At 42.6% G+C, this 144,179-nt stretch overlaps 1 protein-coding gene across 1 annotated transcript; it reads right to left on the reverse strand.

The window, feature by feature from the left end:
* Nucleotides 1-36,015: 36,015 nt before the first annotated feature.
* On the reverse strand, nucleotides 36,016-96,282 carry AHSG (alpha 2-HS glycoprotein). Its single transcript, XM_086944236.1, has 7 exons — nucleotides 95,939-96,282; nucleotides 87,505-87,615; nucleotides 72,109-72,193; nucleotides 56,996-57,159; nucleotides 53,074-53,187; nucleotides 43,298-43,375; nucleotides 36,016-37,686 (listed from the first exon to the last, which is right to left on the reverse strand). Exons 1-7 carry the CDS (start codon nucleotides 96,149-96,151, stop codon nucleotides 37,414-37,416), a joined length of 1,038 nt encoding a protein of 345 aa, XP_086800362.1. The 5' UTR covers nucleotides 96,152-96,282; the 3' UTR covers nucleotides 36,016-37,413.
* Between the last annotated feature and the right edge of the window lie 47,897 nt (nucleotides 96,283-144,179).

Below are 144,179 nucleotides of genomic sequence, written 5' to 3' on the forward strand. Positions count from 1 at the left end.
GAGGAGCCGCACCACCATCGGCCGGGGAGGGCGGCCAAGCGCTGGTGGGCGAGCCGGCACCCTGTGGGCTCGTTCCAGGGTAAAGAAAGGAGTAAGTCCCTCTGGTGCCACCACAGTTCGGAACCAGTCCTCCATGTAGGCCACCGCATCCTCCCCCTCAATTCGTTCCGGAAGGCCTACAACCCGTACGTTGTTCCGCCTATTGCGGCTTTCGGCATCCTCCGCTCGTCGTTCCAGCGAATCCAACCGGGCCAGGATGTCTGTTATCCTATGTTCCGCGGACACCACCGACGGTTTCAGGTCCAATAAGAGTTGGTCATGGTCCTTGACCTTATCCACCAGCTTCGCATGATCCGCTCGCAAGAGCCCCAGCCCCGTGGCGACCTGTGCAATGTCCTGCTGCAACGCCTCCTTGGTCGAGGTGATAGCATCCAGTATGGCATCCAAGCGCCGATGCAGTCGTTGCTCCTGGTCCAACATCGGTGGGGGGGCCTCGCCCACCTGGGACAGCGCAGCCAAGTCCTCCTGTCCCTGCTCCAAGGCCGCCGCTCCTTCTGCAGCCGCCATCTTTAGGCTACTGCGTCACAGGCAAAGGGACTCGCCAAGTCCCGGCAGCCACCGTGGGACGGGCGGGCGTTCCAGTAATGTACAGGATCAAGTGCCACCACTATGCCCGCAACTCCAAGGATCAAATGGGCCAGCACCGTCCGACTTGCCCCCTCTAGGTCCGGGGGGAGGAGAGGAAGGAGGAGGGACAGCGGCGAGCAATCATTCCCAATGTCCCAATGTCCGATCAGCACCGGGTCCCGGTCCCCCAATCATCAGGACCGTCGCCACAGCTCCCACAGCATCGATCTCACAGCAGTGGGCCCCCCACCAGTCGGCGCCAATACTGCTCAGTGTCGTCGTCCGGAGCCTTCGGGCCGCTCCGCCGCCATTTTCTTCGCACTCCCAGCAACACCTCGGCCGTCGTTCGTCGAGGTTTCCCTGGGGCCAGCGGTCCTCCAGTCGCTTTCCACCGATGCCTAGTGGCTCCCCAACACGTCGTAGGCCAGGATTACCGCCCACGGGCCACTCCGGGTGCAGGAATCAGGAGAATTAGCGGGACTCCGCGCGGAGCTGCAAGCTCACGCCGCCATCCCGATCGGCGTCCAAGCCACGCCCCCATCACAGACTCTAAGATGTGCTGAAAAGACATATTTGGTCGTAGAAAATGAAGCTTTGGCCTTTTGGTGGGGAGTGCAACACGTCTGTATTTTTTTATGGGGTATGAAATTTGAGCTTCGAAATGATCATAAGCACTTGATTGATCTGTTCTCCTCTACAGGTGGTTCACTGACAGAATATCAACACCTAAAATATCTTCTTACCACAATATTGAGTTATAAATATCGATGTCAAAAATATTGACATCCTATATTTATAATGGTAACTACAAAAATATTGAGAGAAAAAATATTGATGTCATGAATATAGATGTACAAAATATAGGTTATATATACATAAAATAGTATAATATATATTAAATAATAAAATGAATTAAACAATTTGACCTAATATACATTTCTACAAATATAACAAACTTAATTTAAAAAAACCCACATATATAATAATTAATATATATATATTTACTTTAAACAATCATTAAAGTAATTATTTTAATGTATTTTATAATTTTCAAATTATATAAAATCTAACACGTAAATATATATATATATATATATATATATTCTGCAAAGTTCAGTACGAGCGCAGCAAAAACCACAGCTACGCCACGCCACGCCACACTGAAAAGATCGAGTAAAGCCACAGACTCCGTGCTCCGTTGTTAGTGCATTTATTCGTGAGCAATAAACAGCCCACCAGTCGCCATGACGCGTTTCGCCTCAGCCGAGGCTTGATCACATGTCATGTGAAGGAGGAAGAAGGTACTATTTGAACAACATTTGAGTCACATGACTAATAGTACTTCCTGTTAACATTAAAGGGGTATGCATCAAAAAACAATGCTGGGCGCAGTGCCCTTATTAAACTCCCAATAATCAACTATGTCAGTATATTTAGAAGTGCATCAATATTCTATTAACAACCAGTCACTTGTTATGGTAAAGTTCACATTTCTATACATTTGAGGCATGAATAAAACGTAATTCATTGTTTACAAAAGAAAATGTGTTGAAAATGATGTCAATTATTCAAAATTACATATGTAGAAAAATATACATCTATAAATAAATCCAATTTTTTTAAATATATACATACATATATACATGTGGAAGATCATGCGTATAAAGATAGAAAAATATATATATATATACAATATCTCTAACTTCATATATATACAACATGTGCAAATTGAGCATAAATATTCACACCATTTCAATTCGTAAAAAACGTTCATTTGTAAGGTGAACTACTGACTGATAAGGGTTTTACTAAGCCCTCAATTTAAGATACTGACATAGTAAACAAATTCTACCCCAGTGGGTGAGGAATGCACAATTATTAGTCATTTGTTACAGCAAGGTCTATTTGTTATATACCTTCTAGCGGGTTGCTAAATAAAAAGAAAATATAAAGTGCTCGTGCAGAAATAATATAACTGATTCAGTGTTGTTTTATGTATTAAAATCTGCAGGCTGCTGCAACACAACTTGTGTGATTAGATCGTTTCAGCAATATACTATCCACTCAAGGATGGGAAACCAGGAACCCACTATAAACAGGTATAAAGGTCCTCTGTGCTGTTAAGCCCCCCCGGGTGTTTACTGTTTAGCTCAAGTATATAGCGGGTTTCCAGAAGACGCAATTTACTGTTTCTGTCACCCCCTCTTCTCAAAGGTAGGACTGAGTCCACCAAATAATACTGTAGCTTTTCGGGGTTGCTGTTGTGGCATTTCTCGAAATGTCGAGCTACCGGATACGCCTGGTCCTTACCAGATATAGCCCGCAGGTGTTGAAGGATGCGTTTGTGTGCTGGAAGGCGAGTACTGCCCACATATTGGAGACCACACGGGCACACCAAGATGTAAACCACAAACTCAGTTTTACATCCCAACTTCTGCTTGATCTTAATGGGCTTCTCATGGAAAGGGCTCGAATAGTGGGTCTTGTTGATGGCGTGCTTGCAGGCTTTGCAAATCTGACACTTTTTAAAGCCTGTGATGCGTTCCCACCACTTTTTAGGGACGTCTAAAGTGTTATTGACAATAGCACTGCCCAGGGACGGAGATTTCCTAAATGTGATCTCGGGTTGATATTTTACTAGATCACCGATTGTTTGATCTCCCCGTACGAGATTCCAATTTCTGGAAAAGATTTTGCGAATTTCAGCATGCTGTTGGCTGTATGTTATTATAGCCCTGCACTGGATTTTCTCTGTTAACATTTCACTAGTCTTGGGCACCTCAGAGCATTTCTGTAGCAGATGTTCTCTTGCTACTTTTGAGGTTTTTAGAATCGCATCATCTATCATTTTGGCACTGTACCCTCTGTCTAAAAAACGCATTTTGCACTGTAGCTGTGCTGCTCTACATTCATCGTTGTTGCTACAGATGCGTTTTATTCTTAGCATCTCCCCGTAGGGGATGCTATGAATAAGATGACGAGGGTGATTGCTGGAGGCATGCAGTACCGTGTTTCCAGCGGTGCTTTTTCTATGTAGCTTGGTCTCAATTCGTTCATTAGCAACATAGACCTCTACATCCAGGAAATTAACGGAAACATCACTTATAGTAGAAGTGAATTGGAGATTGAGGTCATTCACATTCAGTTTGTTAACAAAATCGGTGGCGCTATCCATGGAACCCCTCCAGATAAAAAACAAATCGTCAATGTATCTGAGGTACAGAATGGCATGCTGTTCCATTAGTTGTCTGTGCTGCCCCATCAGGGTTTGCTCCTCCCACAGTCCCATGTGCAAGCACGCGAAACTGGGGGAGAAGCAAGAGCCCATAGCCACCCCTCTGAGCTGTTGGTAAATTTGGCCCCCGAACATGAAAAAATTCTGTTGCAAACAAATGCTAAGCATCCCCATTAACATCTTGTTATGCTGTACATTGTATATGGAGCGTTTGTTTAAAAAGAATTGAGTAGCTTTCAAGCCATCCACATGTCTGATAGATGTGTAAAGTGAACAAATGTCCAGTGTCATTAATAGATAGTTCTCACTCCAAGCATGTTGAGACAATTTTACCAAAAAATCACTCGTGTCTCTGATATAGGAATTTAGTCCCTTGACCCATTCTTGAAGAAAGAAATCAATATACCTGGATAGGTTTTCAGTCGCACTATCAATAGCCGATATAATCGGTCTCCCTGGTGGCATAAGAGGGTCCTTATGAATCTTTGGCAGGAGGTAGAATGCTGGAATCACCGGGAATTCTTTTTTGAGGAACTTGAATTCCTCCATGGAGATCAAACCACAGCTGCGCCAACCCATCAATTTTGCATTCAGATCGTTCCAAGCCGTTTTTACAACTGATAGGTTAGTTTTGCGATAGCAGGCAGTGTCGCTGAGTTGTTTTTCAGCTTCGGCTATGTAGTTACATCTAGCCCAGAGGACAATATTGCCCCCCTTGTCCGCTTGTTTCACAACTAAATTTTCATCAGACTTAAGCTTTTTCACCAACATATTGTAAGTCTGATTTTGTCGTGCAATGGCTTGGTTCTTTTTATTTGTGCAAGTGTAGAGTTTCTTCAGATCCTCCACCATTAGGTCTTGGTATGTGTCCAAGTTGTCATACACTGAGATGGGGTTAAACTTAGATCTCGGCCTGAAGGGTGTGATTACTTTTTCCCTCTCGACACTGGTGGCAGCATTTGTAGTTGGTATGCCCTGAATCGTCACACTCTGCTCATTCTGTTCCATTTGTAATTCCCAGATTTCTTCAAGGGAGGAGGCATCCCCAGCTGTAAGAAGATCGGGGCTTGATGTTACCGCAGTTTCATCTTCGCTTTGTTTCGGTCGTAGGCGGTGAAATTTGGTCAATTTTAACTAAATCTTAGAACAGTAAATACTGAATGTCAATTCATTTAATTTGTCACAAAATCGGTTTCAAATACCGATCTGTAAGTAAATATTTAACATGTTTTTAAAGTGTTTTTTTTATAAAAAACAGTTGATTAAATACAATACAATTCATATTGTTAAATATTTACTTACAGATCGGTATTTGAAACCGATTTTGTGACAAATGAAATGAATTGACATTCAGTATTTACTGTTCTAAGATGGCGCCCGTTTATTTTGAGGGCATATGAAGTCCGTTTTTTACCATTTTCCTCACGTGACATGGTTTCTTTTATTATAAAAAAATGGCCGCCAGTAAATTGTTTAGATATTACGACACTGACAAAGGATGTAAATCCGAAACGCGTTTGTCTAAAAATAAACTGCTGCTGAGCCAAAGAACCCCCGTGAGTGCTATTCTTTTCCTTATAAAAAAAAAAGGGAAGGTTGAGCTGGATATTTATCGCGGTACGCCACCGCGTTTCTGCACCCGACCACAAAGTGCCCCGCTGATGGCGAACGGAGGAGCAAGATGTTAATAGCGGAGGCACCGCTTCATCTTGGACTCAGGGAAAGATCGAATCTCTTCGAAGGAAAGTAACACCGGAACGGATAAGGCGAGCCACGACGAATCACGGTAAGCCAAATGGTGTATTCAAAACCCTGTACAAGTCCAGTGTTAAAAGCGGGTCGAGAGGATCTAGTCTTGCAGCAGTTTATTAAGCTAAAAGCGACCTCCGGGCTTGGAGGTACCGCACAGAACTATAAACGCATTGAAATGTACAGTGTGAATGAAAGAAATGTAGCGGCTGCCAACATGTTCAAAAAGAAAAGTAAACCAGTTCACAATAGTACGAAAACTAATGTTACAGACAATGTTTCCAAAGACCTGTCGACGCAATTCACTAAACTGGAAAAACTATGTGAGCGAGAAGTGTGAAAATGGTGGGAGGCCACCTCCCTGCAAAATTACATAGAAGTATCCAGATTCCCAAGGGGATTGAGAATTTACACCGTCCCGGCCTACGAGAATCCAGATCCGAAACTCTTAGAGGCATGGGCAGCACACACGGCGGCATCCTGCAAAGGAATGCTGGAAATTCTGGTCCAGTTTGCCTGGAGCGACCGTGACACGGCTCTGAAAGAGATTGAACTTTTGGAGGAAGAACTGAAGAAAAATACTGACAAAGAAGCCATGGAAAAACTAAGAGAAGTGATGAAGAACAGATTGGCCAAATATGAATTAAAGATCCGCCAACGCAAAGAAGAAAAATTCAACCGGGATGAAAGGGATTACACTCTGGGGCGTATCCTTACATTTTCTAAAAAATATGACCAACCCCGTAAAGACCTGGCGAAGAACAAAAATGCCACTAAGGGAAAAACAACAAGAGTGGAAACATCCGAATCAGAGGTAACAGATGCGGATCAATCAGGAGATGAGTTACCAGGACCATCGACTAACATACAGAAAACCCCTTTTCAACAGGAGTTTCTTCTAATGCAACAGACATGGCTTCGAGGGGAAAAAAACAGACCCCCAGAAAAACCAGAAGAACAAGGCGGGGGTCAGGAAGAGGTCGAGGAAAGGTACCACCACCAACGACCCGAGTTACAAGAAGCAAGAGAGGCAAAAGATGGTAGGAAAAAATAACAATCTTACCATCGTCAACCTAACAAACAAAGTGCTGACAAAAACTGAAGAATCAGTACTTATGTTGAGATTAACTTTCTGCTCACAAGCAAGCTTTGAATTTACTCAAACTAAAATAGACTTGTTTAAATTCACCCATGGATTAAAACTCCATAAATTCTTCAAATTAAGAGCAACGACAAAGGAAGTAAAACTTCTGAAATCTCAACAACAAGACATGGATCTGTTATCCATAAATGATTTGATGACCTTAGAAATCCTGGAAAAATCTACGAAAAGATGAGGATTCTAAAATAACAGACACTGAGGGAACATTAAGCCAAAGGAATAGGGCTGTGGGAATGGACCAAGACGCACCTTCCAGTGGACTAAAATCTCCCTCTCAATTTTTTCCGATCATGCCACACGATGCGATCGACACCTTCACTGAAACGGTTACAAAAGATTTGCTTAAATTAAGAATGGTGTCAAAACCGATAAAAAATAACAAAAACAACAAAGAAAATCTCAATAAAGATCAAAGACAAGCATTGAAAACACTACGAGAAGACAAGGACATCATATATAAACCATCAGATAAGGGAGGAAATATAGTCCTTATGACACGGAAACACTATGAAGATGAGGCGTATAGACAATTAAAGAACTCAGACTGTTATGAATTATGTACACAAGCGTCCCACCAAAAGAGTATTCGGAATTTTCATACTCTAATTAAAAAATGGTATGACAAACTAATGCTAGACAGTGATGAATATTTGTTTTTAAGTACTCCAGATCCATCTATACCTACATTCTACCATTTACCCAAAATTCACAAGGATGAGAGGGAGCCCCCGGGTAGACCTATTGTGTCTTCACTAGGAAGTTTAACTGAAAATCTTTCAAAGTTCCTTGACCATTTTCTGTTTGATGCCGTGGTGAACTTAAAATCATACATACAAGACACTACAGACTTTATATGTCGTATTGAACAAATTGAATGGCAACCGACATATTGTATGGTGGTACTAGATATCACGAGTCTATATACGTGCATTAATCATATGTTTGGTCTGACAGCTGTAAAATACTTTCTAGACAAGAGGTCTATGAGATTTGCCACCGATAACTCCATGCTATTGGAACTCATTGAATTCTGTTTGCATAACAACATATTTACCTTCAATGGGGACTTATTCAGACAGACGTCAGGGACGCAATGGGCACCTGCTTCGCCCCCAGCTACGCAAACTTGTTCGTGGGCTGGTGGGTGGAGCAGGTGGCCTAGTCCAAGGCGAATGAAAAATGGACCAACAAAGTTGTAGCATGGCACAGATACATTGATGATCTGTTTTTAATTTGGGATGGCTCTAAAGATGAGGCTGAGGAATATATACAAATCTTAAACAGCAATGAGATTAACCTTCACTTTTCAGGAGAGGTCAGCACGACTACAGTTAACTACCTAGATTTGAGATTGGCTATTAAGGATTGGAAAATTAATATCTCCCTATATAGAAAACCCACTGCTGGAAACAGCATTTTACACGCAGGAAGCGGACATCCTCAAAAACTTAAAGACAGCATCCCCTACAGGGAATTTCTGAGGATAAAAAGAAACTGTTCCGAAGAAAGTGACTTTGAGGAAGCAATAAAAGGCAGTGTAGAGCGTTTTCAGGCCAGGGGGTATAATACTAAACTTCTAGAAAATACTCTCAAGAAGGTTAAGAGTCTCAATCGAAAAGATCTATTGATTAAAAAGGGCAAATCCAAAAAAGATGTGGGGGGGAAATTTAGAATGATTACCACCTACTCTAATGAGTCTAATGCCATAAGGAATATCCTGAGAAAAAAATTGGCATATTCTAAAAACTGATATCATAATAGCAACAGATATTCCTGCTAATCCACTAATGACTTTTAGGAAAGCCCGTTCCCTAAAGGATAGTTTGGTATCTAGTCACCTTGACAAACCCATGCCCAAAACTCAAGGTACCCTAAAAGAGATGAAAGGGTTTTTTCCATGTGGAAAATGCAAGGCGTGTATATCGAGTAAAAGAACTTTAACATACAAAGTAGATGGTCTGAAGCACAGTAAACAAATCAATAAGTTTATGACTTGTCAAACCACCTTTGCAATTTACTCCCTTGTGTGCCCCTGCGGATTAAAATATGTGGGCAGCACTATCAACATGGTGAAACTGAGGTGTAGTATCCTACTACAAATGATACACAGACGCGGTGGTATCTATTCAACCCCTTTATTGATGCGTCTACTCAGTTCCCCCGTCCCTACTCTAACTAACCCCTTCCTGTCCTGTCCCCACCTCTTCCCCTCTGCCCACCTGACTCCGCCCACCCCAGCTACTGGACTGCTGACTTCTTCACATCTCCCCCTTTCTTAACAAATGACAAATGAAAAAATAGAGATTAGTCCATCTCTGTAATCAGTCTCTTGGGAGGCTGCACTTGACGTCGGGGTCTTGCCGGTGTGGACACAGCGCATTCAGCTGGTGGTTCTGTTGCCGATGAATGTCCAGTGTCAGGCGCAACAGACTCAGGATTGTCTCGACCCTCAGGCGTGAGGGTTCTAGTTGTGCTTTCATCATCTTCAGGAGGGCACTTCTTGAAGTGAGAAGCATTGCGGGTGACTCGCCGATTCTCCGACTCCGCGGTCACCATGGTGCCCTTTTGTTGTACAATTGTGAGAGGCTCGTCCCTGAAGCGACAGTCAGTCTTTTGGCGCTGTTCTTGTTTGACAAGGACTCCGTCGCCTTCCTTCAGGGAGGGGGACCGGGCTCTTCGCTTGTGGTCAGCATACTCCTTCATTTTTTCCTTGCGGCGTTGATCTGTGACGGCCATATCTTTGTGCTGCTGGTCCGAGAGGGGCTTCCTCAGAGCTCCGTCCCATGTTGGGATCCGATTTCTCATTGTCCTCCCGAGCATGAGAGTGGGAGGGCACTGGCCCGTTGTCGAGTGTGGAGTGGTTCTATAAGCGCACAGGACTTCGTTCAGCGCTGATCTCAGATCTTTCTTCTCGGCAGTGGCTTGCTGGAATGTTCTCTTGATGGTGGACATGAACCTCTCCACAGTGCCGTTGGCCTGGGGCCAGAGGGGCGTGACTTTGCGGTGGTGAAAGTCCATGTGCTTCGTGAAGTTGCTGAATTCGTGACTGTTGAACGGGGGCCCGTTGTCTGTCTTGATGACCTTGGGGATGCCCCATGTCGCGAAGACTTCTTCAAGTACCTTGAGGGTACAGGTGGCACTGGTGGACGATGTGAACTGGGCTACCGGGAATCTGGAATACTCATCCATGATGACAACTACATACTTCCCTGATTGCAGGGGTCCATAAAAGTCCATGGCGACGTCCTGCCACACCCCATCGGGCAGTGGGGTCATCTGTAGAGGCGCAGGTGGGTTACTGTGACTGGTCATTTGACAGGGAAGACAGTCTTTCAGGGTGTCTTCAACCATCTGGTCAAGGGCTGGAAACCAGACACGTTCTCTCAGTGCTCTTTTGGTGGATACGACCCCTCGATGGCCTTCGTGAGCGAGGTCGATTACTCCTTGTCTCAGTGTCGCTGGGATGACTAGTCTGTGATCTCTCAGAAGGAGGCCATCGTTGGTAACAGAGAGTTCGTCAGAGACGTGTCGGAAGGCCTGGAGTTCCTTCTTGATGGCAGGGTCTTCCTCTTCTTCCTGCGGGTGGTATCTCCACCTATTGGATTGGATGCGCTTCAGTACTGTCTGCAAGATGTTGTCTTGATTGGTCGCCTCCTGGATGGCGTGCATGGGGATAGCCGGTGGACGAGCATGCCCAGTCACGAAGTGAATGTATTCCTCCGCGATGGAAGGCGCAGTCTCTGAGGATTCTCGGGGGTGGCGGGACATGTAGTCGGCAGGATTCTCTGCCTTCCCCGGTTTGTGGACGATTGTGAAGGTGTATTCTTGTAGCCGTAGGCCCCACCTTTCGATCCTGGGGGGCATCTTGCATTTGGGATTTCCATAGATCGTGACAAGTGCCTGGTGGTCGGTTATGAGTGTGAAATGTTTCCCGTAGACGAAGATGTGGAAATGCTCACACGCCCACACAACGGCCAGGCTCTCCTTCTCAGGTTGGGAATATTTCTTTTCGGGGTCAGTTAAGCTCCGACTGGCGTAGGCGATTATTCGCCTCTGGTCTGATTCATGGTCGTACTGAGCCAGGATGGCCCCTAGGCCCACGGGGCTTGCGTCCACGGTGATTTCTGTGTTCCTCCTGGGGTTGAAATAAGAAAGGCACTCGGCCGATTCCACGGCGTGTTTGATGTCTCTGAAGGCCCGTTCACATTTCGGGGTCCAATCAAAAGGCTGGCCAGCTTTCGTGAGGAGCCGCAGTGGGTGACTTACGGTGGCATAGTCACGAATGTACCGGGCACAGTAACTCGCCATCCCTAGAAAAGAGCGCAGATCATTGACGTCGGCCGGACTCTTGGTGTTATTGAGCATGGCGATCTTGTCAGGGTCCGGTTTCATGCCATGGGGCGAGAAAATGTGACCGAAGAATTTCAATGTTGTTTGATGAAATTCACATTTACCCTTGTTGAGAGTCAAATTGGCGTCCATCAGGGCGTGGCAGACACGGTCAAGGGCGATGTCGTGCTCTCGCATATCTGATCCGTAAACCAAGATGTCATCACTGTAGTTGAGGGCGTTAGGTATGTGTTGGATGACCAGACGTATCGCCTCTTGGAAAATTTCAGCAGCCGATGAGACGCCAAAACTGAGCCGTTTGTAGCGGAATAAACCAAGCTGCGTGGCAAAAGTTGTGATGGAGCGAGAACTGACGTCCAGTTCGAGCTGATGGTAGCCCTTGTTCAGGTCCAGTTTAGAAAACACTTTCGCCCCATTGAGCCCTGTGATCATGTCGCTCAAATGTGGGCCGGGGTGTCTCTCCCTTTCGATGGCCGTGTTCGGCAGGCGCATGTCCACACAGAGATGTACTTTGTTGTGTGACCCTTTCTTGGGGACAATGACCACTGGGGACACCCAGGGAGTGGGGCCCTCGGTGCGCTCGATGATGTCGGCATCCAAGAGTTCTTGCAGTTCATCTTCAACCGCAGATTGCAAGTGGAAGGGCACCCGCCGTGGATGCTGGGCCACTGGCTTGACTCGTTCATTTATGTGCAGATGGATTTGCCGGCCTCTCAATTTACCCAGGCCCTGGAATAGCGATGGAAATTTTACGGCATAGTCTGAGCTGTCATTTACATTGAAGAGGACGTGCACCAAGCGAAGGCGCTCGGCGGTGGGGAGGCTCAGCAGACAGTCGGCATCAGGCCCTTTAATGACGTGGATGACTGCTGGGATGGAGATGTCACCATGCGTGAGGGTGGTGTCGAACTTGCCTAGGCACGGGAGTGGCTTTCTTGACATCCAAGTGTACACACGGACAGGCGCGAAACGCAAGTGGGGTTTTGGGTCCATGCGTTCATGTTCAGCAACTGAGATGTAGTTGAGCGACGCGCCACTGTCCATCACAAATTTGGCTGCGTGGTTGCCCACCTTGATGTTGAGGCGTGGGTATCGTTTGAGCTGATCGTTGTCAGCGATGTTGATGTACTCAGTGGTGTATGAAGACCGTCTGGATGAGGACGATCTTGATTCTCTTGACGGGGAACGACGGTCCCACCTGGAACGTCGAGACTCGTGACTGGAGTGAGAAGACGCTGGAGATCGAGTGGATTCACCCTGAACTGCTCTGACGTGGTGACGTGTGGTTTCAGATCTCGAGGGCCTATGCTGGCTGTTACGTCTGTCATTGCCACTGCGTCTTTCCCTGTGGTATTCGCCACACATGGCCTCAAAGTGATTGGACCGTCCACATTTTCTGCAACGTTGGCCCATGGCAGGGCAGGAATCGATGTGGGGGTAGTCGTATCCGCACCTAAAGCACCGCCTCGTGCGGTCGGGCCGACGATCCCTCCTCTCAGGTTCTTTCCTCCTGTAGTCCGGGCGTCGCCTGGGCGAAAATCTGGAGCGACGTGACCTGTCACGCGGGTTGCGTCTGCTGTTGTCGCGATGGTCCTGTCTTCCAGGTCGCCGGTCAGAGACGCGGTTAGCATGTTCATTACTGGTGCCGGGTACGGTTTCGATGTCCGCCGCGTTCTCTTCAGCCTGGTCATACAACCGGGAGTTCTCTTCGATTTCTGCGAGTTCCTGCGGTTTTCTTAGCAGTCGTCGTCTCAGCGACTCCGAATGACATCCAGAGATTATTTGGGATTTGATGGCGGCGTCGGGTGAGAAGTTTGTGAAATCACAGTATTGGGACTGTCGTCGCAGTCGATGTATGAAGGAGCTCAGGGGTTCCTCTTTTCCTTGGCGTTGCTGGTGGAACTTGTGTCGCTCGTAGTCGACATTTCTCTTGTGCAGAAAACGGTTGTTTAGCGCGTCTCTCACTTTGACATAGGTGTCGCCGTCAGCGGTTGGGATCTCTCGCACTATCTTGCTGATCTCACGCCCTCCTAGATTGCGAAGGGCTATTACCTTGTCTTTGTCCGGCTCAATTTTGGACCCATCAATATAGTCCTCGAAGTCCTCTAGCCATTCTTGCCATTTTAGGCCCATGCTGCTTCCAGTTGTGACAGTTAGTGGCTCCGGTGCTCGTAAATGAGTTCCTCCTTTGACTTCTCTTTGCGCGGGAGGGTTGGACATCTTGACGGTGGGTCTTCAGTGCTTGCTTCCGACTTTTATTTCCTTATACTTTGGTTACCGGTGCACGGTTTCAAGAGTTGCTGTTTTAGTTACCAATGCTTGTTTGATGCGTGCTGCCAGTCTTTACTAGTCACGATTTGCTGGGTTCGCTTGGCTCAGCTTGTCAATTTGCACTGTCAGTGCTTATTTTCGGTTCTTCGCCTGACTTAAAGATGGCCGCCGCTCATTCACATAGGGATTGTCTTCTACCCTGCCTGACTTTAAGATGGCCGCCCCCTTTGCAGCACACGAGGTTCTCCTTCACTTCAGGCACACTCATTCAGGGCCGCTGGACTCACGGTTGCAGGTTTCCCTTCTTCCGGCAGGGTTGGGGTGAGTTTTCTGTTCTGCTCGGCGTGGCCTTCTGGTCTCGCGTGTCGCGCATCAGGCGGCGAGGCTTCACTCTGTAGGGCACTTCTCCCGCCCTCACAGTGGTTTGGGAGCTGCTGGGGCAGTGTCGGAGTGGGCTCCCGACCTTCACCTGGTCTTCGCGCTCACGGGTCTCGCGCGTCCAGCGCGACCGGCGCTCTTCCTTCTGGCGCTTCAGCGCTTTCGCTTTTGTCTCCTTTTCCTCGGCTCTTCCCGCTTCCTGGGTCTGCCAGATCGCTCCGGGTGGCCTCACTTCGGGCGCCGCGGGGTCACGGTCACAGCGGAGCTCTGAACGCTCCACGCTGCGGAACGGGGTTCACTCGCGTGGGTTAGCTTCTGGATCCCACCTTCCGTCGCCAGCTGTAGTATCCTACTACAAATGATACACAGACGCGGTGGTATCTATTCAACCCCTTTATTGATGCGTCTACTCAGTTCCCCCGTCCCTACTCTAACTAACCCCTTCCTGTCCTGTCCCCACCTCTTCCCCTCTGCCCACCTGACTCCGCCCACCCCAGCTACTGGACTGCTGACTTCTTCACATGAGGGTATTGGAGCACATGCGTGCTATTAAAAACAATGACTTCAGTAATCCTGTAGCACGTCATTTTTCAGTAAAACACAGTAGCAACAGGGACCTGCTGCAATATTACTGTTTGGATTATTTACCTTCACATATCAGGGGTGGGGATCGAGTGCTTAAGTTGAGAAGACTCGAATCCCGTTACATCATTGATTTAGGGACCAAGATACCCAATGGGTTAAATGGTGGGGAGGAACTGGCAGTTCATCTTAACAAATAAGTGGATTGAGTGATTGTCATTTATGAAATGTGATCTTTTTAACGAATATCTGTATAAACTAAAACCATGTTTCTTGGGCCGATACACGGCGTAATCACAATTGGTAATCAGGGACAGGCAGCCTTTTGAAAATAAGGCTGCATTGCCGATCCACGGCGGAATTGTAACAATATGAATTGTATTGTATTTAATCAACTGTTTTTTATAAAAAAAACACTTTAAAAACATGTTAAATATTTACTTACAGATCGGTATTTGAAACCGATTTTGTGACAAATGAAATGAATTGACATTCAGTATTTACTGTTCTAAGATGGCGCCTGTTTATTTTGAGGGCATATGAAGTCCGTTTTTTACCATTTTCCTCACGTGACATGGTTTCTTTTATTATAAAAAAATGTCCGCCAGTAAATTGTTTAGATATTACGACACTGACGAAGGATAAAAATAAAAATATATTTAATATTAAAAAAGACAGACATATTATGATGTTAAATACATATCACAAAGACCTACAAATGTTATTAATAATATAAAAGAAAAAGTATTTTTCAAACAAATAAATATTTTTATTTAGAAATTATTTCTTAACAAAAACATTATTACATAAATTTAGTCTATTTACTTCCTATCCTATAACACCACACAACCCACATCTAATACATTTAAAAAAGTATTTGCATAATTAACATAATTAATTATCAATTAAACAAATATTTTTCATTTAAAAAACCAATTAAAACACATACAAATTAATTAACTTCCCACCCTTTACACCTATGATCCCCACAACCCACACCTAAAATTAAACTGTAAACAAATTAATTACACAATAAAACATGTTTTTCAATTAAATACCTAATAGTATTTAACAACTAACTATAAAGTAAGTAAAATTAATTTACCACCCACCCTTTAACCCTATAAAACCAAAAGTGACACACAAATCTAATTAAACAATTATCCTAATTAATTATCAATTAATTAATATTAATTATCAACTAATTGTTCATTCATTAAAAATAAAATACTTCCCACTCTTTACCCCTAATAACCCCACAAACCACAACTAAAATTAACTACACAATTTCCATATTTAGTTGTCAATTAAGTAATTAATATTAATTAACAACTAATTATTAATTAATGTAAAATAAATTACGTCCCACCCTTTCCCCCTATAGACCCTACAACCCGCACCTAAAATGAATTACACAATTACCATAATTAATTATCAATTAATTAACAACAATTTAATAAAAAATTAATTAATTCCGACATTATTCCCCTATGAACCCCAAAACTGACACAAAAAATTTACCCCAACAAATTTCAAACACAATTAACATAATAAAATCTCAATTAAATAAATATTAGTAAATAAAAAAAATCATTTTTTTATTATAATTAAATTACTTCCCACCCTATTCTCCCATAAACCCACAACCAACTAAGGACCTAAAAAAATGCAAAATGTAATTAAAATCAGATTAATAACTACTAAAAATTTAAAACATGTATTAAAAAAAACAATACTTATACAAAGAAAATACTTCACATACATTTAAAATATATACTAAAATACATAACACTGATTTAAAAAATCGATATTTAAACAATTATATTTTTGACCACATAAGGTATCCACACCAAATTTGCGTCCTTTTCTTCCAACATCATGGGGGTCCTAAAGGTAAAAGTGTCTGATTTTTTCCCTGCAAATGGTATCAACAAAGGGTTTGTGGGGCTGAAATCACCATTTCCCAGCTTTCAGGGACCTTCAGACTTTTGTCAGAAAACAAACATTTTTTACACAGTTTTGGCATTTTACTGGGACATAGCCTATTTTTGCTATTTTTTGTGCTTTTGACCTTCTTCCAGTTAATGTTAGAAATGGGGATGAAAGCAATAATGGATCCTAGAAAGCTATACATTTTAGAAACGTAGACACAATTCTGAATTCAGCAAGGGGTATTTGTGCCTTCAAGGTTTCTTTATAGAAACTAACAGTTGAAAATAGGAAAAATTGAAAATGAGTTGAAAAAAAACTACAATTTGTGCCAACGTTTTCACCTGTAACTTTTACTAATTATCACAGATGTTTGAAAGCAATATACTGTTACATCCCCTGGACCTTTCTGGTTGTGGGAATATATAGGACTTGTAGGTTCACCAAGAATCCGACGAACCCAGAGCCAATAAGTGAGCAGCGTCAGAAAAAGGGTCAGTTTTCACTGTGAAAATGTGGTGTATCCACATTGCGTTTTGGGCCGTTTCCTGTTGCGGGTACTAAGTCTACCCACACAAATGAGGTACCATTTTTATCAGAAGACTGGGAAATACGGAGTGCATGGAAGTTTGTTGATCCACGCAGATTCCAGAACTTTCCACCACAGAAATGTGATAAAAATGTGTTTTATTTGACAAAGTTTGAGGTTTGCAAGGGATTCTGGGTAACATAACCTGGTGAGAGCCAGACAAGTCACACCATCCTGGATTCCCATGTGTGTCTAGTTTAAAAAAATGTAAAAGTTTGCTAGGTTTCCCTGGGTGCCGGCACACCTAGGGTTCAAAATCTACAGCTAGGCACTTAGCAAAGAAGGGGTCAGTTTTCACTGTAAAAATGTGGTGTGCCCATGTCGTGTTTTGGACCGTTTCCTGTTGGGTGCACTAGGCCTACCCATAGAAGTGAGGTACCATTTTTATCATAAGGCTTTGCATAATGTGGTGTGGGTGGATTTTTGTGGATCTATGCAGATTCCAGAACTTTCCATCACAAAAATGTGAGGAAAATGTGTTAAAAAAAAAATTATGAGGCTTGCAAGGTATTCTGGGTAACATAATCTGGTGGGAGCCACACAAGTCACCCCACCCGGGATTCCCCTGGGTGTCTAGTTTTGAAAAATGTATAGGTTTGCTAGGTTTTCCTAGGTGCCGGCATAGAGCTAGTGTTCAAAATTTAAAGCTTGGCACATTGCAAAAAAAGAGTCAGTTTTCACTGTGAAAATGTGGTGTGTCCATGTTGCATTTTGGGCCGTTTCCTGCTGCATGCACTAGGCCTACCCACACAAGTGAGGTACCATTTTTCTCACATGTCTTTGGGAAATGCAGAGTGGGTGGAATTTTGTTGATCCACGCAGATTCCAGAACTTTCCATCACAGAAATGTGAGGAAAATGTTTTTTTTACAAGGTTTGAGGTTTGCAAGGGATTCTAGGTAACAGAACCTAGTGAGAGCCACACAAGTCACCCCATCCTGGATTTCCCTTGGTGTCTAGTTTTCAAAAATATACAGGTTTGCTATGTTTCCCTAGGTGCCGGCTGCGCTAGGACCAAAAATCCATAGGTAGGCACATTCCGAAAAAAAGTCAGGGCCTAGTGGGCTTTCTGCTGCCCTGGGGAGGAGGGAAATCAGGGGCTATTGCCCTGATATGCCCCCAAGGGGGGCAGAAAGACTGTGGCTATTCTTTTTGGGGGTGGGGGCATTGGGATGCTCTTTCTCGGCCGTCCCCACCCCTACGTATTAAAAAATCAGCATAATCGCTGGCACATAGTGGGCTCTCTGCCCCCCCCCCCCCCGCCCCCCCCCCCCGGGCAGATCAGGGGCATCTACCCCCATCTGCCTCCTGGGAGGAGCAAAACAGCTGTGGCATCTTTTTTGGGGGGGAGGCATTGGCATGCCCATTCTGGGCAGCCCCCACCCCGAACTTTGGGGAAAAAAATTCCTGGTGGCTTGTGGGCTTTCTGCCACCCCCGAGGGACAGATAAGGTGCTATTGCCCCATCTGCCTCCCAGAGGGGGCAGAAAGACTGTAGAATTTTTAGGGTGGTTGGAGCATTGACAAGCCCAGTCTGACCAGCCCCTACCTATATAAAAAACAATCCCTGGCACTTAGTGGGCTTTCTGCCCCCCTGGGGCTATTGGTCCCATCTGCCTCCTGGGGGGCCAGAAAGTCTTTTGTTTTCCTTGGGGGATAGGATCGGGGCCTTTGCATGCCATTCTGGGCAGCCCCCACACCGGGCCTATAAAAAGAATAATCCCTGGCATCCTGGGTGCTATCTGCCCCACAGGGGGGCAGAAAGACTGGAATTTTGTGAGAGGAGGGGTGGCGTTGGAAAGACTGGAATTACTGTGGGAGGAAGGTGGGGGTATTGCCATGCCATGCCCATTCTGGGCAGCCCCCACCCCTAATTCTAATTAGCACAAAAAATCCCTGGCATCTAGTGGGCTTTCTGCCCCCGGGGGGCAGATTGAGGGCTACTGCCCCCACCTGCCCCCCCCCCCCCCCGGGGGGTCAGAAGACTGTAATTTTTGCTGGCGGGGGCATTGGCATGCCCGTTTTGGGCAGCCCCCACCCCCAATTGAAATTGCCATAAAAAATCCTTGGTTTCCAGTGGGCTTCTTCCCCCATCTGTTCCCCAGGGAGGGGGGCAGAAAGACTGAATGTACTAAATTGTTTGGGAGGGAACAAAGGCCCTTGTCCAAGGGGCTGCTCCCCCCTCCCTGGTGGCTAGTGAGTGGATCCCCGCTTGGGGATCCAGGGATCTACTAAGGGGAGATTCTCCCCTTTCCAAGGATACCTCTGCCGTCTTTCTATGTGCTCGTAGAAAGTGAACCTGAATGAGCCTTTTGGTTCATTTCAGTTTCGGTTTCACTGAAATGATTTAAACGCATTATGCACGCTGATTGTCATTTCAGGGAAACCAAAGCTGCAGCCTCTGGAGCTGGGTAAGCTCTTCCCCAGCTCCTGAGGATGTAGGGGGTGAAAGGGAATCCCTCTGGTGCCCGCACCAGAGGGATTCCCTGTACCATGTGCCAGTACGGCCGGGGGCCATCCGAAGTACATGAGCACTGGTGCGTCGGACACACCGAAGGGGTTAAGGAAAGGGCATTTGTTGGAGTCTTATATTGTTATTGTATGCTAAGGTTACCTGGTTACTGTTTCTCTGTTCTGATGCAGCTTGTGGCTTTTATAGAATGGTGATCATTCTGGAGTGGAAAAACAGACGCAGACTTTAGCTGACATGGGGCAGTTCCTGGATGCTTAATAAAGGAGATTAATACATCCTCTTGCGTCCTGTCTTCCCAAAAGTTTTAATTTATTACATTTGAATGTTGTTGTTGATACATTCTAAACAGAGAGATTTGTATAGCTTTCTTACACGTAGTAAACATATATTTTTAAAGTGTTTTATCAAATCCTTATAGTAACACACAATCCAAATGATTTTGAAGTCAGTTCACAAATCTATACTTGTTAATTAGGAGACCAGTCTTCAAATACTTTTCTATGCTACATCCATGCATTTCAGGGTGCAAAAAAGCATCCTCAAAATGTTAATAATTAAAATGAAGGTAGTTTCACGCGACAGAGAGATTAGATACTCTGAGGTAACCAATGTGGAAAAAAGATTCTTGGCTTAGGTAGGGATCTGTATTATTAACATACCTTCACTTGCTGATTTCATATCTGCATAAACACCTCAATCATCTTTTACTTCAGCCTGTTCAACAGGAAAGGCCTTAAATTCACAGCTCCCATGCAGCAACATGGCTTTTAAGAGTGCCTAGTTTAAAATGTCTTATTTAAAATAACAAAATTCTCTAAGAGGGAAGGCACCCCCAGCTATTTACTGTCCAGTGTGGAGTACAGCCCTCAGCTCTGTCTGACTTCATCTAGGTCAATAAATACTTGAGAATGCCCCCGCCCCCCTTGGGTACTATTGCTTAATTACCATTACTATATTCGAATTTTTTATAGCACATTTATTTTGTCAGATTTTAATGCTTACTGAAACTTATTACATGGTTGCCCTGTCCAATCTTGTGTAAACATGCATGTGAACTGGACTTGTCTGCCTTGAAATAGGCCTTAGCCTGTATTTCTTTTTGGTAGGATGGATATTTGCAATGTGGCCTATCCTGAAAGTGTTTGTGTTCTGTATTAGAGCCAGAGATGTTCTCTGATCTTGTTGCAGCAATACAGGTAGAAGGAATCCCATGTATCTCCAGTCAGGCGGCTGGGCATGGCCGGATACAAATTACAGGACGGCTGAAGAATCTTGTTGACTGAATCGCTCATCATACCATCCGGAGACGCGCCCTATTGAGCATCCCCTAAATCATCTCTGATACGTGCACCCCTTTCTTTTGATGTTGTCAGGGTTCATCGCCTAGGAGCATTGTAGCAATCAGGAAACTTGCAAGGGGGCTCATATTCCTCTGGGCCGAGTCGTTGAGGGCTGCGTGGAGTGGTAAATGTTCATTGCAGTAGATCAAGCCCAAGAGCCAGGATTTGGCAGTCTCCGAGCAATTCCTGCCCATATACAAACTATCCTTTTTTTGCAAGAAGGAATGTCACAGAAGCCAGTCAAGGAGTTTCTTCTTGAATGGGAAAAGTGTTGCCCAGCAATGCCAGTTATGGGGATGTTTGTATGTGTACCTCAAGGATTGGGATACAGGATGGAATATTTCCCTCCAGTATGTATGTATAGGGGGCAGGACCAGGCCAGGTGGAAAAAATCGCTGTGCTTGCCGTGGCACCTCCGGCAGGCCAAATCAGCAACCAGGCTACTCTTCATGAAGCATCAGAGGACCGCAATAACGTTTCTATTATCCTGCCTGGTCGCTCACTCTCGCCGTATACCCTAGCCCTGGCATAGAGACCTGGGTATTTGGTTGCCCCATCAGCAGAGTCTATGAATTCAGTGAATTTCATCTTGATATTTCCTAGAATAGTTTGATCATTAGTGAGAGCATTAACTCTCTCTAATGTGCATATCTCCCCTTTGAGTACAGAAAGCTTGTGATGGAGCATCCTGCGAAGCCATGTGGTTTCGAAATACAGACCCCCCTCGAATAACAATTTTGAAGGCCTCCCATAATGCAGTCACCCAAGTGGATCCCTGTAGCACGCATGCACTCATTCGGGGTCAGTCTGAACTACTGTCTTTGTCCCGGTACAGCACAGCCAGAAAACCTCAGTTGACGCTTTGTGTTTTTTGACGCTATTCTCACTTAAATCTTTAAAATTGCTACTTTTTAGATTTTTAGCATTTTAGTCTTCATTTTTGTTTTTAAAATGTGTTATTTTTTTCTAAATTGGTGTGGGACTTTTCATGTGTTTTTGTGCTTTTTTTTTTACTTAACTACTGTTTTAAGTGCTACATAAATACTTTACACATTGCCTCTAAGTTAAGTTTGACTGCTCGGTGCCAAGCTACCAGAGGGTTGAGTACTGGTCAATTTGGGGTTTGCTTGTGCTTCACCCTGACAAGGATTGTGGTTGCTACTTGAGTAGGGATTCACCCACCTCAACCAGTAACCCAGTTTCTCATAGGAGTCAGCACTGCCACAAAATGTGGTCCTTCCATGCCATTCAATTTCAGTGGTCCTTCCTGTATTGCATCACTGCTGTTGAGCAACTTCCCAAGTCCCATTATTCTTAGTTTGCTCTTTACAGAACTATCTGGCACATGCATCATTGTCAATTGCATTCGCAAAAGGTGCGAATTGCAATTTTCGGCCGTTTGCGAATGCAATTGACAAAATTGGGATGCATCATGTTTTTCGCAATTTTAGATATCGCAATCATGTTGCGATTTCTAAAATTGCAATTGCATTTAAGAAATCGCAATTTGAGATTTCTTAAATGCAATGCATGAACATTTCAAATTTGCGAATTCGCAAATAGGGAGAGGTAAATTACCATGAAGTTGACCTTCATGGTAATTTGCGAAAACTTTCAAAAATGCACAAGTGCATTTTTGAAAGTTTCATTTTACACACAAACATGCCCTTGGGGCATGTGTGTGTGAAAAATGCACTTACAGTTATATTTCAGGGGGGCAGGGGGGGTCCTTTGGACCCCCCCTGCACCCTTGAAATTGCATTCTCAATTTGCGATTTGCAAATTGCTAATCGCAAATTCAGAATGACTTCCCATTGATTCCTATGGGCCTCTTGGCCCATAGGAATCAATGGGAACGGATTCCTTAATTCCGATTCACAAATTGCGAATCGCAATTAAGGAATTTTTAGAAATCGCAAATAAAATTGCGATTTCTTGATGCATAGCCTTTTGCGATTTCTTAATTGCGATTCCTTAATTTTCGCAATTAAGAAATCGCAAACGGCAACAATGATGCATGTGGCCGTATGTAAATAAATTATATAAACACATGTATATGGAACAAGTGAAAATTAAGGTGGCCCAATAATGCCTGTTATTTAGAGCACATGTACTACTAATGAGCACATATTCTGCCTTTTATTACTACAGTGCAAGACCAAATTCCATGTTATCATCTTACTATGGTGTAGGTGACTTGGCACTGCTTATTTACTCCCAGAATGCACGTTAAATTGCCTGTACAGAGGAAAACAACTCTGCTAATAGGAAGCCTATTGTGTGTGAATTAATTTCAATCTATGTTAAACCCCTTGTATTCCTTTGCTGCTTACATGTTATTATTTATAAGTACCATACATGGCATACACCATATACTAGAATTGGCAGATAGTTTATGGTATTTTGTTTAAATCAATTTTAAGGGGGAGGAGCAAAATGGCTGTCACCGCTTCTCTCCCCGCCCACCACAATAATACATGACACCCTTTGCATCTGAGTGGCTGCTTGGTAACTGACAACATAAAATGGTAAACATGCATTTGCAGAAATGTATTCCTGTAACTCATTCATTTTTAACACTGAACCACCAAAAGAAAAGCAAATAAAGGAAAGAAAAACGTTTAACAAGAACCTTACATAAGATGACAACTGCAATCATCGAATTTCATGGAATGTTATCGTGGGTAAAAATGGGGATTTTCAGCAAAATGTTAACAGAAAGACTTTTTCTGCATGATGCAGCAAAAACATTGTTTGTGGACCGCAGCTCTCAGTATATTTGTCTTTGAAACTCTTCGTGGGCAAACAGCTGGACGCGATGTTAATTATTTGCTCACACAGGGTTAAACGCCTTCTTAACAAAAGGCCAGAAGCCTCATGTGTACAGAGAACAAACAAATGTTAGCATGAAAGGGCCTTGCAAAGCCCTGGATATGGAGTTTGAGCGATGAGCGAATCACAGTGGCCATGAAAACACTATGCCAGTTTGCATGTACTGCAGATCTGGGCAAGCGCCGAGAGGCCACGTGAGTTGCACAATCAACTACCAGCATTGCAAAAACGGATCCCACGAAATCAAACCCCCGCTGCGTGTGATTGGCTTGTCATCTGGAGGCATCAAAGGCTAGTTGCTGGCGGTAGTTCCAGTGTTGTGTCCCTAGCAGAGCAAGGGGTGTGCAAAATCTAACACCATGCATCAGAAGCTGGTGAAGGCATCGGTGCTGGGGTGTGATAACCAGATGCAATAACTAGTATATTAAATGTCAGCCCCCCCCCCCTCTTCTCTCTTGGGAGGAGAAGCTTTATGTTCTATTCCCACCTCTCGTTTTAATTACAATGTTTAAAATCAGCTTCTCTCTCACATGAAAAAGTTTCCCCTCCCAGGATATGTAAATGTAAATGTGTGTGTCTTGTAAAGCGCACTGCTACCCGGAGGCGTCCTGGCGCTATAGACCGCTGGGGAACCCGTCCTGGCTTTCCCTGTGAGATGTTCCCTCCTGGGTATCTCCAAGGTGAAACCAGGCATCCCCGGCGTTTGTGGGGGGCCGTTGTGGAGATGAGGCAAGCTAATGCCCAGAGTTGCCAAGTGTGATCCCTGGTTAGAGTAGGCACCGAGGCGAGAAATATCGAGTGCTGCGCCAGGAATTGAACCCTGGTCCCAGGCCGTCCTCTGCTGCCGTCTCTAACCAGTGAGCCACACCACTCCACCTATGCACTATACAAAGAAAAAACACAAATAGAGTTAATTTTTTTTTCTTTCTGTTTGGGTGGGACCACGGCTCTCGCAGGCTTTTGTACAGGAATTTGTGAGCACCATCCAAATGTACTTTGTGCAACGCAGTGATCGGGACACCCTAATTTGTTTTATTTTATAATTTTAATCCTCCAGATGGCCTCTTCTGTGTACTGCCATATTCATAAATCCCTCCTATGCCTTTGCATCTTTGCATTTTTTCCTTACTCTATTTCACCACTCTTCCTTGATAGATTTCTTTATTTAATTATTTAGGGCCTCATTACAATGCAATCGGATGAGATTCCGACTGCCATCGCCTCAGGCAGGTGTCCGACAGACTATATGTCAGCGGTCCCACCTGCCCGATTACAATGCAACTGCCGTGCAGGCGGTTGGAAAACGGCTCTTTTTCCCTTTGCAGCTTGTGCTGCGGCCCTAGAAAAGGGCTGCAGTGAAAAAGGGCAGTTCTCAACCTTCATGCATGGTGCCTGGTACAAAGCGCATGGATGTTTGGGGAGGCACCACATGTCCCCACTGGGCCCATAGCGGAGGCCCACAGGGTACGGGGGCCCTGCTAGGGGCCGCCAAAGTCGCATTCCGTCTGCCTTTGCATGGCGGTCGGGCCGCCATGTAACGGCAGAGGAAAATCTCGCTTCGTAATCCCTATGGCGGTGCCTCCACAGGCACCACCCCCATTGTAGGGATTAAACTCTGACCGATGCTCCAATGAGCTCCTTGAGCCTGTCATTGCCGTTTGTCCGTTCCTCCGTCCGCTTCTCTCTGACCAACCACATCATTATGCGGCAGTTGGACCGCAGCCTCGGATGTTGGACGGACTGCCACCGACAGCCTGTCGGTGCCGATCTGCCCAACATTATATTCGGGCCCTTAGTACTTATTTTATACTTATAGATGTATTTTAGAGTTTAATATGGTCCATAATACAGATCTAGCTCCAAGGAAGATAGACTGCTTTACAAAGAGCATTTTTATCACCACTGGAGGATGTCAGATATGAGGTACTGTACTGTACACAGAAGAACGTTGCTTGCATGGGGTCCAGGTGAAAGCAGGTTACTTAAAGACAATACAGTTGGGACAGTGCACTGGAACGTTTCTTTTCACAGTGCACACGGGTACCTATCACAAAATATGAGCATTACATATACTTAGAATGTGAGGCATGGAATAAAACGGTTTAACCAAAATCCTATCTTTTTGCGATTCTGTGCTGAAGTCAGAGTACCAAACCAAGACTCATGGTTTTCAAGGTGAATGACTTTGGGCCTGATTTAGAGTTCGCGGATGGTTACAGCATCACAGACGTGACGAATATCCGGTCTGTCGTATTTTTTGTGACGGATATCCCTTCAGCCGTATTACAAGTGCATTATATCCAATGGCATTTGTCATAGGTGGCAGGATATCTGTTCCCCTATCGATGATATGATACGCCAACATGCAGCCTGCTAAAGTGTGAGCCTCCTTTCCCCCTCAATGTCACATGCTAACAAGCTCCATGTCACAAGGGCCATCTTCAGGCAGTACGGTTTTTCTAGACAACAGTACATTGGATTCTGGGAATTGTAGTTCTACTTTCCCATTTTCAGTATGGTCCAAAAAGACCCGTTAACAAAAAAAATTAAAGAGGATGAAACGACCCATATGATTAGCAGTAACCACTAATTTCAATCTTAGCTTCTCAATGAATGAGGGTTTTTTATCTACATGTGAAAGAGACAATCTCACCACTACCTTGTTTTTACTGTTATATGTATTTGTTTATCCCCTAAGCTGTCCATTTTCTTAAAAACTTTTCTGTGTATCTGATGTTCATCTTTTCACAATGCATAGTGTCTCCTTTCTTGAAGTGTTTAAAATATCTGCCCTTGTGTACCTTCCCTACCAAAAACCGTCAGCCACACTCAACGAGAGAACTCTTCTCCCTTTTACGTCTTCATGCTCCCCAAAGGCTGGGTGAGAAGACTCCAGTGTTTTACTTTCCACACCACCTACTTGTAAAATGGTCCAGTTTCCTGGTAGCTTCAGATAGCCGAGATGCATTAGTGTTGAGTTTCACTTACTGAATGAATGAATGAATTCGTATTTGTATAGCGCACTTATACCCGGAGTTGTCTTGGCGCTGTACGCATACCGCTGTGGAACCCTTCCTGGCTTTTCCCTGTGAAATGCCCACTCCTGGGCACCCCCAAGGTGAAGCCAGGCTTCCCAGAGCCGTTGGGGCCGTTGTGGAGATTAAGCAAGCTGTTGCCCAGAGTTGCAGAGTGGGACCAATGATTAGAATAGGCACCGAGGCGAGAATTATCAGGTACGAAGAAATTGAGCCCAAGACCCACCGAGGCAGGAATTGAACCCTGGTCCCGGGTCAGACCTCTGCATCAGGGTCTGCCGCTCTAACCATTGAGCCACACTTCTGAAGAGTTTAAAAGGAATTGATGAACCATAGACCAATCAGTACGGCTGTGTTGTCACAGACAACAATGGAAGGTTCATTGTGGCAGAGCAAGTGGTGTTGTGATCTTCATCATTATTAAGGCACCCTGTTTTCTGTTTTTACTGATTTTTACAGATACAGAACGAAAACCATTTAAATGTGGATAAAAACGGACATTGGTTCTTTTGAGTGATTCTAAATACACTTTGCCATGACTACCTGGCCAATAACTGTGTGGATTGATAGGTAAGGGGGTTAAAAAAAGAAATTTTAGTAAAGAGGCTTAAACAGCAGTAGATATGCATAAGGCTGATACTGAAATGTGCATATTTTCATATAAGTGCGTTGCTTTATCTTTTGCTGGTGTTCATATCACTGAAACCTGGCAAGTATTCAAGTGTGACTGCATATTTATTGGTTAAATCAATGCGGAAATATACCAGTTTCAGCTTTATTTTTTATCACAAAACCCATAGTAAATATGTATAAAAAGAGATAAAGTTGACCAAAAATAAATATGGATAAATACAGACGGAAATGGCAAAAAATTAATACCATAAAACTGGGAGCCCTAATCAGAATAATGGTCAGTGTCATGGTCGACAATATCACTGCAGGCAGAGTAATGTCACCTTACAGCTCCTCCATTTAAAGGCTATTGAATTGCAGTATCTGTATTGCTCTTCCTAGCCCTCTCAAGGGGTCTATAGAGCTATACAAACACATCGGTTGCTTCAGAGTGCATCAATTTCAAAACCAATGAAATGTGCCATGAGCGGTCAAAACTAGCATTAGGGGATGGTTATATAATCTGGGGGGCTCCCACGTGATTTCCTGTGTTATGTCTAGCTACTGGTATGCAACTAATGTGTCGAAGTCAACGCTATCCATGAATGCTGACATTGGATTGTACAACTATGTTGTGTATTACTTAAAACAAACAAATAAAGTTAATTAAAAAAAACACTAGCATTAGGGGAAGGTTTTCCCTTCGTCAACAAAGGTGTTTAAATTTCCTGACTTTTGCCGGCATCGTGGAGGCAAAGTTTGACCTACCCACATACAGTTGCAGTCGCTGTAGTTAAGAGTGGTGGGGCCATGTGTGGGGGGATTTCAAGAGACCACCACGAGGGAAAATTCATTATTTATTTAATTTTCCCTTGTGGTCGTCTCTCAAAATCCCCCCTCACCTGGCCCCACCACCCCACCACTCTTACCTGCAGCGGCCCAGCTGCCCACATCTCACATACCAGACAGATTTCTATGCATACTGGCCAGACCATACAGGGCAGGCCATCCTGAGCCTAAAAAATGCCCTATAACTTGTAGGAGTAGCGAGAACCTTGCAGGGATATATCCGATGTGGTAACCATGCTATCAGGATGGTGTCAGATAGACCAAAAGAAAGGTACTGACCCTGGTCCTCGGAAGTTAGCTCATGGTACAGGGAATTGTTTTGAAAGTGGGGTTCAGATTTTGGGAAGTGAGCATTTCAGGTGTGGTACCTCCAACAGAGGTCTGCCCAGTGGCATCTGCCCATTCACACCCTTTGAAGTAACAGCAATGGGCCAATTAATCTACCTTTCTAGGTCGAGGCTGGACAGCGCTGCTCTGTGAGGTGTGCTGTTTTAGAGTATGGACTTGAAGCCCACTCTCCGCCCATATTTTTCATTGGCTTGTGTCATTGTCTTTCATAAACGCTGGCTTCTGATTCGTTAATAGGCTTGTTAGTCCCTCCTTAGTACCGCCATGTCTTCATTTGGAACCTCCCATGAGGACACCCCTTTTACATGTGTTGTTGCTCGATAGGATTTAATTACAACCTCCAAGTACTATTTTGTTTAATGGTTTTCTCCTACCTGCGGCAGTCACGCTCTCTCCCAATGCTTTTGTACTTTTTTTTTACATATCGCGACACGCCACGCTGATAGTGGTTGGTGTGCCTTGGCTTTGCTTGCTGCACCAAACACAGCCTTATGTTTTTTTTTTACTCTTTGATTCTTTTTTTTTTTTATTTCCCCATGCCGTATTTACACTTAGACGAGCTGTGTCTAAAAACAGGGGTGTGGCCACCATTAGAGTGAAAGCTCGGTATGGTGTGCTTTTACAAAAAAAGCATTTGTTTGTCAACTTGGCAAGCAAATGCTTTTTTTTGTTAAAAACGCCCATACAGCTTTCACTTTCATGACGGCCACGCCTATTTCTTTAAACATGGCTTGTCTAAAGAAAGGGGCGCGGACAACAATAAAGTTAAAGTGCATCATGGGCGTTTCTACAAACTAGCATTTTTAATGCAATAGGTGTCGCTTTTACGAAACTCTCGTAAATGCGAGACCTATTGCATTGCAAATACTTGTTTTTTAAACTTTGCAAGTCGTGCACTTTGGAATGCCTGCAAAGTTTAAAAAGCTGCCCAGTTTGAAAGTGACCTCATATTGCAACTTCTCACTCTCCCTAGACAGCACAAGAGAGTTAACAATTAGTACCATAGGCTTTGCTGATCTTGGCCATAATTTCTAGTGAGAAGATTGTTTAACTTTTCCATAAAACACATAGGGCCTGATTGCGATTTTGGCGGTGCAGTATAAGGAATGCCCCGCCTCCGCACCGCCAAACCTGCCCACCAGATTATGACTGTTTTAGTCACTGGCGGGTAGTTCTTTGGCGTTCCCACGGCTGTGCTTATGTAATAGGCACCTCAATGGGAACACCAAAGGCAGTACCTGTACGGCATTGACTTGTGCAGTCCATGAAATGCAGGTACTAGGGTCCATTCACAGAGGGGTGCACATGTGCCCCCCTGCATGCACCCTAAGCATCCAGGCAACAGGGGGCCCTGGAGGGCCCCCTTTGTTTCCTCTGCGCCACGGTTTTCACGGACTAGGGACCTCCATGAAAACTGTGGCGAAGAGGAAATTCATAATATACTTGGCAGGACCGCAGCAGTCCCACCAAGCATATTGTGGCCTCAAGACTGCCGCGCCACCACCTGGGATCTCTGATCCTGGTGGTTACAGCGGTGCAATGGCAGTCTGACCGCCTGTTATGACCAGATTCTCAGACCAGATAGAACCAGCTCACCAGAGCAACACCAACCTGGCCAAAACGTAACCACCTCCCTCCTCAGGACCCATCTATCCAGGCACCTGGGTACCTACCTGAGGATGGGGAACTCGCAATATACAAGCTCATATCATTAGAAACACCACTAAATCTATAGGGATTACTAGGAATACTCACTGATTACTAAGGACGTCCATGCCCTACACCACACTCATACCTCATAGTCTCGCGACCACATGGGTCCAGACTAATCTACCCTGGGGCAGTTCTGATTATTTACCATTACACACTGATCACCATCAGTGCTCACTCGGCACCTCTGCAATCCTGCGTGCCTACACACCGGTCTGCAGCCCTGGCGCTCTCTTCCTCACAATCCGGTCCACAATCCGGCGGACCTTGACACTGGTGTCCTCCCCAGTGTTCTCTAACTCACAGCCCGGTCCACAATCCGGCGGACCTACACATCAGGCTTCCACCTGATGCTCTCTTTAACGCTGCTTACCAACGACGATCACTTTCCTATGAATACCTTCAGCTCTCTCTCTCTCTATGTTGGGAAGTTTCTCTCACTATTCACTAAAGGTTCGCTACTACAATAATATTATGGGATGGCCGAATCACTTAGTGTCTATCTATTTTCTTAGCTCAAGGGCTCCTCTCTCTCCCTAATTATTCAGTGGCTACTTACCTGATCAGGGGCAGCATCTGTTCTGGCTGTAACACCTGACTCGAAGGAAAGGTTACCTGTGCTTTAAGAACAAGAGACACACACTGTATGCAAGAGTTATTCCCTGATTTAAACGCTCTCTATCATAAGAACAACACATGCACACTGGTTCACTAAGAACTGGGGTATCTTTATTACAATAACAATAAAATGGAAATAGACACATACACAGATCTGCGGGGTCTCTGTAACTAACAGGAACTGTAACACACCGCTGAAAGAAAAGGGATTAGACATACAATAGCCTAGGGAATAAAGACAAGATTAAGGTGTAAGTGTAAAGCAAGCTAATTCAGACTACCTCACCTATTAGAAGGAATGTTTCTCTCTCTCTCTGGTGGGATCAGGGCTCTCTCTGCTCTCCCTCCGTCACCACAGCTTCACGCCTCTGGCTCAACTGCTTCAGCTGACAGCCTCAACTCCTCCATCTGCTTTAATGCATTCTGATAAACTGGCAGCCCCAGCTGATAGTTCCAGCTTTGTTCATATGACTGCTCTCTCCAGCTTCAGCAATCATCTGCCTTCTTTCTCCATTCCAGAAAACCAATAGAACTGAACTATACTCTTCAGCTCCAGCAAACATTCTACTCTTCACTCTTCAAGAACCAAACTGACCACTCCTCCTCGCCTGCAATTCGCTAATATGGAATCCTCTCCCCTCATGGAAATTTCCAACAGAGGGCTGCCTCCCACCAAATTCCTGTGCTAGCTCCAGGGCTCTCCGCGCAACCGCAGTGCGCATCTGCATGTTACGTCTGGGCCCAAGAGACAAACACATTCCTCAGATAAGAGCCAGTCCTGGCTGGTTTTCCCCTAGCAGACAACAGGCTTAACTATAAACATTACCTTTACCCTTCAAGCATCTCAGCTCTGCAGGGATAGAAAGCAAAATGGAGTCTCTCTAGTTCTGGGCCTTGTAGGCCTGAGAAGGATGAAATAACCCTTAGCTCTGTCAGAGTACCTACACAAACCATACTAATGTGTAATATAAAGTCAGGACCACAGGATCCACCCTCTACTATAGGCAGGATAATGAAAGGACACATAATTATGTCAAAGCCAATAGGCAATAGATGGATTGGAGTCAAGAATAAGGGATCTATCATCATATAAAGCAGCTATCCTCTTCTAGGTCTGAAAAAAAGGGCTTAAAAGGGCCAACACAAGGTAAGAATACAGATCCTAGATGTGAGCAAGCTTAAAGTCTTCATCACTCCGAAATAGAGCCAAAAACCATGTCAGGACACCGCCCTAGTTGCAATAGGGCGGTCAGAAGACCACCACGACCTCTCCCCCAGGAGTCGCAAGTCCGTGGACCGCCAGATTCATTGTCAAGCCCACAGGTTTTTCTCTCTATTGAGGTCTAAATGGTGGGTCCTTTAGAATTTGGCCTCACAGAATCCTCAGATTTCACCCACAACAGTGCCTTCCTTAACCTGTGTTAACTGCTCTACACATACGTGGTGTGTTGCCTGATTTTGGACGGTCTTTTTTAAATAGACTCAACAGTTACCCAAATTGTGCCTTATTGGTTGTAGTGAGGTCCTACCCCTTTACAAGTACTGAAACCAGTTGTAAATACAGGTGTGTGTATCTGCCATGTTTGTTTTAAGAAATTTCCCATACATCATGCTACCACAGCTAAGGCAGGTAAGTTACCACATACAAATTCCTGGGTGATAAGAATGGTTCCTTGGATCAAGGAAGAGTTTCCTCCACAGTAAGAAATGGTGAGAGAGTTTTTGGCAAATGTGAGTGAAAGTTGCATGTCTTGACAATGCTTCTTTGTGATGTTTTTACGCAGGTCGTACCAGAACTTTGGGTTTTGATAGCAGGGGTGATAAGCAGTTACATGGCAGACAGCTTTTGAAACACAGGTGGCACGGCTCACTTCTGACCAACAGGAACTGCACAATCTATATCTGAATGTGGGCTTGTCTCAAAAATTTGAAAGCAAAACTTTTAAAAGTCACTTTTTTAATTGTTCTAAAAATAAATATTTTGAAAAAGGAGAACTTCTCAAAATGTTTGTCCACAATATATATTGAAGTAAGGACGGTGTGAAAGGGATTAAGGTGCTAAAGATTAGGGGTTGAGCATATAGGGCATCATATTTAAGGAAATAGAGTTTAGGATGAAAGGTTTGGGGTTTGGAGTATATAAATTAGGATATTAAGGGTCAAAATGTATTAGTGAGGAGTATAAGGCTAATGTTATAGGTCAGGGTTCTCCAATGTCAGTCCCAGAGGGCCAGATCCATGCCAGATCTTAAGATAACTACATTTATCTGAATGGGGATTTGCTAAAAATCTGGCATGGATTCGGCCACCCAGGACCGACTTTGGAGAACTCTGATATAGGTTATAGGAGTAAATGGTATTAGATATAGAACTAAGGGTTCATGGAGGTTAAGGGCATAGATGTTAAGAATAGGGTTCTGGGTTGAGATGCTATGGATTTGGGGTAAAGGATTAAAAATGTATGACCCTGAGTTAAGGGTTACCGGAATAGGTTAAGGTGTTGGGTTAATGCTTTAAGGTATAAACATTTGCACTATAGAGGCGAGGAATATAGAAGTATTCAGGTTATAGGATTAAGGAATAGGGTTTCGTGTTTCTGGGTACAATTTATGGGGCTTAAGGGTATGCGCTAAAGTTTAAGGATAATAGGATTTAGGTTAACAATATAGGGTTAGGTGTTTCAGGTACAGGGTTATGGGCTAAGGGATATTGTCTACCATTATAAGTTATCTATTTTACGAATCCAGAGGGTTGGGGCTAGGATACAAAGGATGCAGAGGGAGTAGGGCATGAAGTACAGGGTGAAGTGTTTATGCAGTAGGTTTAAAATTGTGGGCCGGGGGGTTGAGGCTAAGTGTAGATTGTATAGTGGTAAGGATTTGGGTATGGGTTTAATGCATAAGGTTAAAGCATTGGTCGGTAGATTTACAGGTGTATAAGACTTGGATTTTAAGGGGCTAGGAGTGAACAGTGGACGGTTAATCCCTATGTTTATATTTGATAAGTGTCACAGTTGCTGCCTATCCATATGAGGGAAACAATAAAAAGTGCCACTTTTTACAGTAACACTAAGCTTAATTATTTTCCATTCAAAACAGTACAATTAAAAGTGATGCAATTGTAAGTGTTAAAAGCAAACTGATGCTTTTTCTGAGCTAAACATTGAATTAACATGTTGCAACCAGCTACTCTGGAATAATGGAGATAAGTAGAATTAAATAGTGCATTCAGTTACCATTAAATACATGGCAGAAAAAATGTTTGGGGATGTTGTGACATCATATTATAAATACATTTTTGCCTAAGTGAACTTGCTGATGAAGTGAGACAATAATTATCTTTTTTTAATATGGGGTGAGGACACAAATCTATACACCATGGTTTGCTTCCCAAACTGAGAGTATACAATCCTTCATGAGGGACTTCAGAATGCTCCTAATCTACCCCTCGAGCTCCTCTCCACACACACACCCTCCCCAATACCTCCAGCGTGGAAACTTGCGAGAAAAATAGCTCGGTGAGTTATATCCTTAATAATATAAATAATAAATACCTCGAGCTTGGAAACTTGCGAGCAAAATAGCTCGGTGAGTTATATCCTTAATAATATAAATAATAAAGAAATTTATAAAGCGCCTGGTTACGCCATCTCGGCATGTCCCCGCGCTGGGTGAGAAGACCTACAGGAAGCACCATATCAGTCGAGCAGGGGGGACTAAACAGTGAACAGGTAGGTTTTTAGTCGCTTCCTGAAATTAGCTTCCGACCTTTCTAACCAAAGAGCAAGAGGAAGATCATTCCAGTTTTGTGCTGCTAGGAGGCGGAACGAGTGACCAGACATTCTAGCCTTCTTTGTCTTATGAATCACAAGTTGTCCTGTCCCGAAAGATCTAAGAGATCTTCCAGGTACATACCTAGTGACCAGATTCCCCAAGTATGCGAGAGCCACATTCTGCAGGATGCGGTGACAGGTGAGTAGTGTCTTAAATAGCACTCTTTTTTTGACCGGGAGCCAGTGCAGAAGCTCAAGGGCTGGCTTTGATGCCGCTCTTCTGGGCCGCATCAGTGCCAGCCTTGCAGTTGCATTCTGGAGAACCTGTAGCCTGCCCAGGTTCTTGGCAGAGGCTCCCAGATACAATAGATTTCCGTAATCAAGGCGGGATGTAATGAGCGCATGTATCAACATCTGCCTCGCCTCTAAAGGGAGAAGATCCAATGTTTTAGGTAAAGTTTTTAGAACTCCGAAACATTTCCCCACTAAACGACGGATATGTCAGTCATAGGAGAGGGAGGGACCTACCCAGATCCCCAGATTTTTTGCCTCAGAGCAAGGTGTGGGGGTGGGACCCAAGCTCGGCGGCCACCATACCGAGGTCCAGCTGGACCTGTCTCCCCCTACCACCAGCAACTCGGTCTTGCTACCATTCAACTTTAGGCAGTTCTTATCCATCCATGAGGCAAGCTCCTGCATGCATGCTCTAAAGTTGGTAGCCGTAGCTGTAGGCGTCTGGGATAGGGAGATCAGCAACTGGGTGTCATCCGCATAGGAGACCACCTCTACTCCATACGCCTGCACAATCTCTGCCTGCGGAGACATGTATAGGTTGAACTTGGTGGGGTTCAGGGCCGAGCCCTGAGGTGCCCCTTGCTCCAATACAATATTCTCGGAATAGTGGTCTCCGCATCTGACCTCGAAACTACGCCCTACTAAGAAGGATTTTAGCCACCTCAGGGCTGGACCTGATACACCACTTCTGTTCAGACACTGTAGCAAGGTGTAATGTGAATAAGTTACTGGCAAGGTGTAATGTGCCACAGTGTCGAACGCTGCACTGAGATCTAACATTATCAGTGCCATGGTGTGTCCCGCATCTGCTCTCTGCCTGATGGTCTCAATGGCTCGTAGTAGAGCGGTCTCCATCGAGTAGCCTGCCCAAAAACTCAATTGCGAGGGGTGGAGGAGATTAGCATCTTCAAAGTGTTCCATGAGTTGTTTATTGACCCCTTTCTCTGCTACCTTAGCTAAGTATGGCAGCAACGAGATGGGTCGCAGATTTTCAAGAATATTGTGGCTAACATTTGGTTTCTTCCTAATGGGCAGGACTACTGCCCTTTTCCAATCCTTGCTGCTGACATGTATTGCATGTCATGACTGGACATCCTGGTAAAGCCAAATATTCTTTCCTCCTTCACTTGCTTCTAAAGGGAATTAGGTAAATGTAATATCCATTAGTTACAATGCCCAAAAACAGTAAAACGACAGTATTAAGCACTATATAGCTAGCAATTGTTACTAAAAACTCAGAAGCACAAAATTAGGCAAAGTAATTCTATTGAATATCTTTTATTCGAGTAGGTGCATAATTTTCTTTGATATTATTAAGGTGCGATTCGTAACAGTTTACTTTAGTCCATGAGTTTGCAAATATGACCATGTCTCTTAGAACATTCAATAATAAATGTTATTCGGTTACCATTTAATGCCTTTACATATTTCCAGTCCTTGCTATTTTGTGTAATCATTAATGTCTTGCATTCTTCCGTGGCATGCTGTATTTCTATGTCCCTAAGATATTAAACAGAAAGTCTGTTACTCCCTGGATAGTAGTTACACAGCAGCTGGAGCAAAGACAGTCTTTAAGCCAAAATGTGACAAACCCTGTTCAAGTACCATCTACTACTCTGAACATTTAAAAGACCTGAGCACAATTGGCCCAAATTAGGCCCCTAATTGATGTTTCTTTTTCATTAGGCTGTTATCCTGTGGAATGTTGATTCAATTCATTGTGTCATTTAATCATTTATTTATGATTTTGTTGGGCTACCAGTAAATAGTGGGGTGGTTGTATGGCGTTATAATAAGGCCAATAATATTGAACTACAAAAACATTGCATTTGCTACATCCTCTGGCACCACAAGGCAAAAGTAAGTGCTTTTTATAGCCTTATAGCCTGCCGTAGCAGGCTATACCGGCTATTAAAGGCCCGCTCAAGCGTTAAAGGCCCAAGCCAAAGGCAAGGGCCTTTAACAAGCAAGCGGAACTTTAATAGTCGGTATAGCCCAGCTACGAAGGGCTATAAGGCTATTAAAACAAAACATTCTGCCACTAGAGGGCAGAATGTTCCAACAGATAAAACAAAGGCCTCTCAGAGCCCGAGGGAGTTTAAATCCCCTCGGCCTCCAGAGGCCTTTGTGAAAACAAAATTGGAATGTTGCTTTGCGGGCCTTTACCAGCCCATAGAAGCACGGAGCACTCCAGTGTCTTCAATGGAGTGGTCCACATTCCAATGTTGTAATTATTGTTCTCATCTGCAGGTCAATATTTGGACCATGATATTGTAGCCTACAACCCCTGGTAAACATACACTTAGATTTGAGACTGTAATAGAGTCCTTGTTTTTATACTTACATGTAATGATTTTTCTCATTGTAAACACAAAACTCAATTTAACAGAATGTATTTGAATAGCACCAATTCATATTTTAGACTAAAACTGTGGAGAACCTTCCCTTAATCAATGAATTCATTTCTTTTGTTACTTCTAACACACGTTCCAAACATTCAGACTCTGGGCACACACATATTCTCCATGCTCTGTTAGGTGAAGTTACACAGAAATAGAATATGCATTGCTGTAATATTTTGTGGTCATCAGAGAGTGTATTTCAACATTGAGCACCAGTTAACTAAAACCTTGTATATAAAAACCCTGCTTTGACTAAACTTAGAAAAATCTCTTTCTTCCTGGGCACACTGGAAGATGCACTGCAGGAATGGGCTCCGCGACTAAGGATCTTTTAACGATAACATTGGTCACTGTAGGATCAGCTGGTGGTGCTGGAGGTGCGTCAACCGTTGGAGGAACCATCTCTGAAGAGGAGGATTCTCCTGAGGAGGAAGCCAAGTAGACAGGATGGAAATGGTGGTGGCTATGGCCCGCCTCAGCAGGAATAACATTTGGAGCTGGGTGAGCGCCTGAAGGATCGCTTGCTGCCACCTGGAGAAAAAAAAAGAACATTTCTCTTTGGTTGCTTTTTTAAAAATATTCACCTTTTACAACTTTCTAAGGCTTCTGTTTTTCCATCTCATTTTCTAATCAGGCTAGCCATCTCTGAAGATCTTTCCTTTTTCATTTTTAATTCAGTTAATTCATCCATCTATCTTGATCCATTCTCATTGATATATAAGCTCTTTTCTTTGTTCCATATATTCTGTCCCACCTTCCTCTTTATTTATGCCAGTCTTGTCTTATTCATCTCACTAGTAGAAGCCAAAGTATCACTGATGTGGCTAAAATTTGCACGCGGCTTTTGGTCTTTGAGTGTGGGTCATTAAGGTTAAAAGTGATATGAGGTGACGTGATGCTGCACCATCGATCTGATATGATATTTGAGACACCTGATTTGATCCAATAAAGAAGTGTGGGTTGAATACACCTGCTGTGTAAAGGAAATCATCATAGATCAAATTAGATGAGGAAAGTATAAAATTGTGTGCTCTAACCAGCCAATATTATGTTTTATTGTGTTGAATCTTGCTCAATCATAGTTCCATCAGTTTATATAAAGACTGACGTGATTGAGCACTTTAGCACCAAACCTTTGAACAAAAATAGACATTAAAAGAGGAAAATACAGCAGTGGTGAGTGTTGCATCTCCAGTGAATAATACTGAATCATTGGGGAGTTATGGTTGGGAAAAATAAAATTAATTAAAGTTGGATACAATATCCTCCACTGAGAAGGTATATTTACTATAAGGATTTCAGAGTATATATCTTTGGGGGTCTGTAGGTGGAAGTCAGATTTTAAGAATTCTCTTGTCTGAGTGTGTCAAATTGTATTACACCTTGCAGGAGATATATTGACCAATCAAAAACAGCTGATAGAACAAGGATCGTTTCATATACTCTGATGGGAAATCACCCATTATGTGGGAGGCACTAGATATTGAATGAAATAAACAAAATAACTAAGAAAAATATTTCCTCTGAACCATTACTGGTACAAAACTGGAGAGATTATACAGACATATCATGAGAAAGCAAGGTGTTAATCAAACTCTCAGAAGAAGTGGCAAAGTGAAACACTAAAGCATTGTAAGAACTTTGTGGTAGCCTTCTTAATTATTGTATTTGGTATTGCTGTGTACATTACTCTTTTCCGCTTTTTAGAAGCTTCAAGATTATTACAAAAGGTGAACAAACAGGGCTGCTGTACAAAGCTGTGTATGTAGGCAGAGAGTTAGAGAAGGTGTTTAGAGTATCAAATAATGCCTCAAGGACTATAAGGAATGCATTTCCAGAGGAGGTGCTTGAGGTGTTCAAAGTTCTTCCTTCATAATGCTTGTCCCTCAGCATAGATAGGGACAGTGTATTGCTAGCAGCTAGCATTAGGCAGCTGAGCCAGCTGTCAGTCAATATAGTTCTGGTTGTGTCCACATAAAGCCTCTCTAGTTACTCTAAGGATTTGGATCCTCCTGCAGTGCTCGAAGGGCCAATAATATATGACCTGAGGAGCTCATTACAAAGGTAAGATAAATGTTCAATAGCAGCGGGGGACCATTGGGGGTCCACAAAGACTACTCAGGAGCTCCATGAATGCTTAGAAAATGAATTTAATACTAGCAGATGAATCAAGTAGATATAAATAAAGAAACAGAATTGAAATCTAAAACTTTTAAACGTTCTGTAAATGTGAAGGAATGTGAAACGGGAGGCGAAAAATTGAGTTAGTATCCTCAGATTGATTCATAGGGCAGTGCAAATGCATCATACAGAATATTGTATGGACAATGGGTGGCTTCAATAGAATTTAGAAAAGCTTAAAGTTCCCATTGAAATTAACATTTAGATTTTTTTTTCCAATTGTTTGTGAATTAAATAAAATATTAATCATTTGTGTATTTTTTGATGAATGCTTGTTTCTGTATTTTTTTGTGTGTATTGGTTTGTCATTCAAATAATTGAAAATGCTGAGGTCCCCATCTACTAGTAATGACTCGGTGGGGGTGTGGGTGGGTTCCAGTAATGAATAACTGGGGTTCCATTGAAGTCATAAGGTTAAGAACCACTGTTCTACAGGGCTAACTTGTTGATATTGGCCAGAAACATGAGTATATGCATTTTCAGTACAAACAAGGGGGCATATTGCCAAGGGCCATTATCGCCGCTTTAGCTGGACTTTTTCCCGCTAATGCGGCGATAATTTTATCACCCTATTACCAAGCTGTTGCTAACACCAGTTAGCGACAGCTTGTAGGCGATAGCGGACATTTAGGGGCCCACTTTGCATGTCAGCGATAATTATAGCTAAAGGCATGCATAGTGGGAGTGCCAAAATGTCAGCGACTGAAAACAGTTGCTGCAATCGCTATCGCCTATGATCAACAAAGGCGTAGTTTTGGAAATATTCGCGCTAAGCGAGAATATCTCCAAAAGCTAACGCCTGCCCTGACCAGTTCTTATCCATGTTATCCAATGAGAGGTGGATAACATGGCTAAGAGCATTGTCACAGTAATGCCTGAATATCGCTGTATTGACAGCGATATTCACGCATTTCGCCTGTTTTTTAATCGCTCCTGAGATAAACCTTGCTAATAGCAAGGTATCTCAGCGATAAAAACAGCTGAAGGGCGGCGATAGAAATATTCCTGCTAAGCCAACACAGCGATAATTATCGCTAGTTGTTGGTAATATGCCCCAATGAGATACTACCCTGGGAATGAGCACAGCGTTCCTGGATGGTAGCAGCAGCAGGTGAATGAGTCCTTTCAAATAATTCAGTAGTCAGAAGACGGCTTGGGTGACTTCATTAATTTGAGTGTCCAATGAATAGCCTGGATCCAACAACTCCTAATTTGCTCAATTTGTGTGGTGCAAGTAATCCGCATGGAAGCAAGGTACAAGTGTGATGTGGAACTATCAAAAAGGTTCCTTGGTATCACATAATGGTTACATAAAAAGGTCAGAGGAGATGGGCCCATTGCTCTACAAAATGCAAATGTGGAAGGCACAATGGAAATGTGGAAGGCACAAGCAATGGAAGCCGCCTGGTGTATATTTGTGATGTGATGTGGAAAATATGCAGCATCATTAGTTAGGGGGTGTGGAGGGAAAACGTTCAAATAGCTGCATTGTGACATATTGAAAGGGCATAGAAGAGAAAAGCAAAAAGGGTATTTGATGATCTCTTATCTTCTCTTCTTTCAGGTCTCTCCATATGCATACATTCTTTTCTAAATGTGTGAGCTTAATCTCTTAATTATAACGTTAGTTCCCCAAATCTATGAGAAGAACTCTACGCATGATGAATTTGGAGCGTGTTTGCAATTCTTCGGTAGATTCACTGAGTGTACCATAGTTTACCCACATGCACTTTGGACTGAGCTTACTGAGCATAGGAACCATAAACTTACATCAACATATTAACATTACATTAACATGTATTAGTGTTGTCAATCCTTTAAAGTCAATACATATAAACATACATTTCCCAAATGTTGATAACACAGTACTAATCATTTTTTAATACTGCTTTTCACTGGGATTCCTTCCCAATAGTGGATGTGCCTCATTTCCAAATAATCGTTTTCTTTACTTTAAAGTATAAGCAATTAATGTAAAAATATATATTTTTTTAATTAAGTAACTCAAATCCCTCTTAATTTGACTTTGGCATGTACTTTGGCCTTAGTTTCTACTCACAAAAGTGATAAGAGGGCTTACATTCGAGGTCTGGTGCTTGCAAATGTGTTAAGTTACATTGCACATAATGTGTGTGTAAAACAAGACAAAATTACAGATTGGAAAATATTGGTTTCGAGTTGAGAGCAAATCTATGACATTTCAAAAGGATTTCCACAGAAGACCTCTGTTTCAAAGGTTGTGCCTTTAAATCAGAACACACGGTCAGCAGCCGTGACTAAGAACAATTTACCAGGCCATGATCTCTTGAACATGCATGAGCAGCCAGCTGGTTGGCAAACAGACATGGATCAAACCTGCATTTGTTCTACAGCATTGAACTTGGAATCTGTCCACAGCTCATCACTTAATCTTGCCTGGTGGAAGCATGAAATATCAAATCAGGAATATCTGCTTACCACAACACCATAACTCACTTATCAACATTTAAAATATCCACAGGTTTGTATATATGGGTAAGTACAGGTTTACAGTACTTACATCTACATATATGTAAATGGGCGTTATACATCTTCAAGGTGCTAGGAATAGTACATTTATACTTAAATATATGAATTCCTCCTCTGTGTTTTGGTTATGATATTCTGGTAAATTTGTATTCCCAACTAGATATTCCGGACCATAACTGGGTGGCCTGCATATTAATGGCTCTACTTTTGTACTTCTCAAAAATGTCATATGAATCCTAAGTGTCTGTGAAATATGCTGAACATGTTTGCAGAAAACTTTCAGAAACCTATCAAGGAAGGTCTCTTGAAAGCACAAGATGGACTTTTTGATTTACCATTTCAGCAAATCCGACTTGCCAAACAATATTTGTCTACGTTACTTGTTGGCCAAGAAATAGTTAGGGAATTAAAATGTATAGAGAAATCAAAAACAAACTACGAAGCAGACACATGTTATATCTATGGAATGCTAATTTGCTCCAAGTTATTTCATTCCACTTCAGAATGATAACAGGATTAATGCACACTGCAACTGAATTCCTGATGCTGTACTGTGTAGTAAACAAAACGCTTAGGCCCTGATTTCGATGTCGGTCGGAGTTGCCTCCGACCGACATCACTGTGGAATGGGAACTGACAGACCTAAGGTTGACGGTTCCGACCCCTCAATTAGGATGCGACCACAGATGGTGTGGGCACAACCTTCCATTTTTCAATGGGAGCTTATGTGGCAGGCCGAAACAGCATGCAGTACAAGCTCCTATTAAGAAATTTAAGTTTTGAAACATCCCTGCGCCATGTGGCAGGCAGCATGAGGTGCCTGCCACATGGTGCAGGAATGTTGGTGACTCCCAGGGCCAAATGCAGAGGGCCAGAGGCAAAGGGGGCCCTACTAGGGGCTCTCAAAGTAAATTTCCAACAGCCTTTTCCATGCCAGAAATGCCGATATGGAAATGCTGTCGGAAACTAACGTCATCATTCCGACAGTGGAAATGCCGCCCTTAATGGATTATGAAAAGCTTCTGACTGATGGACAGGGTCCATGAGCCTTTCAGATTGTGTTGGTTGGTCCTTCCGACTGCTGCCCCGGACCGCACGCATCCTAATGCATCGGTCGGACTGCAGCAGTAAATGCAGTTCGGACCACAAATGACTGCTTGTCGGTTGCAGTCTGAACCAAATCGTAATGAGGCCCTTAATGTTTAGACAAGTTGAAAAGTCTAAGATACTTACTCAAATCTATAGCAAATCAAGTTGCCATTTTATAATTTTGTGGGTAGGTTGTGTCAAAGACACAAGGACATTTCACAAAGCCCTTTGTACATCATAATCTTTGGAGGTTTTGAGTTGGATATTTCAATATCCTTTTCTAGTCACTAACTCTTTCTTTATACTCAGATCTGTACCTCAGAGAACTTACAAAATGTTAATCAGACATGCTTGAGAATGTTACCTTAGGTTTAGAGGCGGTGCAGTTTACATGATTGAGTTCAGGATCAGCCTTGACAGTTCCAACACAGAATCCATATTGCTGTAAACATGTATAGAACCAAAAGAATGTAAGACTCTGAATTATTTTGTATTACATATCAAAGATAATGGAGCATGGAACAATTTACTATAGTATAAAAGTGCAAAATGCATAAAAAGATAAAATAATACTGAAATTCCGGTCAAAAAATATATATATATTTATATACATATAATATATATAATCCACATATACACACTCCTAACATAGACACTCAGGAAGTGAAAAATAAATGTGTTCCAATCATAAATTATTTAAAGCAACTGTGCCACTAACACGCATTATTACTACAGTGCCAAAATCAGATTCAAATTTATTACCACAGTACAGCAAAACTGACATGAGAAAATCTCTTTTTACTGCCTCCCAGATTGCAATAAACAATAACTTTACAGGTACCACGGGTGGAAAACTCTGCTCCGCCAGAGGCGTGTGCGGAGGTTTCCCTACTCCGCTCTCCTCTGAGAACACAGAGTAGGGAAAAAACTCAGACTCCGCAGTGGAGCGGAGTTAGTCAGCCCCGGCTCCCCAGTACATTGGCACCCGCTTCCACCCCCCTACTAAAATAATAGTAACAAGTTAATTTTAAAGAAATAAGTCACTTACCTGAATTGCAGCGTCCCCAGGCTGCCCTTCTCCTCGTCACGTACATCTTGCACGAACTGCGTATGCACGCGCTCACCCATGCGCAGTTCGTGTAAAATGTACGCGACGAGGATGAGAGCAGCCCGGGGAAGCCACAATAGAGGTAGATGTCTTTTTATTTCTTTTAAATAAACTTGTTACTATTATTTTAATTGGGGGGTGGTGGAATGGAGCAGAGTTTCCCCCCAGCTCAGTGGACCTCCGAGTAGTTCCACTCTGCCAGCTCCGCTTGGGGTTACTTTACAGAAAGAGAAGAGGCATCATGACTCACTCGAGGCTTCACCTCTCGTGAGTCATGGCCTCTCCATTCCCTCAACAATAATAAAGAGCAAATTACATTCTTTGCAACTGTATATATTAACTACTGGTGGTCAGAAGTAGGTACTTATAGTTAGGACCTAGTTTTCATTGGAAAAGCGTTTTTTGATCTGTCTATAACTTTGGTGCCATTTGACTAATCTTCGCCAAATTTTCAAAACAAATAGGCTACTCACTTCAGCTGTTGCGTTTAATATTTCAAAGTGATCCATCAAGCGGGGGCGAGAAAAAGGGGGGAGGGCCCAAAACGCTTTTTGTCCATGTTAATTTTCCTAGGAAGCTTTAGACACGGCTCCAGCCCGAACTACTGAACAAAATTACACTACATTTGGCAAAAAGGTAGCTCTTGGTTCAGACAGCACTCTTTTTGTTAAATTATGTCAATCCGTTCAGTAGTTCCTGAGAAATTTAAAGATTTCTCATATATACAACTGTGGCCGCAGTGGATCCACAAACCCTCCCGATCTCGTGCCTGAGATCTGATTGGCTGCCAATACTTCAAACCAGGAAGTGTTGATAGCCATCTTGTGACTCGGTTGAAAAAATAAGAAAAGGGGGCAGGGTAGAAACACCCTGACCCCCTAGGCCGGTTCAGGGGATCCCACAGGGATACATAAATCTGGCAGACTTTTTTTAAAAAAAAGAAGCACTGGCTTCTGCCCTTCATTTACGTTAGGCCCAAGGTGGGCCAAGTCCTGTGGGTAGTTGTAACTAGTGATGTAGGGGTTCAACATGGCCCCTGGAGCTCGGGCACCACCACCTCCTTGGGACAATTTATTTTAATGCGGGGCCAAGCAGTCCCCTGCCGCCCCAGGGGCCCCACTTCCCTGGGGCTACATTTACAAAAATGCGTGGGGGGCTTCAGCCCCGCCACTCAGTCCCAGGGACCACCACCTCCCCGGGATGAATTATGTGAAATGCAGGGGGCCACATGGCCCCAGCGCAGCCTCAGGGACCGCCTCCTCTCCGTGGCTATATTTACAATAATGCTTGGGGGGCTTTAGCCCCCCAAACACAGCCCCTGGGTGGGACTACCACCTCCCTGGGCTGTTTTCCAAATGGGAAAGGGGCCGTGTGGCCCTCCTCCTGGAGCCATTAATGGCCCTGGGGACCCCCAAACCACAGGGCCTGATCTAACAATGTCCCGGGGTGCCCACGCCCGGAACGTTGCAGTTTGCTATGGGATGGCGATAGCACTGCTCTCGCCATCCCATATCAAACAAGTACTCCACTTTGAACAAACACGCATTTTGCTCTCGCTTGTTCAAAGTGGAGCACTTTGCTTTTGACCCGCACGGAGCTGCATGTTAACAACTCCCTGGGGGTAGAAAGCAATGCCGGCTCTCACAGGAGATGGGAGCCCGTTCGGGGCTGCAGGGGCCTACACGCTCCTCCCGTGGTCTCAGAGAAGATGTCCATGCCCTTGGGATGGGGTCCCTGGGGCTGAAAATGGCCTGGGGAGGGGGTCGCTTGGCCACCCTCCCTTAAAATAAAACGGAATAAAATAAAAAGAAATGGCCTGGCCCCGGGGGATGGGGTGCCTGGGCCGAAAATGCCCAGAGCAGCAGTGTGCTAGAAGGCATGTTTGCAAAGTGGTGTAGAAGGTGGGCTGGCCTGCGACCACCTCTCAGCAATCCTACTGTATGGGTTTACTGTAGGTAACAGGTAGGTTAGTTAGCCCCTAAGGACCCTCCGCAGTGAAGGGGACTTCATTCCCCAACCAAGAGTGCACCATGAGGCGCGTTTGCAGAGTGGTGGAGAAAGGGGGCATGGCCTGCTATCAGAACTCAGCAATCCTGCTGTGTGGGACTTACAGGAGGTAATAGAAGGGGTAGTTTGTCCCCAAGGACGTCTTTGGGGACCAACTACCCCTCCTGTTACCTCCAGTAAGTCCCACACAGTGGGATTGCTAAGTGGTCTTCGGAGGCCACAACACCCTTTCTCCACCATTCTGCAAATGTGCCTCCTGGCGCACTATTGGTTGGGGGATGAAGTCCACTTTGCTCATGAGAGACCTTGGAGGCGATGACCACCCTACTAGTACATCCTGTAAGTTCTACGCAGCAGAATTCCTGAGGGCTGTTTGGAGGCCCAGACTCCTTTCTCCACCACTCTGCAAATGTAACGGCTAGTTAAAAAACCTTAGAAAGTCACTAAAAAAACAAAGGTTACAGGGACGTTATAGTTAGCAAATATAATTTTAAAAACCTTAGAAATTCACAAAAAAACAATGGTTACGGGGACATTATAGTTAGCAAATAGAATTTAAAAACATTAGAAATTCACTAAGAAAACCACAGGTTACAGGGACGTTATAGTTAGGCTGACATTTCATTCGTACAAGATAAGACAAATGTAGCCGTTATAGTTACATCTCATATTTTACATCACTCATGACATGGTCAGTGGAATCAGTGATGACATCTCAAATGACACCACGATGATCAGTGATGACATCATCCACATCATCTCTGGCGCACCCACTCACACCCCTATCGAATCTTTTATACACCCACTGCCACTCCCACACAACCATTCACAAACTCATTGACAGAGCCATACCAGTACTTACACAGCCACTCACTAATTCATAGATCTTCACATATATCCACTTGCTCACCCATACTACCACTCATAAACCCGCCCAGTCACCAATTCAGCCATTGACATATCCACTCATATCATGCCCATACAGGCACAGACACAGACTGAATGAATCCTCCATGGAGCTATAACGTCTCAAGAAAATGTTACAGCATCTCTTACTGGACTAATTGACTCGGTCCCTGTGTCCTGAAAAGGTTTTTAAAAAAAGGCATAAGATTGCATGGTAGGGACACCCTAAAACACTTTTGTGGGGGGGTGATGATGCAGAGGGAGCAATTAAAAATAGCTTTGGGCTAAGGGCAGCGCTGTACTCTACTGGGACGCCGTGCAGCCCTCCTGTGGGTACCACTATACTGCAGAGTAGCCCCCATGCAAACTTCCACCCTGTGGAACCACAGCACCATATTACTCAGGGAAGCTTGCATGGTGCTGCGGTACCATATGGTTAAAGCTTGTGTGGCAGCTCTTGTAGTAGTACACAGTGCCCGAAAAAATGTAAAGAAAAATATAAAAGAGATGCGAATGCAGGTTCAGCGTGCACAGCCTAAGTCCATGCCCTGCAGGGATTGGCAGTCACGTAGGGTGTTGACCGCAGGGCTTGCTCATACATGCAGCAGAGGTTGGCTGTATGTGAAGGGTTGGTTGTTGGTCCAATTTAGAATAGGATCCAAAAACCTCTGAAATTCACTGAAACAAACGAAGGGTAAAGTGTCGTAATTATTAAGTTTTGGAATGAGACATGAAGTAATGTTGAAACAATAAAAAAATTACTGAAATACACCAATTATTGTTTAGTCACCTTTCTGAACCAGTTTTTCACAGCACTAGCTCAAGCTTCACTCCCATGCCCTGAGCTTAAACAAAGTGACTAGAGCCAAGCTGAATTTGCACCACTTGCTTCTCCAGTGATAACTAGACCTGAAACGCAATATTTAGTTTGGCGAAAACGTGCTTCCAGTTCAGTTTTGGAAGGTATATCAATGTCCAGCTTGCTCTCAAAAATATCCTTTGACATTTGAGCCACACTGGATCACAATAAATTCCTGAAACATGGCTCCAACAAGGGTGCCGCCTGCAGAAAGAGGTGTTTTAATCTAAATGATATAGGGTCTTTTGAAATTACATGAGTAAAAGTAGACGCAAGGGGCATGTGGAATCCTTAGTATGTAGAACATCAATACTCATATTTACATTTCTTCAGACCTTTATAATGATGGTAGTCTAGTCTTGGCCACCTGGTCCACCAAGGATTCAAAGAGACATTTATGTGACTCTTTTATGAACTATGTCACTTCCTCAAGCGCTGAGCCTTATTGGTGATTGTAACTTGCGTGTTGGTCAGGAGGCGGGCTGCGCTGACCCTGACTTCTATGAAGTGACATTATGATTGGACATTCTCTAGTGTCTAGGAGCATCTAACCCACAATGTGCTAGGTCACAGAAGGCTTAGTGTAAAAGGGCACAGCCACCACCAACGTTATCTGAGCAAGAATGTCATGCTCTGTAAATATGTAATATATAATTGTCTAACCCTAACCGCTTTTTAAAATGTAATCTTTAGTGATTTGCAACTTGTATATATGTAACTCTAACCACTAGTATCTGTAGTAGACGTATGTATTTACTACCATTCTTAAGTCAATTTAGAGTTTTTTCTGTTTGTATCGTTTCCTTGAGTGAATTTTCAACTTGTATATATGCAACTCTAACCATTAGTATCTGTAGTAGAAGTATGTACTTACTACCATTCTTTTGTGAATTTAGAGTTTTTTTCGTTTTTATCTTTCATGTAACTCATGTACTCCGAAGTCCTCATGTACTGTAACTGGTCCTTTTATAAAGCGCTCTGACACCTTTGGGTAAAGTTTGCTATATATAAAATCACATTAAATAAATAAAACACCACGGTGGGACCACTGCCGTTGTAGATCTTCCAAGTAGGAGTAAGGCTTCCCTCAAAACTGTTAAATATTCTTAATCTGCCAAACTTCCAAGCACCTAGAAAACAGCTTCTCAGCACTCAGTGCAGATGTCTGTCACTTAATATATGTGGAACTCTACTCAGCAAAGCTCCATGTTGTTGTGCAGTTACACTCAGTCATGCGGGTCTTAAACCTCAAGGCCGAACCAATCCCAGGCTTACTACAACTGACTAAATAACTACATCGTTCTGAAATCCTTGTCTTCCGGCCACAAGTCGGAGAAGCCAAAACACTGTGCAGAAAATGTTAACACCAGGACCACAGGACAAATCGAAGGGTGCAGTAAAAGCCACTCAAAAAGTCCCATCTTCCTGCCAAATCGACTTTGCTAAAGTCTGAGGGGCAGATTTACAAGCCCCTTGCGACACATTTATGCCGCTGTTGCGTCACTTCTGTGACGCAGCGTAAACCATGCGCCATGTTGCGCCTTATTTATAACGTGACGCATCTAGGGAGATGTGTCACGTTGTAAAGCCCTGCGCCATATTAAACCTGCGTCAAGTTTAATGTATGCAGGGTGGGCGTTCCGTTGGAAAAAGCCTCGGAAAAGGGACGCAGTGAAATCTACAAGATTTGACTGAGTCACTTTTCCGATGCCGCTGCGTCAAAACCCTGCGCCTGCTTGAAGCAGGCGTAAGGCGTGATGCACCATATTAGGTATGGACAGCCCCTGAGCATTGCTGAAGTTGCGTTGTGCTTGCGACACAACTCCAGCAATGAGCCGCCTTTACGCCATCAGATGTGTCACGCATCTGTTTATCCTTGCGCCACGATGCGCTGCATTGTTAATGCGGCGCATATGTGGTGACGCAAGGGTAAACTTGTGTGACGCATCTTACCTGGCCCATCCCTGCTGGTATGCAGGGATGCGCCAGTCCTTGTAAATCTGTCCCTTAGATTCTGCTCGTCCAGAAATTGAAGAGATTGTCCGTCTTCTTGGCGCACCGTAACTTCCAGCTTCTCTGTTGATCACACTGAACTCACTCACCTCGGATTTCTCACTCTTTATGATCATTTTCTTGCAGACTTTCAAACCCCTATCTGGTCCGTGGCATATTGTCAGTGTCCTCACTATTTGCTCTCTCGTCTCTCAAACCTCATAGTACATTTTCACTTCCTCACACAGCACTCTCACTGCTTCCACCCAGTGCAGTGAATTGTCTCTTCCTACGCTGTACTCACTCATCCCTAAGGCATACAATTAATTTCTCTCTCACTCACTGTCTGTGTAACATGAGAGTAACCATTGCTTGTGGATGGAAACAACTCATTAGAAATTAAATGAAATTTGCAAATGTGCCATTCTAATGCAAATAGCCACTAGATGGCGCAACAGGCCAACTATACATCAAATAAAGAAACGACTGTTAAGTGCTTGAAGCTCACAACACCCTTCCTCGCTGTTCTTGCCTGATAGCTTGGTGGTGATTTGACTCTCCTACTAAGTCTGCCTTTTTCCCAGTTGTAGTAACTGAAGAGAATTGCTGGGGTTGGATTGTAGCACCCAGTGGTTAGTTGTCAATCAAGAGAGAAACCCCAGTGATTGTTCGCCATGTTGATATAATTGATTTTTCAATGCGCCTTTCGCATGATAACGTACGTTTTTGCAACACAAATGATGGTGTAGTAGAACAGTGTGTTATAGCCAAATTAAACTTTATGGACATCAGGCATGACTTTACATTTTTTTGAGTCGATGTGGCACTTCTTCTTGCATCCGTGTTTTAATGTTCAAAGTTATGGACTTGAAATAACCAGCCGACACTTGTTTCGCTCTTCCACTGTTGAGCAATGGGCCTTATCAAGCCTTTTGGTAGTGGATCATTTATTCTTCAGTGGGATACTGTGCGGAATGGTTTTATTTTTGGGAATGTTCTACGGTCTGACCCCAGCCCTTTGTGGGGTGTGTGGACCACCGTGCAGTGTCGAACCATCATGGTGGATAAACGGCTGATGGGTTAGGATACTACCCCCGAGTGATTGCCAGTGGTTAGACTTATTGCAAGCATTCTCCCATCACCTTTTGTGTGTTTGATGTGTCACCCTATGTTGCCAAGGGTGTACCCAGATGTGGGTCCCTTGGTCACTGTGCCACTGGAACCAAGGTACTGAAGAGCCCCAGACAGGACGAAGCCGGTCTTGGGTTGCTTATGTTCCGGTTTAGAGAGGGCAGTTCAGGCTGGTGTTCCTATTGGAGCTGGGTCAAGACTGATTTGCATATAACTAGGTTTAATCTGAGGTGGAATGGTGGGTGAAAAAAATGATGGACTGGAATGCTACCCCGAGTGATTGCCAGTGGTTAGACTTATTGCAAGCATTCCTCCCATCACCTTTTGTGTGTTCTTTGATGAGCTTCTCCCACCCTAGGTGAGGCCAGAGCCACACCTGCTCAGCGCCAGGAAACCCGCCCAGTCTATAGTGCTCTTTACAGATAAGCTCAACGTAAGCACAGAATAACTGGTAGGCTATAAACCACACAGTACTACAATCCAACCCAGCAAATCTGTACATCAAACGGGAGTTGGGGGTAGTGGTACACCACAGGTGAACAAGGCTAATGTTTCAGATTTTAATACTTTGTATGATCTAAACCATTAACTTGAATATGGTGTCTTTGATGACATGGAGTCATCTGGTAATCCTCTCTTTCCATCGTTTTGCTTGACGCAAAAACTGTGCTAATGCGTCACGAAGCACCTGTGATACACCAGATTGAAAGAGTCTAATATCATAACATCCCCTATGCAGGCCCGGACTGGCCGTTGCGAGCACCGGGCAATCCCCCGGTGCGCCGCAAGGGTGGGGGCCGGTTTTGGGCCCCTGGGGGCCGTTTGTTGCTGCAAAAATGGCCCTGTAACAAAATCGGTCGAAAACCGACCCTGGCAAAGAGCGCGGTCGCACCCCCAACCCCCTGGGGGGGGGGGGGGAGCCGAGCACTTTGCCAGGGCAGTTTTTGGTTCCCAGTCCGGCCCTGCCCGTATGAAATCTTTCTTGTATTAACCCCTCACACTAAAGAAGCCACATTAATTTCAAGTAGAGGGTCACTTGACATTTAAGTATCTACTTAACGCTACATTTGTTTGCCAATGAAAAGGTAGAGTTGAATGGAAGACCTATAACTAGATTTTCCTGCCATCTTACACAGTTGGGTGTCAAGTTGCCTCTCAGCATTCACAAAGGGCTTGCGTTGCACTTTCATCACACAAGGTGACAGAAGGCAATGCAAGCCCTTTGGTGGGATTTACTAAGGCACGCAAAACAACCTTGTGTGGCTGTGCGTAGATTAGTAAATCCAGAGTAACACCAAGCAGCGTATATAGCTACCTTGCATTACTCTTTGTTAACCCCGTCACTGCGGTGGCTATTCTGCCGCAGTGCTAAGGGGGCGGGGCGGAAATGCGGCGGGCGCATGCTGGTGACGGAACCGCTCCGTCACCAGCGTCGGTTGCGCTGTGCTTACGACGGAGCGGTTCCATCATGGCCCCGCCCGCTCAATAGAACGCTCAGCGCAGGCGCGGAATTCGCACCGCGCCGGAGCTGTGGCGGGCCATGACGGAACTGCTCCGTCATCAGCACAGCGCCACCGCGGCTGATGACGGAGCGGTTCCGTCATCAGCAGGGGAGGGGTTAAGGGGACGTTCCATAGGTGGAGCATGGGCTTTTCTATATATCCACACATGGGTTTTGATGCAATGCCAGATTTATCAAGGGTAGTAAACCGGGGTTTTGCATCAAATTGGTACATGTTCCAAACAGAGGCTTAACGAGGATAAATATATTTATCTCTCCTTGTTATTTCCTCTTTCTAAGTGTGCTGCAGAACTCATAAAAGGAGGAAAATGTGTCAAAAGATTGTTTTCGTGCCGGAAAGTGCCACTTCCTGCACAAAAACAATCCTGTCTGTAAGGCTGGTACCCTTGCACCATGCACTCAGTGCGCCAGTGCTGGAAGAGAGCAGGAATGGGTCATGTCTTAGCAGATATCACCTAACATGGCCCAGGAAGTGTCTCGCTGCGTTGCATTGCATGACTTTTTCATAAATTTGACTCACACTTTTCACTAGTTAAAAAAACAACCATTGCCAACCATTTCCCCACATTTAAATTTCCAGGTAGCCTGAATACGGACAGATATCATCACACTTACTTCATCATCTCCGGAAAGTCTCACACAGCTATCTGAAGCATTCTTGGCATCTTGAGTGGTGCAGTTAGTAGCCACAACAACAAACTCAAGCTCCACAGCATCATCTGGAACAGTCTAATCACAAAGGAAATAATGCATTCAGTGTTTCTAACCAGAAATGACATGCCTTCGATCTTGACCTCTGTAAACAAGTCATATTTGCGTATGTAAAAAATACATTTTAGTGTAGACATGTTGATTGAGTCACCAGGTTCTCTTTTAGAATTCTGACAGACATGCACAACCCCTGAGATTATAGATGTCACCACCACTCTTTTAGAATGTTGAATTTCTGAAATGTTGTTTTTCGAAGACAAGTATATATGAACGAGATGCTGAAAAAGAGAATTGAATTCCGATACCTATACTTTTTCAAAGTGGCTTCGCGATGATACCCATGTTTATTCACATGGCTGTGTAAAATACATACATTGATCAATATTCAGATTCTATAAGCACAAGCTCAAAGGCACTGGCCCATTGGGGCCACTTAGGTCTCATGTTGTTGTAAGCCACTGATTGCTACTCTGGAAAAGATATTGTTTATGTTTTCTTTTCATTCCACATTTTCACAGGAGGTTGTCTGTCTGACTCTTACCTGAAAACAAGCATTGGCAAAGCCAACAAGTCTGGCCTTTGCAAGCTAACTATTATTATTGTTGTTATAATTCATTATTATTATTTTGATTTCTTTCTTGCAAATATATGCAGTAGAAATCAAAGTGTAAGGGGCCTGATTATGATGTTGGTGATGATGCGCCTGCTTTGCGCCGGAACAGCACCGCCAAAGCTGTGCATGGTCCGCCCACCAGATTACAAGTTCAACTCATGTCTGACGGGCTTTCCTTTTGCCGTTGCCATGGGGGTTCCTGAAAAACGGGCACTGCAATGAGAACGCAAAATCAGTTCCAGCATGGCATGGACTGTGAAGTCCATACCGTGCTGGAGCTTGAGGAGCATGCGAACAGTGGGGCACATGTTGTGCCCCTGTGAATGCATCCCCATGGCGGCGGGGGAATGGAGGCCCTGGTGGTTTACCACGGCCAGCCTTTTCATTGCAGGCTCACTGCCATTAAAAAGCTGGGGGTGGGGAGACTCATAATATGCTCGGCGGACCACGGGGTCCGACCTTGCCTATTGGATACCCCTGTCCACTGTGCCACCAACAGGGAATGGCAATTCCCTGGTGCAACTGGTGCAGCTGTGACAGTCTGAATGGCTGGATTGGAATAGGGCAACTGCAGCACCGCCACCACTGCACCACCGCAAGTCTGTAATTCGCCCCAAAGTAAAAATATCACAATGCATAAATACATTTAAAACAACTTGAACTCAAAACAGCAATGATGAAGAGATTAGCTCATGAGCCCAAGCACTTCAGTGGACACTTTTCCAAGCAGGTGTGCTTAAGTGCAAAAACAAAAACGCCATCACTTATAGTGAAGTGAGCCAACGGCTGAAGAGGGCTGACCCATTTTCCTCGTGCTGTAGTCTGTAATGGAATGAACCAAAATGTGAATGACCCTTAAGCGGAATAATTAACACCTTCAGCGCGGCGCAGATTCCTGCGCTGTGCTGAACGTTCTAATGAGCCAACGGGCTCATGACGGAACGGTTCCGTCATGAGCACAGGCCAACCGACCAGCGACGGCTCGTGGAGGGAGTTACGGAGGGGCAGGAGGGCGGGGAGGGGGAGGGGCAGGATGGAGGTTGCTAAAAACCGGCATATGGATAATTGCAGGTAAGTAAACAATTTAATTAATAAAACGAATTTCGTAGCTCGCACTGCATTGTATTTTGCGATGCAAGGCGCACTACGAAATTCGTTTTATTAATTAAATTGTTTACTTACCTGCAATTATCCATATGCCGGTTTTTAGCAACCTCCACCCTGCCCCTCCCCCTCCCCACCCTCCTGCCCCACCGTAACTCCCTCCACGAGCCGTCGCTGCAACCGACGCTCATGACGGAACCGTTCCATCAATAGCATCGAAGGGGTTAACAAGGCAAGAGGGTTGACTGTAAGCCTTTCTTTGTGTACATATGCATGTATTTTTCATTATGATTTTGTTTTTGTGGAAATCATGAGGCTGGCAAGACAGCTAAAGCAATCTCTCCACTCCATACTTCTACAATATGTAGAATTATGCACAGTGAGAATAGGAGCAGGGTGTTGAAGGTCATTACATTACTAGATGTACACTCACTAATCTGCTTCACATGCAGATTTCTAGCAGTAGTACTGGGAATGCATGTGATTTACAAAGCATAGTAAATCTGTAGCCTTACGTATATGTACTACAGAGTTACTACTTCTAATTGAAGCAGTGCACAATATGTTTTCAAAGTAGAAAATAAATATCGCTATTGCTTGGTTAGAGACAAAAATTTACCGCTGTGGTGCGGCGATTTTTATCGCAGATAAACCTTGGTATTACCAAGGTTTATCGCAAATGCGATAAAAATCGGCCGCAATGCGTGAATATCGCTGAAAAGTCAGCGATATTCATGCATTACCGAGCTAATGCACTTATCCATGTTATCCACCTCCCATTGGATAACATGGCTAAGAACTGCTCAGGGGCAGGTGTTAGCTGTTGGAGATATTCGCGATTAGCGCGAATATCTCCAAAAGTTGGTAATAGGAGATAGCGATGTTAGCGACTGTTTCCAGTCGCTAACATCTTGGCACACCCACTTTGCATGTCATTAGTGATAAATATCACTGACATGCAAAGCGGGGCCCAAGATGGTCGCTATCTCCTACTAGCTGTCGCTAACTGGTGTTAGCGACAGCTAGGTAACAGGGAGATAATTTTATCTCCGCTTTCTTGGCTTTTAAAGCCAAAAAAGCGGAGATAAACCCCCTTGATAATATGCCCCAAAGTTCTGAAAGACTAGGAGAATATAACCCATTATCCTATTCTATCCTTTCAAGAAGAGTAGTGATGGCTGTGCAATGGAATAAATTAAGCAAATATATGTTTGTACTGACCTGATGAGAGGGAGGCTATTGTCGGACGGTGTCCTGGGCCAAGGTTCTGCCTATTCCTCAGCCACAGGCCCAACTGGAACTATTCCAGTTAAGATTCTTATTCTTTATTGGATGCATGTCCCGGGTTCCCAAAGCAATAGCTCCGACTGTGTAATTTCTGCCCTGTCAGTTTGATTAGTTATTGGGTTAGGATTATTGTAAAGTTACGAGATAGGGCATGGTATGAGTCAACAGTAAAACCTGATAATACATGGACATTGTAAGGGCTGTGCAAATGCGAAAGTGTAGGGTTAGTTATATGGGTAGGAATAGGGGCTAAAAAGAGTGAGAAAATGAGTTAGGGCAAAGGCGAGGGTTAGAGGTAGTGTTAGTAAAGTGAGAATAGAAAAGCACCATGTTTATCATGTAGCTCCTTATTGTAGGGACCGTTTTGCAATAGACATTGACCTAAAACATGTGGTAGATTCAAGGGAATGGATTTATTGTCGTTGGGCCCGATTCACAGAACTAACTTAAGACAAAATCCTAAACTTACTACTTTTGGTATTCACAGAAGTTAGGATTTTGTCTTAAGTTTGTCTTAAGGCAGACTTAAGACAGACTTAAGTTAGGATGTTGTCTTAAGTTTGTCTTAAGTCTGTCTTAAGTTTGTCTTAAGACAAACTTAAGACAAAATCCTAACTTCTGTGAATACCAAAAGTAGTAAGTTTAGGATTTTGTCTTAAGTTAGTTCTGTGAATCGGCCCCGTAGTAATTATTTATCATGGCATTTTCTTTCATGATCTAGGATTAGGCTGGACTACATCATTTCTCATGTTTTATGTGGGTGGAATATCAAGCTTAGTCATTGGCTCTTCAAATGGTGAATGAATGGCGTTTGATACATACCCAAATTCTAGCACGTCCAATTTCATGAAATAGAAAATAGACATTGTCCTCAGGACCGTTGACTTGCTGGAGTAAAGCATCAACAGCTTGAGCTACCTGCGTGTCATTCATCCGTGCCAGCAGAGGGCAGGTTGGACAAACGCTTCTAATATCTTCTGCTGAATCTGAAAGATGAAGCACAATTATAGTGGGTTGTCAAATACAAGAGACAGATCATTTTACCACATGTATTACTTTTCTTTAAATTACATCTTTCAAGTCCTTATTTGTCCATTGCTTTTTGCTCCTTTGTGTTGTATGCAACATTTTGGGTTTTTTCGAGCTATTTTTTTAATCATATTGTCTCCTGTTTCTCCCATTTAACAAGGCAATCTGTGCTCTCTACTAGAATTTGTTTCTGTTAGGATATCACCCTGTACTTTCTTTGACCATACACCTTCTTACAATACCACATGCTTGCTTCCTGCACACCCTTTGTTTTTTTCCTCTCAATTGTTGAGAGAAAAAAATCCTTTGATTTATATTCATACCTTCTGTGATCAAATGAGAAAACTGATAGAAAATCGCTCTGACTTTCTGCGGATAACAAGTTGTTAAACTTAAGCCAGGGCCATCGCGACTTGTTGAGTTATACCACACTTAGTCGCTTAGTGGAGAAGTGTGGCTCAATGATTAGAGCGGCAGACCCTGATGCAGAGGGCTAGCCCGGGACCAGGGTTCAATTCCCCGCCTCGGCGGGTCTTGAACTCAAAAATTCCACGGACCTGAAAAATTCTCGCCTCGGTGCCTATTCCAATCATGGAGTCCCACTCTGCAACTCTGGGCAATAGCATGCTTAATCTCCACAACGGCCCCCACAACGCTAAGAATGCCTGGCCTCCACCTTGGGGGTGCCCAGGAGTGGACGCCTCACAGCGAAAGCCAGGATGGGTTCCACAGCGGTATTCGTACAAGCGCCTTGAGACCCTTGCGGGTGAGTAGTGTGCTATACAAGTATCAATTTACATTTAGTGGTTGTGACAGGGAGTCAGAAGAGAAGGGTCATCATTATTGGAATTAGGGTTATGAATTGAAGATCATTCTGGCACAAGTAGTTAATCCTCTTGCTAAATGTGTAGAACTTATAGAGTTGAGGGTGCAGTTACATGATAGTCTCTGAATGCCAATCAGAAGAAACTGAAGTGCTAGTAATTCTATCAAAAGTTTTCAGAGTCCAAGAAGTTACGAGTAGATTATGTCCTATTTATAACAGAGAAAGAGAGAGAGGGATAAAATTCATTCACAATCTGTATTAATACTGTGGCAGATTCAATCATTGTGTTAAGCATTGTAGAAGAATACCTAGATTATTCAAGATTTAAGCACTGATGAAATTATCCACAGAAAGACAACAGCCAGCAGAAAGCTAGATTCCTTGACAATGAAGGAGGCTGGCTTGTCGAGTGAAAAAATTAAGTTAGTTCCAAAAATGGATAGTTAATACAATGCGTTCGGCAGTAGATCATTCCCTTGAAAATTATTTTGTTGCTTGGACAGGAAAACACATTTTCACAGTGTTTAGACTCTGGAGCTTTAGAGAATTGTATAGATATGCAGTTTGCCCAATCTTTACAAGCTCTAGTAATTAAGGAAATGGTTCTCGATTAGATGAAGACAAGTGATGGGTCTGTGTTATCCTCAGGTCTGGTGTGGTTTGGTATGCATATGATTTCTCTGATTTGTTTTGGAAGTGATCAAGAGAAGGGATGTACGTTGTTACAACGCATGCTTTTACCACGCATGCTGTAACAACGCAAGTTTTAAAGCGCATTCCATTACAACGCATTACACTGGGGGGGGTGCTGGATAGTGAATAGTTTAATTTACTATTCCAACACCAGTCCCCGTGGACACTAGGGAAGGTGTTGGATAGTAAATTAAAACTATTCCCTATCCTAGAGCACCCCCCAGTGTAATGCGTTGTAATGGTTTTCGTTTTAAAGTCTGCGTTGTAATAGCACTGCGTGCTAAAAGTTGCGTCATAAAGGTTGTTCCCCCAAGAGAAGATTTATTTTGATTCGATAGACACTGCTCAGTTCAAGGTTATTTTGCATATGCTTTGGTTGACTTTCGTAACGTCTTTATTGACTGGGCAGCAAGGAAAGTGCATTTAAATTCAGATTATTGTTAAATTACATTTTAAGGGAGTCCAAGAGGGTGACAAATGGTATACTGCACTTACACAAAGTTAGGCTGTTTGATTATCAGGTCATGCCTTTCGGACTATGCATTGCTCCTGAAGCAAATTGCTGCAAGGATTTCTGAAAGTACTCTGCAGTGTCTACTTGGATGATATTCTAATTTATTCAAACCTTAAGAGAAATACATACATGTTCATGGATTTTTACAGAAATTATGAGATCACCATCTCTTTACTTAGCTGGATAGATGTGTTTTCCAATATACAAAAGTAGAGTTTTTCAGATACATAATTCAAACAGAGGGCTTCAACTGTTCAATGGCCCGCACCCACCACAGACCACAGTCAAAGTTTTTCAAAGTGTTTTTGGCTTTGCCAATTTTTATAGACTGTGCATTCATCAGTCTTCTGAAATCCCATTAATAAGTTACTACATAAAGGAACCATCTTTGAGTGGTAAAAAGAGGCAGATCAGGCGTTTTTTTTTATTAAAGGAATGCTTTAAAGTGGTTATATTTTCCAACACCCAGGTAAACAATACTAATCTACAAATTTAATGCATTGATCCAAAGCCTCTGAATTAGTATTTGAGGTTCTTTGCTCTTAGTATAGCATGGACACACAATTCTGAATACCATTTAGACTCCCTCAGTCTGGATACATATCACTTCTATTGCTACGTCTCAGGTATACCCACCCTCGTAATCCACCTCTGGATAACATCCTGATTGGCTGATACTGAGCTCTTGACAATGGTCAAACTCATTCCTATATGGGCAAAGTATAGGCTTTATGCTCAGCACTGAAATTAGCAACATGAATGGCAAAGTACATTGGGAGCAGTGACAGATTAAGTACATATTTTTCTCACAACACAGTAAAGAGAAGGTAAATGGTTTGAAAGTGTGTGAGTAAAAAATCATACCGGGGATTAAAACAAAAGGAAAAGATGCGCTCAGGTTTTATGGCAAGAAATCCTACAAAAAGGAGACATGAAGACACAGGTCCAAGTTCCCATGGCATACATGGCAGATGACATCATGTATCACTTAAGGTTCGAAGCTAAAACATTAGCTCGCATCCCATTGTAACTAGAGGGCAGACATGCAATTCACCCTCCACACTTAACACATGTTCAAGAGGGACCAACTAGAATGTGCCCCAGTGAATGCACAGTGAGTTAAGCTACCAACAAATGTGTCCTGCATGGATCCCTTTCCTATGCATTCTCAAAGATATCCAATCTCAAGTTGACTGATTTAGTGATAGTGTCCGATAGACCGGACATTGTCAAAATATCACCTGATGATCACTGCCTTTGGGTTGTATGACGTTTCAACGCATGCTTTTACCACGCATGCCTTTACAAGGCAGGTATAACAACGCAAGTCGTTACAACTATTTGCGTTGGGGGGCGCTGGATAGTGGAATAATTTTCTATTCCAACTCCAGTCCCCGTGGATAGTAGGGAAGGTGTTGGATAGAAAATTAAACTATTCCCTATCCAACAGCGCCCTCCAGCGAAAGTCGTTGTAACGACTTTCGTTTTAATTCCTGCGTTGTAATGGTAGTGCGTGGTAAAAGTTTTGTTGTAAACGATGTTCCCCCTGTCTTTGGCATTTTTCTCTTTTGTACACAGCTCACAAAATCCAGCCTCAGTCTACCAAACAACTAAGAAAGAATCACTGTTTATACTCAAGCTGATGCATAATGTAAGATCACTGCCTAACTTTGGAATGGCCCTTTGTCAGATCCTTTTCAGGGAGCCATGGTGCAAGCATGAGCTATAGGGCCTCAGCAATGGGAGCTTTGGTAATTTGTCTCTGATCTTCCAGGTTTGCACAACTATGGCTCTGCAACTCGGCCAAGAATAATTCTCTCTGCACTTGACTGTCAGTGGTAGGTATGGCAAGATGTCCCTGGGTGGTAGATTGGGGTGCTTCAAGCTCAGAACTCAACAACAAGCGAATAACTGATTGTCTAACCTAGGGCTTTGTCTTTGTTAAAATTAAAGTACTTTAATACACAAAGAAAACTCAATACTGCAGACCACTGGTCATAGATACAGATCTTTCATTGGTGCAAGGAACCTGTACTTGGACCTTGTAATGCCTCCTGCCCTCCTCTCTTCACTCTCTGCCCTCTCCTGGGTTAAAGTTCTGTCTTGTTACCTCCAGTATGTCCCACGCAGTGGGATTACAGAGACCACGTTCCCTTTCTCCACTACTTGCTGGGGATGAAGTCCCCATGCCTGCTAAGGGTCCTTGAGGCGGTACAAAAGGGGGTGGTAATGGACGGAGCATCTAAACCAATCAAACACTCACACCCAGTCAAAAGATCTGGGTTAAATCCATCACCGTTTTTTATCCCACTCTGCCACCCCAGTTCAGACATGGCTATATGCAAATCAGTCTGACCCTGTGCCTCATGGGAGCACAATTGATTTGACAGAGTAGAAGCTGCATGTTCAGCAGCTCCCTCTCTGTCAAAGCGATGCCGTCTCCCACAGGAGGCAGGGAGCTAGCTGGGACCGAAGGGGCCTTGAGCCTCCCCCCAGGGTCCCCAACAGAGTGGGTACCCTGGGTGGAACCAGAGCTCCCCCAAGTGAGGCTGGACCCCAGGGGATGAAATTGACCCAGGGTAGGGGGACCAAGCAGTCCCCCTCCTGAATACATTTGTAACACTTTTTGTTTAAAGACCAGCAAGTCGCCGAAGGCCCCACCCCCTTTCTCCACCACTCTGAAAGCCTGCCTCCTGGTGCACTGCTGGTTCGGGAATACATTTCCCTTGGCTCCAGAGGGTCCTTGGGGGCCAACAAGACCTTTTGGTACCTCCAGTAAGTCCCACGCAGTGGGATTACAGAGAGACCACGTTCCCTTTCTCCACTACTTGCTGGGGGATGAAGTCCCCATGCCTGCTAAGGGTCCTTGAGGGGCAGGAATCCCTCCTGTTACCTCCAGTAAGTGTGACACAGTGGGATTGCGGAGAGGTGATCAGAGGCCACACACCCTTTTTCCATCACTCTGCAAATGCTCCTTCTGCCGCAATACCATTGGGGGATTAAGGCCCCTGAATGCTGAGAGTCCTCAGGGGCCAACAAGCCCTCCTGTTACCTCCAGTAAGTCCCAAACAGCGAGATTGCTGAGAGTTTGTTGGAGGCCACGCCCCCTTTCTCCACCAGTCTTCAAATGCACCTCCTGGTGCACTACTGGATGGGGGATGAAGTCTTCTTGGAAGCTGAGGGCCTTTAGGGCCAAGAAGCCCTCCTGTTACCTCTTGTAAGTGTAACAGAGCAGGATTCATGAGAGCTGGTCGGAGACTCTACCCCCTTTCTTCCGCACTCTACAAACGCGACTACTAATTGAAAAAAATCACAGAACTTCACTGAAAAAAAAACAAAGGTTACAGGGACATTATAGTTAGGAAATTGAATTTAAAAAACTTAGAAATTCAATGAAAAAACAAAGGTTAAAGAGACGTTATAGTTAGACTGACATTTGACTTGTACGAAACCAGAGAAATTCAGCAGTTATGCCCCGCAATGTACTTATTATGACCTCACACATTACATCACTCATGACATGGTCAGTGACATCACTCATGACATCTCAAATTACATCACTGATGACATCTCAATATATCACTGATGACATCACTGAAGACATCCCTGATGACATCATCCTCACACACCTACTCATCGCAACTCACATATCAACTCACCCATCCAGCCACTAATGTGACCACTTACTCACATATACAGCCACCCATGCACCTAAACACTGACCAATACAGCCACCGATACATCCAGTCATACAGATATACAGACACGTACACACCCACTCATACACCCATACAGTCATTCTCATATGCAATCAATCACCTGCCTACTCACTCACCCATACAGTCACTCACACATCTACTCACTTACTCATACATATACTAACACATCTATATACTCATCGGTACAGTCACTGGGAGGAGAACACTCTCCCATCTAACCTCTATCACACTCACTCACTCCCAGATACAGCAACTCACATACTCATTTAGTTACCCATACAGCTATATACACACCCAATCACTCACCCATACACCCACTTTAACACACATTAATACACCCATACAGTCACATATGTACCCTGTCACTCAGCCATACAACCGCACAATTGCATGGCGCCTGTCTGGCTCACATTTTCTTCATCTTGTTTCTTTTTGTCCATAATTTTACTTCTTCAACCATTTTGAATCTGTTTGTCTGCAATAGTCATCCAATAGTGCCATCCACACTCCAGGTATTAATGCCATTTTACAAGTTTCTAGTGAGAATGCTGTGCCCATCCGGACCTCTTGCAAAATCACGACAGATGCAGGGGTTCTTCAAAAACAGGTCGGGCTGACGAAGTAACGAAACCGCCAGAAGCAGGTTCACGGATGCATGAGATTAGATGTGGGACGCTGTTAGTTGTGAAATATGGGCATAGGAGGGAATGAAAGATCGTTCGTTTTTGCTTCTGAGTGATTAACGTGATATTTGAGAAATTAGTGTTGCGAGAATGAGAGAGGGAGGACCGTTTTGAATAAGTGAGGGAGAGCGTGTGTAATGAATGCACATGAGAGAGCATGGAAGGTGAGAGAATGATCGATGATGCATGTGTTTACGAGATGTGTAAAACAATTATGGAGTGAATGAAATAAGGAAGGTGGGGCGTTAAGACGGAACGGCATGTTAGAATATAGAGGGCGGTTACTTCGAGAGCAGCAGTTTAATAAAGACTCTTGGCAAGGGGGAGATCATATTTAGCTAAATGGGCTGTTGGAGTGGAATTAACCGTCATAATACAAGATCAGTTTCAAATGTCTTCAGAGACTATTCACTGCATGATATTAATGGACTGCAATGACAGTTAGTTTAGTCTTAGAGCAGATATTGAATTCTAAGTGTTGATAAAAGGTTGACCATGTTACTCACTGCGCACTTTAATGTAGTCAATAAATTTGTATTTTTTTGTATTATTTCCAGCGTACCCTGATGAAGAGCACTTGATGCTCGAAATGCATTGGTTTTTAATAAATGCTGTTTTTGAAGAACCCCTGCATCTGTCGTGATTTTGCAAGAGGTCCAGATGGGCACAGCATTCTCACTAGAAACTTGTAAAATGGCATTAATACCTGGAGTGTGGATGGCAGTATTGGATGACTATTGCGGACAAACAGATTCAAAATGGTTGAAGAAGTAAAATTATGGACAAAAAGAAACAAGATGAAGAAAATGTGAGCCAGACAGGCGCCATGCAATTGTGCAGTTGGTTGGGGCACTTCACTGCCCTCTCCAAGGACTTTATCACAGGTGCCATAGGGTTTTGGCACTAATCCGACCAGCACGCAGATGTGGAACTTAATAATTACCGGATGAAATAATGTTGAACATGTAAAGAAATGGAGTGCTCCCCATGCCCCCTATTTTTTGACTCAGCTATACAGACATGTATGTACCTTCCCAGTCACCCATTCAACCACTCATGCACTCTCTCATACACCATTTACAGCCACTGATACATCACACCTTAACCCATACAGCCACTCATTCATCCTCTAATTCACCATTACAGCCACTTACACACCAACTCACTCAACCATACAGATAACCATACAGCCACTTAATTACTCATACACCCACTGACACACCACCATGCTCACCCACACAAAATCTTGCACACCCACTCACTCTTGTATACAGTCTCTCACATACTCACTCACTCTTGTATACACCACTTGCACACCCACTCACTCACCCATATACAAACTCCAACAGCCACTTACCTTAGTATATATGTTTAACACTCTGTAACTTTTAGAAAACACTCACAGTCACTCGATGCTGTCATCAATTATGTAAATAGTAATGTATTTAGTGATGTCATTTGAGATGTCACCGGTGCTATCAGCAGTGATGTCACTGACCATGTCATGAGTGATGTAATATGTGAGGCCATAAGCAATGCATTGCAGGGGTGCACATTATAGTTAGCTAAGCTAATTAGAACTGCTGAATTTCTCAGTTTTTTTACAGGTCAAATGTCAGTCTAACTATACTGTCCCTGTAACCTTTGTTTTTTTCAGTGAATATATATGTGCTTCATTTCAATCAGATCTATTTCTGATTGTGCCCTTTTCATACCAATAAGTTAAACATCTTCAAGATTTTGTGCTCTCACCCTCCAGGGGTTTTCAACCAGCCGGAACAGAGAGGTGAGAGCTCTGAATTGAGAAAATCGCCTTTTGATCTCCCCAGAAATGTCCCCAAAACATGCACCAAGGTTTAACATTAACAGCATTTCTTTTGCATTTGAAAACCTTTGAGTCACAGCCAACAGTTTTGGAAAGTGGGTGAAGTCAGCATCATTCAGCTGTTCTTTGAATAGCACAAACTTACTTTCAAATGAGAAAATTCTATTCATTATGGAGAACATAAGCTGTTATTTGCCTTGCAGCATCAAATCGTGAGCGTTGAAGTGTGCGAATAGATCTGAATGAAAAAGGAGCATTAGAAGCAACTTCCCATCCTTTAGTGCTGTGAATGATTGACCACTACTGTTTACAAAGTTTTCAATTTGAGGAAGAAAGTGATGAACCACTCCAGAACTTTCCCTTTGCTTAGTCATCGCACTTCAGAGTGCATGGAGTGGTCTGTATATTCAGCTTCGGAATCCTGCAGAATTGGTTTAAAATGTCTATGGTTAAGGGCTTTGGCACGAATAAAATTAACAATTTTCACTGCAAGTTCTGGGACATTATTCAATTCTCCTTGCTTTAATTTTGCAGACAGAACTTCTGGTGAATAATGCAGTGGTAGTCTTTGACAGTCTGTCCTGTGAGGTTCTTTGTAAACAGAGATAAAAGCCTACCATGGCAGGGGCCTTATTTGTTGTGATGCTGACAAGATTGTTTAGTGGTATGTGATGTGTTCTCCTCTTGTGTGCCCTTGCAGTGGTAGAAGGCATAGGAGCTCTTCTTTTAGATGAATTTATTGGTCCAAAGACCTCACCCAAACTAGTAACCTGGCCACATCACCTATATATGTTGACCCATCCATGGCAATTTAAAAAAAAAATGTTAGAATCTTATATGGCGCGAATTAGACCCGAGATATTGGGTATCAGAGCATTTTACATAGCACCAGTTTCATTACAGAAGGACACATTCATTTTTTTGTTAGGCACCGGGAGATTATGTGATTTGCCCAGAATCACAGGATGTTTTAGCGTTGTTGCCGAGACTCGAACCCGGTTCCCCAGCTTCGACGTTGATCGCTCTAGCCGTAAGGCTACATACTCTCCCCAATGCTGAAGAAAAGTAACCCTCCAACTGCTTTGAGCACCTGCCCCTGTCTGATAGCTGTAATGGGATTATTTCCTTTAAAATGCTGGCTTTATTACTATAGTTTTCAAATAAAAATTTGAATGCCGAAAGGAAATATTTCTTCACCAACTCAGCCTCCATGAATGGTTTCTTATGTTTGGCCAGCAAGTAGCATATTTTGAATGATGCTTCTGTAACAGCCTCAAATTCCTTCATCTGACAAAGGAAGAGCCTCCTCATGGAAAAGAAGAGGTTGCTTCAATGATGCCGCTTTTGCAGATCACGCTTTTGAGTTCAATGGGAAGTTCTTGGTGTGTCAGGTTTTGCAGTGTCACTCCAGCTCATATTTTTAATGACATTTACTTTCTCTTTGTAAAGCAAAAAGGAGGCTTTGTCTTCTGGACATTCAGCAAAAAAGTATTCTTTTTCCCATGCTGCCTGTATTGCGCTGTGTTCACTCTGTATGGATCTGGGTTGTTTGCAGTGCTTGGTAACTGGACTGAAGGCCATCGCAGAGCTCTCCAGCTGGTGTATTATTGTCCAATAAGTAACAAGGGCCAGGAATCAAACTTTCTACCTCACGACCGATGGACTGATACCTCCTCATGACCGATGGACCGACAAGGCTCACGGCTGATGGACCATCACCACCTCACGACAGTTGGACCAACACCATCTCACGACCAATGGCCTGAGGTCATCTCGTGACCAATAGACTGAAACTGTCTCTTGACAACAGGACTGATACCTTGGCTCACAACAAATGGAGCAGAGCCATGACTCATTAAAAAAGGGCTGGCACCTCAGCTCACAACAAAAAAACGGGTACTTCGGCTCACGACAAAAGGACGGGCACCTCGTCTCACGACAAAAGGACGGGCGCCTCGGCTCACAGCAAAAGGACTGACAGAGAGTCTTGGCTACAGACCTTTCTGAGCAACACCAAAGCAATGTTATTCAATTAAACATGCAAAGTGGTGTGTAAAAAGTGAGGCATGCACATTGTGATTAAACATTGAATTTTTAACACACAAATTGGCCTTGGTCCATTCTCAGAGACCAGAGAAGCACATTAGGAAAAGTAATTTTTGCAATATGCTTGCAACTTGCCAGGTATCCTAGTTTGATGGGTGAAAGGTACCCCGCCTGAGCATATCTAGTTTTGTCTGCCTGCCCCAGAAGTGACAGCATCAAACACAGTGCAGAATTAAAAGGCAGCAAAGAAAAGTGATAATGATGCCAACGAATGGTAACTGATTGGCAGGCTAAAATCCCCTTTTTTGTAGCCTTTTTGTTAAGATGCATTAGGTTGCCAAGCAAAAGCACATGTGCCCTGCCTGCAATCTCGACCTAAACAAAAGGAAGGTTGCAAAACAGAAATCCACTCTGGAAGAAAATAATGCTAGAAAACCACACTAATACAGGACTGCTATATATTTTATGGATGATACATAAGGATTAAAGACAATAATTTTCTCTAATGTAACGGAAATAGGATTGTCACCTTCCACAGTTAACAACACTGGATATTTGCCCACCTCTAGAAGTGATTTTTAAGGGGATGGGGCACAATGGCTGGGCTTATAATGGCTGGTATAAGCCTGGAGCTCCAACATTCCAATGTTTCTTTGTTCACAGCTCAGGTTGTGAACAAAGGCTTCAGGGAGCCTGAGGGGATTCCAATCCCCTCACGCTCCCAAAAGGCTTTGTTTTTTTTGTTAGAACATTCTGTCCTCTAGTGACAGAATGTTCTAATATCCTTATAGCCCTTCGTAGATGGGCTACACCGCTATTAAAGTCCCTCTCCCTTGTCAAAGGCCCTCGCCTTCGGCTCGGGGCCTTTAACGCTGGAGAGGGCCTTTAATAGCTGGTATAACCCTCTATGGCAAGCTATAAGGCTATAATATAATTTTCTTGTCATTGCAATATGTAAGCAGTTCTATTCCTCATCTGCACACTTTCACATACAAGCACATTTATATTTGGCACACCTGACCATTGCTCTCTATGCGCTCTGCAGAGGCAGTCCAAGGATTGGATGAGCATGTATTCTGAACCCATTTTTGACCCACTGATGGGTACTGCTTTGCCTTAGGCTTGAAGTGCACAGTTCGCAGCTTTGCCCTTTCATAAACACCTGCAAACAACCTGAGCGCACACAGATATAGAGGCAGCTCTTTTCACAGTACATCACACAAAAGGAATATATTGCATGAAAATAACTACAGAAACACAACATCCTACCAAATAAAACTCAGGGAATTCAAAAGTAAATAAAGTGTGAAAAAAGAGCAATAACATGGTGTCCCAGGCTGGGTGGCCAATATCCTTTTTTTATTGACTACAGCTGGTGATGAGGCATGGAGTAGGGCTCATGGTAATTACTGGTAGTGCTCCACAGTGACACCCACCTCCCAGGGGGACACCACTAGTTTTAAGGCTCTGCAGAGGCTCAAACACTGGGCCCGATTCACAGAACTAACTTAAGACAAAATCCTAAACTTACTACCATTTTCGTATTCACAGAAGGCACTTACTCATTTCGGTATTCACAGAAGTGAGGAGTCCTAACTTTAGGACTCCTAAATGTCTTCTGTGAATACCGAAAGTCCTAAAGTTAGGATTTTTCTCAATTTAGTAGTAGTAAAGTTAGGACTCCTAACTTTAGGACTCCTAAATGCCTTTTGTGAATACCGAAAGTCTTAAAAATAGGATTTTTCTCAGTTTAGTAGTAGTAAAGTTGAGAAAAATCCTAATTTTAAGACTTTCGGTATTCACAGAAGGCATTTAGGAGTCCGAAAGTTAGGAGTCCTAACTTTACTACTACTAAATTGAGAAAAATCCTAACTTTAAGACTTTCGGTATTCACAGAAGGCATTTAAGAGTCCTAAAGTTAGGACTCCTAACTTCTTTGAATACCGAAATGAGTAAGTGCCTTCTGTGAATACCAAAATGAGTAAGTGCCTTCTGTGAATACCAAAATGGTAGTAAGTTTAGGATTTTGTCTTAAGTTAGTTCTGCGAATCGGGCCCAGAGTCATTAAGTCACCCTTATTATTTTCAGCAATCCTTTTTATTAGCAGTTTCAGACTGAGACAAAAAATAGAACGGGCACCAAATTAAAATTAGTCCCCATTTGTTACTACAGGTAACATTAAGTGGCCCATGTTTGCAAATTACAAACCAGAACAGCACTTTGACTGAAGAAACACTATAACATAATATATATATATATATAAACCATGTACTTACCTTTGGTAAAGAACTCTTTGATAGATGTTTATTTGCAATGATTAGTGACTAATGTTCACCCATAACACACACGCAGTTACAGGTGAGACAGCATTCACCTGTAAACAGACATGCAGAAACAAGAGGAATGCTGCTGTGTCCTGTAAAGAGAGACAAGGAGGCTGGTTTTAACCTGTAACAAGAGACGTGCAGTGACATGGTGGGCATGAGGGACACGGTCAAACTGGGACATAAAATATGCCCTGGTATCAAAATAAAATTGGCCTCTTTAGTAAATTAGATAACTAAAAATGTGGCCCATATCAACAAATGTGGACAGTTTTTATCTCTAAAGACATGCTGCATGAGTTTTTTGCAAGGTATGGAAGACTGCATGGATTTGAGCTTTGTGCACGCAATGTTACTTTTAATATCAAGGAATAGTAAAACCTGGCCCAGCAGACCCTAAAACAGGCCCACAAACAGTCAAAAAACAGTCCAATAACTGGCCTGAAAGGCAACCTGCAGGCAGATTTTACAGGGTAGACAGGCTTCCTGATGAGGAGGGCAGCTGGCTGGCTGCGAGCAGGCTGGGAAAGAAGGGAAACAAGCTGGTCGGCGAGGGGGGTTGCAGGCTGGCCATATTCACGGGAGGCCCCCTGCTGCATCTGTAGTCCTCTGGGAGGGCAGAGAGAGCAGTCTGCAAGCGGCCTGGACACTGCAGGCGGTGTGGACAGAGTAGGCTGCATCCAGCAACGTCCTCAGCAGAGGTAGCTGGAAGCTTGCTGAAAGGATCCTTAAAAGTCGGCTGTGAATGTGCAACAGCTTGACTTTTAACCCCTTGCATGTGGCCACGATTCTGCGCCTGTGCGGCAAAATCGCAAGTGGGCGGGTTTATGACGGCCCCCAGCCGTCATCAGCACACGAGCACCGTCGTGCATGATGGCTGGGGGCCGTCATCAGCATGCAAGGGGTTAAAGGGCCTTTGCTTCCCGCCAGTGCCTGGTGATTGACGTCCCTGAGGCTTTCAGTAAACACAAAAGAGGGCCACTGGAGCATATGGAGTGAAGTTGCTATCGCACATGCTACAGAGGCAGTCCTTTATGTTTACTAAAAAACTCAGCGGAGCCCGCTACGAAGCAACTGTCTCTGGCTTGCCCAAGCAAGAACGGGGCCATGAAAAGGTCTGTGGCCCAACAAGCAAGTACTGGTGGCCTCTGGTGTGGCCCGCGGGCTGTACTCTGAGTACCACAGCACTAAAAGATTCTGTTCCAAATATAGCACTTCCTCTAGAAACAGGAGGTCTTCCCATTACCACCCAACTTTAAATTAGACTCTGTGGATCTTTCTACAATTATTAGTTACATTGCAATTCCCAACAGCCATTAATTATGGGACAGCAATACAGTGAAAAAATAGTAAATATGTATTTTTTTATTTCACATTTCGAATTTCTGACTTCTCACCAATTCCCTTGGAACAGGAACTGCATTTCTCCTACTTTTCAGAGATGATCAGAGGGCAGCAGAGATTATGCATTTTTCCTTCCCACAGACCTTGATTGAAAAACCATATAGTAGCATGTCAGCCCCGGGTGGGAAATTAGCAAAGAGCATGTTAGGGTTTAGTCTTTCAAGGCCTATACGAGGATTCTGTAGACCTAAGTGCAGTGTTGGTCTATTAGAGGTTTATCCATGCCAGATATTAAAGATAACCATTGATTTTGTAAATTATTTCCATTAAGCATACTATGTATCCCATATGTAAAGTCTGGCATACCTTTGTCCTTCGTCGACTAATTTTGCATAGGCCCGGGGAAGCACGTCACAGACAAATCCTAATAGGCTTTTCATTAGAAAGATTCAATATTCAGCTAATAGCCTCTGTCAAGGACTGTCATTGACTCATTACTTGTCCTCCAAAGCCCTATTTATACCAATGATGTCAATAAAGCCCTCTGCTTAGTCTACCAATGCTGTGACATCACAGAAATTGCATCAGAAGACCTAAGGAAGTAGAATTTTCAACTTTACTTTTATGCCAATCTACCACTTTCCACGCTGATGAGGAGTTGAGTGGCATCATCTGAAATCAGACACTTATCTACACTTTCCTGTTTTGAAATCATTATTCAATGATATCTAACGCATATATGATGGGTAATATAGAATGTGAAACTGTAAATTAGCCCTTTAAGCGCTGCCGTCGGCCAATGGCCGACGGCAGCGCTACCTCGCCAGTGCTGCCGTCGGCCATTGGCCGACGGCATTCCACCCGCGATCAAAAACGGCCGCACCGCGGCGGGAATTACCGCCGCGGTAAACGGGTTAAATAAAACAACTTACCAGGCTCTGATTTGCAGTTGTAGCTCAGAACAGTAAAGTTGCCATCAAGTTTGAGCAGTTTGACATCGCAATCACCTTCAACTGTCTGTAGGTAAAACAGAAATCTGAAATTTAGACTTAAATTCAAGACAATTATAGATCATTCACTGCGAAGCTGTGGACATTTACTTTAACTACTATATCTAATCTGTTTTTGTAAAATGTTTTTAGGTGAAAAGCAGTTGTGTGATTGTGGTTGTAAATTCACACCATCATGTAATGTTGTCATATAGAATGATCAGCAGCTAAGAATCAGCCATTACAAGCCAACAACACATCAGCCACACTTAAGCCATTATAGATTCACAACTAGGTAGGATGTGACTATATGTAATTTAAGGAAGATGACATTCATGATATTTTCCAAGCTATTTTACCCCATGATTTGAACATGTTCTGCCTTGGAAAATTTAAATAAAGGATCGCACAAGTTTAGGCACTATATTTTCATACTGAAAACTGGGCCGGTGTTCCACAAAATAATCTGCACATTAATAGTTCTAGGGCGCCTTTTTCTGGATAGTGCTGTGTTGACAAAAATTAATACCACAGGACTAGAGTCAATGCTGCATATGCTTTGAAATTGTGAAATTGTTGAAGTAGGCAATTAGATGATCATAAAAATTTTGAAAAGCTAACTAGAATGATCTTTTGAATTCACTCCTTTCGAAGTGATATTTTGAGTATTACCTCAATAGCACTGCATCATGATCTAACTCACATATCCTCAATCTATACTGCTGAAGAAAGAGAAGGGGGTAGATTGACAGTCAGTCAAAAGCCTTATTCGGAACACATTATGTGAACCGTAAAAGCAACAGGTTAATACAATAAAATATATAACAATATATTTATAACATGCATCTCATAAAACCAAAATTCACACAGCGGCACAACAGTTAAAATAACATCTAAAATAGATTTAAGAAATACAATGGAAAACAAACATCTCACAAATTTGCATCAAATTCCTGCAATAGCCATTACGATTTAAAATTGGATTGATATGATACCATGTGAATATAGCCACTAAATCACAAAGGGCAGTGACAGCAAAACAAAGCCTGAGATGTGTAGTAAGGGCCCTGACCCAATTAAGTAATTTTATTCCCTGAGTCATCAAATAGAGCTCTAATACAGATCACTTTAGAAAGCAACAGGACGACCCTATGGCATACTGTCACGTCCCCTAGTTCATATAAACGTTTGCCTACCGCCTGTTAATGAATGGTTCTGTCTTGTAGAAAAAGAGGTTTAAGAAGGTATTTCCTGGGAATTAGGTAAAACTTACAAGAAAGTGCTAAGTGCTGAGTAGTCTGCTCTGACCAATCATCACAAGGGCATTTTCAGGTGATTTTACCACAACCTTCATTTTTTTGAGATACAGTCAAATAATGGAAAGTGAGAAGGTACATATACTGTGTATTATTAGTTATCTTGAGGTAAAATATACATCCAGGCTGATCATTCCATACTATATAACGCCCCGCTGATACCTTGGGGAAGTCTACTTGTACCCTATTCCCACGGCAGACCCCCAAACACAATTTCTGGTATATCTTTTTTGGAACACCTTAAAATTTCCTCTTGGTGAGACCATAAGTCGCTCTCTGTCTGGTCCAATCCAGACAGGGCCTGCTTTATATTTCATAGCCAGGGCATTCCATTCATCATATCTAGGTCTGCATATCGTTTCCTGTTTGGACCACACAGATCACCATAATAGGAGGGAATCACTTTCATGGTAGCCAAGAAGAAATCAACACCCAATTCAAATGAATAATGGATGCTGGAGTAGAGAGAGTACTGCCAGAAGCCTCTGTAGAAAGGCATCTTCTAACGTATGTAGAACACCCTTGTCCCTAGTAGCCCAGTAGGGTGAGCATTTTGAGCAGTTTCTTTGTTTCCTACTTTTGAGGCAAACCTCATCAACCCTTTATTGTTCATGATCATATTTGATGCACAGATCTCCCTATGGCACTTCAAGTCCAGTTTAGATGAAAACTGGATCTCCAGATAACTAAAAGTGTTTGTATTTAGTAATTTCATTTTTGGCACACTTGTGTGGCATCCAGGGTGAATTGACCGCACCTTTTGGTATAAGGAGAGGGGTATCCTGGGGACCTTCCTCTTCTCTTTATACATAAATGACGGGGAAAAAACACTGCAGGTGGTGGGTACAGTTACACCCAGGATTGGGAGGATACAGCAGCTGAAAAATAATATGAACTTTGTGTGAAAATCTAAACTACAACTACCAAGGCGCTATGAGGTAATGGCGCTGTTACATGCAAGCAGTACGCTCCTACCCACTTTCACTGATAAAAGGTTCTCGTGAGCCACCCCCAAGCTGACGAGCTTTGGAACACCTGCACGCTATGAGTGGAATTATACCTGAGAAAATTGGCAGCATATCCAGCAACCCATAAATATTCTATACTGATGAGGAAGGAATCCCGAAACACTGATGTTTAGAGATACAATTTCAAAAGATTGCATTAACTGAAAAATTATATGAACTTTGTGTGAAAAATTGAACTACATCTACCAAGAAGCTATAAGGTAATGGGGCTGTTACATGCAAGCAGTGCGCTCCTACCCCCTTTCACTATTAATACATCTGCTGATGGATCTGTTAGGAATTAGTAGAACTATGCCCGTTCGCATCTGCCTTCTACAGGTGTTTTCCAAATTGAAAGTTAACTCGAGAAATGATTGAGTGAGTGGCATCAGAAATGCTACTTCTTCATTGAAGACCGACTAAGGGAACATAATTTACAATGGCGCTCCCGCTTACGCACTTCAGCATCTCCAGCTGGTGCAGAACCAGGCTGCCCGCCTGGTACATGGCCTACCCAAATATCACCACTCTTCACCCCTTCTTATTGCCCTTCACTGGCTCCCCATCAAACAACGCGCTCTGTTCAAACTTGGCTGTCTTACTTTTCAAGCTCGAGCGGGCACTGCCCCTGTTTTTATCAACTCCTCCATTGCCAATTACTGCCCCTCTAGAGCGTTAAGCTCCTCTTCTAAATCTTTATTAGTTATTCCCCGATTTAAGAAAAAAGATCGGGAGGTCAGAAATTCTCGGTTCTGACACCTACCTTTTGGAACTCTCTCCCACCCCAGGTCAGACTTTCCCCTTCCTACCTTGAGTTCCGCAAAGCTCTCAAGACTTTTCTGTTCCAACAAGCTTTCAGCATATAGCCCCCAGTGTCCGCCTTAGCTCAAGAATCCTCTAGCGCCAAGAAACTGCACAGTGTACGCGCGCTTTATACATTTTTAAAAATTCAAATTCAAATTCAAATACGGTGGTGCCTCTCCTACAATAAGGAGGACTGGGCCACTGGAAGGGCTGGATAATGAGTGTTGGTTGGAAATTGCCTTTTGGAACGCAACCCGGTCTGCAGGCATGGTTTTAAAGATTTCTGCTAATAAGTGAGTTATTCAAATAAGATAATAGTGCAATGGGTTGAAAATGGTCGATCGCAGGCTTCTTTAACAGTTGTGTAATTCTTGATTTTCACATTGCAGTGTGAACAGTGTGAACTTGAAAGGAGTGTCGAGGGTGTTCAATCCTTTAATAATGGTAAGGTCTACTGTCTGAAGTCTGGCTTTGGTATGGTGTTTGATGTGTTGCTTCCATCTGTTATTTAGTAGAAAAGGCAGGAATGTAAGTTTTGCATTTTGTTGGTCTGGGTACTTGTGGGTAAGAGGGGGCTTTGTTTCTGAATGTGTGTATTTGTGATGAAAGTAGGTATACGTTTTTTAAATATACTATTAATGGAATACGGTTTGGAGAAAGATGTTGGGATTTTTTACATCTATTTGAGAAAGTAATGCACTTAAGTGGTTGGAGTTGGTGGGCTCATGAATTTTAGTGATGAAAATATTTGGTTATTGGCTTTGATTGCAGGTATATGTTACATAGTTTTGCTTAGTGTAAACGTGTTTTCGGTTGTGTCAGCACTGTCATGTTTAGAGCATCTAGAGATGATTTAATCCACTATGGTTGTTCGGCGTGCTTAATGTGAACTAGAACTAGAACTAGAAGACTTTTAATTGTTGTTGTGTTTAAATGGACAATAGTGCTGTGAGTGGTAACACATCTGTTAGCGTCATCCGCAGTGTAGGTCTTGGAAGTAAGTATACCCTTGAGTGCTGGGGCTTGCACTTTAAGGCCTGACTTTGGGCTGATAGTTTGGTTTTAGGATTTATACTTGGCTTAGATTGCACGGTGGGCAAGTGTGTTATCAGTGTTTTGAGGTTGTGATTGGTCCTGTGAAGGAGTTTTATTGTGAAGTTTGCAGTGCACAGTGATGAAGCTGAAGGTTATTTTGAGAATGTGGCATTTTTTGTGGGCTTTCCATTGTACAAGTGGGCGTGGAGTCTCTAAGTGATCAGTTAATAGAGAATTATGTGAGATCAATTTTTGGAGTTCATATCAGGTTTCTGCAACTTTAATACACATTTTCTGAGACCCAGTACATCAATCAACTGGCCTTGTAGGTAAGTAAAAATCGAATAAGATCACAGTGATTTATTTATTATATTACAAAATGAATCATCGATATTTTAATTTACCATTTACATATGTGTATTTCTCTTAAAGTAGGAATTAGGGTTTTCTTTTTGCAGAACTTTTGAGTATATTTTATTGCAACCTATTTCCATATTGTATTCAACATTAGGACCAGTGGTATCGTCAGTAATAGTAGGAATGTTAGGATAACAATGGGATCGATTTAGAGGTAATGACGTAGGTTAAGATGATGAGGATGGAGAGACGCGCGAGTGCACGAACTAAGATGGCCGCCATCAAGTTAACTCGCAAAATTTTCGGCGATTTTTTTCTTCAATACGCCGATTTTCCTGACAGAAAATTGATTTTTATGGGGTCGCTATAATTCTTAACCCTTTCCATGATATATACTGAGGTTTCAGCCTTTTTTACTCACAAGAAGTGGTGATTCCGGCTCCCTGGTTCCTGCTCCCAGCTCAGTCACAAGGTACAGCCTGATTTGTTTGTCAAAGCGGCGGAGAGCTCATCAGGAATGAGCCTGGCTTGGGGCGTAGCCACACCCACAGTTCAGTTTAGCTGCTGCACCATGAGGATTTGTTCTTACTTTTTCCTGTATTTATTCACAAGTTGCTCATATTTCTTCAACTTTGACTTTTTATTTTCAAAAATTGAAAAATAAAACTCTCCTCAGCAATAAAAGACAACAGCAGGTTTCACCTCCTCTGATAAAATCGTAAGTGGTTGTCATCTGAACCCTCACTTTCTTTAATTTTGGAATAAATTCAGGCATTTGGAGTTAATACTGATACCATTGCGACAGAAGTTAAAAATGTGCGTAAGGAAATGGCAAGTTTGTCCATGAAAATCTCAGATAACTCTATTAAAATACAAGATAATAAAGTCAAAGTAGATGCTTTTACTCCTCTTGTGGCGAAAATGTAACCAATGTGCTCACATCTTCTGGATTTGGAAAATCGTAATAGACAATACAACCTTTGCATATTTAATTTACCAGAAGAAGTGGAAGGTTCTAACTGTCGGTTATACTTGGAAAACTTAATTCCTGGTCTTTTGAATATCAAATTCCCAGAAACGTTTGAAGTTGATAAGGCCCACAGAATCCCTTCTCATCGCAATCCTCATCATAATAAACCTAGACAGATGATTTTCAAAATTCTTCGTCATCATCATTTGATCATGGTCAGAAAAGCAGCAAGAGAAATTCCTTCCTTGATGGTTAATGGTAGTAAAATCTTTATTCACCAGGACTTTGCTAAGGAAACTGTTGCAATCCGTAAGGAATTTCCTGATCTTCGCCCTCAATTAAAAAGCCTTGGATATAAATACGCCCTTTTTGATCCATCCACAATGCCCATTTGGAAGGATAATTTTCAACGTCTGGCTGAACTGCGCCATTGTTTGGATCAACAATTGCAGCATTCAATGGATACTCATGACCCTACTTCTTGACTTTTCTCTAACATGATTTTTCTGGCACTATTATAACTCATTTCATTCATATTTTGGGTTCCAACGGTTCCGGCCATGGTTGCAGAGTGTGTGTGCGTTTCACTATTCATATTTATGTCTTTTGTTTGTCTCCTTTTCTTCGTTTCACCTTTTTCTTTCCCTTTTGAAAGTTCTAGAGCTACTGTCATCTTAATTCTTATACTTTCTTTTTATGCTCCTCTTCTTATTCTTTCCTCTTGTTTCCCTCCATTCTGGCAAATATTAAAGTAGTTTCTCTCAATGTTAAAGGTTTACGCCATCCAGGTAAATGTACGAAAATTTTAGATTACTTAGGTAGGTGCAAAGCTGATTTTAGTTTTTTACAAGAAACCCATGTCGATGATAACATTTTAGATTTTATGAAGAAAAAATGTGTTGATAATATTGTTTCTTCTCCTGCTTGTGGCAAGAAAAATGGTGTTGCTATATTATTTGCAAAATAATCGCACTGCCAAATCGTAAGTAAAATTTAATATACGGATGGGAGATATTTAATTGTTAAAGTTAAAGTTTATGACTCGATTGTATTTCTATTAAATGTATATGGTCCTACTGCTGATGATCCAGTTTTTTTGAATAATCTTTCAACTGGAATTTAAAAAATTGGTAACATGCCTTTAATTGTTGCTGGTGATTTTAATATTATATCAGATTCTTTGTTAGATAGATTATCTTGCACTAAATTCCGTCCTCCTAAGGTTTATTTTGCTTTTAAATCATTTCTTCAAATAACCAAGTTAGTTGATATCTGGCGTTTACATTTTCCCACAAAAAAATATTTTACTTTTCTTTCTAACCCTCACAATTCTCATTCTAGGATTGATTATATATTAGTTTCAAGACAACTGATTAACATTGTTTCTACTCCAATGATCGGTAATATTGATATTTCTGATCATGCTATGGTTTCTTGTGTTTTAAATGTCAATTCTTCCTTTGCTAAACAGTCTAGATGGAGAATGAATTCTAATATAGCTCTCAATGAACGTAATAGGCTGAGACTTTTATCTGCTATTGATGACTTTTTTCAATTTAATCCTGAAGGCTCTACTTCTATGGTTAATAGATGGGATGTTTTTAACCCCTTCGATGCTTGTGACGGAACCATTCCGTCATCAGTCACGGCTGAGCTGTGCTGATGACGGAATGGTTCCGTCACGACCACACCCTGTTCTGGAATGTCTAGCACAGGGGAAAAATTCAAGTAGCAGCCAAGGTGTTAAAGCTTATATAAGAGGAGTTGCTATCTCCATTATGGCTCATGAAAACAAGACCTTTAATGCAAAAATTAAGCTGTTGGAAAAACAAATTGTGAAATATGAACGGCTTTATATTACGTCTAATGATTTTCAATATAGATCTAAACTGCAACATCTACGCTATGAGTTTAATTCAATTTTTAGTAAAAGAGCTGGCATTCAGATTACTAAGGCTAAAGCAAAATTTAGTTTCAACGCAAATAGATCCGGAAGACTGTTACCGAATTACCTGAGTATTAAAAAAGATAAATCCCAAATCAATTCTATTCATAGCCCACATGGTAAAATTGCATTGTCTCATAGATATATTGTTAATGAATTCTTGGATTGTTACTCTAAGTTATATAACAAACCTGATTTTCATGATGACTTATTAATTGATTCCTTTTTATCTTCACGTGGTTTGCCTAAGAATTCCGACTCTGATAAAATCTGACTGGATTCGCCCATTACCAAAGAGGAAATTATGGGCCAGATGTAGGAGGGCATTTACCGACCGGTAAATGGGTATTTGTGATGTAGGTGGCCAATTTTACCGATTCTGTAAATTTACCGAATCAGTAAATTTTCCGAATCGGTTAAATACAGAATCGGTATTTTTACCGATTCGGTAACTGCCAGATGTAGGTGGGACTCTTCTGAGTCCCAAAGGCCTTACAGATTCGATATTTTACCACCCAATCCAATTGGGTGGTAAAATACCGAATCCAGGTAAAATACCGAATCCAGGTAACATACCGAATCACATGGCATAGGTGTCACAGGCACACCTATGCCATGTGACAGACATACATGCCCTTAGGGCATGGCTGTGTGCCACATGGCACACATGCCTGTATTTGGGGTGCTAGAGGGTGTCAAAGTGACACCCCCTGCACCCTTGCAGGATTCGGTATTTACCGAATCGGTAAATACCGATTCGGTAATGCCCATTGATTCCTATGGGCTTCAAGGCCCATAGGAATCAATTAGCATTACCGAATCGGTATTTACCGATTCGGTAAATACCGATTTTTACAGATTCAGTAATTCAATTACCAAATTTACCGAAATCTCCCTCCTTCAATTTTACCGATTCATAAATACCGAATCGGTAAAATTCGGTATTTATGAGTCGGTAAAATATACTTACCTACATCTGGCCCCAGATCTGCTATTAAATCTCAAAAACCAAATAAATCTCCGGGCCCTGATTGTATCCCAGCTGAGTTTTATAAAGAATTTCAACCCCATCTCCTTCCTTTTTTATTTCAACTTTTTACATCATTTGGCTCTTCAGGAATTACTTCTGGATCTTTTACGGAGGTTTTAATTATTGTGCTTTCTAAACCAGATAAGGATCCCTCCCTAGTTTCTAACTATCGCCTTAATTCTTTCATTAATCAAGACTGTAAATTATATGCTAACATTTTGGCTACACGTCTATCCCCTGTTTTAGAATCTATTATACATCCTGATCAATCTGGATTTATGAAAAATAGGTACTCTGCCAATAATACCAGAACCTTATTACATGTCATTGAACAGGGTCACACTCTAACTATTCCTTCTGGAATTATGGCTTTAGATGCTGAAAAAGCCTTTGATAAACTTCATTGGCAATTTTTATTTCACACTTTATCTTCTTTTAATTTTGGTGACATTTTTATCCGTATGATTTCAGCTTTATATTTTTCTCCCACTGTCCGTCTGTTTATTAATGGACAAGTTTCAGATAAATTCTCACTTTTCATAGGTACAAGACAAGGATGCCCCCAATCCCCATTACTGTTTTAATTGGTATTTACCCTTTTCTAAACTCTATAAGAAAGTGTGATAATATTACTGGAATTAGTATTTAAGAAGTTGTTATTAAAACTTTAGCATATGCTGATGATGTCCTTTTATTTATCAACGATCCACTATCATCATTTCCCTCTTTATTAGACATTATAGCACAGTATTCTAAAGTTTCAGGTTACAAGTTAAACACTAATAAAACAGAATTTTTTCCTTTAAATATTTATTGTACTCCAGATATGATTTCCATGAATGAAATTATTTGGCAGAAGAATAGGTTAAAATACCTTGGTATTTTATTTTCCTCTTCTATTAAATCGACTATGACTCTTAACAGTAATTTTGTCATAGAATATATTAAAGATAAAATGGCTAAATGGTCGTTGCTTCATCTTTCATGGTGGGGTAGAATGGAATCTATTAAAATGAATATTGCTCCTAAAATCTTTTACACTCTTGCCATGATCCCTACTCAATTTCCATTAAAATTCTATGCTAGTGTTGATAAACTTCTTTCTAAATTTCTTTGGAACAACAAAGCACCACGTATTAGTTATAAAAAATTAAAAATACATAAATGTAATGCTGGATTTGGTATCCCAAATTTCTCTTTATATTATAAAGCTTTTATTTTAAAACAAAGTGCCATTTGGTTTAATCATTCTTTTATACAAAATCCACCTACTTGGTTCCATATTGAAAAATCTATTGTACAACCGTTCCCATTGCCATCTTTGTTAACTATGGCAAAAAAATTACTGTTTCTTCATAAATCTGTTATTATTAAATCTACTAAATTGATGTTCAACGATCTAGATTCAATTTTTCTAATCCCCATGAATAGTACTGATGAATTATCACTATGGTATAGCAATGCTATCAAATTGAATAGGAATATTAGTTTTTGGTCTTCATGGAATAAAGAGGGTATTTTTTATCTTAAAGATGTTTACTCCAATAATACTTTTATACCATTTGAAGAGTTACGATTAAAGTTTGGTTGATCTAAATCTGATTTTAATTAATATGAATATTTAAGTAATTCTATTTTAGATTCTTTTCACCAAGTTATTCCGTCTAATGTTAAACCCGACCTAGCTATGTATATCCAAACTATATCTTTGTCAACTCATGGGGTTTCTATTTTATATAAAAAAAACTATCAAATGCGTTAGGAAGTAACATCAATACTATCTCTACATTTTAGAATAATGAATTATCACTTTCTTTGTCTTTTAATACATGGGAAACTATATGGCTTAGTAATATATCTGGTTGGTTACCTGCGTCAATACATCAAACCAATTCCTATATTTTATTTTATTGTTTATGGACTCCACAACGTTTATTCCAAGCTAAACTAATTCAATCGGATTTATGTTGGCATTGTAATTTAAATCCTGGTTCATTACAACATATGCTTTTTGATTGGCCTGTAATTTCCACATTTTGGTCAGACGTTTGGGTCATTATTAAGAATATATTAAATGTACATGAAGACTTAGCTTATAAATTTTTAATATGCAAATCTGTTACCTTATCGCAAAATTTAAATGACCTTGAATGTAAACTTTTTGACTTCTTAATTTCAGCTGCGTTAAAATCTCTTACCTTTTTCTGGAAAGATGTTTCTAAGTTATCAGTTCATCCTTGGTGGTCTTGGGTTATTTTTACAAGAAGAGGTGCACAGTTATTATTATCTGGTGTTAATCATATTCCTATTTCTTTTCATTCCTTTCAGATTCCGGTTGATGTGCTGTCATGTAATTTGTTTAGTAGCTCTTTATAGTGATAAGCATTCGTATATTATTGATTGTCCCCTCCCTTCCCATACCTACTTTTATTTTATCCCTTTCTTTGATCTAACTGTTTTAATTTCTCTTGAAATGATTATAAGATATTTCTGATATGTATATTGTAAGGGTTATTATCAATCAAATCCATTTACTGTATGTCTTTATTGTTCTTCATGAAAATCTTAATAACATATTTTGAACACAAGATGATGTGTAGATGTAATGTGTATATACTTGTTGTGAGGGTAGGTTGTTGTGTTTGGGTCCATGCCATGCTGGGTAAAAGACATTTTTGTACAGGATGCTGAGAATATCTAAAATCAACAACACTCAAGAGTGGTACCTACATTTAGTTACATTTCTTTCAATGCAGAAAGTTAATTGTACCACTGTGTTTTGCCCCATTAAGCCAGGAGGAGACTGTGGATGATAACAAATAAATGTAGTAGTAGGAATGTAGGAATGCTGCCAGCATGGCAGTAAATGAAAAGAATAATTCAGGCATATGCTTGGGAATGATAAGTAATGATTATGTACCTTAATTCATTCTCAAACCAAATATTGAGCATGCAACAATATGGATTGGCAGTCGAGAACTGGGCCCAGATGTACAAAACACTGGTTGCAAAAAACTGGTCACAAATTGTGACAAGTATTTCTGTGACCAGTGTAGAAGCTTGTAGAACCAACCTATGTACAAATAGGCTGATTCACAAAGTCCAGAGTAGTGAGTCACAATTCGACAGACCTCCTCAATATTCATGAGGTACTCTGCAAATGAACTCACTAAAATTGGTGGCCATCACTGGGATGGTGACATCCTGGGATCAGCAGACCACCATGTTAGGGGTCACTTTTTAAATATATAAATAGTATTTTAAATGCAGCCTGATTTTTTGAAGCAAAATGAAATTGCATTTAAAATTTTAAGAAAATGTTTGACAATTTTAAAACTTTTGTTGAAGGTAGACAGTGGTTCCCTGGACCACTCCCTATTCCCCAACAAACATTTTTTTTTACATTCACAAAGTGTAGACTGTCCCAAGGGTGCCCCTACTCTTAAGCAGATGGCTTACCACCCTATTTTAAGATTCAGTAAAAATGATTTGAAAGCGCATGTTGGTCACAAAACATTGATATATACCATAACATTTCAATATTTGGAAGGGATGCCTTAAACTCATCCCTTCCAACTAGTGATTTGTTTTGCCCATATAAACTGATTTTGGGATTCAGTAACCCGTTACTGGATCACATAATAGATTTTGTACATTGTAAATTGCACTTTTTGGTCACAAACTAAATCAGAGCGTTTGTAACCCCAAAAATGCTTTATAATCTGACTTTCACGTACAGAGAAGCAGCCATACGACCATGTTTCCAAGCCAAACAAAACGTACGAGTCAGTGATCATTGACGGGAAGTCAATGCTAAAACAATCAAAGCTTTGAATTTCAATAGACTCTAACATGCTAAAACATAGATACGTATTGTTAAATTGAGGAATATTCCTGATTCAAGAGGTTTACACTAAGGCTGAGAAATGGTATAGGGCAGAGTGAAAAATCCAAAAGTCATTGGGGTTGAAGTAGTATGTTGTATAATACCAAACTCGCTGGCTCATATCATCATAACTGTAACTGCCATGTCATTCCTCTCTTCCTTTGTGTCAAACAGCCCCATGTTCATCTGGTGCAGGAAGTCCAGGATGAGTTCCTAAAAGTTCTGCTCCCCTGTCTGACAGCCATTGCAGGAGGGAGAGCATAGCCGCATACTGAATGAACTATGATTCATAGCATGGCCAACTAACACGTGTTTGATTTATAATAACTTAATGTAAATACTGCCCTAATTTGAATAAACATTTGGGCGAACACATTTATTAGAGAATGAAGTGCCTAGTCAAAATGTATTGAGACAACAGAGATACAACTATGCAAAGCAGGACTCATGCTAATGATTGGTATGCACTGAGAGAATTTCCTCATGCCAACTTCACATCAAAGCACACATGCCAACCAGCTGCGATACCTAGGCAGGCACAACTACAGTGGCAACTATAACCCTTGCAGGTGGCCGGTCTGGAATTCCTGTTTTTGAAGATTAGCCTACTATGACAGAAAAAATTAAATGTTGTACAAGTACATGATTTACCCCCTGGGGTCACTGTATAGTGAAGAATATTGGGAAGAAATCCATAAAGAAATTCACTCATCACTTCATGGACTACCCTCTCAAGTCAAATACTAAGAAAATGGGTCACTCAGATGGATCATCTCTTAGAAAAAAGCAGCGCCTGTCACTCTCAGTGCTGAATCACTTGGAAGACAGCCTGTTTAGTCCTCATGTTCAAAATAGTTGTTAACATTGTTTATAAATGTAGGCTGGCATGAAAAACCTGATCACAAAGCAAGAAGGTAATTCATGTACACAGAGGGGTAGGTTCTTCTGTCTGATGATATCCCTGCTATATTTCTTAAAAAGTGTCAAGGTAATCCCTTCTTGAGGTCTATCACTGTTCAGTAATACTTGTACTTTATCCATGCATTCATTTTATAATGTGGACAAAATTCTTATAATTTTGATTTAACTGAATTTTTCCAATATGTACTTTCTTTCCATGTAATGCATTTATTATTTTATATTTTCTGTTCAATTGGCTTAATGTACTTTTATTATGGGATTGCCATTGTCCACAACAAAAATGAGGAAGATGCTAACAAAAAGTGTGCAGCCTTTCATAATTAGGGCCTGATTTAGATCTCGGTGGACGGGTTACTCCATCACAATGGTGACCAATGCCCGTCCGTCGAAATATAAATCTCATTGTATCCTAGGGGATTTATATTTCGGTGGATGTGATATCCATTATGGTTATGATGGAGTAACACATCTGCCGAGATCTAGATCAGGCCCTTAGTGTTAGAGTCTGTTGGAAAGAGACTCTGTTGCAAATGTGTTTGACCAACCACCTCATTTAGAGATGGACCATTAGCTTTCCGTCTGTGATGCCCCCATTGATTACATCAATGGGAAGCTTCCTCCGAAGGGCCAATGGAGCAAGGGCCATTTGAAAGAGGACATTACATCGGCTGGCCTATTTACGGTGAATGGTATATTTTTTTGGACCATCAACCTCAGGTAAAACCTGCCGGTGAGTGACAGAAAAAAATAATAATGCCCACATGCAGGGGAAAAGTCCCTGGGTGTGGGGTCATTAGTTGTTTGTTTTTAATAACAAATTCTCACTTTGGGATTTTATTTTTAAAATCAAAAATCTTTCTCACTTAGCGAGTTTATTTTTAAAATCAAAAACCTTTTTAATGCTTGGACAACTAAGGTTAAAAATGATGGCAGCTGTCAACACAACTTTTTTTATCTTGAGATTAACCCTTTTTGAAGCTGTTGTCTATCAAGACACAGAGATCACCGCTGGGGTGTTGGTGCTCTCTGGATTACACAGACAGTAGTCCTTCAGGGGTGGTGTACGTGTTTTCTACCTCCCTGATGATTATGTTCCATCCAATCTGGGCATAGTTAATCCCAGATTCAGACTTACTAGCCCTCTCTGGTCTAAATCTCAACACCTTGGTCAGATTTTAGAGGAGAATGTCATCTAATCCCTCAACAGGATTTCAGCAGTTTAGCAAAATAAAGAAATGCTGAAACAGACCTGACAAGTTAGGGTAGTGGAAAGAGCAAGTACACACAAATATTTGAAAATACGCCCAGCAGGACAGCTCCCCATCCTTACATACTTTTATGGAATCAATGGGGAAATATCAGGTTTTAGAATATTTGATCTTCTCTATGGAAACAGAGATCTCACTCCTCTAGATGATTCTTTGGGGTGGCACAGAAACAATCACATCAAAAATGAGCCAGCTCATGATATGAAATATTATTTGAGGAGTAAGCCTCTTTTTTTGCAATATTAAACAGGAAAACACCTCAGGCAATATTGCTGTGGAGCACCGCCCAGACAGATGGATTTTAAAATATACCTTCCTCCAGCCCAAAACATCATTGAAAGAACAAGAATTGGCAAAGCCAATAGGTTTGAATTTCCTTTTGGGTCTGACTAAAACATGAAGATAAACTTGCTACAATGAAAAACAGAACAACAACAACAGTGCTTTCTGTATACAACGTGTCTTTAGGATACATAATTTAATGTCTGATATGTTAGTATACTTTTGAGATGCAAAATAGTCCTTTTTGCTTTGTAATACACCACTCAAAAGTAGGCTTAATTATATAAAAAGCTGTCATTAGCATGACATGAGGTGAAAGGGTCTTAATTCCTCTATGTGGAGCAAAAGCTCATCCATGAGATTATAATGAATTGTTAACAATAAGTCTTACAGATAACTGCACTGAGGACTAAGATAATTCCTGACAAAACAGACATTTTGCTGTCCACCGTTACAGCTGCCTAGAATTACGGTCGGCATATTAAGTGTTATTTCCTATGTTAACTTTTGAAACTTACATGTTCCACTAGTGGTCTTACTGGACAGTCCTCAAGAGGTGTGGGGGACAGAGCAGGGCATGTTGTTTCCAGAAAGTCAAGTTCTAGTTTGTAAACCTCCCCAGCAGGTCTCTGAAATGAAAAACATAATTCTAAACATTTGTAACACCATCACAAAATCATGAAAGACTGTAAAATGTATATAGTTTTAGATGGGCAACTGTGACAAAAGGGGATGTTTTTCATGAAGGGATTCCCAGGAACTAACTTAAGACAAAATCCTAAACTTACTACTTTTGGTATTCACAGAAGTTAGGATTTTGTCTTAAGTTTGTCTTAAGACAGACTTAAGACAGACTTAGTTAGGATTTTGTCTTAAGTCTGTCTTAAGTCTGTCTTAATACAAACTTAAGACAAAATCCCAACTTCTGTGAATACCAAAAGTAGTAAGTTTAGAATTTTGTCTTAAGTTAGTTCTGTGAATCGGGCCGATAGACACCAAAAAGAAAGCTTAAGTTGTTGATTCTGTAAATCAGAATCCTAAGGTGAAAAATATGACCTTACGCTCAGCTACCCATCTACAATTGTATATGGTATATAGGTTATTAAACACAGAAATGTATATGGATTGAAAGAGGTAAGGGCCATATCCAGGTCTGAGCAAAGTCACATCACAATAGTGGAAAACAAGCTTTATTTTTTCAATGCTGTGACATAATTGTAGTGAAGTATAATATGGGGCCTATATAACACATACAATTATATATGAGTTACTTTGTTTGCTAAGACTGTTTTTCCAAAAGGGTTTCTGAGGGATATCAGATAGACAACGAGAGTGAAGCTCTAGTTGTCTGCATTATTAAATATCTATATTTATGCCATTTCAATGAAAATATATGTGGCCCAATATCAAGTGTTATTTCGAGCAAATGTACTAATAAAGGCACATTCATGAATGTAATACTGGGGAGCAAAAGTCATATTTGAGATTATTACAACAGTACAGCAAAACTAACATGAGAAAAACACCTTTAACTGTCTTACAGTTTGCAAGGAGCAATTACTTCACACAGAGAAACATCTCTCCTAATAGCCATGAGGTCACTTCAATGTGACTTTAAGGGTCTACACAAATTTAATCCCTTGCATCCTCATTTGGTTAAAACCCTTTTGGTAAAACAAATACACATGATGAAATATCATGGAATAAACCATGTATGTAGATACGCTAAGTGCAATAAGCTATTTATGACCATTGTTCAGTGGCGTCATGACTCACTCAAGGCTCCACCTCTTGTGCCTCATGGGCCCTACCCACACTCAACACTAGTGATAAATATCATATTAAACTCTGGGGATTAATTCCTAAACCATTTTTGGTTTTTATTATTAATATGTTTCCTAATTTATATTCTTTTGCCATATTCCGATTTGTTTATTTTTCTTTACTTCTCTCTTTTTTATTTTACACCTATGGATTTTCTAATCTTTTTCCATAAAGAATTGTCCTGTTTATTTGAAGTTGACTTCCTTTTTTATCCTTAAACCTTTACCTGTGTTTTCTAAATCGCAAACCCCCCTGGCCATTGGTCTTCTATTGTATCATTCACATTTTTCTTCCATGCCCTACAGTGTGTCAATCACTTCAGTCACAAGCTAACTTCAGTGTGACTGACGGCATTCGGCTCTTTAACAATAAGCGGATCTACACACAACGTAGTTTCCTTAAGTGCCATATACTACAATAGCAATGTGGGCTTTTTGGTAACAAAACCCTTTTGCTATTAGCCCATTTTTCAGATGAGTGGGGGCTTGGCAGCTGCTTCCCCAAAAATAATGTTTTCATAAAAACATGACAGAACAATCATTGACAAAGCCAAAAGGGTTGCTCCAATCTCCAGACATATTGCCTTCGCCAATGCTTTTATTTTTTATTTTTAGGCCCTATTCCTGCAAATGCACATTTGAATTAAACATACCTGCCAATGTAAGTGTCATACGATGTAAATGCTGTGATGGCAGTGCCAATATACAAGGCAAAGGCACTCAAATGGAGTGATACAGTTACAGGGGCTGGGATATGGCTGCCTATACCAACCTTCCAATATGCAGGTTAGCCTCTGGTTACCACTTTGCTCAAAACTAGATCCAAACACTAATTACTGCTGTCTGAGCTGAGGAAGGAAATGAATGTAGATCAGAAAAAACTTGACTTACAAGAAAATAATTTCTTCTTGCTAGGTGCTTTAATATGAGAGGCCTGAGGCAAACAGACCCAGCTGCCCGCCCCCCACCCTCTCTTATAATGGCCCTGATGGCAAGGTTGCCTGTGCTAGGAGTAATAACAAGATCTGTTTGCCATACAACCAGTGGCGGCTGGCATTCACCAAGGGTTGTGGGTGGTGAAACTTAAGTTCCTTTCTTCGGTGGCAACGTCCTCCTCCTTTTGGCAACTTCTGTAAGCCCCAGAAGCAGGAAACTGCACTACCCAATCCTGGTACTGCTTTCACAGCATGAAAGCAGCACCATTATTGGATAGAGCGCCCTCTCCCGGCACTCTTAATAGCACTGTAGGTCTGTGCTTTCTCTAACCCAGGTGTCTAAGACAGCTGGGCTACAGAACTTTAAAACGCACATGTCTGACTGGCCATCCCAAGACTGCTGGTCAAAGAGTCATGCGCATTTTAAAGTGCATAGCTCTCTTATGCTGCCCCTAGGCAGCGCTGGCCCGGCCCCGCCCCGTCCCACCACTTAGTTCAGGACGGATTGCTGAAAAATAAAATAGTTAAAAAAAAACGTTATTACTTTTTTTTTCAGCTCTGGGTCTTGTGGGGCGCCGCCGCCCCTGCATACCGCACATATTTTCCCCCACTGCTCCGAACTCTGGCCATGGTTGGCTCAGTTTCAGTGGTGCAGCTACATACGCGAAAGTGAGGCTGACTTTGCTAAAAGAAAAATCCTGTGCTTATGGTAAGTGTTGAGCTTTGTCTATAGTGTGATTGTGGCCTTAAGAGAACCATGGGCTAGTTGAAAGAATGCATTGTTGTTCCATCTTTAAAGGGTAAACACAGAACCTGGGAAATTGCCCAATAGGCCTCCTTTATTTTGTTTCTAATATATTCTACCAAGTCATGCTCATGAACTGGACCGCTTCAGAGAAAAAAAAAGAATTTCTATTAAAAGAGCACAGGCGTGCTTTCAGTCAAGAAAATCAACGGCTGCTCAATCTATTGTGCAATACACTCTGCTCAAGAGGTATACTTCAATATAGAAGGTCTCAATTTTTTCCATTTCTTGATTTTTGGACAACGAATAGTGCCAGGTTTTTGGTGGCACTACATGAGGTCACAGTATGGCCAGGTGTGATGTCTGTAACATATAGAGTCTATTAAAATAAGACCACATGAATTTGCTATAGTACTTTTCTGCTCAAGTGAGGGTCAGGCAAGGATGTGCATTGATTCCTTCCCTTTCAGCATTCATATTAATGAACTGAAAAGACTGTTCTTAAACTCAGGGGTGAATTTTTCCAATATCAACGTTGTTTGTCATATGCTTACATTCTTGTTAAAATGTCTCATAAAAAATTATTTATCCTGTCTTGAGTCACGCTTAGTAGTAAACTCTTCAAAATCAAAAATAATTTGTAATACCAAGAGATGCACAAAGATTTATTTTTCTATTTTGGTTGAGAAACTAGAAACATTGCCATCCTTTCAACGCCTGTGGCTGTCCCGTACTTACAAAGTCAAGTGGGCAGACAAAATGACAAATTTTTAGAAAAGTAGGAGGCAAGCGATAAAGATTCCAGGTTGTCGCAGATATAGTGGTCTAGTTCAGTGCTGGGGAAGGTGGCATCCAACTAGAGGCGAGCTAAAACGATGATGACTGTAACAGATTGGATGCATGGAATAATTTCAAAAGAATTGAATGGTTCAAGTAAAATTTGATTATTCGTCTTGGGCTCCCTTATTATCTCAAAAGAGACAAGTAAACTACAGTCCTTCAATAACTTTTTTGCTGTTCAATGTTTTAGAGAGGATAATCTATTTCCCCCCTGGTAAGTAGCCTGTCGGTAAGGATTTACATTCATTTAATAATTGTGTATTTGTCTGACTACTGAGTTATTAATTTATTTATTTTCGTATTCTTTTTTAAAGGATTTTCTTTAAAAATGTCTGGTTTCTTGGTTGCTTTGTAGGAAGTGATCTAATGGTTCACACAGTTCCCATGAATATGTGGGTAAGATTATTTGTTTTATAGTTTCTCTATTAGGAGAATCATTGTACATCTTGGACATCTTTTATGTCTCAGTTTAGATTAGCCAACATGATTGCAGGGCTCCCTTCTTCTATTGCCCGGCCAAAGGGAGCAGCTGACCACCACCCATTGCCTACATTTCCTTTAACACCAGCAATCAATCTATTCTCAAAGACATGTGAACAATCACATTTGAATCCATTCTTGCAGTGGAAGTAGATTCTCAATCTGTACTTATTCTGCTCAAAGATGCCTAGGGCGTTATTTACAAGCTTCTTGCGCCGTCGGTGCGTCACTTTCTCCAATGTACAAAAATTACAAGATAAACCGCAGAGGAATAAAGCAAACTTTTTAACACTTTAGCATCGTAGATCAGTGTGGAGAAGCAAATCGCATCACATTGCCATTCACAGGAGTTGAAGCGGGTTCCAGTTGTATTAGAACTGTCAGGTAATGCTCAAAGTGCTTTTCAAAGAGTCTCTCAGTTCTTAGCAACAACTGGAACTTTCCAGGGGGAGGTGTATGAGGAAACTGTTGGACATTTAAAAACATTTTGGACTTTCTAATGAATTGTTTATTACTAATTTATTTTGGATTTTAAGCGCTTTTGTTATTGTTTTACTTAGTTTAGACTTGTGTGAAAGTTGATAAGGTTATTTTGGATGGAGCTTAAAAGAGCTGGGCAAAGCAGACTCTGGAAAAGAGAGCTGTAATATGCCACAATATCTTTTTTGATTATGTGTGTTATCCTGTTTTTATTTTTTATTTTTTATTTGTTTTAGTTTTATTTAGTGTGACTTGGAACTCAAGGCATCAGAGCGCTTTACATGAGCACCAGTCACATTACAGAAGGACACATTCATTGTGTTAGACATCGAGCGATTGAGTGATTTGCAAAGAATCAAGGATGTTGAGAATCTCACAGCACTTTTCATAATTGTTTAGCATATATGATACATATTTAGGGGCGGTATATGGAATGTGAGCTGGGGTTTAGAGACCAGCGAGTTCCTTGGGCGAAGGAGGGTCTCTTTTCAATATTAGTGGCAAAATAGATCTGCAGTAATTGGGATGTTTGTCGAGCATATAGTATCTTAATGGACTTTGGTATTTCAATTATTTAAAGAGTGGTTCAATCAATTAGTTTTGGGAATGTAGGTCCTATCATTGAATGCGGCTTTTCGGCACATCAGTTGACCAATGGACACACCAAAAGAAAACAGATAGCTCATTATAAATGCATTCAATAAGAAACAACCAATGACTGAGGAAAAGACAGAAGAACACTTCTGTTAGGGCAGAAAAACATTTGAAGTATTTAATCAGCAGATGCAGTGCAATGAAGTTAAAACCTTGTGCTTTGTGTACTGGAGAGAAGCATGGATAAAGGCCAGACACTGGGTAAATGATTTCAGATGTTGCTGGCAAAAATTTGGGAAGGGTTTGGAAAAAGTTATGACATGGAGAATGTAACGCACAGGGAAAGGGACAAAGAGCTACAAAATTAGAAATGGAGAGAGACCTGGATGAAAATAGTATAGTGATTTCTTTCTTATTCTTTTTTTAAAAAATTGAGTAATCCACAACTTTAGCATGTAAAGAAACATAGGGCCCGATTCACAGAATGAACTTAAGACTCAATCCTAAATTTACTACTATTTTGGTATTCACAGAATGAACTTACTACTTTTGGTATTCACAGAAGTTAGGATTTTGTCTTAAGTTTGTCTTAAGACAAACTTAAGACAGACTTAAGAGAGACTTAAGACAAACTTAAGACAGACTTAAGACAGACTTAAGACAAAATCCTAACTTAAGTCTGTCTTAAGTCTGTCTTAAGTTTGTCTTAAGACAAACTTAAGACAAAATCCTAACTTCTGTGAATACCAAAAGTAGTAAGTTCATTCTGTGAATGCCAAAAGTAGTAAGTGCATTCTATGAATGCCAAAATAGTAGTAAGTTTAGGTTTGAGTCTTAAGTTCATTCTGTGAATCGGGCCCATAAAGCGAACTTGAGGAGCATGGCTTTGAAGAATTGATCAGTGAACTCATGATCTACTAAGGGCCTGATTACGATCTTGGGATACTCCGTCACAAATTTGATAGATATCCCATCCGCCGTATTACAAGTTCCACAGGATATATGGAATTGTAATTTGGTGTATGGGATATCCATCACGTTTGTAACGGAGTAATTACGTCCACCAAACTTGTAATGAGGCCCGTAAGATATTTCACAGATATTCTTTTATCTACTATTCTATGTAAAATGCTCCACTGAGTATTATAAAGCTATATCTGTCATAAAACAATTTCTTTAGTTTTGCTGCATACTAGGTGACCAATCAAAAAGATAACTTTGTTGAATGTAGCATTGTCATCCTAACGAAGGACCAACCATGAAATCTAGAGCTATTAGTTTACTCCTGCATTCTTTCAGCAGTGGACAACAATCCTCATTTTAGATACAGACGACTGCTATTATGAGACAAAGGGGCAACATCTAAAGACCACAGAGTGGACTAGGGGCAAATGTGAAGCAAGAAGGGTGATGAGTTTGAGCATGGTGTGGTAGGGTAACATCACACTAGGTATTTGTGACTAAGAAGGAATGCTTGAGGTAGGAAAAATGGTGGTGGTGGGGGGTGCCATGAGAAACGTGGGTGAAAATAGCAGGACACAGAGACAATACATATAAGGCGCAGCAGGCTGGTGATGGCCAGAATCATGGCGGTGCTCCATACTGGTAACTAGTGCCTTACTAGCTGCCTTCCTTCTCATTCACTGCACACTGCTTTACCTCACTGAACACCTCTAATTCACATCAACACATCCATGCCTCACCGTGCCGCTCCCTCTTTATACAACTGCACTGGAAGTGCTAGCTGTCTTGGATCATGCAGATTTAAGCATTGGCTGTTTTGGCTCATATATATATGTGTGTGTGTGTGTGTGTGTGTGTGTGCATGTAGGTGTGTGTTTGTGTGTGTGTGTGTGTGTATAAATATATATATAGATATATTTATTTATTTATTTATTTATTTTATTGAGTTTTATATAGCGCTGGCTAGACCCGCAGGTATCAGACCACTTTACATGAGGAAGAAGTATTGTTTCAAAACATGGTTACAAAGTTACATCAGTTACTGGAGCTTAGTTACAGGAATTACATGAGTACAAAAGCATAGCATGAACATGAGGAAAAAAGAGGCAAAGGGAGAGAAGAATAGGGGAGAGAGGGAAGGGATAGGGGAAGTAGAGGATAATAATGGAGGGAAGAGGAGGGCGAGGGTATAGGAGGCAGAGCGGGGAGGCAAGGAAAAACAGTGTCCGACGTCCGGCTGGGTATATATATATATATATATATATATATATATATATATATATATATATATATATATATATACATAGTTGGTTGTTGTGGCTCTTGCAGATATCAGCGTTGGCTGATTTTGACCCTTGCAAAATGTAGCCTCTGCTGATGTGAGAGCTGGCTCCTTTGCCCCATGCAGGTATAGGAGTTGCCTTTTTGGCCCATGCGGATATAAATGTTGACTGCTTTGGCTCATACAGATAAAAGCGTTCGCTGTTTTGGCTCTTGCACAATGTGTAGCGTTGACTGTTTTGGCCCCTCCATGAGTAAATGTTGGCTGTTTTGCCCCCCGCAGTTGTAAGTGTGGGCTGGTTTGGCCCCTGTAGATCTGAGAGTTCACTGTTTTGGCCCTAGCTGTTATAAGGATTGGGTGGTTTGGCTCATGCAGATATAAGCGCTGGCTGCTTTGGTCCTTGCAGATTTATGATTTGAATGTTTTGGTCCCTGGTAATATAAGTGTTGGCCAGTTAGTCCCATGCAGGTATAAGTGTTGGCTATTTTGGCCCTTGCAGATGAAAGAGGTGACTGTTTTAGCCCTTCAAGCTTTAGAACCTTCAAACAGTCAAATCTTTCAATAAGCAGGTTAAATCACAATACTAGATATCATAACCTGAGCCCACCCACCTTTTATGAACAAAACTAACAGCATGAACCACATAACAGCATGTAAGCCCAACAGCACGGAATTGTGCATAGAGCCTCTTGCCAGAAAACAAGAACTATCCATTGCAAACATTAGTTTCTATTGCACCGGACTCTGCACCAGATTCTAAAGATTTAGCATCCATCGTTCTGCGCATGCGTCACGTCATGTTCACCTTACCCGCTGGAGGACTTTAACTGATTCGATACGGTTTAAGGTGTGCTTATATCCATGCTGTTGGATGGCGTTGATGTGAGTGACGGCGGCCCAGGCTGCAGCTTCGCTCTCGGGGTCATCACAGTCGAGTCGTCGTATGACAGGAGATGGGTGCCAGACTAAGGCTGTGCAGCTCAAGAGCTGAGCCATTAACACTACAGCTACAAATAATTTCATTTTATGGTCGATCTATAAGCACTTCAATGCCTTATCCGGAGTAGTAAGCACTATATAAATACAACTTACAATCTCAAGAAACCCCTTGAAAGGCTTCCAGTGCAGTGTATCAAAAAGGAACCCAGGTGGGCAGCCCTCACCCGGCATCTTTTATATCCTCATATAGTCTCACAAGGGGGGTAAACTATTTGTTTTGGCCACACTTTGTGTTCACAATGAAACAGAAAAGTAAATAGTTAAGAAATCAATGCGTCTGTTAATATTTGGATGGGGCGCTGTGCCATGAACTTTCGGACACAATTTGTAAAGTTTGAAGCATTGGATGTTCCTACAGAAAAACAACCCCAAAAAAAAGGCTCCCCATCATGAGAACTTCATCATGACATGCCAGAATTTTCTTCTTCTGGATCCTGTTTCTGTGTATGCATTTAACATGGACCAGACCAGGCATACACAGGAATATATCTGCTTAACATGTGTCTGCTTTTTCCAAATCTGTGTACATTTTATACCAGACCTAAGAGTGTGGGAAGACGGTTACTGGGGAAGGAAGCGGGATGTAGGACCTCCTAATTATATATTTTATTTATTTATTGAGTTTTATCTAGCCCGATCTATAGCTCTAGGTATCAGAGCACTTTATAGAGATATCACAGTAACATGAGATACATGTGGAGTAAAGAAAAATACATAGTGACACTATATAAAAAAAAGAATACAATATATGGTAGGCTATGTGGACAAATAGTTCGAAGGTAGTTAAGGTAGGGTGTAATAGCGCAACTGATGACAACTCTATACATACCTCCCAACTCACACGGTGCCAGAGAGTGACACAAGATATCGGATCCCATCACACGGTCCCCTGGTGAGGAGCTGATATCACACAGTGGCAGGGAAAAGGAACTGAAACCTACTGTATATAGTGGTTTTCCAGCTTGTTTTCTGAGACTTTGAACTTCTGACGTTCATTAAGGGGTGTGAAAACACCCCAGGACATCGGCACCAGCCTCAGCAAGCTTTTTTTTTTAAGGAGGAGCTTGGGGGCGGGGTGGGGTTTAAAAGTGCCCCTTCAAGGCTCCGCCCCTCCTCACACAGTGAGATTGTTCTCCAAGTTGGCAGGTAATTCTTTATATTGGATTGATGGAATTGTGTAGAATTTAGTTTGGGTGCGGGACCTAAAGTACTACCTTTTCCAGAAAAGATAAGAACTGGCCTGATCAATATATCATTGTGTCTGTGGTTTGATTGTTTCTTTCTGAGCTCTTGTTCACCACGCCACCTCCCTGAAAAGCCTGTGGCTGCTCGCCCTTGCAACCCTGCCAGTTAAGCACAGAAAGGAATATAGGAGGCCGTATCCCAGGAAACCAATGGCAACCGGTCTCAGCAGCAATTTTTTGGTCCCAGTAGTGCTGACCTGCCCTGTGGTCCACTGAATGGGGCTGACACTCGGTGTAAAAAAGAGTGCATGGAGTTCTACTAAGGTATCCAGGACTGTATCTCCAAAAAAGAAAGTGAAATGGTTTGACTCTTGTCCCATTATCTCCCTGTCGGTGCTGGATGTGGAGGCCCCAATGCCAGCAAAACGATCACCCAATACGTTTATAATTATACCAACCATTTATAGAGTCTTTAATGTAAAGTTTTTGTTTCTTTGAGTTGATTCATTTTATTCTATCCTTTGGAAACAATTTAAGGAAGCTTGATAGGAATTTTCTTTCAAAATCAAATCAATATTATTTGACCCGTTGTCGCGTGCCCCCTAAAAGGAGTGGGGCCCATTGGCCAGGGCCTACTTTGCCTATTTGGTAATCCGGAACTGCTCCCTGTGATCACATCGTATAAGGAGAACTGTAAAGCCCATAACATTGTGACATGGTGACATCAAGAGCACTTGCACTTGTGGAATTCTTCCAAATTAGATACAACTTGGGTGAGCTCAACTGGAATAGGGAAGCCATTTTGATTCTATAGAAACCTCCACAACAAATGGCTGGTTGAAGGAAAACTCATTTATAGTTGACTATAACAGACACTGGTTCTGGGAGATATATAAGAAAGAGGCAGCAGAGACAAGTCCTGAAAAAAGTAAATAAGCCCTTGTTTCCACAGGACACAGGAGGCTCTTTGTAGTTGGTTGGACTATGCTAAATTGACCAAGAAAATTGGTTAAAAAATAAGATACTGAACTGGTATTATTCAGATATTATTTATTTTATTGTTTTATAGATTTAGCAACGTATATGACAGCCCCAAAAAATGATGGGGCTGCTTAACAAAAGAATTTATGAGTACGGAAATTTGGGCGTTTTGGATCTCAATTTCGGAGCCATTTGAGAGGATGTGAAAGAGTACTACAGACGCAGCACTTAATGTCCTCCAAATTGCTTTGTGAATAGTCCCCTTTGTATACACATATTCTATATTCTATTTCTAGAATTAGAGACATCATTTTACAAAGTCTTAAAAAGTAAAACACACATACAGATTTCACGGCGGCCGGCACTGGTAAACGTGGTGGAGCGGTGTGGCGGGGTGGGGGCGGGCGGGAGAGGGAGGAAGTCGACATACAAGGGAATAGGTATCATTAAATAAATAAATAATGTCTATTCTGTTGCCCTTCAGCCTCCCCCCTGCTGCGCCCTGCTCACCCTACCATGCTTACCTGAGCCTGCCTCCACTGTAAACAGAAGTTGAATTAAAAGCTTTCCTATCTATTTGCTATCTTATCATGGGTGTGCATGTGTGTTGTGCCACATCGGCGTCATCTCGGCTTTCAGGGTTGGAGACAGGGGCATCCGCAAGGTGGGCCTCAGGGTTGGAGACATGGGCATCCGCAAGGTGGTCGTTGATTTGGCCTTTAAAATAATTTCAAGATTGCGATGCTGACATTTTTTTAACTATGCCCCCCCCCCCCCCCCCCTGAAAAAAATTCCGCGGACGCCCATGGTTGAAAGTGTGTATTCTCCCACTTGCAGATGAATGTAAGTTTCATTCCTTTATTGCCAGATGTGCTTCCGAAATGCTGACTTATTTTCTCCTATTAAGAGTGCACTGAGTACGCTTATTAGAAGCGCATGGCGGCTGCCCATTGACACCTAGGAACCAGGGCGACATGTAAAATAATAAAACATATGTACCAACCTATGGAAATGAATAAGAATATTTTCATTAAAGTTAGAATAACCTCTAATAGGCACCCCAAGGAGTAAATCAATAAAGGGGTACACATCATCAATTTTCCATTATGCCCTCCTCTGCTACCATAATCTGTCCCAGCTGAATTTTTTTTTTTTAATAATGTGATTCACGTATGTATTTGCAACAGGGAATAAAAGCAAGCACCATCATGCTGACGTCACTGTTTTGCCTGGCAATTCTAAGCAGTCACCAGGCAGAAGTTATACTTTGCGAACGGCGTCAACACTGGGAATCCCCAGAATTACCTCACCTACCATGCAGCATGCACATCAATATCGGTGGGAATCCTGGGGATTCCCCAAAACCTGGGATACCAAATGCACTGTGGCAATATTTAGGAATATCTTTTCTAAGCTGGGCAACCTCCTGGACAACAAAGGGGGTATCTAGGGGATTCCTTTCCTAGTAGAGTAAGATTGTGTGATTCTGCTAAGGGGCTGCCCAGAATTTCCCTTTTGTTGGGGGAGCCTACAGACTCCAAGGAAGGTAATCCTAAATTTGACTATGCTACTTTGGAGTGTGAAGATAACAGAAGCTGTTGCCTCATCCCTAGGGATCTCTACTGCTGGCAAAATTACCCTGGTGAAATATATGAAGAGCAGATAGTCTGGTGAGCTGGCCAAATTCAGCTTAATGTGTCATATTACTAAAGCTTATGCTGGGGAGAATTATAACTTCACAGTGCCCGAATGTCACCCTGTGGAATTTGCACAAGGAAAAGAGATGTTAGATAAGACTTTATCTGATCTTTATATAAACATCAAATAAAAGGTAAATACTGAGGCAGGAAGCCAACTTAGTTGCAGGAATGATAGATAGACGTGGGAGCATTGTCCAGTGGTTGAACTCTACATCTGCAAAACATTATCCAAAAATATCTTTCAGCTCCCTTTTGTAAATAAGTTAATAAGAAATTCGTGCACAGCAATGCTTAGTTCATCATTTAAATAGTCATACTGTAAGAATTAAGCTTTGTGTCTGGTCCTAAATGCTTTGCAACCCCTTTGCGTTTGTGTGGGGTGTTATGCACAGTAGTAAAATAAAAAAACATCACAAATAATTTGAAAAATCAAGCTACACATCCAGGATTGTAGCACAGCTCTCACAATTGCTGGGACTGGAAATAGTTGGAAATTTTTAAAGTTGGTTCAAATAGGTGAAAAATTATTAATGCTCTCACCAGATTGCACCAGAAAGTGTCCAGATGAAGGTCTGTTGGACGCCCTGGTAGAGTTCCAACCACCTAGTTAAACCTGTAAATGAGTGACAAATCAGAATACGATAGTATAATAACAAATAAATATATAGTCTACAGTTAGTTTGTGGATACACAATTCCTGCTATTCTAATGAAGGGGTCTTTAAGTAGGTAGATACAGGTGTAAACTTTCTTGACACCAGCCGGTGGGTGTTTCGCAGTGGCATAGCTAAACTCTAAGGGGTTTATTCACAAGAACGTGTGATAACTACCACAAGAGTAGCGTAATGCAACTTTCAACATTGCAGCCCATCGTGGGAAAATAACCTTGTGTCAAAGTGGAATTCACAACAAGGCGGAAGTATGCAATAGTCACTAGATAACACGTCAAATGTAAGCGTGAAAATCAACACCACGCAGCAAAAATGCGAAACGCGAACGCAAAAAGACATGCAATGAGGCCAATCGCAGAGAAAACCAGGCACAGGCCTGCAAATCCCACGCGTCTGGAAGGAAAATGCACTAGAAAAGAGAAAAAAAACAATTCAAACTGCGCTGCAACATGGATGCACCCGCACCGAGTGCCGAGAACAAAACGAACTCCACAAGCCCCACGGAGGTACTGCCAGGAACCCCGTGTTCGGAGAAGGACAAGGACAAGAGGAAGAGGGAGACGGGGTTCAGTCCGCAAGAAGACCGGATCATTGTCACGGAGGTGATAGAACACCATCAACAACTGTTCAGCACCTCCACTGCGGCACTGGCAACCAAAACGGAAATATGGCAGGCCATCATCACCAACGTCAATGCAGTTGGAGTGTCGAGGGGGTCACTGGAGGAGGTCAAGAGGCACTGGCATTAAGTGCACAGCCAAACCAAGGAGAAGCTCTCCGCCAACAGGAAGGCAGTAAGTGCAACTGGAGGTGGGAGTCCTGCGACACAGGAGAGATTGATGAGCTGGAGGAAATGGCGGCCACAGTCAGCAGTGTGGAGACGGTGGCAGGAATTGGGTGCCTGGACATAGCACAATACGACCGGACCCAACAGCAACAGGATGAGTAACGACTAGGGACGGGAGGTTGGGGAAGATGGCACAATGGCACACATGCACAATTATGTGTAGCACACTGCACACCCACAATGATTGTGGAACATGTCACTGATAGCCTTGGCACACTGCAGCACACATAGAAACAGCAAGTAGGCCCCCGTCCACAATGTGCACAAAGGGGCCCCCCTCCACATCACCAATATCACAACCGACCCATGCACATGTGCTGAATCCAGCAAAGCAGTGGCTCTGTGACCCACACTGACTATGCAAGTAACACTGCATGCCCGATAGCATGGAAGCAGCCCAAAAATATGAGATAGCCCATGAATCAACATGGAGGTAGCCCAGTGCGGATCACATCCGTAAAGGAGCAGATCACACAACCCATGCCATACATGCAGATGAACAATGCACCAGGCCACAAAATCTGTCCAAGAGTACAAATGACCCAAGTCAAAAACAAATCAAGCCCAGAAAAGCACACAATTCAAAGGCACCCCGCCTCAAAGGGAGAAGGCTACACGAAATCAGAGCTGCAGGGGCAACTCCCCCACCACGAAGCACACACACATAGCAATCACAGAACATCAGCAATTACGGCAATGAGGTACAAAGTGCAACACCATAGGACACGGCTCACAACAGGTCCAGCACGTGCGTAGTAACTGTCCACTCACATCTGGCATTGCCTGACACAGTGTGATGTTAATGCACGGGTACTACCACACATCCGTCATGTAGTCGAAAAACGCACTGACTGCCATCAAATAACCAGCTCCACCAAAACAGTGACAATGTACATTGGCATGCAGTCTGAATGTAAACATCTGCAAATCTTCAACATACATGTGCAACTCTGTTAACCTGCATCTCCCCATTCACATTGCAGAGGGACATACAAAACCTCCTGCAGGGGACATCACACTTCACATCATTGATGACGAAGAGGACAACATGCACATATGTGAAGACACCCTCCAACGGATAATGGACTGCCTCCACACCCTATCCCCAGGAGCAGGGCTGGCCAGCTGCCCTGAGGTGAGCCCATCCCCTGCACAGATCACACAGCAGGATTCACACACGACCACAACTGTCTCCCAGCACCCCCCTCCGACCAATACATGGAGCTCCAACAACGTGAGTGGGGTTTCCAGGTGGAGTTGGCTGAACAGCTGCGGGTTGGTTTCGAACTAGTGGCAGCCAAACTCAATCCCATACGTGGGTGTCCGAGTCCTATCAAGGACCACGTACAGTCCCTATTGGACACCCCCTGTACGCACCATGCTCCGCCACAGACCTTGGCTGACCTTGCTGAGGCCATGAATCGAATACAAGAATTGTCTGGTCACACAGGCACCAGCAATTACAGCACAGAGTTGGCACAGGTGCAGAGGTCAATGGAGACCATAGAGCGGATGCAGGCTGGAAGTATGTCTGCTACGACTGGACACCAGCGAGAAGTATCTGGGAACTTCAATGCCCTGCAGTACTTCATCTTGCTATTGCTGCCATTGAGCCGTTCTCATATGACTGCAGCGGGAACATCGACACACACACTTAGGACCCTTGATGTGTCCGTGGCACACAGTGATGCTGCCTCATCACCTTCGCAGTCTGTTGTGTCAGTGGCACACAGTGAAGCAGTCATCACCAAGCCACACACACCGGACACAGAACCCGTATCAGGGGAGGAAGAAGGGGATGGGAATTAATGTGTGAGGAAGGAGGCCTGGTTATGACCTATGCTTCATGCCCTGGGAAATACCTCCTATTGACCCCCGGAACACTCTGCGACATTCACCCAGACCCCGACACGGACTCCTATTTCATTACTGCTGGCCAATTACACTGCAATCTTGCTGCGGACTGCACTCTCCCACTTTCTACTCACTTCACAATCCCCAAAGGACTCTGATTGGCCCATCACTGGGCATCCATGTGATGTGGGCTTGGATGGCCATGTACAGCTCCAGCTCCGTCAATCACCTGAATGTGAATAAAACATTCTAAATCACACATATGTGTCATTACTATCTTTACTCACATATGGTAGTATGGCTGGATTCAGGGACAATGATTGCACATGAAGGTACACCATGGTAACTGACATCTATGCACATGTGTATCCCTGAGACACATAGCAAATTGGATGACTGTGAAGGTGAGTACTAGCTGTGTCCCCATTGCACATCAACAACAATCTGATGACCCCCCCAATGTAGGGACACGTCCATGTGTTGAATAGGGCTGTGTGTAGGAGTGACAAAATCGGTAGCAGGCCAGGAGTAGTGTACTACATCACATGTGACAACAGAACTTCACGACGCATACCTACTTACACACATCTGTGTGGACACATTCTGTCATGATATATGACATTGCTACACATGGTCAGAGGTTGGACATCCGACTCACATTGCTGAAGTCACGTAAGTGCACATGTCGGCCAGCACCTATCCCAAAACAATGTCTGGCTCATAGAGGTTGAGCTTGCAAAAGGGACACACCCCCATTGCACATGTGTCAGTCAGTTACTCCCTGTGTAGGGGCGATGCTCATGGTGGCACACAAGTGGACAATATAATCAACACACCTCACAGTTAGACACCAGTGGGATGGCACAGACTTTATTGGCATGTGCATGTCAGTACGGATGAGGCAACGGCCACAACAGGGAGGGACATACTTAAGACACTTACACGCAGAATGGGTACATGTCGAGGTTCAGAAAATGTTGATGCAAAAATGGACAATCACCATGGATGGCAATGCCCCACCCCACCTTGCCTTGCTGGATGAGTCATGTGTTGTTTGCTGTCTTCCCATTGCCCCGTGTGAGGGGGCACGACTCACTGCCCATGGTTTTGCATAGTACTCTGCCACCGGAGTGCACCGATTGTCTTCTCTGCTGACAGTGATCAGGTGAAAGGGTCCGACAGGTTCACCTGTTGTGCTACATTGCCATGTGTGTGCTCTCTCCCAGCAGTGTGTCAAAATTGGCAACGTTGCAAAACGACGCTGTGTTTCTCCGACCATGGACCTGCATCACCTTGCACAGGTGTGTGTGCACACGCGTTGTTCAACGCACATGTATCCGGAGTGCGGACGATGGCAGGCGTATCCACTGTTGTAGTGGGATATGTGAGCAATCCCCATGATGCAACAAGTTGTTTGGGACCTGTGCTGTGGGTAACAATCAGATGTGGCTGCAGGAACGTAGTTACTCGTCCATGAATGCTTCATGTGCAATGTGTTCCAAAAGTACGTCGTTGTCGTGTTTAAGGAACACCAGGGTGAACCAATCCATTAACTGGTTCGGGAAGGTGTGCTCAGCCCACGCCGTTTCTCCAATCCGCAACACAGCCCAATAGGGGAGCGCCTCGATGTGGTCACTGCACACGAGGAATTGTGCAATCTCCCATGCATAACTGCTAATACATACGCAGTATGTCAAGGCATCCCATGCACGGCTGTCTCGGTTACACTCCTGTTCATGATCCAACAGGGGGTGCAGACACAAGTCATAGTCCAATTTATCTACGGTTGTGTTGGATAGGCAGACATCCATGGGACACTCGAATGTGCATGTTCGGCAGTGGAACCAGGGCTGGATGCAGGTTATGTAGGCAATGCGGAAGCTGAGCCGGTAACTGATCCGCAGCACTGCCGGTGACACTGCGCCCAGTAAACGCAGCATATGAGCACGGTAGTGTTCCACATGACGGGGGTTGTACATGTGCCCGGTATGGCCTGCCATTGCCCTGGTGCATCTCATGGAAACAGCACTCTTCTGAACTGTGCCAATTGTGTGGAGGATGTGCCACAGCTCTGAGCAATGATTTGAATGTGTGTGCAATGTTGGACTGAAAGGGTTGCTGTTTCCATGAGTGTCAAGGTCATCCCATGCGGGGGTACCTCAGGCAGGGGCTTCTATGTGTGGGGTGTAGATAAGTCAGATAGTTCATTTGCGCAGTGCAGGGTATGGGGGTCATCCAGATCTGCCATGTCATCTCATCAATTTTCCTGCTTGTACGACATCAGGCAAAATATTTGTTTTGGGATTCGTGGTGTTGGTATGCAGTTTCTTGGTCTGGGGTTGGGGGTGCGCTGGGGCGGGTGTTGCAGGCTGGGTGTGGTGTCGATGGGTGTTGTGGCCCTTTTGGTTGTCCGTGCTGCATGTTCAGTTGCTCGGGGGCATCTGTTGTTCTTTGTGTGTGGCTCTGAACTGTGCTCCCTTTTGTGGTGCAGACTGTGGTCTGACTTTACACCAGCTCAGAGCAGGTGTTAATTTCCTGCTGCTAACGCGCCTTATTGCCTGTTTTGTGTTCTTATTGCGGTTCGGTCTGATCGTTGTGAATGTTGTGGTATGGTGTTATCGCGGCTTTTGGCACGGGAACGCCTACTATGCATCTCATTAGCGATAGTTGCGGGGGCCTCTGTGGCGATGTTTTTTGCGGCTGCTATCGAGGGTAAACTGGTGCTGTGGGCTGTTAGCACCAGCTTGTGAATGGGGGGGGGGGGTACATTTATCACAACTATGTCTGCGCTAAAGTGCCGTTATTTTGGCGATAGCTCCTTGTGAATATGCCCCCAAGTTTTATCAAGGCTGTAACTTTGTGATATTTTGGGCACACAATGTAGCAGAGAATATTACAATTAGTTTAATAAACTAAATGACTCTATAACTTCGATGTGTTCATGTGTAGTGCCACATATTACATGCAAAACATGCAGGAAGAATACACCTGAAGAATTACCCTATTTTGCCTGTACTTTTTGACTCTAGTTTAGTAAATTTTTATCTAAACAATAAGAATTACAGAATCATTTACAAAAATTAAAATGATGTCTAACTCTGTTACCTCACTACTTTTTAAGGAGTAAATGCTATTGTTATTAAATTACTACAGTCTCAGTTGAGTAATAAAGTGGAGTGAATTAAAAAAAAAAGTATCTTATGCTCAATGTGGTCAAAGATTTTCACCCTAGCAAAGCCTGCAATATACAGCGTTTTAAAATGTCTCAGTTAGCTTCAAATGTAGGGCAGCACGCTCAAATGGGTGGTAGGGCTCTGCCCTTCTTTCTAGTAGTGAATAATAAATAAAACATTACTCACTATTAATATATTAGAAAAACATGCCAGTTGGGTCAAGCAGCTAATGAGGCATGTAGTGACGTGTGATGGCTGGCGCAGGCACAAGAAGGCACATGCATAGGTCATCGGACAGACTTCCAAAACCTGGCCTTAGGACCCTGCCACCCCTATGTGCCTTTGGAATAGGTATGACTACCGGACGACGTCCCACTCTCACCCTGAGTTGTGAACTGAATATATGAAACTCTGGAATTTCCTGGAGTGTTACTACAACTGGCAAGTATAGTAAGCAAGTATAGTAAGCACCCAAAAAAAACACTTAGAGAATATTCTTGGGAGGCTAGACAACGGGATCTATATCCTGAGGAATGCCAATGACCCTTAGGGGGCACATAAACTTGGCAGAAACATGTTGATAAAAGCAGAGAGGATGACAGGGATGTTACTTCCCTTAGTTCACACAAAACATTTTTTAAGCCTATCAGGAAGGACCCAGGAATAGAGGGGGTACCCTCCTAGATAGTTTTAAACCTATTACTGCCTCTGCAAAGTGGATCCCTAGTGTTTTTTCACAAAATAAAAACAAATTGCACTCCAGCCTGTATGTTGGCCTACAGCAGGGTGTAGTAGCAGCCCGATGATGAAGCATGACACTATCTAGTGGGTGAGAGCAGTATTAACAAACCCTGAAGGTTTCCCACGCTTAGATTGTGATAAACAGAATTATATGGAATATTCCCCTTTCATGTATGAATAGATGTATGACATAGGGAGGATTAGGGAAAGCTTTAGCCTCTTGTCCCTTGGGTCTAAGTGTGATACAAGACCCCTATGTGTCTCCCTATTTGTGATGTGCTGCAGCTTAAATTGTAAAGGCAACCCTGGATACTTTCAGCTTCAGACCTCCAACACTCAGAGCTACACATCAATGAGCTTGTCACACCCTTTCCCAACTGGACTCAGTGTTCGGAGAGGATTGGGTGAAAAATCAGGAGGCTGAAAGCTGGAACTTGCAAAGTGCATCACCATGGACCATGTGGCGCCAGGTCCATGCAGACGCAGTGCACTCCAGTTTCTTGCTTGAGTGTTGGGAGTTGGCACTCCTAATGGAGAACCAAATGGAGAACCAGCAGCTGAGAAGTTGAAGCAGAACCCACCCAAGAAGCTGAGGGTAAGTAAAAATGAAATGCTGGTAAATGCAATGTGTGCCTGCATGTGGGTGAGAATGATTGCGTGAGAGTGAAAATGAGTGTGAGCGAGGATAGTGAGAGTGAGTGTGAGATTGACCCAGTGAGTGAAAATGTCAGCATGTGAGACACTCTGTGAGCATGGGAGTGGGAAAGAGTGTGAGCATGTCAGTGAGGCAGGGGGTGAGCTTACGGGTGAGACAGTGTGTGAGCTTTTGAGTGAGACACTGTGAGACAGTGTGAACATGGGGGTGAGATAGTGAGTGACAGCGAGTTTTAGTGAGACAAATAGGGCAACAGTGAGTGAGAAAGTGTGCGGTAGTGAATGAGATAGTGAGTGAAACACTGTAAGATAATAAGAGCATGTGAATGAGAAAGGGAGGGAGAGTTGAGTGACATTTAGTGAGAGAGTGAGAATGTGTGTGAAACAGTGAGTGAGATAAAGTGATAAAGAGTATTTGAGACTGAGAGCAGTACAGTGAGTGAAACAGTGTGTGAGCATGTGGGATTGTCTGAGCATGTATGAGTGTATGTGTAATACCGTATTAAATCTGTCCCTTGCCCTGGCAATTTAGAGTTAATCTTTGAGTTAGGAGGCACCGTTGGCAACATGCTGGTACTGGCCTATTGGTAGGGGTCACTAATGGCTGGATGGATGTAATTTTTGATATATGGGACACTGGTGGTAAAAAGCAGGTGCTGGCATATTGGAAATAATCATAGGCATAAGGGAAAACAGCCATGGCATGTGGAATGGATAGAAAACTATGACAAAATGCTCATCCTGACAAACTGCAAGTAATTGTTGATGTTGTACTGACATGTTCTAGGTATTTGTTCCCATAAAACTGGAACCAATGACATTTAGATGGCACTTTTGACAAAACACTAGCTCTGACACATTCAAGATAGTTTCTGACATATAGGGGTACCCATAACACATGTTCATAGGTTAATTAGTCTGGAGCATCAGGCTTTATTGGTACATCATTTGTATTGCTGTTTGAATATTTAACGAATGCCCTTTCAGAAACTATGCCTTTTTAGCGAATATATGTGAAAAGTGAGCTTAAAAATGCATCATTTTACCTCATTTTTTCCCAAAGATTTTTGAGATGAAAATCCCCTTGAATCTTTCTAGAGGAAATTTGGCTTCTTTGCTTGTCCAATGCCCGGTATTTGGGCGAGGATTATATCCTACCTCTTTCAAAGATCAGCAGCAGTCGTGAGGTTGTAAAGCATTGGTAAGTATAACAACTGGCTCTTACTATTACTGGTAGACCTGGGAATGTGTCAAAATGCCATGCCTCCCCAGGTGAGGTGTAACAAAGAGAAATATCTTTATTTCTTCCTCTTTCTATGTGACCTGCATCCTGCACAAAACAAGAGGAAAATGCCTCAGGTGATTGGGTGTCCCTTTCTATACAAAAACAATCCTGTCTGCACCACAGACACACTTGCACCATGGTGCAAGGGTGCCTGCATTGGCGCAATGCAGCACATTGTGTGCCAGCATAAGGAAAGGACAGGAATTGGCTGTATAATATTAAATACAGAGCAACCCTGCCCTTTCCTTTCATGCAGCACAGTAAGGTGGCTTACTGCGTTGCATGAAAGTTTGATAAATATGCTCCTCAATCAATTAATCAGGATTTATAGAGTTCAGCTAATCACCTGTGAGGGTGTCCAGGCATAGAGGTTTGCTTCTTTAGGGGGGGGTTCAGTTGAACAACCAGGTCTTGAGTGATTTTCTAGAGCATGCAAAGAGTGCGGAAGCAGGCAGAAGGGACTGCGTTGATGTGGGTTTTCATGGTGAGTTTGCAGTCTAGAATGATGTTGAGATTACAAGAAGCATGGTCTGTAGATGTAGGTGAGGGTCCCAGTTTTGAGGTCCACTGTGAGTCGTTCCACGGGGAGGTGTTGTTGCCGCAGATCAGCACTTCAATTTTTTCTCTGTTGAGTTTCAGGCAGTTGTTTTTCTGCGTAGGATGTGATGTTTAATCCATGGGCTCTGACCATGGTGGCCAGGGGGGTCATGCAGGTGGTGAACAGAGTGGGGCTGAGGGATGAGCCTTGAGGAACGCCACAGATGATGTTGTTAGGTCCCTGGCTCAAAGCAGTTTCTAATTAGGGTACCAAGTATAATTGAAAAGCTTTTTCTGCAATGTGAACATTTAACTTAGACATATAAGTGAGAACATGAATTCACTGAGGGTTATGACATGTTGATTTTATAAAACACATAGAATAAAAATTTGAAAACATTTTGTAAGAGGCAGGTGTTCTCACAATAAACTACTTACAGAGGCCAGATTCATATTTATCATAGAAATAATAATAATAATAAATAATAATAATAATTGCATGCATAATCATCATAATAATGCTAATCTCGTGAGCCTTCATTGCCCTTAAACAGTTTCACCATGTATCAGACAAATTACCTACCTTTTTATGACACCCAATTTCCAACACAATTACTTTAAAAATTCTTTGCATAATGACTTTTCTATTGAATCTGCCTTGAAACCAAAAATATTTCAGAGTATAGTGGCTCTATATTTAGCTGACATCAAACACTTCAATTATCGAGATCAGTGTGGTGTGTAATGACACACAGGAATCTACCTAATGATTCTGTTGTAAATAGCTTCTTTGGATTCAGTCTGTTTTCACTGTTTCTTATGTGGATCTTTAGTGTGTTCCTAATGTTATGATTCCAGCTAAGAATTCCAGCTTGGTCAGTTGGTGTTTGGCCAGATGGTGTTCTGCTGTTTTACTCTGTGCTGCGAATAAACTTGATCCTGACAAGTTTCTACCTGCTTAAATCGTCATTAATACTTTGCTACATTTTGGCGACAAGGACTTGTATCTGGACAGATGATTAACGGCGCAGCGGGACAAAATTTTACAGAGTAAATGCGGCTTTCACTACAAAAGAACTCCGTGTGCAACAATTGAGACATCTTTATTTTCAATGATCGGAAAACTCATTGTGCTTCTGTGTCCTTGAAAGGTGAGCGTTTTTGACAATACTTGGATGCTTTTCTAATCCGATAAGCTTACTTGAATCGGTTACCCCAGTTGCTTGGTTACCTCTTCACAAGGCTTCGTGACCTGCATTCTTCTTTGTTGCCATTGTCAACGCTCCTCGCGCAAGCTGTCTCCTAGCGCGATCCTTCAACACGGACTGTACTGATTACGTCATTCCGCCCTTGACGCTGCTCGTCACACTACGCATTCAGCCGTCAGTTTCTTTCCGACGCTGCTTGTCATACGCATGCAGCCATCGATCATTACCGATCCAACGAGTTTCAGTACGACTTCTTTAAGGGTTTTCTTTGACATTTGAACACGTTCCTGTAGAAATTCAACGTTGAAAGTCAGTAAGACAAACATATTTAAAATATAACATTGTAGATGTGGAGATTCATCGCTGGAAATATTGACAAGACTGTTAGTCTTAATTAATATTTTCATTTATTTATTACCTTTGATTTCTGTACGTTTCATTTAATATTTTATTTCGTTATACATTTTTCTTACAAAGGTAACTATGTCACAACAAGTTAATGTGGCACTCCCACCCAATTTCTTAGTGAACCGGGAAATCCTTCTACTTCCTGGGAGGATTGGATTGTTATGTTTTATAATTACATTGAAGCATTGGGCGGGGAGGATTTTTCTCGTAACAGGGAAAAGGCACTTTTAATGACAACGTTTGGTAAGGAAGGTCAGCAAATTTTCAAGTATTTACCCCAAGTTTTGCCTTCTGGATCTCAGTCTTCTCTTGATGAATTTAAAGAGGCCGTCGCTAGACTTGAGACTAGATTTGCTAAAGAGGAGAATCTTGTTTTGCAAAGATTTAAATTTTACAAAAACAAACAGCGTGAAGATGAATCCATTGATGACTTTGTCGCACGTTTGCGAGAACTCTCCGTGAAATGTAGTTTTGGCCAGATGACAGATGAACTAATTCGCGATCAGCTAATTGTTCAATGTAACAATCGAAAAATACAGGAACGTTTATGGGCAGCAAAAAAAACAACTTTAAAAGTTGCTATTGAACTTGCGAAAATTGTAGAGGAAAGTGAAAAATGTATGAAAGAATTACAAAAAAGTGGTCTTGATCTCAAAGTTGCTGAGATTTCCAACAAAGCGATTGTCTCTAGCGACAATAGTGATACTGAAAGTTGTGCTGTTGCTCTTGTTAAGAAAAAAGGGTATGCTTTTCAGAAAAGAAATACTACTCACCAGTATTCTAAGTCTCAATTTAAAGTGTGTTCTAGATGTGGTAGCAATACACATTCTTCAGATGCGAAATTTAGCTTCGCCAATAATAAGGAATGTTTAAAATGCGGCAAACAGGGTCACTTTGCTAAAATGTGTAAAAATAGAGGCAATGCTAGAGTGAGTGTTGTGAATGATTATTGTGAACTGAATCGGGATGTCAACAAATTACTTGTTCTACATGATTCTGTATGTTCTTGTCAAGACAGAAGAGAAAGAATTCTCAAGGCCGATTTTATAATTGACAAAAAATCTATCAGTTTTATGGTAGACACTGGTTCTAAATGGACCATCATTCCTATGTCATTAGTTAAACAACTATGGGGTCAAAGGACTTTACTAGACTGTGATATTTTTCCTTCTGGTTATCAGGGAGAAAAAATTGACCTTCTTGGGTACTTTATAACTGAAATTCTTTTCAAGAACAGATCTACACATGGTAAAGTTTATGTCTCTGTCGATGGACCGGCTATTTTAGGTCGTATTAATCAATTTGATCTTCACATAGTTGTTACATTCTGTATAGTACAATTTAATATGTTTTATCACCATGTATCTTTAAGTGCATGAGCCATGTTATGTTTCCTAAGATGTTCCATGTTCTTAACAGAGTTTTCCTCATGCAGCATTCTGCTGCTATTGTCAGTTGTAACCTGGACATCTATGTGCCTAGACCAGATGCTGTGCTGTTAATAAACCTACTTCAAAGATCAACTTCTCCTTGGATTATTACAAAATTTGGCGACGAGGATAACCTACTCCAGCCATCTTCAGCACAGGAGCGGAGTTTGAACCCATTTTATTCAATTTTCGAAATATTGGTAACTATTTGCATTTTTTTTTTATTTCAAGAGAACTCTGAACACTCTCCATCTTATCTATCATTTTGGAATTACTTCTGCCTTTATTCCGCTTTTCTGGAAACATTTGGAACTATTGCTTTTGTGTACTTTCATCATTTGCATCTTTTGGATTTGCTCTACCTTCGTTGATGAACTTGCTCGCGCGTTGGCACTGGCGTTGTTCCCTAGCAACCTCCTGTTGTTGTTCTTCTTCGCCTGTCATCGCTGTTACGAGTCGTCCTACGTGTTGCTTCTGCTTCGTGTTCTTCCAACATGTCACTGCCTCTGTTTCCTTTCCGCGCACTACGTGGACAGACACTGCTACGTTACTTCCACTACGTAGACAGACACTGCCACGTTAACGCCCGGAACCAAAAATAAACACTGCAGAAGCCATTGGACGTCACCACGCAACGTATTGCGTCATCGCGCAACTGTAAAAACGTCGTTGCGCAACTCACGCAACGTGACTCCATTTTGAATATTATTGTTACCAGTTACCTAGCAACCATCATACGCGAAGCCGTCTTTATGCTCCGTTTGGAAATACTTTACAACGCTTCGTTTTATTAACAAAATTACTCGTTTATGGCAAAATCTTCACAGCGCTTGGATTATTTACAATTTTCTACATCCTGAGGATTTATTCATCGCCTAACCAACAGTTTTCAACCGCTTTCCTGCTACTTCAGATGTACATTTTCAGCTCTTTGTCCTCTCTATTTCAAGTACTGTGTTATTTAATTTTCATTTATTAGCATTTTTTTATTTTTTATTTATTATTCTTTCATTTTATTGTGTATTTTACATTTTTTTTAACATGCAGTTTGATCCTCCAGCTAAATTTTTACAGGTCAAGGGTGACCCTCCTATTCCCTGGTCAAGGTGGAAGGAGGAATTCTTTAACTACATGCGTGCCATTGATGGAGAGCGTATGGGTTCTGAGAGGAAGAAGAGTATTTTATTACATTGTTTAGGATCTGAAGGTCAAGAAATCTTTAGAACTTTACATCACGTACCTGTTGCTTCTGGTAGTGGTGATACTATGAATGTTTACACAGAAGCTCTTACTCGATTAGAGAAAAGGTTTAAACCTACGGCCAACATTGCTTTAAATCGTTTTAAATTTTATACTAGGGCACAAAAGCAAGAAGAATCATTTGATGATTTTCTAACTTCCTTGAGAGCATTAAGCATTCATTGTAATTTTGGAGCCATGTGTGACGAAATGATTCGTGACCAAATCATAGTACATGTTAAGAACAAAAAGGTACAGGACAAATTGTGGTGTATAGGTGATCCTAATTTAGAAGAAACCATAGCTATTGCCAAATCAACTGAAATGTCAGAGAAGTGGATGGACATAGTTGATAAACAGGGTTCTCATCCCAGTAAAAATAATACTGATGAAGAAGTGTGCATAGTTAAACCTAAGTTTGATACTAAGAATTCGATATCTACTCAATTTAGAAATAAACATTTTAGGAGAACTGATACCCCCAATTCTAATACCTCTCCTTCATGTTACAGATGTGGCAGCAAGTTACACATTGCATCTTTCCAAGGTTGCCCTGCTATAGGAAAAACTTGTAATATCTGTAATAAAGTAGGACACTTTAGTAATGTCTGTAGGGAAAGACGTTTTAATTCTCAGTCTCGTTCAGGGCAACAAATGTTTCCTAACAATAGTACTGCCACTAAAATATCTGCACTCAATGTGGTTAATGAGAATATGCAAGATTTGGATCGTGGATATGTTGTTTCCATTATTCAAACTGGTTTTATACTATTTACGTGCAAAAAATCTCCAAAATGTTTATTTCAAGTCTTTACTACTGATATTGAGCTTATGGTAGACTCTGGGTCCCCATGGACTATTATCACCAAAGCATATTTTGATGAAAAACTACAGTCTGTATGTGATATTACTACTCTACAACCTTCAGATATTTTTGCGGAAGGTTTCAATGGAAATAAGATTGATATTGAGGGATTTTTGAATGTTCCATTGAATTTTAGAGGAAGATCTGCTTTCATTAAGTTATATATTGCTATTAAAGGAGTTAATGTACTAGGCTGGCATGATCAATGGGAGCTTGGGATCACTTTAAATCCTAGAGCCAAAGATCCCATTTCCCTATGCAGCGAACAGGATATGATTAACTCTATTTGTTCCAATGATGGAAAGGAAGATGTTGTTTCCTTTTGGAGCAATAAATTTAATAATGTCTTTTGTGAACGTTTAGGGAAATTAGAAGTTTTTTCACATAAGATCGTTTTAAAAGAAGGTGCTGTACCTGTTAAGCAAAAGTTAAGAGGAGTTCCCCTAAATGTGAGAGAAGAATTGAAAGAAATGTTAAATGATTTACTAAAGGACAATATCATAGAGCCCATTGAATCATCTGAATGGGTTTCGCCCATTGTTTTGGTGCGCAAACCCGACCAAAAATTGAGAGTTTGCATTGATTTAAGAGCACTCAATTCCAACATTATCATTGATTGCCATCCTTTACCTAATATCAATGAACTTGTGTCTCTTTTTGATGGTGCGCAGATTTTTTCCACTTTAGACCTGAGATCTGCGTACCATCAAATTGAACTTACTGAGGACTCTAAAAAGTATACTGCATTTATCACTCCCATGGGCCTGTTTCAATACAGAAGAATGCCTTTTGGCTTAGCATCGGCTGCTTCTGTTTTTCAACGTGTCATGTTTCAAATTTTCAGGGATCTTGACGTGTTCGTTAAGTGTTTTCAAGATGATATATTAATTTTTTCCAAAAATGAAGTTGAACATTCTACACATTTGAACGAAGTGTGTTGCAGGTTAGAAAAATATGGTCTTACACTAAAGGCACACAAATGCAAACTTTTCAGAAAATCTGTAGAATACTTGGGACATACATTATCTGGGGAAGGTTTAGTTCCTAATAAGTCAAACGTTGAAGCCATTCTCAATGCCCCTGCCCCGAGCAATAAGGAACAATTATTATCATTCTCGGGCATGTGTGAGTACTACAGTAAGTTTGTAGTTAATTTTGCCACCAAAATGGAACCTTTGAGGAGGTTATTGAGACAGAGTAATGAGTTTGTTTGGGAATCTGAACAAGAAAAAGCATTTTCTGACATTAAGTGTGATATTGTTAATTCACCTACTCTTAAACCCTTTAGAATAGGTAAAAAATGCATCATTACCACGGATGCTAGCTTGTATGGTCTTGGTTGTGTATTATCTCAAACTGATGGTGCAATAGAATGGAATGTGGCTTTCTCATCCAGGACATTAAATGAGACAGAACGTAGATATGCTGTGATTGAACGGGAACTACTTTCCTGTGTGTGGGCAATTGAGCACTACAGAATTTACATTTGGGGCAGTGAGTTTGTATTGAGAACCGACCACAAGCCTTTAGTACACATCTTATCGGTTGGTGGAGGTTGGAACTCTACTGCTTGGATTGCACGTTTGGCATCCAAGTTACAAGAATATCATTTTACTGTGGAGTACATTCCGGGGAAAAAAATGTCACGGCTGACTGTCTTTCACGTCTTCCTTGCAAAGATCAGGAAGACAAAGTTAATAAGGTCAGTGAGGTTGATTTTGTTTTAAATTTGTCTGATGTTGTTACTTCCCAATATCAGGATATTACAGAACAGTTGTGGTTAAAGTGTCAAGAGGAAGATGAGAAATTTGGCATTCTTAAGAATTATATTTTCAAGGGCTGGCCTAATAAGACGAAAGTCAGAGATGATTTGCTTCCGTTCTATAATGTTTCTGAGGAGCTATTTTGTGAAGGGGACTTAGTTTTCAAATCTGGAAAGTGCATTCCACCTGTAGGTATACAGGAGATCATTCTCAAACTGGCACATAAAACACATCCTGGAATTTCGGCTATGAAGCGTTTAATAAGGTTAAATTTTTGGTGGCCAGGGATGGACAGGTATATTGATCGTACTGTCAGGGAATGTAGTGAATGTTGTACTAAGGACAAAATGTTAAAGTTGCATGTTCCCCCTCTTAAACCTGTCAAGTGGCCTGAACTTCCTTGGAGTAAAATAGCTTTTGACATCTCAGGTCTGTTTCAGATATTACCTGAAGCCTCACGTTATGCGCTGGTCATGATTGACTACCACTCTAAATGGCCTGAAGTGAAATTTGTAGCCAGGGTTACTTCTGAGGTTGTTATTACGTTTTTTAAGGACGTTTTTGCAAGAGAAGGTTGCCCATCTGTATTAGTGTCTGATAACGGTGTACAGTTAGTATCGTCGGAGATGCAATCTTTCTTGCAAAGTTGTAACATCAAGCACTTACGTACATCTCTTTATGAACCACATGAGAATGGGCAGGTTGAACGCTTCAACCGAGTTTTGAAGAGTTTTGTTGTTGATGCAATTAAAGAAAGGAGTAATTGGTTGAATGTGATTAGGGAAAAACTGTGGACCTATCGCATAACTCCTCATACCACGACAGAAGTTAGTCCTTGTAAACTACTCAAAGGCAGGAATCCTGTGTCCAACATTTGTCCTTGGTGGTTTAAGGAGAAATGTAAAGAGTTAGGAGAAGATGAGGTGGATATCCAGAGTGTGGCTAATAGAGTTGATTGTAAACAGAGTAAGTCTGCTCTGTGGTACAAAAAAAATGGAAGGCAATGAAATCTAATTTTTGTTTTGGGGATTGGGTTAGGATTCTGAAACCTTTTATGGTCAACAAAGGTTCCAGCAAGTATAGTAGACCCATTCAAATTAAAAGAGTTTTTGATAATTCAGTAATCACTCAAGATGGCAAAGTTTGGAACTTAAGTAAAGTTGCTAAATGCCCTACACATTCTGTTTTCCAACCAGACCAACGTGACAATTCTGACAGCAGTTTCCTTCCAGGTCCTTCTCCTGATTCTGTGGCTTTTAGAGTCAAGGATGATGTGCGTATCAGAAGAAAACCAACTTCCTTACATGATTTCGTTTAAATATACTTTTCTTCTTTCTTTTAATAAGGGAGATGTGTTACATTCTGTATAGTACAATTTAATATGTTTTATCACCATGTATCTTTAAGTGCATGAGCCATGTTATGTTTCCTAAGATGTTCCATGTTCTTAACAGAGTTTTCCTCATGCAGCATTCTGCTGCTATTGTCAGTTGTAACCTGGACATCTATGTGCCTAGACCAGATGCTGTGCTGTTAATAAACCTACTTCAAAGATCAACTTCTCCTTGGATTATTACAATAGTGATAAATCCCAGAGCAGAGGAACCTGTGATGGTTGTGAATGATTCTAGTGTGAATGATATACTCTTAAAGTTCAACAATGTCTTTAGAGAACAATTGGGAGAGTTACAAGGCTATTGTCATAGAATTTTGTTAAAAGAAGGTAGTATCCCCATTCAGCATAAGGCAAGAAGAGTTCCATTTGCTGTAAGGAAGGAACTGAAGGCTGTTCTGGAAGAAATGCTGCAGGGTGGGATTATTGAGCCTGTGGAGGCATCTCCGTGGATTTCTCCTGTGGTTATTTCCCAGAAACCTGATAACAAAATCAGATTTTGTGTGGACCTTAGGTCACTAAGTAAATGTGTTGTTGCAGATGTTTTTCCATTGCCAAATATTGGGGAGCTGGTCTCTACCTTAAAAGGGGCTAAATTTTTCAGCAAACTTGATCTCAAACATGCCTACCACCAGATTCGACTTGATGAAGAATCTAAACATCTCACTGCATTTATCACTGGGAAAGGTACCTTTCAGATCACAAGGTTACCCTTCGGTCTGATTTCAGCCGCGAGCGTCTTTCAGAGAATGGTTTCTGAAGTATTTAAAGGGTTGGCGAAGGTCATCTACTTTCAAGATGATATTTTAATCTTTGGTGACTCGATTGAAGAACATAATAATGTTCTTCAAAGTGTTTTGCATAGAATAGATGAAGCTGGTCTTACTTTGAGGAAGGAGAAGTGTGCATTTTTAGTTTCTGAAATTGAGTACTTGGGTTTTTCTCTTTCAGCTGAAGGTGTCAAACCTAAAAGGAATTTGTTAGAAGCAATTGAGCTTGCTCCTTCTTCTGTTGACAAAGACCAGTTGCTGTCCTTTATGGGCTTAATTGAATTTTATTCCAAATTTGTGAAGGACTTTTCTAGTAAGACTGCTCCATTGAGGGGTTTACTGAAAAAAGGGGTTACATTTTCATGGGCTAATGAACAGGAAGTTTGTTTCAATTCAAATAAAGCTGAACTCTCTTCTGCAAATGTTCTCACTCCATTTGATATCAAACGCTCGTCAATTTTAATGGTAGACGCTAGTGGAGTTGGTTTGGGTGCTGTACTTTTTCAACGGCATGGGAACGAAGAAAAGACCATTGCTTTTGCCTCCAGACCTTTAACTGTGTCGGAATGCAATTATTCTGTAATTGAACGTGAAGCTCTTGCTGCTGTGTGGGGCGCCTATTATTTCAGGACGTACTTATGGGGTACTAGATTTGTGTTGCGTTCTGATCACAAACCTTTAGTATATATTTTGGCTCCTGGTGGTACTGACAAGGGCTCACCCAGATTAGCAAGGTTGGCATCGCGTCTACAAGATTTTCAGTTTGATGTGCAATTTGTTCAGGGATGGAAAAACATTCAAGCTGACTGTTTGTCACGTTTGCCCATTCAGCCCACAGCTGGAAAGAATCCTTTGATGGAGATTCAGGATGATTGTGCTATTGCTTTTACCCAAGATGTTATGTTTCTTTGTGCTGAGTCGTTTTCGTTTGATGAATGGTCTAAGGGAATGGAGACTGATGATGTTTTGAAACAGGTTGTGGATCTTATTGTTAAGGGGTCTAGAAGAGAGAGCACTGTTGAGCCCTCTGTTAGGCCCTATATTAGAGTCTTGGATGAGCTGTCTATTTCTGACAACAATGTGTTAATGTGAGGTGATAGGTTTATTCCTCCTTCTTCACTTAGAAAGAAAATACTTGATCTAGCTCATGAGGGACATCTAGGCCAGTCTCTCACCCAACGTAGGGTAAAAGAAAATTTCTGGTGGCCTTCCATTGATGCTGACGCTGTGGACTGTGTGGTGCGTTGTGGTTTTTGTAAGAAGGGCGAAAAACGTTTGCAGGTTATTGGTTCTCAGAATGAGTGTAATATTTCTTTTGAGAATTTTCCTTGGCACACCATCTGTCTAGATTTTATTGGGCCTATAAATGAGTTGCCTTTCAACTAGCGTTTTGCCATTGTAGTCATTGATTGTTTTTCGAAGTGGCTCACTGTTCGCTTTGTCAAAGAAATCACTACTGACTCTACAATCACCTTTTTAAAAAGTGTTTTTTTGGATGAGGGTTTTCCTTCTGTGTTAATACCTGACAATGGCACACAATTAACTTCTGGAAAAAGAGTGTGGGATTCGTCATCATCGGACCAGTTTATACAACCCACAAAGTAATGGTATGTGTGAGAGGGTCAACAGGTTAATTAAGGGGATCATACAGATGTCTGTTGAATTTGGTTGCTTTTCTAATGATAAGGTTCAAGAACTTGTTTGGGCCTATCATTCAACTCCCCACAAACATGAGTGTAAGTCCCCTTTTGAGTTGATGCGTGGTCGTCCTCCTGTAACTAAGTTAACACCTTCTTGGTTAAGAAATCAGGGCAATGTTTCTCCTCTGAAGTCTTCTTTGGATGGCTCTTCTTCACCAATTTCTGTCAAGGTAAAGCCTGGGAGGTTCTCTAAGGGTCTCTCGAAATTTAGAGGTCCTTTTGCTGTAAAGCGTGTCTTTCCTCATTGTGTTCTTCTTGTCAATGGGGAGGGGTGGAATTTCAGAAGGGTAGCTTTGTATAAGCGTCATTCTGATGTGGATGTTAAGGCTACTCTACCTTTTTCTGTTTCCTCCAGTAATGGTTACATGTTATCTGCTCAGTGTGACTCCAATTCTTGTTCCCAATCCAGAGTAAGGGGGGAGGTGGGTAGTGGTGATACTTCTTCTTCCTTCTCTGGGCGTGATGTTTCTATTCCCACACCTTCTTGATCTGGTGATACTGTCTCCTCTTCTACACCTTTATTTCCCAGTAAAGCAATCTCTACAGGTGGTATTACTTCAAGAAGTGCACATGCTCGTCGTCCGCCTGTCTATCTCAGTGATTATGTTCATTAGTTGTTCTTTTGTTTTTCACTTTGCTTTATGGGTTTAAGGGAGGGAGATATGTTGTAAATAGCTTCTTTGGGTTCAGTCTGTTTTCACTGTTTCTTATGTGGAACTTTAGTGTGTTCCTAATGTTATGATTCCAGCTAAGAATTCCAGCTTGGTCAGTTGGTGTTTGGCCAGATGGTGTTCTGCTGTTTTACTCTGTGCTGCGAATAAACTTGATCCTGACAAGTTTCTACCTGCTTAAATCATCATTAGTACTTTGCTACAGATTCAATTTGCAAAATTGAACTACCTGCGACCGCAAAATGGCCTTTTAGTATGTACCAAACCTGAATTGAGATTTGGTAGAACTGCAATTTGTGTTTGCGAATACATACTGTGTTTAGGGCGTCCCTTGCAAATAGTGATTCAAAATGGGATGTATTAATGTTTTTCAACCAAAATCCGGTTCCAAACATAAAGATTTTACAGACTACTGAAAGGTAGTAGTAAACCATTCACAGATGGGAATGGGTCACCAAGGAACCTCTCCTCCTTTGTGAATGTTAACAAAAATAAATGTTAGGTAGGCATTGGGCCCATAAGCCAATTCTTAGCCTTAAAAAGTGTTCCTTACACTTTTTAAAAGTTTTTAAATGCTTCACATTTTCCTTTAAGGAAAACTGGCTGCATAAAAAAGGATTATTTAATTTAAAAGCAAGCACAGGCATGGTGGTCTACTGACCCCAGCAGGCCACCATCCCTGTCAGGATAGCAAAACATAGTGGGTTGCAATTTGGGACCTATTTCATTAATATTCATGAAATAGATCGAGTTGCGAGCCACTTCAATTCAGTATTTTGGGAATAGCCCTAATAGTACATAGGTCATTTTTAAAAATACCATACTTGTCACAAAAATATTTGTTGCAAATTGTGACCAGTGTTATCGGCTAGTGTTTAGTACATCTGGCCTTTAGACCCTTCTGCATCACTGAAGTGAATTAAACAGAAGCATGTTGTCACCTGTCTGTATGATACTTTGATTTCTGACTTATGCTCCTGTCAAAACTCTCAAACCAGTTAGTAATATAAACTTACGCACTAACCTGACGACTCGCTGGCAGGGGCGATGGCGTAAAGGTAGTCCGACCACTTCCAATGCTGTTCGACAGGAGGCCAGTTATGCACAGATCTCCCAACCACGCACCCATGGGAACGGGGTAGTGAATAAAACAATAAATGACGGACTGGAAGCCTTCTGCCCTTGCTGAATCATCACAGTTCTGTCATATGTTTAACGTCTGATAGGTGTTTTTTATAAACAAGGGGACCCCATAAACATCCAGTGGAACTATGCCGTCAGAAGTGCTTACCTTCGAACACCTAGTGCTACGTGATCTAGGCAAGCTGAAAGATAACTATAAATTTACACCCTACAATATCAGCAAAGAGGAGAAAAACAGCTTGATTAGACTAAAACAAAACAGTGACATTGTCATAAAACCATGCGACAAGGGTGGCGGGATAGCCATCCAAGACCGCATCACTTATGAGAATGAAATCATGCGCCAGATCAACAATAAAGATCACTATGAACAACTAAGGGGCAATCCCATAAAAAATATAAGTGAAACAATTCTTCGTATCACCCAAGAAGCACTTGATCAAGGATTCCTAAGTAAGAATGAATTCTTATTCCTGAACAACAAAAACCCACGTACCCCAGTACTCTACACACTTCCGAAAGTTCATAAAGATATAGAACGACCCCCTGGAAGACCAATACTCTCAGGCTGTGGGTCAGTTGTAGAACCCCTGGGTAAATATATTGATTTTTTCATCAGAGACTTGGTCCAAGACACTGCCACACATGTTAAGGATACCACACACCTTATTAATCTCATTGAGTCACAGCCATTCCATCCTAACAGTGAAATTTTGGTGACTCTAGACATAGAGTCACTTTACGCAAACATCCCCCAGGACAAGGGAATCAATGTAATCAAAAAACATTTAAACAATCGTCCAGCACCACACCAAGTACCTACAGATTTTCTAATCAGTCTTCTTGAAATAGCTCTAACCAAGAACTACTTCCTATTTAAAGACACCTATTACAGGCAGTGCAAGGGTACCTCCATGGGGGCAATTTTTGCCCCCAATTTTGCGATTCTTTTCGTGGATGACCTAGAAACAAATGTCATCCTCAATGTAACAAACCCATTTCGTGACCAGATTAAATCATGGCACAGGTATATCGATGATGTCCTTATGATCTGGAGTGGTGACGAAGAAGCATTACACAACTTCTGTATATGGTTAAACACCAACCAAACAGACCTGAGATTCACCTACTCACACAACAGACATCAAATCGACTATTTAGATGTAACTATTAAATGTGAGGATGAACAATTGTATACCACATTGTTCCGAAAACCCACGGAACGTAACACCCTCCTGCAATACCATAGTGCACACCCCAGGGCTCTGAGGGATGGCCTGCCCTATGGTCAATTTCTGAGAATCAGAAGAAATTGTAAATACAAAAATGATTTTTTCACCGAGGCAGAAGTTCTCTGCAAAAAATTAACTGCTAGAGGCTACCCCAGAAAACTTGTAAGAAGGGCTATGAAAAGGGCTTGGTATACACACAGGGAATACTTGCTTGAACCTCACCCTAAAAAAACCTTATCAAAAATTACCTGTGTTACTACCTTCAATACGGCCAGCAATAAACTCACTAAAATGATTAAAAAACACTGGAATGTACTAGACCCCTTAGAGTTGAACACCGGTCTTCCCCTCTTCTCATTTAAAAGAGGTTGTAATCTAAAAGACCACCTTGTGAGAGCAGCCAGCCACCCAATCAAACACAACACAATTGAAACAAGACTGAATATGCCACGAGTCTTAGGGCATTTTAAATGTAATAAGTGCATGGCATGCGAATTCACTACGAACACCAAAGTATTTGAGTATGGAAGTTGCAAGCACACCCTTAATTTTTTCACCAATTGTAATTCAAAAAATGTTATTTACAGTATTGAGTGTCCCTGCAAATTGCTCTACATCGGACAAACAACTCAACAGATAAAAACAAGAATATCACAACACAGGAGCAGGATCCGCTGCAAAGTGACAACAGCTCCTTTGGTTGAACACTTCCTCGAGCTGGGACACTCCGAAAATGACCTGAAGTGGCAGGTTATTGACAAACTTGTGCCAAATGCAAGAGGTGGTAATCAACAGACAATTCTGAATCGGCTGGAATGCAAATGGATTTTTTATTGCAAAACCATTGAGAAAGGACTCAATTCACTTGACGAATGGAATATGTGCACCTGAACTAAAACAAGTGGTGGTTTACTGTAAAACCCTTTAGCAAGGACTCTTTCCATTTATCGATTGGAACATGTGCACCTGAACTTTCATAAAAAGCTGCACACTAATGTTCATCTCAACAAACTGTACATTACACTGTTTGCATAATGTTGTGCTTAATATTTTGTTAAAAGGATAGGAATTGAGAATCAAATTGTAGCGTTCTATTTCCTTTGCTTGAATGTCCACAATTGCACCGATCATTAGTATTAATAACCGATCGTTAATATCATTCCGTAAAAAGATTTGGTAAAATTGACAGCCAGCTCCTTAAACAGTCCCGCGCATGTGCAAGTGCAAGTGTAATACACTAATGTGTCCGTGTGCGCACCTGCGAGACATTGCCACGCATGCGCCGCTCTAACACACTACTGTGTCTGCGCGCGCATCCCCAAAACACGCTATTAATGGAGTCTTTGGCGTTACCTTAGTTGTGAGCAGCTGATAGCGAGGCACTCGGACCCCCCGTTTCCTGCTACGCCTACACGCCAGGATTAAGTAAGTGAACCCCCAGCACGGACGTCTCGCTTGCAATTTCATTTAATTAATTTAGTATTACCTACGTACTGACAACTTGCCTTTGCAGTTCCAGGCTTCAATATCTAAATATCGCCATAGCGACGAACGCGCTAGCGGAACCCCCTACACCGCCATTACTTTTAACTATACAAGTAAATTTTTTGCCTTCCTCCCGCCTTCTTATTGAAGCCTTGTGAAGTAGTATCCTTAATGTTCTAATCCCAATTTCCCATTTCACAAGTTCAAGTAGGAAACTCGTCCAAAGTAACAGTGTCAGAACGCTACTTGGATCATCCCATTGAAAGATTATGCTTGACTAGACCAATGTAAGTCTTCACCTGTGAGCACTCACTTACAAAAATGGTTGTCCCTAACCTTAAAACAACCACTGAAATTTAAAAAAATTTCTTTAAATTGCATGTTTCTTAAACTAGGCTACAAGTACCATATAACTACGCATCTGAGCAATCCCTGGGCCAATTTAGTGGCATCTACCATTGGAAATAATAAATAAAAAACTGAAACTTGTTAGCAAATGACTACCGCCACAATTTCTGCATTGCTTGTTTTTTTAAACTATTTTATATTGCCCTCAGATTCTCTCTGAAAAGCGACAACAAATTCTGTTACCATGTCCAAATAAGTCTTCCTTGCCTGATAACGCACTGGCAAGGTAATGTAAAAAATTCAGTCATTCATCTGATTATTAAATTAGTGCATGGTTTTACAAATAGCTGTATCCCCTTCTGGTTAATTATGCGCAGCACACTATAGGTGAGGTAACTATGTGCCCCCTATGTACCTTGATTAAATATGCATGAGAAGTACATAAACATGTGCATGATAATTCATTATTCCCACAATTTCTGAAAGTTTAAATATACATGAAGGCAAACAATTTTTTAACTCAAATCCATAATCTTGCAGTTTCAGGAGGCTCATCAGTCCTGATGATGATCTAAAGTTATATAGATCGAAACGCCGTCGACCCACCCAAGGAATTTCACTCGTTCCATTGTATATAATTGTTGTGTTTTTAACCTTGTTGTTGTTGTGTGACAGTCCGTTCACTTTGATCACTTATGTCACGTCCTGCACCGTATTATTCACTTGAGCACCTGAAATACAGTATGAAGATTTGTATATATATAAAAAAGAAAGAGTAAATAAAAGTTCCTACCTGTACCTACATCTTTCGCTCCCTAGCATTTATTAAATACTCGCTACTTTCACCTTTCTCCTTAGGACCTTATTAGGCCTACCTTGAACCATTGTTTCTTAAAAAGCATAACGTCTGATAGGAGCCTCCACCACATGTAAAACCTGTAGTGAACAGAGAGAAGGAGAGGGCGAATTAACTAAGTGTTTTTTTCCGCTGACCACACATATATAATCACTCAACTGTAAGGAATCACTCACATGCACTGTAGAGACTTTGAGTCTTATGGTACAGATGTAACAGGAGTTAACAATTGGCACTCCTAAATCACAGAGTAACCAATAGCAATGATTCTTCACAAGAATTAAACTGTTTTTGCTAGGATTAATAGCTTCTGTGAATCTTGTCATATTGCATCACAGGAAACGTCAGACAAGAGTTTAAACATCAGTACTAACGAGACAAGTCATCTAGCAAAGTCATGGAAAACAGAACAGGATCACACATGGCATCCTAGCAGCCGGTATACTTACCTGCATTGTAGGAAGCAGTCCATGCCTCGTAACGCAGTCCTGGCACTGAAGGCTTTCGCTCCCAGCAACAGAGAGAGGTTTCCCGAGAGAGTCTTCCAGAGTGCAAACCGGGTTCAGGAGGGGCCGCTGTGATCCTAGCGGCTCTAGATAGCTTAAACAGGAGCAAATCTCCCAAAGTCAAGTGACGAGGAGTGAAGAGAATCCGGAAACCAAGCAGTGCAGCCGCGCTTCGAACTCCTCCTTCTACAAAGGGACAGTATGTAAACTGCGGAGCGGAAACATAATAGCAAGTACAACTGCTCTCTGGGAATTGCATTTTATATGCACTCATCCAAGATGGCTCCCACAGGATGGACAAGCAACAACCAGCCCCATTTCTATAGCATATACGTGTTATCTGCACCTTATAGTCCAGGCAGAGGTGAATGACTTTACAATTAAATCTTATGTAATGGGGGACCGTAGCCATACTACTCTCAGAGAGAGTTATACACCTGGTGGCCCTCTGCCTCCGCAAGTCCACCCACCCCTACAGACCACGCAAGGTACCTCGGCATCATCCTGGACTCCTCCCTCACCATGACCCACCAGATCCACTCCATTACCTCCACCAGCTTCAACTGCCTTCGCATCCTCCGAAAGACCTTCAAATGGATACCCCCTCCGGAATGCAGAAAGACCATCGCCCACACACTCATAACCATCAGACTGGACTATGGCACCACCCTCTACGCCGGAATCAACAGAACTCTGCTGCACAAGCTCCAAACCATCCAGAACGCAGCAGCAAGACTCGTCGCAGGGACACCACAAAATGAACACATGACCCAACACCTACGAGACCTCCACTGGCTCCCCGTTGAGAAGAGAGTGACCTTCAAACTTCTCACCCATGCCTACAAATCCCACAACAACATCGGACTCAAATACCTCAACGTGAGAGTCTCCTTCCACGTACCCAAAAGGAACCTCCGCTACGCCGACCTTGCCCTGGTAGGCACCCCGCATCCGCCGAAACAGAGCTGGCGGATGAGCCTTCTCCTACATCGCAGAACGGGCTCCCAGCAAACATCAGATGCTCCCCGTACCTGCACACCCTTTCTACTGGCATGTTATAGAATCCTAAAAGAGGCCAGACACAAATGTAACTCTTATTTGATCCTACATAATTGATACTGAACCCATATAAACTGAAGAAGGCAGTTCTCCTCCCTAGTGTTTCTTGCTGGAGAAGTCAACACCTGTCTTTTCACCTGCATGTTCCGTGGTATTGTTGAGCTCTGAGCTATTAATTGGACACCATGTGGGAGACAAGGGCAGCCATTAAAGAACTGAATTTCTGACTGTCACCTAAACTGGCCATCTTTGATAATACTTGGGACATTCCCAGGTTCACTTTGCATCTGTGTAGATGGATTGTGACCTCACTTGCAATTGCACTTGCATTGGAGGTCCAATTCCATCACCGGATCTATCAGTTTCTTTCAGGGGAAGGAGAAGAGTAAAAGAGTGGGTCCTTTATATGCCACTGCCTAGTGTGCCTCAGAGTTACTGCCTTGTCGCTTTATGGCATATTTATTGCCTTGTTCGTAACCTTGCTTTTTGTTTACTTTTTGTTTACTTAAGCAGTCACATTGTGCTACATCTTTGGTGTTTTTTACCACTTTACTTTCCTGGTTTGATAGCGCCGACTCTTTGTTTCCACTACCACTATGATTCCACATACCGCCATTACCTCCTCTCCGTATTTTCCCTCCTCTTTAGAAGGGAACTCTTTTCTCTGTATTTGGGACTTACAGCCTTATTCATGAAGGCTAAATCGGCTCGCAAAGGGCCGGATTCTGAGAATCCGGCCCTTTGCAAGTGCGATTTTTGCATTTGGGATTCAGCATCCCAAATGCAAAAATCGGTAATTGCTAAATCGCTAAATTGCGAGGAATTACATTTAAGGAATCTCTATTTGAGATTCCTTAAATGCAATTCATGAAGCATTTGAAAATTGCGAAAATGCAATTTTGGGCCGCTATTTACCGAGAGGTCAGACCTCTCGGTAAATAGCAAAAACTTAGAAAAATGCTTTTAAAAGCATTTTTCTAAGTTGCATGTTGCACACACACATGTCCTTTGGACATGTGTGTGCGCAACACCTGTTTCAATTTGCATTTAAGGGGTGCTACAGGGTGTCCTTTGGACACCCCTGGCACCCTTTAAATCGCTATCTTATTTGCGAGTAGCAAATTGCTAATCGCAAATAAGGAATACTCCCCATGCATTCCTATGGGCCTTTTGGCCCATAGGAATGCATGGGGAGTTATTCCTTATTTGCGATTAGCAATTAGCTAATCGCAAATAAGGAATCAGTGGGAATCGCAATTAATATTGCGATTCCTACATGATTACCGTTTTGCGAGTCTCAAATAGCGATTCCTTATGATTCGCTATTTGAGCCTCGCAAAACGGCCCGATCATGAATCAGGCTGCTAGCCCTTTGGATCACTGATGAATGTGTCCTGTTGTCAGAACGAGCGAGGCTTATGGACTCGGTTCACTCAGTCTCCCATTGAACTGAGTGTGTGCTGCACTTCTGCTTTACACATTGCCTTCAAGTGCCTTCTTGCCTCGCGCCAAGCTACCGTGGTGGAATTGGTGACCCCAGTTCTAACATTGGTGGCAGCGGTGGGATAAGGACCTGTGGTGGTGCAGCACCCTCCAGTGATTCAGTGTGCGCCGCAATTGGACACCTCTTGTATTCAAGCCTAACAAGTTGACCTCCACTGTCTAATTGATTGAGCAGACTCCTGTTTTAGACCTGTTACCTACGTCCTAGTGTTCTTTCCTTTAAATTGTCTGGGTCCCCACCTGTCAAGATGGAGTTTGAGATGGCCAACCTAGAAGTGTATACAGTGGCACAGCTGAGGGACTTCTGTCAGGGGATGGGGGTGTCCGTCGGGCGAGGTGCCAAGAGAGAAAAGCTTCGGAAAGCCTTGAGGGAATGGGTAATGGCCCACCCGGAGGGGAGAGGGGATGAGGGACAGGAGGAGGCGGGCGCTCAGGGAGAGTTAGACCTTCTGCACATTGACATTAGTGAGAATGAGTTGCCAGGAAGACGTTCCAGGGCAGGCAGTATGGTGCACCAGAGGAGTATGAGGACAGGAGGGAGGAGAGGCAATTGAGATTGGAGCTTGCTAAGATGGAGAAGGTGAGAGAGGAAAAGAGGCTAGCCATGGAGGAGAGGAAGCTTGCGCACAAGCTTAGCCTAAAAGAATTGGAGCTGCGAGCAATGCAGATAGGTGCGCAAGGCAATATGAATGGTGGCAGCGTACCAGAGGTTCCACGAGAGCCTAAGTTCTATCTACCGAAGGAGGTGATAGCCAGTTTCAGTGTGGGGGATGACATTGACAAGTGGTTGGCGGCCTATGAGGTGTCTTTGGTAGCCCATGGGGTGCCCAAGAGTCACTGGGGGGGTGGCCTGTATTGGTACATACCTCCCGTGGTAAGGAACACACTCCTGACTTTAGAGAAAGCGGACCGAACCAACTACCCTGTCATGAAGGAGGCTCTGCTTAGGAAGTTTGGCCTCACCCCAGAGAAGTATTGCCAGAGGTTCCGCAACAGCCATAAGCTGCATACCCAAAACTGGGTGGATTTCTTTGATTATGCACGGAAGTCCTTAGATGGTTGGGTGCGTGGCAGCGAGGTGAGCTATATATTTTGTTTTTAAGAGAGCACCTTCTAGATAAATGTTTTCCGGAGCTGTGCCAACACCTGGCGGACCGTAAGTTGACCAACCCTCTGAAACTTGCGGAGGAGGCGGATACCTGGGTTAGCACTTGGGTGTCCCACAAGGGACCCGGGGGATACACTGTGGACAGGGTTTTCCCCAGAAGAGTGAGGGGGAGATAAAAGGAAGGAGTTCTCTAGAGGCCCACACCCCAATCTGGATTCCAGAAACCCACTTACCCTGACAAGAGTCAGCAGCCCAGAACTGTCCGGTGCTACGAGTGTGGAGAGGTTGGACACTACACGGGGGATCCCCAGTGTTGTAAGAGGTCCCCAGCCCCCACAGGAGGTAAGAGCTAGTGTAGCGAGGGGGTGGAGTTGTCCCTAGATGAGGGAGGGGAGTGGACAGGCTTGACCCTGGTTTCACTCGGGGATAGAGAGATGGTCCCAGTGACGCAGTTACTCTCGAACACTTCCAAATACAGGCAGAGGGTGCGGGTTAACGAGGAGGAGGTGGAGGCTCTGAGGGACACGGGTACCAGCATGACGATGGTGCTGAGACGGCTGGTATCCCCGGAGCAAGTGATCCCTGACGTATTCCATCCGGCTGTATTGGCTGACGGCAGTGTTAGTCACTACTCTGTGGCTCAGGTTCCCTTTGAGTGGGGAGGGGGTCGCGAGCCAGCTGAGAGTTGCTGCAAGCCCTGCCTTGTAAGCATGGGCGGAAAATCCGTTCCGCTAGCGGATTTTGCGGATTTTCGGTAAATTCGCAATCCGCGAACTCTCACGAATTTACCGAAAATCCGCAAATTCGCACGCAGCGGATTATTTTTCTTGGTGATGCAATATTGCGGCGTGCGGCGTTCACTTACGGTCATTCAGCATTTGCTGAGTTGTTTTTCTCGATATTTTGCGAGTGCTGCGCCATTTTGGATCTTGCTGCGGGATCCCACGGGAGTTTGGCGACGCATCGCGAGAGTTCACAATTGCGAACATGTAGGTGCGGCGGGCAGCAACAATCTCGCGAAATTACAAAATTTGCAATTCTGCACAGGAAATCCACTAGCAAGCAGCATAGACCTTCTGAAAATTATGATTTTTATCAGAATAACTCCTCAGGTTGACATTTGCCTGCACTTTTTTGGATTTGAGGCCTTTTGACTTTCTTTGGATCACTTTTGGATTAGAAATCAACTTTCACAAGTAAGTTTGTTTGGGGCATTACAGTTGCTGTTCTGCAGAAAAACGAGTTTTGCAAAACTGAAAGCACTCAGCAGGTGCAAAAGTTCACTCATCATTAGTAACCATTCCCTGTAGTACTTCCTGAGGGGCCCCTCCAGAGTTCAGTTGCCTATGTTTGTTTGGGGCATTACAGTTTCTGTTCTGCAGAAAAACGAGTTTTGCAAAACTGAAAGCACTCAGCAGGTGCAAAAGTTCAAACTCATCATTAGTAATAGTAACCATTCCCTGTAGTGCTTCCTGACTGGGGCCCCTCCAGAGTTCAGTTGCTAGTTGCAACAATTCTATGACCCTGCTCTGACCCTGAAAGCAGGCTCATAGAATAGCTACAAGTAGGCCACAAAGGTCCTGGAAAAAATATTTCACTGCAACGGAAAGCAGATTACAGATAAGGAAGCAGGTGCCAGACTGGAATTTTAAAACAGTGACACAGTAATAAATCAACCCCAAATTAATTCATGTCAGTTGAAGCAGGGCAGGTGTGCTTGCTTTCCCCCCCCCCATAATCTACAGTGATGATGAACCAGAGGGTGGCATTGATGTACCAGAGGGTGGCATGGGTGAAACAGAGGGTGGCAGTGGTGAAACAGAGGGTGCTGGGAACCTGTGATGATGAACCAGACGTAGAAACAACATAGTCGCGACCGTTGCGAGCTGACAAGTAAGTTCGCAATTGCGAACTGGTACAAAACCCTCGCGAACTGGCAGAAACCCTTGCGAAAACACACAAAAAAATCTGCAAATTCGCGAGAATTCGCGGATTTTGCGGATTGCGAGTTCACAAATACGCAAATTCTCGAACGCCAGATTCGCAAAATTCGCCCATGCTTACTGCCTTGCTAGTTGAGTGTCTGCTTGGAAACGATCTGGAGTATACCGCCTGAAAGGAGGTGGAGTTCTAAGCCCACACAGAAATGCTGGGGTTACCAGTGTAGTGTATTTCTTATTTTCCCTATAGGCCCTGCGCATTGGAATAACATAAACAGCAGTGTAGACGTATGACTGCGGTCTTCTAGGTCTCTACTGACTATGTTAGACTTAATTTAGGTTTGCGCCAGCTAGCTCAGAGGTCACTGGAAACTTTCTTGACTGAATAGGAAGTGATCAGCTTCCCTGTCTCAGACAAGAAGGGATTCAGCTTCCGATAACCGCATAAACATGACAACTTTGCTCCTCAGAATAAGAGTCAATCTCTAGAGTCGTGTGAAACAATAGACAGCTATTTCACTCAGTCAGTTGTGCAGATTTACTTTCACCAGGATGCAGAGAATAGAGAGACGGGTGTTTTCAATAAAAGGTATTATTTATTGAGCAGTCTTCCTTCTCATGCAAGAGAAATGAATTGCCACAATTGCAAGACTCGTTATTATGAAAAGTGCGTACAGTAAAATGAGTATTACTAAATAATACTGTAAAAGCATTGGTATGGTTTCTTAGCCATAAGATAGTTGAAATGAATAAAATATATACATTCATATATACATTAGCTAACGACCTCAACTGGTGCTTCTAACTACGCCTACCCCGGTGTACCTGACCTAAGCCTAATACATGGGAGGGAGTAAGTAGCAGTTTAAGTTAAGTTGGTTTTGCCAAGAGTTTGTTTCAAGAATTCTCTCTAAGGGTTTAGTCAGCACCGTACCTCTGGAATAGAATGCGGGAGGTCTGGTATCTCCTCTCAGGACCCGATATCCCAGTCACCCGCAAGGGTAGGCTGGAAACGCCGGAGCTGGATTTTCTCGGCAGGAAAAAAGACAGCGTCTTTCTCAGCACGTCAAGGAGGAGGGGCAGCGTCCGTGGGCTTCTCGCATCTGCTGGGCTCTGCAAGGGGACAGCTGTTCTGCTCCTGTATTCACCACCACTGTGTGCTTGCTTAAGGCAACGTTGGTATATTTATACCTGAAAGGTGTCGAGTTTGACGTAAGTTTTTGGACATAAGACGTCAATAAAGATGTCACTAAGAACTGGTCGTTCTTACAGTGCTCGCAGGAGTTCTATTACTAATCAAAACAAAGCAAGCGGGGCTTTCCCAGGTTGCTGGGGGTTTGATATGTCGAAAGAACTCGGTGTGCTATCTAGGAATCTAAGGAAGTGGCTTCTGCTGTGTCATGGACTGTCATGGACTGCAGAGGCGAGTTACTGAAATATGGCTCTGATTGTTATGCCATTATAGGGATATGTATTGATTATAGCCGTATAGGGGCATGAGGTCACAATATTGATCGGGGTCCTAGATAAAACACAACACCCACTCCACGAATTTATGTCCATCAATTACTAAAAACTTAAGCAATAAGATGCACGTGTATTCCTACCCACCCCAAAATACATTTTGCATTTGAAATGGTGTACATGAAATACATGAAAATGATAATAGGTACTGTACGTTTTTAAGCAGAGTAATCATTCAAAAATGTTTTGCATATATATTCAGTTGAACGATTTTGCGAAGAATTAGACATGAAATTTCTCTAAATACAGGAAAGAAGGGCGAGACTATTTCATCACATATAAATGCAATTGCTATAAAATGTGCTAGAGGCTGAGGTAATATTTTGTCTCTAGATCTACTAAAAATAGAAGCTCTGTTCTTTATGAATAGTTCTACTTTAAGCAAAGGACGTGTGCCAAAAAAAGGTAAATATTTTGGAAAAAATAATTTCATGGTGAGCGGGGAAAAATAGTTCAAAACGCTTTTCAGTAGCTTTTTGTTTATCAAAGCTGAAGGCCGAATTCAGAGTTCATGGGAACGCTGTGTGCCGGAATGTTTTTCCAAAAAGTTATTGTTTCTGTTCAGGGGAGAACATAATTTCAGACAGACTCGCAAAGAATTGGTCTACATATTCAGGTGACAGTTCAACCAAGTTCGATAATGCTGTAACTTAGCAGTTGTGAGAATGATTGCTATCATCGATTTCAGGATCAGCAATGCTCACAGAAGGTCGTACCTGGGTGATGTTGCTTTCACTTTCTGCTTCACTGCCACCACCTAGTCGTAGTGCAGGAGTCTCAACGAATGCCGTCATCAGGATTGGTAACCGCTGGGGATGCGTGAGCCGTTACTGGACTTAGCAAAGTATCGACGTCCATTGGTATAGCTGATGGTAGTGCAAGACAGGTGTCTAACACACATTCCTCTCCGCATAGCATACATCGAAGCACAGGTAAGATGCAGGTCTGCCATATAGGTCTGAATGAAAGAAACCAGGTCATATTCAGATCTCGTAGCCGGGCTATCCCAAGGACTTTAGTTATGCGGTCCCGGTAGCGTATTGCTAGGATCGTTTCTTCCATCCGTGCCGGAGTCATGTCTGTGGTTTGGTTTGCCATGTCGGAGCAGGACAGTCAAAAATAAAATACCTGCTACGAGTCCCAAAAGTAGTGGTACGCCGCCAAAGATCGAATGTACAAAATTTGGAAAGATACCCAGGACTGCTTCAAATGGTGTTAACAGTCCCGAAAAAATTGTCTTAAATACATTCGAGATACCACTGGCATTCGACATATTTAGGATTTGGCTGAGCATTTCTGTGAAATGCACCGGGCAATTTGCTGATAAAAGTGTATGTATCTCTGCCGCCGTCCTTGCAACTTGGAAATCATACGTCTCTTTTGATGACGAGATTGGCACTGTTGTCTGCAAAAGCATAGACTTCATTCTGCTTAAAGTATCAATTCGTATAGAAGACATATTCAAACTAGGCCAAATCAGAGCCACGGAGTCTCCAGGGCCGTTCGGATACAATGCTTGCATACAGCAAGTGACCATGGAACTCACGCTTAAGAGATATGCTTTCACTGGCACCAAGCCACAACAGCTGTGATCCGTTATTAGAATGTAACTCCCGTTAGAAAGTTGCCTAAAGAATGGCTCTATTTGTGCTGCAGGTGTGCCATGCTGGTGGCATGAAAGGTTGTTTGAAGTACCTTCACAGGCCCCATGTAAGTTAATACCTTGTCACAAAAGTATACCGCTTAGTGAATGTTTACACTCATTACCACTAAGAAATACATTTTTGCTGTTGTCACTATAACATGTGTGTGTATAAGGTAATTTCCATGATGACTTAATGTATCCTTTACCCAACTTTTCATACTGGCCTGCCGGTATGTACTCAAGGCAATTTTTAAATTGGAAAGTTGTTATCGGAATTGTGATAATCCCGTGCATTATCCATTCAATGACAGGTCTTTCTGACATTGTCAATGGTAATCTCTCAAGTTTTTCGATGCTCAGGATTGTATAGTCTGCTCCTTTCTGTGCCAAACTAATTTGTTTATCAGTAAGGTTAAAGATAGAAAACAATGACGTTGTGTTGATTAAACGCCATGGCACATAGCCCGAACTGAGATTTTGCAACGTCCAGCCTAGCTGTACAATAGAACGCCATTGGGACTGGCCATGTTGTAACATTAGCAAGTCCTGGTCTATTATATCAATTGCAGATGATACAACACTGTCCAGTGAATATATTCTGGAGGACAGAGTCCTTAACCGCTTGTCCACAACAGAAAGTGATTTTTCCAAATTAATACGATCAATTTCTCGTATTTTCTCGGCTGTTTCAATTTGAGTTTCTTTCTAAGCCTCGTTGTATGCCGCATATATGCTGGCCGCTATGAAACGCTTTTGACGCTGTTTGCGTGTTCCCATAATGAAATCGCTCAAGTCAGCACCATCTTTAAGTAAAGACAAGTGCTGCTTAATTTGTGCCAGTGTGGATGTTTGTAGCCATTCAAGGCATAGTTTCCCTACACTGTATGTTGTTACTATCCCTGGATGTTGTCTCTGGGAGTATCTAGGGTCTGGTCTGGAAATTTTTAAACCCTGCATTTTTTCAGGAATCTATCTTGACAGTTATTCGTGTTGGTAGGCCAGATTAACCACTTTTTCCAATCAGGATGTGTTCTGTTTTCATTTAAAATTTTGGATACGTCTATTTCAATATCTGTGGTTGCATTATCAGGTATTGGCTTTGGAATAGATGGTTTGTTAAGGTCTTTAACATTGGCTAGTCCAAGACAGGTTGTTTGTTGAATTGTGTCATTCAAGAACATTATTTGCTCTGGGATCATGCAGGCTCGAAATAATGCTTATAGGACTTGTACCTGCCAATCTTTTGTACCCCAGATGGTTTTTGTTTCAATGTTATTTTTCCAGAAATCGAAACCAAATGTGATCATTTTTTCATAAAATGCTTCTGAATATATCAATTTAGTATTAGTCAGCATGGTTTTCGTCCCTGTTTTATCCAACAGTTTATAATAAAATGTTTCTGCATTACTCGTGTTAAACCCTGAGAAGTATTGGAATTTCTCATAGAACGTTTTTGAACTGCTTTTCGGTGGAGTAGCACAATGTTCCCATTGGCAATATTTAAAAACATTTCTAGGTTGAGCAGATTTATGTAAATAGTGGTCTGCGTAATGTGAAAAACAGTACATCTGTTCATAATTAGATGAACCTTGTAAATAATCATGTTCTGTAAATTTTGCTGACAACACTAAATCCGACATCATATCATTTATACTTTTAAAGTCCCAATCATCAGAGAATGTACTTGGTTTTACAAAGTCACTTAAAGAAACCTTAAACTGGTGAGGATATTTCAAGATCTCGACCGGGCCATATATTTCATAGTCTGTCTAGTCCCAAACTACCCCGCCGGGTATTGGAATGGCTGTGACATTTACTGATGATAGTTCTCTGTTCTCGATGTTAGATGATTTGTGAGGCTTCAGAACTAAGTTGATGGTCTGACTTGCTGTGTCCATTGAACTGTATTTTCCCTCAATGAATTTTCCCAAACAAAGTACCATGATGAGCCAAAGCAGGAGGAAAAATACACCTAGCCCTATCAAAGATTCTAACCATGGAGAAATAAGATAGGTTTCTTTGAGTTGATGAAAGAGTTCTGTTGCTTTTTCTTTAAAAGTCTTTGTTTCTGGCGTCACTTCAGGGTCGCTTTGATCTTCAGAAAAGTTGTCGAAATTGATGAAGTAGCCAGATGCAGTTCTGTCGATTGTTGGAATTGTTTCTCCCATTTGGCTTTCGTTAGCACATTCTGATGCCACATCATTGTAGACTGGTGTTTCATGACAAACTGTTTCAATTTGTGTTTCAAGAGGCACAAGTTCCATGGCATTTCTGCATAGTCCTTTTTTATTCACTGCAGGTTTATCAAATGTGATTAGTCTTTCAGTTTGAACCTCTTGGATACTAGCAAATTTGGGTATTCTGTTACTTCTTGGGAGTCCACTGGGCCTACTATTTATTATAGGCCACATGATTGTGGTTTTACCAGGTCGATTGATACAACTCTGTTCTCCTTTTTACCAGCAAGGGGCGGTAGTACTACTGATCTTGTTCCGTTGATTCCTAAGACAGGTACTGCTTTTCTGTAAGAAGGCCCAAATTCCTTCTTCACCGCTATTTTCTCTCTGACCAGATACCCAATCTTTGGAATCCAGACAGGTCTTGCTGGGACAGGTGGTGTTTCTTCAGTGGTGGTTGGCTGTTGTTTTAACTTTATGTTGCTCAGGGCTTTTCTTGTTTCATTTAAGTCCTGTAAAACAGCCAAACGATCTTTGATGTCAAAGTCTTTATTCTTATCTTCTACCACTGAAGCAAGACTATCTAAGTCCTGAACATGCATTCTAGTTCCGAACAATAGTTCGTACGGGCTGAAAGCTTTTAGAGAATTTCTTGGCAAGTTGTTAAGACTACGTTGGACACTTATTAAATGCTTGACCCACCCATCACCCGAACCTATACCTTTGCCATTATAGATTGCTTTATGTCTCGGTTTTTTCTTTCCACTACCCCGTTTCCCTCAGGATGGAAGGGACAAGAGAATCTCAATCCAATGCCCATGCTGGTCATGGCCTCCTTATAAGCTCGAGAGCTAAAAGCAGGACCCTGGTCAGAATGAAGCATGGCAGTTGCGTATGTGCCGATAAAGACTAGCAAATCTTTTATAACAGTTCTGGCGTCAGCCGAGCGCTGGGGCCACATTTTTAAGTGAATGTAGTCTTAAATAATTAATAGGACGCTGGTTTGCATGTGTAGATAGCTCTATGCTACCTTCATAAATTAAATGGCCATGGCATTACTCCGCTTGACTCGTTACTGAGGTCTCTGTCGCAGTCTGGGCAGTTCTTTACAAATTTATAATGGTGCAGGCTCATCCCCGGCCACCAGTATGCTGATTGTAATTCAGTCAGAGATTCCTTCATCTGTTTGTGCCTTGGTCCTTCACCCATGTGTGCGTCTGCTATTAATAACTTTCTCCGATTCGTGTTTGGAATTACCCTATCCCCCACTCCAGGGATTCGAGCAAAAGGAATGGAGTTTGCATCAATTACGTACGTATAATTGAGTGGATAGTTCACAGGTAGTGCTGCACAGTTGCCTTTTGAAGACGTTTTTACCGCCAGCATGGTTTCCCCGTCTATGTATTTTTCTGAACGCTTTTTTGTGGCTACGGAAGCCGATTTAGTTGCTTCCGCTGTGGCTGAATTAACCAATGAATTCCCTGCAACGTGAACGCCATCACGTTGATGACTCAGAGTGTGTATCACGTGAGTCTTTTGTAGTTCCTTCTGTAAAAGAACTACTTGTTTCCAAAGCATTTTATGCTTGATTGTGGCAGCCCGTTCACCGCACCCCTCTGTCCTTCATGCCTTCGTCTCTTTGGTCCTCTTCCTGCTCACAGGGTTTAAAAGAGCACGCACGTGGGATCGCGACCACGCCCGGCACCCCCAAGCGGCCCACCTCTCCATCTGGTGGGTGTTCTCACTTGTGGACTTTCCGCCCCAGCACAACAGTCTCCAGCCCCAGCTTCGTTGAAGCAGTAGCCGCAGGCACCCCTACAGGTTCTTTATTCTGGCGCTGGGCAGAGACACAGCCTGGTCAGTATTGGCGCACGAGCAGGCCCACATTGCAGGCCAGCACCCATCTCCTGTGTGTGTGGCCAGTGCCTGGAGTCTGCTTCGGGGCCTCCCATCGGGGTAGGCTCACAGTCGGCGCCTCCCGCCAGGCTTCTTTACAGACACGCCTTCATTCTGTTTCACAAACTCCCCATCCTCTTCTTCCATCTCGACTAACCTCTGACATCCTTAGGCCCCTTCCAATCACTACCCTGATCGTCTCGCAGCCATCCACCCAATCACCCTGGAGGCAATCAATGTCAGTCTGCGGGCCAATCGGAATCTCAGCAGGATGCTTAAGCATCCTGTGCAAACCACTTAATCTCTCCGTGCCTACAAATGAATGTGTCAGGCAGTCAGTCTGTAATGCAACTGGTGCTCATGAAAGAAAAGCACCCTGATACCTTCGGGTCGAGTTCACGCTATTAAAACTGCAGCAACAACAAAAATCCAGAGTGGTAGGGTAGGGTCAGCCCAGTGTGTGTGAGACTAGTAGGAGGGCAGAGTGACTTTACAGAGTGCATGTGGGGAGCAGGGAGGTTTACAAACAGCATGGACCTCGCAGGCAAGGGGTTGGTAACTGGAGTGCAGCGACAGGAAAGCAGTGAAGTAAGGCCATATAGGTGTTTTCAAAGCTTGTTCTTTTAACAGGAGAAAGACATTGGGAGGAGGCAGGCCGGGTGGATCGCGAGGCGCTGGGGACGGCGGGGGAGAGGGAGCGGGATGAGGATTTTTTAATGTTCTTCCTCATTACAAAGGCGCTGCGAGGTGTGACACCCTCCTTCCTTCCTGTGTTTTTTCCGAGGAGATAAAATCATCAACCAGAGAGCAGGTCCGCAAGTGCAGCAGTCTATTGATAGGGATATTATATTTTAGATTAAGGTAGAACGACTAACCCGGTAAGATATTGATACCCTGTCAGGAAACATTATCCCCGGCAGAGAACAGCTTGGCATGATTGAGGCAGGCTTCGGGCAGCTCTCAGCTTCCCGCGAGTTTGGATGCGAAAAACTGCATTTGGAAACTCGGATCTCCTTTCTGTATCCATTACTGACCTGTCGGTAGTCTGGCGACCAGTCCACAGATAATGGCCAGTGCCCTGTCCTTAGTTACTATGCCTCCCATCCCAATTACTGCAGACCAAGATGTCTGAGACAGTGGAATAGTGCTCAGTGACTGAGAGAGCGGAAATGGTGGGGCAGGCGGCAGACAACAGGACTGACTGCGTGTCCCATTAGAACTCTCTTGTGTGACCTTGAGATCTCATGACTCTTTACTTCTCCATGTTCCACCCAAAAGCAGACATGCTTACTATTCATATGTCCATGGACTGGCAAGTACAACATGCAGTACTCTAAAAGGGCCACACCCATCCACCCGCCTCTCCAGTTATGCATCAAAGCTCCCACCTCCCTACTCCACAATCGAGTCTTTACACCAACCTGGTGATCTTTTAAAGTGTTAGTATGCAAATAATCAACCTCAAATTGGGCCAATCGAGTGAGCAAGTCTGGCTTCCTTCAGAGGATTTCAGGGGTCTCCACTCTCCACCAATAACATTCCCCCCAAAAAATTAGGCCAAGTTGTGCATCTATTGCACTGTTAGTGTAAATATTAGGGCCCATATTTATCATAGTGTTGCATTGCCCTTGCGCCCTAGGTGGCTCAAGGGCGGTGCAACACTAAAGTCAAATTTATCAAGCCACACAAGGTCACCATGCATGGCTTGATACATCCGGAGGAACGCAGTGCAGTGCAAGCCGCTGCTTTGCGTTACTCTGACCCAGGAAGGCATTCCTTGGGTGGAGTGTGGGAGTTCGCACACATCCACCCATGGATTTTGGCGCATCCCAGATTTACCATTAGTGGTAGACCTAGGAATGCGTAAAAATGCTACCCCTCCCCAGGTAAGGCATAACAGGGAGAAAGTCTTTGTTTAGGTAGAGCCTGGGCACCGCATGTGCTGCTCAGTGAGGCATGCAGCATTCAAGTAGGGAATTGAAGCTTCGCCCACTCTCCGCCCATATTTTTTATTGGCTTGTGTAATTGCACACTATAAACTCTGGCTGTTCATTGGTCAAAAGGCTTAGTAGTCCCTCCTTAGTACTGCCTTGTCTCATTTTGTAACCACCCAGTGGTAACACCCCCTGTTACGTCTGTTGTTTCTCGGCAGGCTTTAATTTCAGCCTCCAAGCACTTTTTTCTAAAATATCATTGTCCTGCCTGTTGTTGCAGACAGGACACACTCTCTCCTTAGGCATTTAAAAAAAATATTATGGCACATATTTGCAATGCAATAGGTCTCGCATTTGCAAGAGTTTGACCTATTGGCATTGTAAATGACAATGCCTTTTCTTTATCTGTTTTAAAAAGAAGACGTAAATAAAAGGCAGTCATTTACAATGCCAGTAGCTCAAACTCTCGTAAATGCGAGACCCAGGGCTCAAGTCCTAAAAAAAGAAGTGGGGGGATGCTCCAAGTTAGGTGGTGTCACCAGAAGTGACGTCATTCAGCTCAGGAGGTCGAAGACAGACTCACCTTGGTGATGAATGGCTGGAGGAGAGAGAGGCGACGTTGCTTTGAGAGGTGAGAACGGTGCACCTCTCTGGGAATTCGCTTCACATTTATACTCAGCTCAGGAACTTTGCTCAGCATTAACTGACTCCCCAGCCACAGCCACAACCCGAATGTACATTTTCCGCTGGCGAGACAGAGCGAGATCCCCGAATAGAGTCAATGGGTTATGGGGCAAATGGACAGCAGACAGCTTATTTCCATGTCATTTAACCACCAATCCGAAGAAGACCAAGCAGGTTGCGTTTCACACAGGTACCTTTTAGCTTGAGATAATGCTCCTATTGGAGCGCCGACATCGCACTTCCCAGCTGGATGTCCCCAGAGCAGAGAGGCATGACGGCCAGCCCTGTACTTGGGAGATCGCAGGGGGGACGGCGTGCAGCCGGTAAAATAAGTGGGGGGACGCCGTCCACCCGCATGGTATCCCGACTCGAGCCCTGGCGAGACCTATTGCATTGCAAATGCTTGTTTCCAGTCTAATTGGGCACCACGAGGGGAAAAACCTTTGCTATGTAGCGCGTTATTTTATTAGTTTGCTATTGGTTTTGATACCACTATAAAATAGTAAATGCAAGATGGCCCAATCAACATCAGACTGATTATGTATCAGCAATAGAATAGGTCTAAGATTCTGTAAAACTACCTTTAAAACTGTTAAAATGAACGCAAAAGCGCACAAATCAGGGCTGGACTGGCTGTACCGGGCATCAGGCATTTCCCCAGGAGGTGTGGAGACTGGTTTTGCAGCTGTGGGGGCCGGTTTTGTTACTGGGGCCGGTTTTGCATGGGTGCTGCAATATCGGCCTCCAGTAAGAAAAAAAGCAGTGATTCACACTCGTGCCCCCCCTCCACTTCCCATGGGGCTGGTCCGACAACATTGTCAGGGCTGCTTTCAGTAGCCAGTCCTGCCCTGGCCCAAATGTACGAAAATCTGAAAACAGGTTGGTAATTTCAAACATATATGAATGGTTTTGATTCAGAAGTATTTAGGGCCCGATGTAGGTCGTCAATTACCGGTCGGTAATGGCCGATTTCGGCCGTTACCGACCGGTATTTGAGATCTGACATGTAGGTAGGCTTAATTTACAGAATCGGTATATTTACCCATCCGGTAAATTTACTGATTCTGTAAAATACTGAATTGGTAAGTTTACCGAATCGGTAAATACAGATGTAGGTGGCACTGAAAACAGTGCCACAGGCCATTACCGATTCGTTATTTACCATGTAATACTATTACATGGTAAATAACGAATTCCAGTGTACATGTACATCTGTGCATGTACACCTGTGCCATGTGGCACAAAGACATGCCCTAAGGGCATGTATGTGTGTCACATGGCACACAAGGCAAAATCAGGGGTGCAACAAGGTGTCAAAGTGACACCCTGTCACCCTTGCAAAATCGGTAATTTTACCGAATCGGTATTTACCGATTAGGTAATTGACATTGATTTCTATGGGCCTATAGGCCCATAGGAATCAATGGCAATTACCGAATCGGTAAATACCGATTTGGGAATTACCGAATCTAAAAATTACCAAATTTTTACCTACATCTGATTTACCGAATCTAGAATACCGAATTGGTAAAATTCGGTATTCTAGAGTCGGTAAATCAGATTTACCTACATCTGGGCCCAAGTCTAGTGGCAGCTAGCAAGTATCGGGGGTGGCGGGCGGGGGTTGGAGGGGGGAGGGGAAAAAAAAACGTATCTCCCCGCTGCATCTCTCTTCTGTCATCTCTTGGTATTTTCCTTCTGCTCGGCCGTAACAGGAAGCACCCAGCCTCCTCTGACCAATCACAGCGCTCCAATGAAGAGTTATGATTGGTCTGAGCGCTGCGGTTTGGTGCTCAGCCAGGCAATGGGAGCCAGGGCATGTCTCCAACCAGGCTGTATGCAGCTTGGGTGGATAGCATTCAAAGTGCACATGACAGTTTGGTCGGTCACCACTCCTTCCCCCTGCTCTGAGAGGAGAGCAGGCCCGCCCCAAAAAGAT

The sequence above is a fragment of the Lissotriton vulgaris genome, chromosome 11 (genome assembly GCF_964263255.1).
Source record: "Lissotriton vulgaris chromosome 11, aLisVul1.2, whole genome shotgun sequence".
In the NCBI taxonomy this organism is placed as follows: domain Eukaryota; kingdom Metazoa; phylum Chordata; class Amphibia; order Caudata; family Salamandridae; genus Lissotriton; species Lissotriton vulgaris.

Excerpts from the sequence above, each read along its gene's own strand:
- AHSG (XM_086944236.1), bottom strand. The coding sequence starts at position 96,151 with ATGAAATTATTTGTAGCTGTAGTGTTAATGGCTCAGCTCTTGAGCTGC. Across the intron at positions 53,188-56,995 it reads TTGGACGTGCTAGAATTTGG|ACTGTTCCAGATGATGCTGT; the intron begins GTATGTATCAAA and ends CTTTGTGATTAG. Across the intron at positions 37,687-43,297 it reads GCACCGCCTCTAAACCTAAG|GTGGCAGCAAGCGATCCTTC; the intron begins GTAACATTCTCA and ends TTTTTTCTCCAG.